The sequence below is a fragment of the Podarcis melisellensis genome (assembly GCF_964234715.1).
Source record: "Podarcis melisellensis genome assembly, chromosome: 13".
Classification (NCBI taxonomy): Eukaryota; Metazoa; Chordata; class Lepidosauria; order Squamata; family Lacertidae; genus Podarcis; species Podarcis melisellensis.
The window spans coordinates 20518041-20639398 of NC_138545.1; the positions used below are offsets into that span (position 1 = coordinate 20518041).

Below are 121358 nucleotides of genomic sequence, written 5' to 3' on the forward strand. Positions count from 1 at the left end.
CCCCCCCCAATATCAATCTCTTGGCCGCCATTAGGGCACGGAAAAACCATTTACGTTGTCCCGTTGATAATTTCCATACTGCAGGCATATAATCCAATAAAATTTTCTCTGCTGAAAGACTTAACTTTTAAGATTTAACTTTAACACACACCCTAAACCAAAATCAAGCCCCAAGGGTCCCAACTCACTGCTCCCCCCACTAAAGACTTGCTGCTACACCCTCCCTCCATGGAGACCAGCGCAAGGAGATGATGTTTTCTCAACTCTCCACTTCATCCTCAAGAAAACAACCCTGTGAAGTAGGGCTACCAAGGCTACTTGGCTGAAGCTGGGTTTGAATACAAGCTCGTGACATCTCAACTTCACGCTTTGCTGTCTCCAAAAATAAAAAAGGGGGGACCCTTTTAAGATCTCCAATTCCAGGAATCAAGATCCCGCACCTGCCTCTGCCAAATCGAACTTCCTTTCCAATCAACGGATCAAACTTCCGTTGTTGCTATGGCAGCGACTCCCGACCTTAGCTGTACTGACTACCGAGAAAAGGACGGGAGGAAATAGCGCCTAATGGTTACAGCAAAAGACTGGAAGTGCGGGGCGCGGGGGAGAGAGATACTTGCCTCTCTCTACTCCCTGAACTTTAATGCCACTCCCCTTCCCGCACATGATCTATAAATAACGATTTAAAAAAATCATAGCTTCCAGGTTCCAGCTTACCTTGGTATCGTATATAGTTTATATATCTGTCTCTCGTCGGCTCCGCGGCGAAGGAAGCGACGACACGCGCGGGCGCCAGAAGGTTCGCTTTGCGGAGAAGCGGGACCGGAAGTCGAGTTCTCTTTGCCTCTTTCTCATAGGCTTCCTATCTCTGCGCTCTGTATTGAGGATACAGGAACTCCATAGAGTTAAGGACGCGAGATCAGACAAATGTTAGACTACCATCTCAAACATCCGGTTAGATTCGGGGTTTTCCTTTGGATTAATGCGGGTCTGGGCGCTCTATTAGACAAGAGTGAGCTTTTGGTGTCATGGAAGAGCAGAAATTTGTTGTTGCGTTTAATTTATTTTGTTTTAATGTTAATACTGGGGGGGGGAGGTTTATTTCCTTAAATGCTGTTTAATGTCAAAATAGGCTTCTAAAAGGTTGGGTGAAATAATGGGGGGGGGGGAATGCAAGCATTTTAATATAAAACAGCATTAACATAACAAACCAGATTCTTCAACTACACCAATAGCCAGGCTTTGGTATATGTTCCTAAGTATGTAAGAATCTTAGAATACATTGCAGGCTTGTCATAACTCCTCTCTATCTCTCAGCTCCTCCCCTGTAACCTAGTGTTGAGATAATAAAGGTTAAAAAATCCTATACACATTTACCAGGGAGCCTTGGGTTGCTCTGTAAGGCTGAGCTCTGATTTTTCTTCTCTTGGGGTGAGGGGAGGGAAGGGTGAGGCAATAGCCTCTGGCCGATCAATCCCATTCACGCCAAAATTCTGGATTTCGCTGTTGATTCCGAAGGGTAGCTGATATTTATAATCCCAACTAGCAAACAAAACAGCTTTCAAAAGTAACCAAGAAGATGCAACCTCAGTGTTGGAGGGTTTTCCTTGCTATGCATTTCATTTTGTTGTAAACAAAATAAAAAGTAACCAGGAAGCCTCCTCTGTAGTCATAAAAGTTTATAAGAATACTTAAAAGGTTACAAAGACTTTTTCTCTCATTTTTTTATAGTTCTGCGACAGCAATATACCTCTTCCCTCTCCATCTCTATGGTGCCAATGCGTCCCTTCTCTCCACCTCCCAGTCTCTATGGAAGCCAGGAGTCCGGAAGTGCCGCCTTAAAGGGGGCGGGTGGCTGAATGTTAAGCCTGGCTGGTGCTTAGTCCAACTGTCAAGGGGGAAGCAGCCCATTTAGTGCCCATGGCTGGCTCAGCAGTGGCGGCGGGAGGCGGCAGCAGCAGGCGTGGGGCCCCTTCAGTGCCCGATATCTACAGCTCCATGGAGTATGGGCCTGTCCCAGAGGGCACTGGGGCAGCCCAGGTAAGGGAAGCAGGCTGGGAGGCGCCCCCCGGACGCCTGGGTCCCCGAAGAGGAGAGCGCGGGAGAGGGATCCGGTGGGGGTTAGGAATTCAGGGAGATGTTGGAAGAGGAGAAAAGTGTGGATTTGTTTTCTCCAAAAGCAAAGGCTATTTAGTAAACAGGACGGGAGCAGGAGCAGATTGCAAACAGGAGGGTCTAGGGGAGGGTCTGCCTTCCTTCCCCAGAGCCCGCCGCCCTTTGCCCTGGTCTTTGCCCCTCTCTTCCCCGCCGCTATCCAGCCCTGACCTTCGCTCCTCTGCTGAGTCAGCGGTCTCTGCTGGCTGGACTCGCCGCCTCTCACGTGGGTGTCGTTGACCATCCGAGCTCTAAAGGTCTCCCTCTTCACGGCGGCCCGTTTCAACTATTACTGTTACTTAAGTCTGCATTTAGGAAAAGGGACGCGGAAGAACTACCGTAATAGAGCTGGGATCCCCTGTAGAACCCAGGAGTCCGACCGATCCTTGCTGCAGCGCAAAAAACACCCTTAGAATGGGAAGCAAAGTCTCGCCCGTGCTCGAATCCTGACAAAGCTCCCGCTTCGCTCCTTTCTCTCTCTCGTCTCGTCTGAATGTCAATGCACCTCTGCATCCCAACCCCGTGTAGGACATCCTCTCCGCCCCTCGAGAGAACACTAACTGGGGGATTATGCTGCGGATATGCAAGCCCCAAACTATGCTTTTCTTGCTATCTTGCTGGGCTGCAACTAGACTAGCTATACTTTGGAGGAGGGGGGGGGCAGTCCGTGCCATGCAGGGATCTGCTGCGTTGAATGAGCAGAGCGCCCGAAGGAGGCGAGGTAGACGAAGCTGCGCTCGGACTCCTGGGTTCCCCGGGAGGTTCAGCGCCCCGCTCTCTGCTTCGCGGGAGCAAAGAGAGGTTCTCTTCCAACAGGCGTGGCCGAGCGGCCCGATTTGAATCAGGGTCATATGCATACTGCGCGCCCATTGGCCAGCGCGCCCGTGGTAAGTCCCACCTCGGGTTACGTGCTACCGCGGAGGTACCCGCCCCTCTTACTCCGCCTCGCTCGGTCTTCTGGGTTAGGGAGGGGGCTATATCCCAGTATGCACCGGGGTTAGGCTCCTCATTAAACCGAGCTGGGGGGGACCCCCTATTCCATTTCATTTTATGATATGATTGCTTTTATTATTTTATTTTTATTATTATAATCGCCGGTCCTTTCCCATCGCGGGCATGTCCTCGCCTTCCCCTTCTTCCTTCCTGGGCCCCAAGAGCGCGGATCGCCCCAAAGTGCCGCGCACCCGGGCAGCCACTTGGAGCCACCGGGAGACGCTGGATTTCCTCGCCCTGTGGGGGGAGGAAGGGATCCAGACGCAGCTGAACCGCTGCCACCGGAATGCCGACGTCTACCAGTGGATCTCGGAGCGGATGGCGGAGAAAGGCTATTTCCGCGACGAGGACCAGTGCCGGACCAAAGGCAAAGACCTGAAGAAGAGTTACAAGCAAGCCAAGCTGCAGGACGGCATCGCCCGCCAGAGGTGCCGCTTCTTCCACGAACTCGACGCCATCCTGGGCAGCGGCGGGAGCGGCAACGGAGGGGGCGGAGGAGCGGCGCCCTGGTGCCAGGTGGTGATCAAGGAGGAGAGCGACCCCGAGCTCGACTCCGAGCTCCACGAGGACGAGTACGCGTGGACCCAGGTATCCGTGACCGACGGCAGCGACGGGGATCCGCAGGGCGAGCCTTCCTCCTCCGCGGTAGCGGCCGCCGCCGCCTCGTCGTCGTCCTCCTCCCAGGCAGGGGTCGGGGGCTTGCTCCACTCCGAGGACCCGGCCCTCCACCACCACGTGGCAGGCGGGATCGTCAAGGAGGAGAAAAGTCCCGGGAGAGAAGAGAGCGGCCTCCGGGGCGGAGGGGGAGCCTACCTCTATGGCCAGGAGGACGCCCACGTGGAGACCCCCGGCGGGGCGGACCAGCCTCTCCTCCGCCGGGAGAGCCGGGCGCACTTGGAAGCTCCTTGGAGACCAGGGCTGAACCGGAGAGGTGAGTGGAGCGAGAGGCGGAGTTTTTGGATGGGAGGAATATATGTGACACATGATTTTATTTATATTTATATCCCGAGGCTCCTCTCCGGAGAACCCAGGAGTCCTGGTCCTCAGCTCTTTACTATTCGGCCCTCTGCTAGTGCTGCAGCCCTGATGCCCAGGTTGTCAGAATTGCCTTGCACTCTGTTCCTAATGACACTGAAGCCAGGAATCCTGTCTCTCACAGCTTTCCCACATTTCCACTCCCAAGGTTTCCCCAATAAATGGCTTCTTTCTACCTGGCCTGGGAAACCCTGATGACCTGGCCACGCTCCCTTTTCCTGAACCCACCTTCCCAACGTGGCATCCCTTCTAAACCCACTTCCTACTGGAGAACCCAGGAAATCTTGGCAGCTTCTTTTCCACCCACCCATCACCCACCCGCCTTCCTGATTATCTGGCTTGACACTATTGGCCACCTCTACCTTTCTTGAGGCTCAGGATTCTGGGGTAGCTCTTTCCAAAAGCACTACATCCCTTTCCTAAGGCTCCTAAGCAGTCCTTCCTTCACCTTCCTGCTGACAGCTGCTAGGCATCACCACCTTCCAGAATGCCCAGGATTCCTGTCTGGCTTTCAAACTCCCTCCTTTCCGTGGGCACTGAGTTGCCTTAAGTGGTCATTCATCCGCTCTGCATAGCAGAAGGTCCCAGGTTTGGTCGCCAGCATCTGCAGGTAATGCTGGAAAGATTTCTGCCTGATAACCTGGAGAGCTACTGTCAGTCAGTGTGGACAGTATTGAGCTAGACACATCCAGTGGGTCAGACTCGGTATAAAGAGGAATCTGTGCCCCGCAGGAATCTTGGCCCATAACCTTTTCCTTCAAACTGGTCTCTGCCTAGTCTTTTTTCTCATAATAGGAACCTAGACATGTGCTGGTTATTGGGCTCTGATGGCCAAAGGGATGCTGAACTTAAAATCCTGAAAGCTTTCCTAAAATATCTATGTGTATTGGAGCCGATCCAGGCTAAAAACCAGGAAACGTAAAAAATACCAACCTATTAATATCCCAGCCAATATCCTGAAATCACTCTTTTTTTAAAAAAAACAACACAATTTTGCATCCTGTTCGTGGTATCAGTTTGTTACTCCATGGTCTGTTTTTGCTACTGTATTATATCTGGATGATGAGAGTAAGTGGAATATCATTGGAATGCGAAATAGAGCCTTGTATTTTAAGGCGTTACCCATTCGCCTTGGGCAACAAGGACAGGAAGGCAGGGAAGTGAGTGGGTTGGTGAAGAAGTGATGGAACCTCATCCATCCTCTGTGCCCAGTGTAGGAACAAGACAAGCTTCCAGAAGAGGGAAGCCCCTTCACAGAAATGCAGTCTGCTTCCGGAGGAGGAGGGTGGGCTTCTCTGTATCTGCCCTCCCCACCCTCAAGGCTAGTACATTTGTTTTTTTGCAGGCCAATAACGTTAGTGGGCTTATGTACAAAGCTTGTCTAAGAAGCAAAGAGGCACAGGGGCCTCTTAGGATGAATGAACCAACTGCGTCTTTATGAGGTCATTCTTGCCCCACTCTTTTCCATCTTGCATCTTGGTCTCTTTTTTTAAAAAAAAAAATCAATATAATGCCACTTGGGGTGTGATTGGACTGCTTTCCAATTCTTAAATATTTTCTGGGAGAATGTAAGGAATCTACAATTCATAGCTACGCTTCATGAAAGCAGCCTTGCAGGTTACTTAATCCATGTAACCCATGTGGGCAAGCTGTTGGCCTGGAGAATAGAGGAAGAGAAAAAGAACCAACCCTCAACTTTACACAATTATTATTATTTAATTGCCAGAGGTAAACGGGCAAGTCGAAGTGATCAGCAGTTGCCTGTACCGCACTGAGGCTCTAAGCCAGGGGTCAGCAAACTTTTTCAGCATGGGGCCGGTCCACTGTCCCTCAGACCTTGTGGGGGGCCGGACTATATTTTGGAAGGGGGAAAAAAACCAAAATTACTATGCCCCACAAATAACCCAGAGATGCATTTTAAATAAACAGACACATTCTACTCATGTAAAAAGACGCTGATTCCCAGACTGTCTGCAGGCCAGATTTGGAAGGCGATTGGGCCGTATCCAGTCCCCAGGCCTTAGTTTGCCTCTTAGAGATGGGTTGGATTTTATCCTGGTTTATGTGTAGTTTTGTCAGCTGACCTGATGGTGGTGCTATTTCATATAGAATCTGTGGTACTTTATTCCCCCAATGGTGCCATTGGGCTGGGTTGGGTATGTGATATCACATATAGAGATCATAGAGTTGGAAGGGAATCTGAGGACCATTTAGTCCAATCTCCTGGAATGCAGCAATATGCAACTGCCCCTTATGGGGAATCAAACCTACAACCTTGACAATGTGAGCAATGTGCTCTAACCAACTGAGCTATCCAGCTTCGAGATAGCTGTCTGCTTGAGTTTGGGCCCAAGCTCCTTAGGGCTTTCAGCACCACAACCTCAGAGTTGGCCCATTGGCAAATTGGCAACAGTGATCCTCTGCAGATAAGGAACATGTTTCTGGTAGCTTGCTGCTGTGAGCAGTCCTTGCACTAATTGCAGCTTCTAGAGCAGATACCAGGGCAGCCCCACACAAAGCATGTTGCAAAAATTAAATAACTCCTTCCCCCTGCAGTTTTCTCCAGGCCACGGACCCTGCTGAGCACCCGGGAGAAGCTGGCTCAGCTCCGCAACAGGAGGAAGAGGCCCCGGGAAGACAAGTTTGACGATCTCGTGCGGGACATCCGGGCACACTTCCGGGAGAGGGAGAAGCTGTTCCAGGGCTTGTGGGAGGAGGAGAAAGCCCAGCGGGAGAAGGACCGGAGGCTGTGGATGGCTGAGATGGACTGGATCCGGCAGATGTGGGCCAAGAGCCAGAAGGAGCGAGAGGCAGCGGGAGACGGCAAGGAGGCAGATGGGCCTCGGCAAGTCAAGGAGGAGAGCTGGACCAGGGAGCTCTGCAAGGACCCTGAAGGAGGACCTCGGAAAGACACCAGCGTTCAAGAGCCCCTCCTCTTAAAGGTTGCCTGCGCTGTAGCAGCCTGATAGGACCTCTGCTCCTTTTTCGGAGAACCCAGGAGTCCAGATCCCCAGTCCCCACCCTAAGTCAATTTTTTCCAGTTCCTTAGGATCACCAAAGTGCCCTTTTTTAGGGCTTCTCCGATCTTATTGCTATTATTTATTTGAGAGATATCCTGCCCTTTCTCCCAAAGGAGCCCCAAGCAGCAGGCACAGCAGCAATAAAACCTCTTAAAATAAAACCTGAAAACAGCTTTTGGGAAAAATCTGAAAGCATTGTAAAAGCCTCTTAACCAGTGATCTCAGGGTTATAAGTCATCAGTGGTTGGTGCCCATTGTGTCGGTAGGGCGGAAGGCAGGGAGTCCGTCAGTAGGTGGCGCCAGAGACAATGGCAGGCCAGCTGATTCTGCTTTTGCCCTCCTCTTCCTGCTGAGTTCTGTAAAGGCCAACACTGAGACTAAGGAGGAGGAGGCCATCCTCTGGACTGGTTGTTGTCAGTAAAAGGCAGGCAGGTGGGGATTGGCAGAGGGCAGTGAGGGTGGTGGGGCAGTGCCCCACTGGCCTTAAAGGGCCAGCCTCTGTTGTGTTTGGCAGTTCCATGAATGGCTGTAGCCTTAAAACCCTTGATCGTTTAAACAAAATATAAGTAGAGGCTGTGAACAAAAAAGAAAGCAGAGACCCATGTAATCATTGTGGCAGTAGATTATTTCTTTCTCTAGATGTGTTCTTTTTGAAGTGACCTTGCCAATGTGGTTGAGTCTCTGTCTCTGGAGCGCAGAGGCAGGTGGATCTGTCAAAATACAGCAAGCACATAATGACCAAACAACAGCCAACAATAGGAAGGGCGAGGGAGAGGGAGAGCATGCATGCATTCACCCACCTATAGCTGGAACAGACTGTAGACCCTTGAGTAGGTAAATGAGAAGCTGAGCATTCAGGTTAACACCCCTGGACTTATGTCTCCTCCTGTGGTCTCTAAGCAGCGCACATTGCAACTCCCTCCTGCCTCATCAAATCGAGAGGCTGGTCTGGGGCGCAATGGCTGGAAGCCTTTGGCCGACCCAGTGATGGCACAAGTCTCAGGGCCCTTGCAGGATGCCTCAATACCAGGCTGTTTATCCACCAGCCCATCTGTCTTCTGTGTTCAGTTTTCCGTGTGCTCAGTCGTCTTCCCGGTTTTTGTGGATCGTTTTTTATAAAAAGAAGCGCACCCAAAACCCACATTTTAAAAACATGCATTTCCAAAAAATACACATTTTTCTGTGTATTCCTTTCCAGAAAATATGCCTTTTTTTTTTTTTGCACATTTTCTGAACCAAAAACTCATCATAGATTTAATCCTATCGATAGTTGTGTTTCCATCCAAATAAATGGCTGTATACACACAGCACATTTAAAGCGTACACACCCAATAATCCTGTAGTTTAAGGATGCTGGGAATTGTAGCACATTGAGGGATACACTACAACTCCCAGGATTCTTGCTGTGTGTGTGTGTGTGTGTGTGTGTGTGTGTCGGTGCTTTAAATGTATGTTGTGTACCTAGCCTAAGTTCAGGTTTAGCAAATTAGGCTTGAAGTGTAGACTGAACAAATTCATCCTCCCGTCCCTACACCTGGCCCAGTATTGTCTGCTCTGTCTGGCAGCCCCTGGGGGGGGGTGTCAGTGGTCTTTCCCCATCACTGGCTCTCAACCAGGGTTTGAACCAAAGCATGTGGTTGGCTGTCCCTCTCCTGCCAGGTTCTAGCATCATTGTTGGTCACCTTCCACTGATTCAGACCCTTGGCTGATCTAGCTCAGCATTGTCTACTAGCAGTGGTTTCAGGCAAGGCTCTTTTCTGACCAGAGATATCGGGGATCGAACCTGGGGCCTTCTGCATGCAAAGCAGATGCTCTACCACTGAGCTATGGCCTCTTCTTCGCTTGATTAAGGAGTTCCATCACTGCTGTCCTTTGCTCACTTGACCTAAAAATAAGCTCCTTTGATCTGGTTTAGTTCCAAATTAGCTTGCACAGGATTATGCTGTTGGTTGATTAATCGTTTAAGCTTTAGCTGATTGGATCCATTAATTAATAGCTTGGGTCTGTATAGATTTGCATATTGAAGTACTTTCAGTTGTGGGGTGGGATGGATGAGTACTTCCTGTGAATTGCAGCCGGCACATGGCCTCCATCATTTCTCCAGTGAAAATAGGGACATCCCATTCCACAATGATAATTTTACCATTTATACCCACACATGTTACTGGGGACCCCCGGCCACTTTGGATAGCTTCCGACATATAAAAACATAATTAAACATTAAACATTAACAAAACTTACCTATACAGGATTGCCGAGGATCAGGGATCAGATAGCTCCAGACCATCCAAAATTTCTCCAATGAAAATAGAGACTTCTTGAAGAAAAGTGGGACATTCTGGGATCAAATAAGAAACCGGGATGGCTTCTCTAAATCAGGGACGTCACTGGAAAATAGGGACACTTGGAGGGCTTGTGGCCATATATTGAAAGCGGCATTGCTTTTTATGTGAGGAAGAATGTGGGGAAGACATCTTCTGTTTGCTTGTTTAAGAAGGGCTTATGCAGCCTTACAGGCACAGTTAAACTAATTTCTTAAAGACATGCAGAAGCATCCAATTGCAAAATAAACACGGCGGCAGTTTTAAAAGCCCAGCACACTTCTGGTGAAACATTCAAGTTCTTAAGGTCTGTTTGAAAAGAAGAAAGATGGAGTACACAAACCTGGGTGTCCCTTTAATTTTTCGTTTTCTCTCCCCACCCCCTTACTTTTTAGACCTGGCTGGAATCCCACGGCCGTAGTTTCGGGCATTTCATAGGCGGAGAATGGCTGAAGCCGGACGGAAGGGAGACCTGCACCACCAAGAATCCTACCACAGGTAGAGGCAGATGAGATGAGCTCCACAGCTTAGGGGTTGCCACAGAGCATGCCCTCCCCTGCCCCCTCCCCAAGCTTCTTGGGGAAGCTAGAGAGCCAGTGTGGTTTAGTGGTTAAGAGCAGTGGTCTCGTAATCTGGGGAACCGGGTTCGATTCCCCGCTCCTCCACATGCAGCTGCTGGGTGACCTTGGGCTAGACACACTTCTGTGAAGTCTCTCAGCCTCACTCACCTCACAGAGTGTTTGTTGTGGGGGAGGAAGGGAAAGGAGAATGTTAGCCGCTTTGAGACTCCTTCGGGTAGAGATAAAGCAGGATATAAAATCCAAACTCCTCTTCTTCTTCTGTAGACAACCAAAAGAGCTTCTCCACTGATTTTTACACCCATGAGGGTCTCTGTAGGGAAAGAGGCAGTCTGTGTGGGGCCTGAATTGTTTAGGGCGTTAAACACTAATATGAGCATTTTGAAACAAAGTGGCAGCCAAGGCAGCTGTTTTAAAACAGAGATCTCGATGGAACTCCAGCCAGTAACCTGTCCACTGCCTCTCTGTCAAATGGCTTTTCCTGAGTCGTCTTCAAGAGCAGCCTCATGTAGGCAGAGAGTGCATTGCAATAACACCACAATATCCAAAAGGTCTCTTGCAGATCATCCAGGGGTCTCCCAGTGGATCCCAAACTGCCTTCTGTCCATTCCTGTTTCAGATGCTGTCAGATAGTCAAACAGATTAATATTCCTGGTTTTTTAAGAGACAGAATCTGACGCTGCTTTTTCTTTTTAACATAGAGTTCCAAAAAGCTGCAGGGGTGTCTGGTGGGGCTGTCTGTTATTCTTTGTGTGAATTTTAAAGCTCAGTTCCTGTGATGTTCAGAGATGAAAAAGCTATCTGTGCAAGCAGTGGCTTGGATCTAGATGTTGTCCTCCATCCATACAAGACTTTTGATCTAGCAATGGGAATCTTCCTGGTGGAAAGAGGCAGGGAAGCTCCCCCTTCAGTCCCCAGCACCACCTCCTACCCTGTTCCAGAGGTTCCCTCACCCCACCCCAACAACCCTCTGGAGCAGGTTTTTGGATGGCGGAAAGTGTTGCGGGGGGGGGGGAGGGGAATTGGCAAAGGAACCTCCTATACCCCAATCTTCTGATGGTAGTAATGGTTAGATCCAAGCTGTTTTCTATTTGCATATCTTGGTTCTGAGAGCTGCATTGGCGTGGATTGGGCAGGGAAGGTTAGGATGGGCGGGAAACACATTGCAGAGCTATTAACCAAGGTAAGCTGAGGCTGAAAGGCTGTTTCTGAATATTGATATTACCCAGGTGTAGTCGTTTTCCAGGGGCCTAGTGGCACCTCCACTGCCCTTCTTGTTTCCAAATTGGAATGGTTGTTACTGCTTTGACCAAAATAGTGAGGACTAGAACCCTCTTCTCTCTCTTCTTCTTCTTCTTTGTCTTCATCATCGTCTTCAACTATCAGATTCTTCTTAGCTTAAAACAGGGATGAGCTGTGCCCCTCCATAAGTTGTTTGGGCTCCAACTCCCATCAGCCCCAACCAGGCTGACCGGTGGTCAAGGATACAGTGGTACCTCGGGTTACATATGCTTCAGGTTACATACGCTTCAGGTTACAGACTCCGCTAACCCAGAAATAGTGCTTCAGGTTAAGAACTTTGCTTCAGGATGAGAACAGAAATCATGCTGTGGCGGTGTGGCAGCAGCAGGAGGCCCCATTAGCTAAAGTGGTGCTTCAGGTTAAGAACAATTTCAGGTTAAGTACGGACCTCCGGAACAAATTAAGTACTTAACCCGAGGTACCACTGTACTGGGAATTGCAAACCAACAGCATCTGGAGGGGCTGCAGATTCCCCATCCCTGAAAAGGCTTCTGCATCCTTCCTTCCACATTGTGCTGATGCCTTTGCAGAGTTTACGATTTGCTATAAAACCAGCCCTGGGAGTGGTGAGAGAGAGCTCTTCTCCTTTCTTCCACACCCCACAGGGGAGCCACTGGCCACCACCCTTCAGGGCAGCACAGAAGACGTGGACGCAGCGGTTGATGCTGCCACCAAAGCGTTCGAAACTTGGAGCCAGCTCCCTGGCCATGTCCGGGCCCGGCACCTGTACAAGTAAGTGGCCAGCCTTTTCTGACTCGTGAAAACTTTTCCTAGGCTTCTTTTGTTCCCTCCTATAAAAACTGTGCAAGACACTCTTTCAAAGTTTGGATAGCAATAACTTTTGCTCGCAGTGCCCTTTGCACTTGTTAGATTCAATATACACGTACAAGGCAAGCAGGTATTACTTACGTTACTAATTTGTTATATAGATTTATCAGCAAGACTAGCGTTCTTACAGACACGGACTTAATTCCCAGGCAGGCAGAACAGAGCAGGCCTACTGCTCAATTGCTCTTAACAACACAAAAAGACTGTTATTAGCAGGTATAGCTGTGTCAATTTGCACAACTGCCTCAGGCACAAGGTATCGGACCTCACAAGGTCTTTTCTGGGAATGTTGCAACCCTTGTGAGTATCAGCCCTTTACGGTGGTACCTCGGGTTACAGACGCTTCCAGTTACAAATGCTTCAGGTTACAGACTCCGCTAAGCCAGAAATAGTACCTCGGGTTAAGAACTTAGCTTCAGGATGAGAACAGAAATCTGGTGGTGGTGCAGCGGCAGCAAGAGGCCCTGTTAACTAAAGTGGTACCTCAGGTTAAGAGCAGTTTCAGGTTAAGAATGGACCTCCAGAACGAATTAAGTTCTTAACCCAAGGTACCACTGTACTTAGCATTTTGGATGCTCATCTCTCACATAAACAGGCGACCTGCTTCCTCTTCTTCTCTTAAGGTGTCACTGCTCCCCCTTTTTACTATGAAATATACAAAGGCCCTTTACGTATTCTCTGAAGCCTACTTACACTTGACTGGTAGCCATCTCTTCTTCCTCCTCTACCCAGCGTGGCCAGGACCATCCAGAAACACCAGCGGCTCCTCGGTCTCCTCGAGAGCCTAGACAGCGGGAAGCTGATCCGGGAAGCCCGAGATGCAGACCTGCCTTTGGTCGTCCGCCATTTTTACCATCACGCTGGCTGGGCCCAGCTGATGGAGGTGGAGATGAAGGGCTGGAAGCCTCTTGGTGAGTTGGAGGGGCTGGATAGTGTTCCCAGGGCAGAGAGGGGCCTCCACCTCCCTCCCTCCTTGCCCCACCTTTCCCCGCTGAACATGGCAGCACCTCAGCTCACTGCCCTCTTCCTGTTTTTTTTAACACTGCGGTTTCTAATTGTGCCCAGAGGTCCGATAAAAACCCAACCTTCCCTCCAATAGGTGTCGTGGCAGCTCTCATTCCCAGGAGTTTCCCGCTGCTGACTCTGACTTGGAAGGTGTGTCCGGCGCTGGCCATGGGTATGTGAAATGGAGGGAGGGCAGTGGGAGCATCTGTTGACCCTGAGAAAAGTGACAAAAGTGGCACAGCGGTTAGACTAGAGCTGGTGGGACTCGGGTTCAAATCTCTGCTCAGCTCGCCGGCCGACTTGGAAGAAGGCTCCACGGTTCTGTCAGTTTTCTTGAGCTCTAGTGACAAGTGGGGATGTGGAGAGTGGGAGAATATCTCGCCCTCCCCACCTTTCCCCCACCATTTCATACTTTTGCAAACCTTTAGCAGGCGCCCTCCCAAGTCAACGGCATAAAAATGGTTTATATTGCATTGACATGCTGGCTTATTTTTCCACTATTAAAAAAAACAGAGACGTGGAAACTGGAGCTGTAAAATATCAGGGCACGGTGTATTCCATTGGGATAACTCCTGGAGCATAGGAGCCAACTCCTAGGGACCGAGGTCCCTTCGGCTCCCCTCCCCAATAAAATATTTGAGGGGGCCAGCCCCCCACAAAGTTGTTGAGCATTGCCTTTCATGCAGCATGTCTGGTGATCGATTATGCAGGGCTTTACTGGGGCCCCCCAATTTTTTTATTCAAATTGACACCCCTGTGAGGCACAAGTGGCCTCTGGCCTGGAGTGCTTTTCACCAGTTTTGACTGGTCGCCTTCCTGCATCCCCATATGGATGTGAACCTCCTAGTTCCAGCTGAAGGGAAAACAATGTGCCTTTTTGCAGCCCTAGCAAGCGAGGTTGTAAACAGAAAACGGGGGACCGGAATGTGTGATTCTAGCCTTTGCTCTCTTTCCTTGGTTGACCAGGGTGGAGTGCAGACTACAAAGCTGGATATTTCCTTTGCTTTCTTCTTCACATCTTCTCCTTTTCTCTCTCTCTCTCTTCCCCTCAACCTGCCCCTCGTTTCTTGCCATATAGGAAACACCATAGTCCTGAAACCAGCCAGCACTACCCGGCTGACGGCTCTGCTCCTGGCTGAGGTTTGCGCCCAGGCTGGGCTCCCTCCGGGGGTCCTCAACGTCATCACAGGCGACCAGGGTCTGGGAGAAGCTTTGGCCGCCCACCCAGGCATTGACAAAGTGGCCTTTGCTGGCTCTGCTGAGGTGAGTGCTTCTCTCCCCTCAGAGAAGTGGCTTACAATAGCCCTGGTCTGGGGCCTTACAATTCCGGTATCCATTACCCTTCAGAGAGCTGCAACATTCTGTCCCTGCGGCTTATGTATTAGTGCAGTTAGCATGCTCCTTTGCAGCTGATGGATTTGCAGAAATTTTGCTTTTCCATTTCCTACGTTTTTGATGCAGTAGCAGCCAGCACTGTTCACATGGCTTCTTTCCTGCTGGGTTGCTTCTACACACCAGGTGGAGGAGGGGCAGCAAGGTTGGCGCAGGGCAAATTCCATGGCAGAGCCAATCCGGTGCTCCCGCCAGCAGGTATTCACCGCGCTAACCACTCCTCTCCCCTTCTCCACCTCAGTATGCTACAGCAACTCTGATGGTGGGAGGCCGGGTGAGCAGCACAGCCCCGCCTTGCTGCCCGTTACCGATTAAACGTTGATAGAGAGTTATATGTAGGGCTTGCTGTTTCCAATGCCGAATTCTACATTGTTTGGCCTTGACAAAGTGATGCTCCGAAAGGCGGCCCATGAATATTTTTTAAAAAGTGTGCCGCCTTAAATACACACAAAGCCGTGTTCTCATGTGCACAGACCCTTTACTATCGCTTCAGGTGGGCCGCAGCCTGCGCCGGGCCACCGCTGGGACTGGCAAGAAGCTGTCTCTGCAGCTCGGAGGGAAGTCGCCCTTCATCGTCTTTGACTCGGCTGACCTGGACAGCGCCGTCGACGGGCTAGTAGATGCCGTCTGGCAGAACTGGGGGCAGGTAGGTTGAACTGGGGGTAGGCAGACTGAGGCCTAGAACTGGCATTTTTTAATTATTATTATTATTATTTATTGAATTAACATACCGCTGGGGGCCCTTCCTTTCTACCGCAGAGTTGGCACCTAGTAGCCTGCGAGTCTGGAGCAGCCCCTAAATTTTGCCAGGCCTCTGGTAGGCGTTTTGGCTCTTGCTGAGGAGTGGGAGCTAAACACGGCCCTCCCAAGCCTCTCGGTCTGGCCCTCGGGATTATTTCCAGGCCACACTCCCTCCTTCAGGCAACATTGACCCTACTTCCCACCCACCCCTTGAGCGTTTTTGCCTGACTGGAATGAAGTCCTTGAACTCTGGATAACTCTTCTTCCTTGCCTGGGTGGAGGATAGAGAGGGATGTGTGTGGATCTGTGTGGAAAGAACTGTTCGCTACGAAGTTCGCTCCAAGTTTTCCTCTGGCGTGTGGCCCTGGGAAGGTTGCCCAGAAAGGAATGTGGCCCTTGGGTTTAAAGAGCTTCCTCACCCCTGATGTAGTAGGAATTTTGTCACGTTTTCAGCCATGTGGAAGAGAAAATGTTTCTCCAAAGCTGGGCACGTGTTACCACATACAGTGGTACCTCGGGTTAAGTACTTAATTCGATCCAGAGGTCTGTTCTTAACCTGAAACTGTTCTTAACCTGAAGCACCACTTTAGCTAATGGGGCCTCCCGTTGCCGGGAATTTTGCAGGAAATTCCCTTATTCCAGCGCCATTTCCCGCTGCTTCCCGCTGCTATCCCGGATTGTTAGATATCCCATAGACTGTCCCCGGGACAGGTGAGGTTGCTGATCCCTTCTTTTCGAGGCTGCTGATCCCTTACTTTCAAATCTGAAAGTTGACAGCTATGACTGGGCGTCGGGCAAAGCATGCGACCGAGCAGGGTGTTTTATCCCCAAGTTGACCATGGTCGTCGTGTTGGACATACATGGCCTATAGCAATTGCATGGCTGTAAGCATATACAGTAGTACCTCAGGTTAAGTACTTAATTCGTTCTGGAGGTCCGTTCTTAACCTGAAACTGTTCTTAACCTGAACACCACTTTAGCTAATGGGGCCTCCTGCTGCCGCCGCGCCGCCGGAGCACGATTTCTGTTCTCATCCTGAAGCAAAGTTCTTAACCTGAAGCACTATTTCTGGGTTAGTGAAGTCTGTAACCTGAAGCGTATGTAACCCGCGGTACCACTGTAGAGTGCAACAGGTTTTTTTTTGGGGGGGGAGGGAGTATTAATTCAGTTTAAATCAATTCTCTCAAGATGTTGGCATTTTCCTCCCCTGCTCAGACCCAGAGTGCCGGGTCTCAGCTGCTCCTGCAGGAATCCATTGCCAAAGATTTTGTTCAACGCCTGAAGCGCCGAATGGGGCAGCTCCGCGCGGGGGACTCTCTGGACAAGGCTGTGGACTTGGGAGCCTTGGTCAGCGAGAAGCAGCGGCATGCCATCGAGGGCCTGGTGGAGGAAGCTCGAGCGGAAGGCGCTGAGGTGAGGGGCTTGGGCCTCTTGGGGCTTCTGGAGAAGAGGGGTGGTCTTTATGGCCACACACACACCATATGTTTAAGGTGTTGCGATGCTGCTTCAAACAGACATGGCTCAGAGGATCGGAGAATTGTAGAGCTGGAAGGGAGCCTGAGGGTCATCTAGACCAACCCTCCTGAAATGCAGGAATCTTTCACCCAACGTGGGGCTCAAACCCATGTTCCTGAAATTAAGGGTCTCATGCTTTACCACCTGAGCTATCTTGACATGGTTCCCCCCAAATAATCCTTGCGGTGGCAGGGTGTAGTTTCTTAAGGGGGCTGAGAGTGGTTAGCTGTCTCCCCTCACAGAGCTACGACTCCCAGAATTCCCTGTGAAGAGGGGCCAGTTGTTAAACCACTCTGGGAATTGTAGCTCTTGCTCAGGCGCATGACAAAGCATTATTCCGGCAGGCATTTTACAGTAGCGTTTCCGCTTCTGTTTGGTTTTATGACGATTTTATTGTTCTGTATGATTTCTTTTCTGTACACTGCTTAGCAAATAATTAGCAGAAGCTTTACATTTTAAAATGTGCAGTTTCAGAATGCTTTTGGCATGGCCTATTCCTGGATTTTAATTTTTTTAAAAATCACCTGGCTTGTAAAATATGTCGCCTCCTGATTGTTTTGCCATTTTAAACTGTGCTATGCTCTTGGGCATCTCAGTGATGCGATATATAGAAATAAATCATTTCCCTCCCCTTTTAGGTTTTCCAGGCATGGGCCTCCCTCCCTTCAAGTAGGCTGTTCTACCCTCCGACCTTAATCACCGGCGTGTATCCTACCTCCCGTTGTGTCAGAGAAGAGGTAGGAGGATGTGACTGCCAAGACTTTAGTCCCATAGTTTTCTGGTTGGTGTGAGTTCCCCCACCCCCCCCCCCAAAAAAAGATTAATCAAGGGATATATTAGTTGTTCATAATTGTCCACTTGTTGAGCCTGTCTAGGAAATACAATTAACCAATAAGAGAAAGGAGAAGGGAGCCCTCTTTTGGCAGAAATCAGTATTACCACATAAAAATACTGTTTACCAAAACTCTCTGGAGGGCCAAGTTTGCCTCTGCCTGCATTCTAGGATTGGACTTCGCTGCATGTCAGAACCTAGAATCCTCTTCCTCCCTCCTCCCTCTTGTTCAAAATTTGTTTCGTGTGTTCCAGATCTTTGGCCCTGTTCTGGTATCATTGACTTTCCGGACAGCCAAGGAGGCGTTGGCATTGGGGAACAGCACCCCCTATGGGTTGGCTGCCAGTGTGTGGACGGAGACCCTTCCCCTGGCTCTGGAAGTCGCTCACAGGTAGGTTTTGTCACTCCAGTCTAGCTTTCCCAACCCACTAACACAGAAGTTTGCCAATCACCCAAGAGACTGTCTCTGATCTGGTCCATGCCTGCAGTAGAACAAGGCGGTAGAATCATGAGGTGGTAGAGTGAAATGTTTCACTTCAGAATGCAAGTGGGGAATAGCATTTTTTTTAATGGTCTTCTGCTTTATTTTATTTTTAAAATCTTTCCTGCAAGTAAAACAAACAAGCAGGGAGAAAGGCTCTAGCCCAGGGGTAGGCAACCTAAGGCCCGGCGGCTGGGTGCGGCCCAATTGCCTTCTGAATCCGGCCCACAGATAGTCTGGGAATTAGCCTGTTTTTACATGAGTAGAATGTGTCCTTTTATTTAAAATGCATCTCTGGGTTATTTGTGGGGCATAGGAATTCGTTCATTATTATTATTTTTTCAAAATATAGTCCAGCCCACCACATGGTCTGAGGGACGGTGGACCGGCCCACGGCTGAAAAAGGTTGCTGACCCCTGTTCTAGCCTATCCTGTTCCATTTTGTGCCTAGTTTTGCCTTGCAGATAAATGCCCTTCGCCCCTGTGTTCTGAAGTGGTACGGTCCATTCTGCCACCAGGCTTTGCACGGACTATGCAACACAATGTGAGGTGTTTTCCAAAATGCCTCGAACTTGAGTTCCCTCAGGAGATTTAAGGAGCCCTCTGTACAGGGCCATCCTTCTCTGACCCTCTCCCATCCGCCTCCCCAGTTTGCAGGTGGGGACTGTCTGGATCAATGGCCACAACATGCTAGATGCTGCATCTGCCTTCGGGGGTTACAAGGAAAGCGGTTATGGCCGAGACGGAGGCAAAGAGGTTAGCAGGAGAAGCTGGCTTCATGCTGGCGCAGAGGGATCTCTGGGGTCTGGCTCTGGTTTGGTGGGGGGGGGGATACAAAATAAAACAATTTGACTTTTCAATTTTATTATCTTCTTTGCTCAGGGCCTTTTTGAGTACGTGAGACCAAACTGGCAGGCTCGCCCGCATCCCGGTGCTGTGGATCTGGACTTCAAGACCTTTGCTACCTCACAAGGGGCTGAAATCCCATCGGTTGCTGCAGACAGTAGAGTCCCACGTTCCTCAGCGTCTGACCTGGAAGGAAACATTCCAAAGTAAGGGTGTATTGGGCCAGATCCAAACCTCGCATTCAAAGCATGTGACTCCCCACTCCACCCCCCCCCCAGAAATAACCCTGGGATTTGTAGTTCTTTCATGGGTCCTTGGAATTGCAGCATTATGAGAGGGTAACTACATTTCCCAGGATTCTTTGGGGCTTTAAATGTGCTTTAAAGGTATGGTGCGGATCTGCCACTTAGAATGTGCCTGCTTTCACTGTGCCCCTACTCCAAACCCCCTCTCCAGAATTATGCTTTACATGTAGGAACTTGGGTTGGGGGGGGGGGATTTGTTTGGTAAAGTAATGCAGCCCAACCAGGGTGGATAAAAATCAATGATTTTTAAAATTATAATAATAATAATAATAAGACCCATTTTTAAAAATTTAAATCAGATTTTTATTATTATTTAAATTGGATTTTTAAAATAAAATGCTTTGGGGGGGGGGGGGAAATCTTTCTAAAGATAGTTTTCTATTTAAGTTACATTGTAGTCCAAAGGCTATTCATCAGGAAATAAGGATTTGTTTTAAGTTTTTCACGTGTGCTAAAACTAAATCTAAGTTGTTGTTTTGAATTGTTTAAGCACATCAGTTAACAAACATGGATAAATATGCAATAATGTTATTGTTTTAGTTAAATAAATTGTTTAAATTGTTATTAAGGAAATTATTATTTTTCTCCTTCCAAGAAAGTACAGAAGAAAAGTTGTCCAAATATAAACAGTTAAACCTCACAATAATTTCATAATTATCTATGCATTTCTAATACAGCAGTATAGCCAAATCAGTAATTTTTGATATAACAGTAAAAACTACTCTGAAAATTAGTTATTCCAAAAATGAAACCTTCATCTGGTTGTAAATATTAAGATTATACTAGTAAGAATCAGTCTTTCTGGAAAAAATTATGATTTAAATCAAGTCTTACTGACTACAGATTTAAATCGTGATTTAAATCAGTTTGATTTAAACTAAATCCACCCTGAGCCCAGCCTCAAGAGTTCTTGAATGCCCTAATCCTTTGCAAGCCCTTCCACCTTCTCTTTTGTGCTTATGCTCAGCACAACCGCTGGAATGGGTGGCTTCCTGAAGAGATGAACTGAGGAGAAGGTGTCTTTTTTCACTGTGAGAATAGGGTTACACAGGCCTTTTCTTACGATCTTAATTCGCAAACTAAAAGTCTGGGAATTAGGGGGTTTGTGTAGTAGGGGCTGAGCAAGAAATCTGTGCCGTTTTGGACTTTGTGACAAAAGGCGACATTCAGGAAGTGTGGCGTTTTCTCTGAACCAAGCAGCCCAGTGAGCTAGCGGCACAAAATGCTGGGCCTTTACCCCTTTCCCTTCTCCTCTGTGATGGCAGTGTGGACCGAACCTACAAGCTGTACTACGGGGGTGCACAGAAGAGGCCAGACTCCATGAGTTCCCGAGCCATCCTTGACCACGCTGGCAAGATAGCCGCTTACGTGGCAGACGGGGGCATCAAAGACATCCGTAATGCCGTGGAAGCCGCCCACAAGGCTGCTCCGGGGTGAGTCTGAGCAGGGGAAGGAGGTGGGAGGCAGAGGAGAGCCACTGCCTCAATGGCTGTCAGGTAAGCAGTGGTGCCTTCAGGGTGGGGCTTGAGGGTTTGGCCCCACTCAACAGAAAGGGCCCCCAAAATGCAGACATTTTACCATTCAAAGAGGACTGTCCACATTAAGTCCATAAAGGCCTCATTCACATTTTTTATTATTATTATTATTCCGGAGGCCCATTTGCAACATGAAAAGAGCGCAACCTGCAGCGGCGCGTCTGCGCACACGCAGGTTGCGATTCGCCACTTCTGCGCATGCACGTGACGTCAATTTGCGCCTCTATGCATATGCGAGCGGCAAAACCCGGAAGTAACCCTTTCCAGTACTTCCGGGTCGCTGCAGGACGTAATCTGAAAGAATGTAACATGAGGTATGACTGTATTATTATTAAAATTGATATACCGCCCTATACCCGGAGGTCTCGGGGCGGTTCACAGAACAAAATCAAAACATAAAACCACAAAATACATAATCAAAATAAAAACAACAACCCAATAGCCTCCCCCTCCCCCCTCCCCGCTTTTTTTTAAGGGCATAGGATGTCAACCATGATACCACTTTAAACAGCCATGAATTTCCCCTAAGAATTCTAGGAACTGTAGTTAAGGGTGCTAAGCGTTCTTCAGAGACCCCCTATTCACTTTGCAGAGCTGCAATTCCCAGAGTGGTTTAACAATCAATCCCTTTTCCCAGGGAACTCTGGGAATTGTAGCTCTGTGAGGGGAATAGGGGTCTCTGAAGTGCTCCCAGCACCCTTAACAAACTACACTTCCCAGAATTCTTTGGGGGAAACCACGGCTATTTCAAGTGGTGTCATAACCCTTTAAATGTATGTGGTGTGGATGTGGCTTATGTCCAGAGTGCAAAAGTGCTTCACTGCTGCTGCACTGCAGGTAAGACTATTCAGTCCTAAATAAATAACTTGATGTAACAGGAAATACAAAAAGCTCTGCTATGGAACTGTAAAGCAGGGGGTGCATTTGTTCTCCAAAAAAGTTTCAAGTTTGAGCAGTGGGACGAGGTCTCCAGGGTTCATGAGGCCCCAGATATACCTTTATAGTTTTGCCTCTGTTGTAATACAGTTCAATATATTTTACATGCATTTGGAGTCATTGATGAATGTACAGTATGTCACTTTTAAATAAGAAAACCCCACTTTGATTAATTATCTGATAACGAAGCATATCCTGCAAGAGTAACAAGTCTTTAAAATGTCTTAATTGACGTGAGAAGATTGATTTGCTATGAACTGCTCTGTTTACAAGAACAGCAATTATGCATTGCGGTGCTTCCAAGGGAGGCCAGGGGGCAGAACTCTCCGGAATTGTGATAGGCTCTTGTGAACAATTTTGGCACATGCACACAAACAAAAAGAGGGAGGCGAATCACTCATAGCATTGCGGCTCCTTTGTTTGGCCAGGTTTTTGATTTCTTGAGTCAGAGACAAGTTTTTCTTCGCCGTGATCTTGACAAACCAACAGAGGCAACGGTCTTTGCCATAGTCTTGGGGAAAGATTGCCATCCTGCCCCTTGAGTCAGTTGGACTGGCCTTCTCCCTACCTCCAGGCTGACAATGGGCGGCCTGGGTTTTCAGAAGGGCTTCCTGCCCCCCCTGCCCCCCTAACCTAACATACATAGGCCTGGCTGCCTCCTGCTGAATCAAATAAATTGGTTCATCTGGAGGTGGGCAACTGGATCCATGCAGCGGGTGGGATCCTTCTCTCCTCTGCCAGTCGCCTGATGCCACAACCAGGTGACCTTTTGGATCTTTCTAAGCCCTCTGTGCTTTGAAGCTGCAGGGGCAGGAGGCGACCGGTCTTCCAAAGCTCTCTGATCCCCAAGCTGCCACACACAGAGCTTTGTGCAGGGGCTTTGCTGATTGGCAGTGCCTGCGAAAAGGCAATGGCAGTCGCCTTCCAACTGTTTTCACCTGTCCCACAACCTCAGGTGTGTGGCAGGCTCCGCCCTGTTCCCCTTCCAGGCATTCCGAGGCATGTCTGCAGGGTGCTGACAGACGTGCAAGTTGAGAGCCTTGCAAAGGCCTGTTTCCTGATCGCGTGCGTTTGCCACAAGGTCGCTTTTGAAAGGTACTTCCAGGCTTCTTTAAATTGGCCTTGCATATCGGACCTTCTGCATGCAAAGCAAGGGCTCTACCATTGAGGCAAGGCCTCTGAAAGCACCACCTTGCAGCAGTGGAACTGAGCCTGAACAGTGCCTGGGCCTGGGGATTTGCAGGTCCATTGTTCCATAGCACAAGAAAGGTGAGGTACAAGCAGGGATGACGCGTCCTGTTTTGCCACTTGAGAAGTGCCGCCCTGCCCTGTGACACTTGGTCTGCTGCACTGGCGCAGATTTCTCCTGGTGTCGCATGATTTTGGCGACATCTTGCCAGAAATCAGTGCTGATGTCAGTGACTGAGGCATCAGGATGCCCATATAGGTGCTGTCTCTACCTGAGGCAATGGCTTTACCCCACCTAATGTCTGGGCCGGCCCTGGATGCATGTGTAGGAAAAACCAAAGGAAAATCCAATTCCAAAACATCTCCTTCCTCCAGAACATTTCTTCCACATGTGGACACACAAAGCCCTAAACGCCCAAATAACCAAAGGAATGCCTTTCCTTATTTAGGCTGGGCTTTCCTTTCTTGGACAGGATGGGAAACTTGTAGGCCTCTGGAAGTTGGTGGGTGAAAACTCAGCCCCATCCAGTGTGACTAATGGCCAGGGATGCTGGGAGCTTCATGCATGGATGGTTATTCGTTTGGTACACTGCCCTTCCTCCCAAAGGAGCCCAGGGCAGCAGACAACAGATGATAAAACAGTAAAAAATTATGTGTAAGAGAATGCAATACAGCTGCAGGCAAAAGACGATCTCAGTTGAAAAGCCTTGTGGAGAGATGAAGGCTGTAATCCAACAACATTCTCTATTTACTGGCACAGGTTGGGGAGAGATACGCCTGGGAATCCCTATACTAGTAAAGTAACTTGGCTGGCTTTGGGTGCTACACAGAGCTCCTTATAATAATAATAATTTATTATTTATATCCCTCCCATCTGGCTGGGTTTCCCCAGCCACTCTGGGCGGCTCTCAACTGAATATTAAAAATAATACAGCATCAGACATTAAAAACTTCCCTAAACAGGGCCGCCTTCAGTTGTCTTTTAAAAGTAAAATAGTTGCTTATTGCCTTGACATCTGCTGGGAAGGCATTCCACAGGGCAGGCACCACTACCGAGAAGACCCTGTGCCTGGTTCCCGGTAACCTCACTTCTCTCAGTGAGGGAACTGCCAGAAGGCCCTCGGCGCTGGACCTCAGTGTCTGGCCTGGACGATGGGGGTGGAGACGCTCCTTCAGGTATACAGGACCGCGGCCGTTTAGGGCTTTAAAGGTCAGCACCAACACTTTGAATTGTGCTCGGAAATGTACTGGGAGCCTTGGGCAGGGGATGGGCTCTTTCAGCTGCTCTGCCTCAGAGCAACTAGGCCTGAGAGTCGGCACCAAGGTAGACAGACCAGTGGTGTGACCTGGTGCAAGGCAGCTTCCCCAGTGCTTAAGGGGAGTTGCAGACCCCCGGGCCTTTGTCGTTTTCCCCCAGAGGGCCTTTTTCTCAAAGATGCTGAGCCCAGGGGACTTTGCTCAGGTGAGAATCTCAAAGTGCAGCAGTGCCAAAGTGGCTCCCAGCCAGGTGGTGATGTAAGCCAGCAGCAGATAAGGCACGAGGGGAAACCGGGGGAAAGGAAAAAGGAGGTTGCATTGTGCTTTGTTTCATGATCAGTGTGATAAGGTGTGCGTTTTCATTGGTTTTTATTTGTCTGAAAACTGCCTAGAGGACTTTGGTCAACGGGGTGGTCTGGAAATGAAGCGAAGTGGGAAGTGCGAGGAGATACAGCAGGCAAATACACCTGCTCACTTGCCAGAGCTGCTCCGTTCTCAACCGCGACATCTCATACCTCGCAGGAGGCTGGGCTAGCAGCCTGTGTTCTCTTCTGTTGTTTAGGATTTTTTTAACAGCATCACTAGGTGCGATGCAAGTGGACAGGCCCCTGCCCTGAGGAGTTTACAGCCTAAAATTTGATGCATATGGAGGAGATAAAGAGAAAAGGAGGGAAGGACGGTGTAAACCGAGAAACGATATGCCACTGGTTTCGGTCCTTTTCTTAAAATAAGAATAAGGTGACACCCATAGTCATTGATAGGCCTGTTTCCAATAGCCAACGGAACCTGCAGTCCAGGCTCAGACGCCGTGTGCTTCTGAAAACCAGGTGCTTAAGACAAACGCTGTGAGAGAGCGCTTGCCTCCCTGCCATACCTGTCCGGCTTCCCAAAAGCACCTGGCTGTGGTCACACTGGGAATCCGGAATCAGAACTTGATGGACCAGGGCAAATTTCACGTCATGTCCCTAGTTCGGTGTGATGTGCTGAAGCCTCAGGCTCATCTGTTCCTTCCTCTCCTCTCGCACACGAGGTGGTGTTCAGCTACGTTTTATTCAGAGCAGATCTATGGAAATTAAGGGACCTAACTTGGGTCATGTTCCTTTATTTCAAGTGGGTCTACTCTGAGGGGAAAAAACTGTTGAATATTGCCCATAATGATTAGCTCCCTTCTTTCCAAGTTTGAGCCCAACCATGGTTTGCCATTTCTCCATACCCAGCAAACAATGGTTTGCACATTTCCTGGCATAGAGCTTGATCCTAGCTTTGGTTCGCCATTTGCGGGATGAAATAGGAGACTGCAATTTGCCTCAGACCAGAAAAAGTGGAGGGAGGAGTTTCCATGTGCTGAGGGGGCGGGGGAGAGGGTGGCAGGCTTACACCAGTTTTCTTTCTCTAGCTCCAAACCATTGCTGCTATTATTATTATTATTATTATTATTATTACTTATTACTATTATTATTTATACCCCACCCATCTGGCTGGGTTGCCCCAGCCACTCTGGGAGGCTTGCAACACATATAAAAACAGAATAAAACAGCTGGATGCTGCATCTGAACAATCTCAAGAGTTGCTGTTTGTATGAGATTTTGGTTACATTCACCTTGACCCTACACAGCAAGGCCCTCAACGGAGGAAGAATTAGAACAAGGCGAAGGAATAAGATTTTGATTTACACCCACTCACTTTGGAAACTCCAGCAGATCCTCACCAACGGCCATAGAGTGCCTGCCGGTCTCAAGACGTCCAGTTTTAGATGGCGAGCCAAAGTTTTGTTGACAGATGCACAGCTGTGCGGCTCTTTTTCTTTTCCTCCCCAATGGGCCTCGGCCTTTGCATCGACTTCATCCGGTTGGAACTGAATCCGCAGCAATCTTGGAAGCCGCAGAGAAGATTGCTGTTGGAAACATTGCAAAAGAGCTCCGATATTTCCTATAGTTCAGCTTATAATAACCAACAGGTTCTTTCCATGCGGGCAGCGGCTGCATAATCCCTCCGACGATTCACGCCTTTTCTCTCCTGTTGCTCCGTTTGTCTGGTTTGCAGGCACAAAGCGCACTGCTGAAAGCCAGACTCGTGCAGAGCCAGCCAGATAGAGACGCAATCGCTGATCACCACGAATGCACAGTGAAAAAGATGCCTGGCACAGTGCAGGGAGGCGGGCAGGCCTGAGGCTGTTTCTGCAATATATTTTGTTTGGTTGGTTGGATTAGTTGCTGTGTTGAACTCCGTGGGGCTCAAGCTGGCATGAATGCTTCTTAACAAATATGCAGAGTCTGGGTGTGAGAGGCTGCTAAGGATCACGCAGGGCTTCCTGGGCCAAGTTATGCACACAAAAACCCGAATCAATGGGCTTGCTTAGAATCTAAAGATTGTAACTGCAATAAAAGTCACGCTGAGGCATTTGTATGCCTATTACTGCATTCCATTATGAGTCATAACAGCCTGTTAATCTTTATGATCGCTTGCCTGGTAGATGCTTATTCATCTGTCTCTGGGCCTGATTCTGATACGGAAGCTTCCTTGGTTGCGCCTGGTGGGTGATGTTCTCCAAGGAACAGGAACGGAGGATCCTGGGAACTGTAGTTTGCTAAGGGTACCTGCATTGGCTCCCAGTACGTTTCCAAGCACAAATCAAAGTGTTGGTGCTGACCTTTAAAGCCCTAAACGGCCTCGACCCAGTATACCTGAAGGAGCGTCTCCACCCCCATCATTCAGCCCGGACACTGAGGTCCAGCGCTGAGGGCCTTCTGGCGGTTCCCTCGCTGCGAAAAGTGAGCTTACAGGGAACCAGGCAGAGGGTCTTCTCGGTAGTGGCACCTGCCCTGTGGAGCACCCTCCCATCAGATGTCAAGGAAACAGGCAAGTATCTTACTTTTAAAAGACATCTGAAGGCAGCCCTGTTTAGGGAAGTTTTTAATTTTTACTGCTGTGTTGTGTTTTTAATATTCTGTTGGGAGCCACCGCTTGGAATGGTAGTTCTGTGAGGGGCAGACTAAAGTTCCCATGGTTCTGCAAAGGAAGCCATGCTCTTTAAATGTATGGTGTGCACAGAACATTTCCTCCTGGCTTCATTCCCCCCTCTGTTGTCCCCTCCGTAAGTCCCTTGAGGGCAGTGTTAGTTGATGGTGCTGAGAGTTGTTAGGAGACCCCTGTTCCCCTCACAGAGTGATGCTTTTCAGAGTGACTTAACATCCCGTCCTTCCCAAGAGACCTGTGGCTGTCCTATCCAGTCCGCTTGACAAGCCCTTGATAACAGCCTGATAGGTCTCAGGAACAAAGGGCATCATCAGATGCAATGAAAAGGCCTGAGGCACAGGATCTAAGAGTGAAATTAGGAAACTGCTGAGGCTGGAAGTCAATGGGCCTGTGCAGGATGGTGAGGTGAAGGGAAAGGGCCGTGATAGAGAAGATGATGAAGAAATATAGGCAGGCCTGATTATTGGTTTAAGGCCGCTTCCCATGGCCTGTGTTTCTTGAGATAAGGCAGCTTCCTTTGGCCTGTGTTTGCTGAGCATCAGGCCATCCATGCCACACAGCAAACGTCTTTTGAATCCCCAAGGGATTTCTCAAAATCAGAGTAGTTTTTTGGGGGGTGGGGGTTGCTGATTTTACAGGGAAGCGTTAAAACTTTCACCAGGCAATGTTGCAAGTAGATATTTGGATCCTGTCCCTTGATCACAATATCATTTCCAGTTGGGGGGGGGGGAGGTTATCCAGTTCTCCTCCCTTTTAAAACACTATAGGGATGTACAAGGCCTGGCTTCTGACAAATGGGGTGAGATTTGATGCAAAGTGACAAAATGTAGAGGCAGCTGCTAAGATACAGGCAGCTTCGCTTCCTGACAGTGTTGGAGCGATGACATTAAGCTCGGGGGGCTTCCAATTCCACCTTTGCCAGATGTCCACATCCATCTTTTCTGCTATGTCATCTGTGGGAATGCTCTCTTCCCTCTGCCACCATTTATTTATGGCGATTCCTCCAGTGTCATCTGTTGCTCGTTTTCCTGCCTTGTTTCTGTTCCTATGAATGACTTTTTGGTTCCTGCAGTACTCGTGTTTCCTCCTTTCTCCTCTTTCTTAAATTATTATTTTTTTCGGCGGAGGTTCCTGGAAATCAGCCCACATCCTTGCCACTGCTCAGCTGTTTTAAGGACGGATCTGCAGCATAAATATAGAATGCATCCGATTAATATTTTAAACACAATATTTGCCCCCCCCCCAATAATCCTCGGAACTGCAGTCCGTCTGTCCCCCCAGCTGCAGTTCCCAGAACCTTTAACAAACTACTGTACTGTTCCCAGGATTCTTTGCGGTGGGGGGGGAGGGAAGTCATGTGCTTTAAATGTGCCTTGGATGTGTGGATCTGCCCTAAATCTCCCCTGTTTCTGAACAATCTTCTCTACTCCCCCTCCCTGGCTGCCTGTCTTTGTGTGTTGTTTGTTGTCTATGCAAGTGTGAGGTGTCTGCCCACTGCCAGGCCTAGTCATGGCACTTTGGTCCTGCCCATCTTTGGTTCCAAGTTGTAAATCTTGGGTCCAAACTAAGTCAAATGCACTAATGGAAAAATTAGTGCTGAGTTGTGTGCCGCCGTGAGCACACTTGACTTACAGAACACGACTCGCTGAACACAGTTTCTCCCTGATGAAGGGGGCAGGAAGGACAGCAGGCGGAAATTCACAGCGGAAGGTGCCATAGCTTAGTAGTACAGTGGAACCTTGGGAGTTGGGCGTAATCCGTTCCGGAAGGACGTTCAAATTCCAAAATGTTCGAATTCTGAGGCACGGCTTCCAATAGGCTGACAGCTAGGCTTTTTGTGGATTGGAAACTGCATTGGACGTTCAGGTTCTGAGGAACTTTTCAGAACTGGAACACCTACTTCCAGGTTTTTGACGTTTGGGAGCCGAAACATTTGGGAACAGAGCGGTTTGAGAACCGAGGTTCCACTGTGGTGTCAGGAACCGGCCTGGGATTTTAACTCTTGTTTTTCTGTGCTGTGCAAAACAGCACAGGCCTAGCAGTCACGGCAACTCTTCCCTGGAGGTCTTGCCCCAGTGAGGCAGTTGCGAGGACTGAAGGTCCCTGCCCTCCCACCACTCTCTAAGGCTTCTCCCTTGGGTGCTACCCCAGCAAGGCTCCTTCGCCTTGTCTCTCTTGGCTCCACCCTCTTCATTCCTCTCTCTGTTCTGGGAGACCAGAGGGGGGGAGCTGGTCACAGCAGGAGGGGGAGACTTCTTGGCTTCTTCAGCAGCCTTCACTCACCTCTGCCTTTTTTGCATCTCTCCCTCTGGCATTTGCCTGGCTCTTGTGGGGAATAGCAGAATGTTGGGCTAGGTGGGGATCTTCCATCTTATCCGAGAGGGGCTCTTCAGGCGTTCTTAGGAAGAGCAACGAAGCCTTCTGTGGTCTCCAAAGTGCACATCGCCAGGAGGTGTGAGACCACCAGAACCCACACTTCCTCTGCCTGCCCTTTCCCCCGATCTAACACGGTGTTGGTCTCCCCAGGTGGGCGAAGCAGACGCCCCATGCCCGGGCGCAGATCTTGTACTACCTGGCTGAGAACATGGAACTCCGCCGAGCAGAGGTTGCATCGCGGCTGGAGGCGTTGGCCGGTGCCGAGAAAGAGACGGCTCTGCAGGAGGTGGACCTCTGCGTGCAGCGGCTCTTCTACTGGGCGGCGTACTCCGATAAATACGGAGGAGCTGTGCAGGTGCGAACTGGGCAGGCAGGGCCATAGAGCTAAGCACATGCCACAGGACACTCCCCACCCCTATAGCTTTGGGGGGACTTGGCTCTATAAGCTTGGAAAGGTTTGGGAGAAGGGCCACAACTCAGCAGGGAAGCATGGGCTTTTCAGGCAGAAGGTCCCAGCTTCAGTTCCTGGCATGTCCCGGTAAAAGGACCCAGCAGCAGAGGATGGGAAAGGCCTTCAGCTGAGATCCTGGATTAAAGAGACACGAAACCTCCTATATCCCAAGGGATGATGCAGCCCAGACTGTGGGTCAGCTGCAGTTCCTCCCAGATGCCGAACAGCTGGATGGGAAGTTTTGCACATATTTTTTGTTGGGGTGACCCTGTGTTTTAGTCTCTATCTTTTAATGAGCACCATAGGATGTCTGCACTTAGCCAGATTAGAGAGAAAGGCAGACTTAGGGGAGTGGGCTGGATGGTGGGGGTGTCCACATGGAGCTTCCATTTGGGGGTGGGCTTATTATCCCCTTTCACAGTCTATGTTAACCCCCCCCCCCCAAACCTCACTCACTGAACGCCTTCTGCTTGCTTTTCTTTAGGCTTTATTGTTCCCTATCACATCTTTACAACACCATCTTATTATCACCAAATCAAAAACATCATAAAACACATAAAGAATAGAACAACTTTCAAACAATAAGTTTCTTCATGAACATTAGACTTCCCTTCCCTTCCATATCCGTTACTTAAACTTGTCTGATTTATTATTAACAGAATATTACTGCTTCTATCTATTTTTTCTTCCCATATATTATCTACAGAAATTACTCTCTCTGTTGCAGGAAACCTCTTTGTACGGAGCCTCCCTCCTCTTTCGGGAACCTCTCGGTGTCGTCGGCATCGCCTGCCCCGATGAACAGCCTCTCCTCGCTTTCGTCAGCTTGCTGGCTCCTGCTGTTGTCCGCGGCAACTGTGTGGTGATGGTGCCCAGCGAGCGGTTCCCGTTACTCGCCCTGGATTTCTACCAGGTACGATTCTTTCTAGCCTATCTTGTAGATCTGGGTGCAGGGGGTCTGAGCCACAGGGACCAAATGCAGCCCCCCAGGCCTCTCTGCCTGGTCCTTGTGACTTTTGCCAGGCCACATCCCTTCCTAGCTCTGCTTAGTACCCTCCTTGAATGTTTTTGCACTGGCTGTTCCATCCACTTTTGTCTTTGGCACCACTCACCACTGCCATGCGACCCCTGGATGGGATTGTGGCCCTCAGGGATGCAGGAGGTTCCTTGTCCCATTTGTAGATCAAATAAAGTGTATCCATCCATTCAGATGGTCTTTTGTGCATTTGTTCTCATTGGGTTCATTAGCATTTAAGTGTATAGATCTTAGAACCTTTGATGTGTGTGTGTATGCCAAGATGATTCAAACCAGAGTATCGCTGGGATCTTTCCAGCTGGGATCTTTCCAAGTTTTTGAGGGACAGTGTAAGCATAGCTTCCACATGCACCCCTTTTCCTTCCCCTATCTGTTATAAAATGATTCCAAATCCCCACTATAAAGGGGAAGGGTTTGGATTGGCCATGTTGCTCAATTTCATATACTTTGACTTGGAATATGAATCTCAGCAACTCACTGCAGTGGTGTTACACCTCAGTTTTTCTCTGACTTGGATTTTAATCTGAGCCAGGGAAGAATTCAACTCCCCTCCTCCTCATCCCATTAGCTGGCTTCCATCCTCCTCCTCCAGCTTCTCACATTACTGCGGTTCTGGCAGATATTAACCATAGCTTCTGGTGCATGGCTTGCTGCATTTGAAGTACAAGATACCAGGAGTCAAGGGCAGGAAGGGGGAGAAAAGGAGAGACTGGCCTCCCATCCTCTTCAGTCAATAGTAGCAACACCTGAGCAAAGTCAGAGGATGCAGGTGGGAGGAAATCAGACCGCATTGCACTTCCAGGGATGTCAGTTTCAGGGCAATGGCATCCACTTTTTCATTCAGCTGGACGATGGAGGTTTCTCTTTGACCCATTTGCCTGGGGATTTCTCGCACGGTTCCCTTTTTAAAGAACTTATGGCATGAACACAGGCAAGTGTGGCTTCTGTGGTCCCCATGAAGGAATGCAGAATCCCTCACTTGGGGAAACCCAAAATCTGCGCTCCGTAAGTTGCATAACTGAAGACAGTAGCAGACGTGTACTTGGCTCTGATATGGGGGGATAATTCAGCTTTTCCAGAGAGGAGCATTTTTTTTCTGTTTTGCAAAGAGATGAATAAGAATGGGGAGATGAAAAAGGTGTTGCTTAGCCACTTCAGTCAAACGTGATTGGCTAACTGGAAGGCAGGAGATGAATATAACACCTCCCCATGAATTTTTCTCTTGCGGGGAAAGAAAAAAGCTTTCTCAGTTTCTCTTCCCCACCAGCCTCATTCACAAATGGTGGTGCTTTGGGGATGCAGAATGGAGGAAGTTTTGGGAGGTCATGGCACCCTTCATTTTCCTGCTTGAATAAGCATGATTTTCAAGACTGGAAACGAAAGCTTCCTGTTTTCATCCCTTCTGTTCCTAATGCAGTTCTTTTGTGTTCTAGACTTTTCTCCCATGTACAAAATGCACCCTAAATGTTCCCTTTTTTTAAAAAATTGGGAGCGGGCAAATTTTATTTGACAGTTTAATATGTTATAAACCACTTTTGAAGGTTTCTTCCTTAAAAATATAAAGTGGTGTAGAAATGAAATTATTATTATTAATAATACAGAACTTGGCTTGGCAAGAGTGCAGCTTGGTGAGGTTAGGCATGTGTCCTCCAATGAAAGAATCCCAGGGGATGGGGGGGAAGTGTTAGTTGAGGGAATGTGATGAAAGTCTCTATAAAATGTAGGCACAGTGTGAAGAAAGTGGTTTAGGGAAAACCGCTCTCAGAATGACTCAGACCCGCAAGAGGGCAGCAACAGCAGCAGCCTCCAGTGAAACAGACAAGGGGACAGTTCAGGGCAGGCAAAAGGAAGCTCTTGTTTACATATTATGGGATTAATTTGTAGAATTCTCTTTCGGAAGGTAAAAGTGATGGCTGCAGGCGTAGGCAGCTGTTGATCTGGGGCCCAATCTGGTGGAACGCTCTGTCACAAGAGACTAGGGCCCTGCGGGACTTGACATCTTTCCGCAGGGCCTGCAAGACAGAGCTGTTCTACCCTCTCTCTCCTTCTGTAATCTTCATAGAACGCTAGCCCAATGGTTGCCATTAATTTGATTCTGAACTGATTTTAGAATGTATTTGAATTAATTGACTGTGATTTTATGTAAACTATGCTATTTTTACTGTTGTTAGCCGCTCTGAGCCCGGCTTTGGCTTTATTATTATTATTATTATTATTATTATTATTATTATTACTACTACTACTACTACTACTACTACTACTACTATTGGATATTAGACAGTTTCATGGAGGGTGTCAGTGCATCTGTGGTTTTCCAGGGACCGTTCAGGTTGCAGCAGCTACAGCATCTGGGACAGGAATCTGCTCAGCCTCTGTTTAAATATTTCCAGTGAAAAGAGAGGGCATTGCCTTCCACCGCAGCCTCTCCTGAAAGTAGGAATAAATATATCCTAACAACATTCATTGAGGTTGTAGTTTTTTGTTGTTTTTGTTTTTTTTACTAAAACTGGGGTGGAGAATATTATTACTGATATCAGTACTACACTGTAAATACGTGAATACAAGTCATTAACGAAAGGAAACAAGCTGTTACCTCCGTATGTTACGTAAAAAGAAACGGCCAACACACAAACACTTTAGTAGCAAGGGCATACAGTGAATTGGCCCGTTATTCATGGATAAATGACGATATAGTAGAATAATAGATTTGTCGAGTTGGAAGGGACCCAAAGTGTCATCTAGTCCTGCCCCTGCAATGCAAACCCCTGCAATATGGTTAGTGATCAATTAAGTAATTAATATTGTTATTGGTACTCTGTCTGTTTACCTGTACTTGAGCATGTATTAAATGAACCGGACCAGCAGACATCCCATTATCTGCATTTCATCCATTCATTCATTTTACTTGTGTGCCCTTTTTCCACCCAGAAACTCATTCTCAAAGAGGCTTACAACCAAGAAACGGGGGATTAATTTCAAGCAAATCCTATGAAAACAATTTCACAAGAACGTAGGAAAACATAGCAGCAATTTCATAACATAGCACAACAGTAGCAATTCCATAACATGGCAAAACAATAGCAAATATAATAACATACAGAAACCACATTCCAATACAATATAACAAGATTACTTAAGCAGTGGTCAAGTTGCTTGCGGGGTGAGAGGGAACCGCCAACAATAGCGTTCCACAATGGCGGCCTTTTCCCACTTCTGCTCTTTCCTTAGGGTGTGTTGATCAGGATACCGGTCTGATTCGGTGTGAGGATTTGAGTTTCGTTGCCATTTTTTATGTTCTCGATTTCTTCTTCACGGCCCACTTTTGGATTCAGGGGGGCGGGGGGCGGGAGAGAACCTCGTGTGGCGTTTATGAAAGCATCCAAAGCAGAAACCGCGCTCTCTTTGGCAGATGTTGTATATGCATTTCCAGAATTTGTCTTGCCAAGGATTGCAAAATACAGTGCTGAGTGTTTTGTCCCAATTTAGTCAAGGAATGTGGAGGAGCCTTATGTGAGACTCTCCATCTATGTGACCAGACAAAGCACAGAGAGAGAGAGAGAGAGAGAGAGAGAAGGTCGTATCCAATGCTAGTCCTGTTCAGACCCATTGAAACGAATCGGCATGATTAACTAAGGTTTATGAACTTCAGTGGGTCTGCTCAAGAACGCAACTCAGTGGGATCACCAGGCTGGTTCTAGGAGCATGGCAGAGCAGAAGCTAAAATGATGACTCTTCATCTTCATCATGTTGTGAACCCCCCTGCCTTATTACTTCAGCCTAGAGGAGAGGGTGACACAAGAAACCAGTCATGTTTAGATTAGGACTCATAAGAGCAAAATAAACTTATATTACTATATTACCATACTTCTCTAAAGTAAACTTGTTAAACTATCTACTGTAATAAAAGACTTGGAAGTCTCAGCACTGAGTCCCTGTCTGTATAATAAGATCAAAAAGAAAGCAGCATGTGCTACAGCCCTACCTATCCCAAAACTCTCAGCCCACCTCTATAGTAACTCTAGGGTTGCCTGGTATTTCCCAGACGTAGCCTGAATACTGCAGCTGGAAGCAGTACCTGGGCGGAAATCACTGAAAATCCAGATGTATGGCAACCGAAGTGTAGATTTTGGTGTGTGTCCTTAAAAATAGCTCAAACTTTGTTTATTCAGATCCTGCCAAAAAGTTCAACAACTTTGGCAAAACAACAACAACCCTAAGCAGCTCATCAAATAGAACACCATCTCCATTTGATCTATGTGAGTTGGAGGTTCTGCTTTATCACCATTGTTTAGTATAAAGGTAAAGGGACCCCTGACCATTAGGTCCAGTCGTGGCCAACTCTGGGGTTGCGGCGTTCATCTCGCTTTATTGGCCGAGGGAGCCAGCGTACAGCTTCCGGGTGATGTGGCCAGCATGACTAAGCCGCTTCTGGCGAACCAGAGCAGCGCACAGAAATGCCGTTTACCTTCCTGCCGGAGCAGTACCTATTTATCTACTTGCACTTTGACGTGCTTTCGAACTGCTAGGTGGGCAGGAGCAGGGACCGAGCAACGGGAGCTCACCCCCGTCACGGGGATTCAAACTGCCGACCTTCTGATCGGCAAGTCCTAGGCTCCGTGGTTTAACCCACAGCACCACCCGCGTCCCTATTGTTTAGTATACTTTGATATTAAGAGACACCAGGAATGGTAGCTATTATCAGCTTGAGAAAGAAAAGAGTAACTTCCTGAATCTGCACCACAGAATGATGTTCCTTATGCATATAGCCTAGTGTCCATTTGTCAGAGAAACCTAAAACTATTAGTCTTTAAAGTACCACAATCCACATATATAAATCGGGAGGCGAGAGCGGAGCTGCACTTCCAGCTTCCTACTTTGCCACACGTGTGAATGCGCCCCTTCAGGAAAGTAAGGATACTGCAAAACATTTTGTAGCTGGGGCAACCAATGGCTCTTTAGCATAGAAAGCTGTGTAGCTGAAAACATTGAGGATGACAGCTGCAATGGCAACTGGTTTGAGAACAGACAGAAAGACCAAATAAGTCTTATCCCAAGGAGACACAGGGAGTTTCTCCAATTCCCTGCACAGGCTCTTCAAGAGGTTCCTGCCAGCAATGCAACCTCCTTTTCATCAATGATGCATGAATGTAGTTTGAAATTATCTTTTACTGACAGTCTTTAAACCACTAGGATTAATTCAACAATTTAAGGGGGAAATCAGTCTTCTCCTTGTCAGGAACTTGGGGCCTCTTGAGCAGCAGGTGTTCAGAATCATAAACAAGCTGTAACTCCCTTTCAATTTTTATTTTTAAAAAATCTATTTGGACTACAAGCAACTCCCCATTTACACGGGGGTTATGTTCGGGGACTTCATGCGTGCCAGTGAAATGCACATAAATGGGAAGCACCTAGTGGCTTGCGAGGAGACCCTCCCTGGAACCCGAAGAGGACATTTTTGGACTCCAGGGAGGGTCTCCTCGTAAGCCACGAGGACTCTCCAAACTTAATCAAGTTTATAATACCGGCAGCTCAACAGGTAATAGTAAAGAATTCAAAGATGGCTGGCTGCTTAATCCCAAATCAGTGGTATTGGGAATTATGGCAAAGAGCAATTACTGGAATACAGCATTCATTCAAACAAGGGCGTGGCAAATAATTTAGATTTTTACATGTTCTGGCATGGCTTCATAACCTACTAAATGTGAGGAACCTCTCAGATGTTGCTAAACTGCTGCTTCCATCAGCCTTGTCCCCTGACCCTGCTCGCTGGGGGTGATGGGATTTGTAGTTCAACATCTAGCAGGACAAATGTTCCCCACACCTGACCTACACAAGGGAGAAAGGGCTATCAAATCCCTTCTAAAACCTTTATTTGACTGTGGAAGTCCATCTGGAAGAGTAACTGCCTATCTGCACAGTGCGGACACAAATTGTACAGAAAGGATGTCAGACAAAGGCAAGGTGGGAAAGAGAAATGAACACAGAACTTAAAACTATTGCTATATATTGCTGCGTAAAAGCCTCTAAACCAGGCATAGGCAAACTTGGCCCTCCAGATGTTTTGAGACTACAATTCCCATCATCCCTGACCACTGGTCCTGTTAGTTAGGGATGATGGGAGTTGTAGTCCCAAAACATCTGGAGGGCCGAGTTTGCCTATGCCTGCTGTAAGCAACGGCTTGCAGCTTTCTGTTCTCTTTGGTTTGGTGTTCATTTTTATTACTCTAATAAAAAAAAATGTGTTTATACAAAAATCTGGGAGGGAGTTATAATTTTCCCCTTGAGAGAACTAAAGGCTTATAATAACAAGTGATTTCAAAATTACGCAGTGACTAATTCATAAATCACTGTCACAAAAAGCTTGTAAAATTGCTGGCAGGAACCCTTTGGGATCCGCTCCTCTCTCTTATCCCACTTTAACAGTCATGGCTTCCCACCCTTCAAAAAACACCAATAAATCCTGGAAATGTAGTTTTGTGAAGGGTCTTCTAGCAATTCTGAGCACCCTGAACAAACTACAGTTCCCACGATTCTTCACGGAAAGCCATGATTGTTAAAATGATAGAAGTGTGTGCTTTAAATTTAGCCCAGGTTTTCTTTACTGCTGCCTGGTAAGGAAAATGCTATGATTTTCCAATGAAGGAACATGTAGCTGTCATCATTCTGAAGCAAGAGCCGTCTGCAATGTTCAGGCATTGAATCCCCAACTACTTTTACATGGAATGAAAAGGAGCATACATATATCTGTGGGACTGCATGTTTCTGGAGGGGATGGTGTTTCCCCAATAGTGCAGTGTCTGGGTTTTTGGTTTTGTATATTTTCTGACAGATGGCTAAGTGGAGGCAGCTAGTAACATGCAGTTGAAAGTCAATGCCCCAGATTTCTTCCTTTTCTACTCTTTTCCCACACACAATCTGAAAAGTTACATTATCCCTCAAATGTTGATGCGCATTCTGCACAGTCCATTCTCTCCCGTGGCATACCTGAAGTATTCCAACATGTTGTGGATCTCTCCCAGTAGTCCTCTGGGACCCATATGGGACAAAAAAGTATGCAATTTAGAACTTCAAACTCTTACCACCAGCCAGAAGATTTTGGAGCTGTAGCCAACAAAAGAAATTTCAGGCACTTTTGTATAGAACCCAAGGACAATGGGGTTATTGCATTATTTAAAAAAACCAAAAACCAGATATTACATAATCCTTGGTGTATTACCAATAAACCCATATTTTAAAATGTCTTTCCAGTTTGCCTCATAGCCTATATGGGACCTTTGAAATCTTGCCTCCAATATTTATTTTGGTGCCGGCCAGTACAATGGTGCAGTCAGGAAATAGTTGCAGAGGCAATACAGGGCACAGTTATTAATTGAACAAAGCACCAACAATGAACTAACCTACCAGGCTCTAGTCATGTGACCAGAATTCTCTAGGGGTTTGTCTTAAAGTGCCAGTCACCTTTGCAACAAATGGCGTCCATCTCTTCTCTATCAGGTACTAGATACTTCGGACGTCCCTGGTGGAGTGGTGAACATCATCTCTGGCAACCGGGACCATTTGAGCCGGGCCTTAGCTGAACACCAAGATGTGCAAGCCGTGTGGTACTTTGGCTCTAAGGAGGTGAGTATCCCTTGCAAATACTGCGGCAATCTAATGCAGTGGCCCTGGGAGGAAAAATGCAGAATATGCTACCAGGACAGAGCTGAGCTTCCTGAGAATCTCTGCTTTCATTCTGTATAAATAAAGCAAGTTCCAGATCCTTACATATGCAATAGTACACCTTCTTCTCTCAGAGAAATGAAGTCATCATCAAGGCTGTACAGTGGTACCTCAGGTTAAGAACTTAATTCGTTCTGGAGATCCATTCTTAACCTGAAACTGTTCTTAACCCGAGGTACCACTTTAGCTAATGGGGCCTCCCAAGGCCGCCGCACAATTTCTGATCTCATCCTGAAGCAAAATTCTTAACCCGAGGTACTATTTCTGGGTTAGCGGAGTCTGTAACCTGAAGCGTCTGTAACCTGAAGTGTCTGTAACCTGAGGTACCACTGTATGTACTTATTTCTGCACCATGAAGAGGTGAATTCTGTGACCTGTGTAAAAGCACACATGCATGGTTTCTCAGGTTGCATGAAGCTCTGCATTTTTAGTATGAAAGAGCGATATCGGAGTGGTATTAGCACATGTTCAATTGCTGGCATCTACTGGGTTAGAAAACACCCCCTCCCTTGCACAGCTGTTGCCAGTCTGTGTAGACATTGCTGAGCTGGATGGACTTGGTATCCTGTGGCCTCACAATGCAAGACGCAAACAAGACATTGCAAAGTATAAAGGTAGAATAGCCACAGCAGCAAACACACAGAAAAACTAAGCAGCTGCTCTGTGATGCCTTAGCTGGCCAGTTAGCTCAGTTGGTTAGAGCATGGTGCTGATAACCCCAAGGTTGCAGGTTCGATCCCTGTATAGAACAGTTGCAAATTCCTGCATTTCAGGACTAGATGTTCCTCGGGGTCCCCTCCCAACTCTAGGATACTATGGTTACCATCTTCATTAATGGTAGCATTGAAGAAGGTCTCTAGTGCTCACCAACACTGGGGCAAGGTGCAAATCAATAGGAAATTAGTTCCAAAGTTCTGGGGCCACCACCGAGAAGGCCCAGTTTTGTGTGTGCAGGTCAACCTAACCGATATTTTGAGGCGGAAACTCAAGGCCCACCAAAGCAGAACTTAGGCTGGTGCAGGACTTTATGAGTGAAAATGGTCCTTTAAATAACTTTGCCCAAAGCTCTTTAGGACTCTGAACCTTTAAAGGAAGCTTTGCCCACAGCCACCATAGCTTCAGAGTTATGCTTCAGACATCTGGCTCCCCCCAGCATCTAGCAGGCCGAATTTTGTGCCCGCTGCAATTTACAGCCCTTCAGAGCTAAGCCCGTGTGAAAATACTGGTATATACAAAGTAGAAAAGTCAGGGGTTATCTTGGAGTGAATGTTTTGAATAATTTTCTATATATAGCTGACAGACAATGAATTGGAAGTTACCCCTTCCTTTTTCCCATTTGTTTTTGCTTTGTATACTCTATTTCCTTATTTTATTTCCCTTTTCACAAGTTTTCAACCTTTTCTTCCCCTTTCTTTATCCTTACTTGTTTTTAAGCATTGGAAAAGGATATTTTGTACTAAATTGTGTGTGTGTGGACTTAATAAACTTGCAATAATAATAGAGCCAGCCCCAGGTGAAGTCCATTCCAGTAGCCTAGGTTTGAAGCTAACCAGTCTGTTACAGCCACCTTCTGCTCCAGCTGAAATGGTCTGACTGACCCCCAAAGGCTCACTCCTCCATTGTCTTCTGAGACAGTCATACGCCAACAAAAACAGGGCACGGATGACTAAGAGCGAGTTCAACTGCTCCAGACAGGGTTGTGACTGGTGTACAAGCTTGAGCTCGTAGAAAGCGTTCCTGCCTATAGCTGCTACCTGCGACTCACTAGATGAGGATGAATCCAGGAGTTCCTCCCAAGCTACCAGGCAGATTAATTTTCAGCTTCTCTTCCTACCTATTAGTATACTGGCACATCTCAACCTCTATCAGTAGCTGTGTGCACATCATACATTTAAAGCACATTTCCCCTCCCTCCAGGAACTGTAGTTTGTTCAGGGTGCTGGGAATTGTAGCTCTGTGAGAAGTAAACTACAGTTCCCAGGATTTTTGGAGGTGGGGTGGTATATGGTTCACATGTATGGTTAGTACGCAGCCAGTGTTTCTCATCTGTAGAAAGTCTGAGAATGGATTGTCTGCTTCCGAGAAATCTGCTGCTTCTGCATTCCTGTCTCAATACACAGAAGTGTGTCAGGGGAAAATTTAGCAGGGCTACAGGACTCTCTGAAATGGGCTTTTTTTCGATTGAAGCCAGAGCCCATTAAGTGGTCTTGGCTCAACCTGAAAAGCAATTTTATTTTGTCCACCAATGGCCCCTATAGGTAAAGGTAAAGGGACCCCTGACCATTAGGTCCAGTCGTGGACGACTCTGGGGTTGCGGCGCTCATCTCGCTTTACTGGCTGAGGCAGCCGGCATACAGCTTCCAGGTCATGTGGCCAGCATGACTAAGCCGCTTCTGGCGGGCCATAGCAGCGCATGGAAACGCCATTTACCTTCCCGCCGGAACAATACCTATTTATCTACTTGCACTTGACGTGCTTTTGAACTGCTAGGTGGGCAGGAGCAGGGACCGAGCAATGGGAGCTCACCCTGTTGTGGGGATTTGAACCGCCGACCTTCTGATCGGCAAGTCCTAGGCTCCGTGGTTTAACCCACAGCGCCACCCGTGTCCCCCAATGCCCGCTACCTAGGTTTAATTAAAGTGCAGCCAAGAGAGAGAGAGAGTGAGAGATTACTGCCTGCAGGCTTCGCATGAAAGGGAAGAAAAAGAAGGTTATGTAACATTGCTTAATGATTTTTTTTAGGTTTTTGTGGAGTAATGCCCAAGCCCAGCCCTTGATAATAGTGAGGCCTTTATAGGGAGGTAGTGCATTGCCTTTATTATTCAAGCCTGGCAATCAACTGTGTTTGGGTGAGATAATGGTTCTGGAGAATCCAAATATCTCTAAGAGCAGTAACAACTTTGTATTCTCCAGAACCATCCCTATTCTCTCAGGAGCAATCTGGAGGCCAAAAGTACATTTTACCTCACCCAAACACAGCTTGTCATGGTTTCCTCAGGGAGAAAACCAACAGTGACGGACAAACGTCTCTGAAAGACACCATGCCTGCCGCTACGGCTGTTAGACTGAGATCCTCTGACAGGGCACTTGTGGTGGTTCCCCATTCCCCTGAGGTTTGGCTTTAGTGTGGCAGGCCTTGCCCTGTGGAACTCCCAGCCTGTATTAGTTTGGCAGAAACCATCCCGTTCCTCCTTTTATACGTCTTCTGAAAACTGTACTGTTTAGACAGGCCTTCACAATCTGAATTTTTCTTTTCACCAACCAGTATTTCCTGATGTTTCTATTTTGTTTTATAGATGCTTATGAACTGATTCTTTTGATTTTTTTTTATGTGCTGTGAACCACCTTGATATATATACAATGAAAGCACAGATTATAAAATTTCACATTAATAAATATTTTTTATCATTTATTAGACATTATTAGTCGCTTGTTACCTTAAAGGTCACCAAGTGATTTACGTTTAATGATACAGTGGTACCTCAGGTTACATATGCTTCAGGTTACATACGCTTCAGGTTACAGACTCTGCTAACCCAGAAATAGTGCTTCAGGTTAAGAACTTTGCTTCAGGATAAGAACAGAAATCGGGCTCTGGTGGCGCGGCAGCAGTAGGAGGCCCCATTAGCTAAAGTGGTGCTTCAGGTTAAGAACAGTTTCAGGTTAAGAACAGACCTCCGGAATGAATTAAATACTTAACCTGAGGTACCACTGTACCTGAATAGGCCTAAGGCCAGCAGCACACAGCAGTCTTGACCCCCATGACCGCAATGGGGCACACTGCTGATGCTATGGGCCCCATTTAGGGGTTTGTGACCCTCACCAGGTTCACTGTTCAAGGGCATAATCTCAGCTCATAGGGCATGATGCTGAGGCCTGTCAAGACAGCGGGACTGAGCACATACATGAGAATATTTCCCAGAAGCCTCTGCAGTGGGCATGAATTCCGCATGATAGATAAGTCAATTGGGGGCAGAAATGACCCCTGAAGATCAAGAACTTTTTTTAAAAAAAACACACACCTCTGCCCGAGATCTATGAAGGTACCCCTTAACTTGGAAGAGTTCCAATTCCTCTGCTTTATTTTGTTTTTATTTCCTCTTCCGCCTAGGGTTCTGCATTTGTTGAATGGGCCTCAGCTGGCAACCTGAAGAGGACCTGGGTGAATTATGGAGCGGAGGAGCGTTGCTGGGCTGACCCACGAGAGGGGGCTGGGGAAGAGTTTCTCTACCAGGCCACGCAGTGTAAAAGCATTTGGATGCCCATGGGCGATATATTTGCCAACTGAGCCTCTGGATCAGTGGGGCTGAACTGAAAAGCAATCAGGGTTGGGAAACATTGAGTTTGAGAATAAAGATCGTTTGGTAGTTTTTTATATATAAGAAAACCCCTCTGATGTGGAAATGTTTTTATATTTTTAGCTGGTTGAATCTGTTCCTTATCCAGGAGAATCAATGGTTGCCATCTTCCCTTGTCCCTTTCACAAAGCTCCACTCCCTTCCAATGAAACCAGCCCCCTCCCCTGCCATGTAGGGATTAGATCAAGGGTTCAGAACTGGATGTGGGCCAAATCCTTATCTCCCCTCCGCCAAGCCCTGCAGACTAGGCAGGGGTGCTCACCTGTCAGCCATGAATATCACAGAGACATCAGGCAACTCATTTTTGCTCCATGTGATTCTCTGAAGCCCTGACAATCTGGTGACAGGCAGGTTGGTGTGGCTTGGCCAAAAGAGCTTCGCAGGCTAGAGGTCCCCCCGCCCCCCACACTAGTTAAACCAGGATGGGGACCCTGTGGCACTCCAGATGTTGCTAGACCAGCATGGCTGATGGTCAGCGAGGATGGCAGTTGTAGTACTGCATCTGGAATGCCACAGGTTCCCCAACCAAGTTAGGCAGATCACTCTTTATTTCCGCTGGGTGTGTGGTGCTGTGGGTTAAACCACAGAGCCTAGGGCTTGCTGATCAGAAGGTTGGTGGTTCGAATCCCCGTGACGGGGTGAGCTCCCTTTGCTCAGTCCCTGGTCCTGCCAACCTAGCAGTTTGAAAGCACGTCAAAGTGCAAGTAGATAAATAGGTACCGCTCTGGCGGGAAGGTAAGCAGCATTTCCATGCGCTGCTCTGGTTCGCCAGAAGCGGCTTAGTCATGCTGGCCACATGACCAGAAGCTGTACGCCGGCTCCCTCGGCCAATAAAGCGAGATGAGCGCCACAACCTCTGAGTCGGTCACGACTGGACCTAACGGTCAGGGGTCCCTTTACCTTTACTCCCCTCACAGAGCTTCAGTTCCCAGAGTGGTTTAACGGCCAATCCCTCTCCTCAAGGAACCTTGCGGGGGCAGCCCATCTGCCCATCACCTGACATCATTGTGATGTCAAGGGGTGCTGCACTTGGAAGCCCCACTTTCTGGGACTTCAAAGCGCAGAGAGCAGCGCTGTCGCAAAGCTCACAAACAACCGCACCTTTAACCTTCTGGTTTTTCAGAGGTCGAAAGGAGCAGTACAAAGGTGTTTCAGAGCATTGGATAGAGAACTGTTCTCCCCACCCCATCGCTCCTTGAGCAAGGCACTCTGCCACTGCCCATTGTTTTTCATATTTTCAAATTGCCAGCCTAAAAGGAAAACAGAGAACCAAACTTGGGCTGCGAAAATGAAAAAAGGGGCAGGGGGGGGATTGCCAGATCATTCTTCCCCTGGGCCAAGATTTAAGGGCTCCTTGGTATGGGTGGGAAATCCCCGCCATGCCAGCTGTTGTTCAACTCCATCTCCTCCTTTGGCATGGCACTGCTGACAGCCTGGGGCTCATTCTGTTCATGTTCTCATTTGCAGAGTCCCTGATCAATTTTGGAACCTGACGGGGGGAAAACAACAACACCCCGCCATTGAGGTTTTCTGATGCTTTAGCATTTGGGGTGGGAGATGGTAGCGATGTGATATTAATCAGAAGCGGCTGTGGTATTTCAAACACTTGCTCTGGAGAGATAAAGGTCAGAAGGATGGTGGGTTGAGCTGGGGGGAAACAGTTCTGAGAGGCGTTCTCTGTTAGTCAGAAATGGAAAGTCACTTGTCCTTTTCTGCAGCCTGTGTTGAGGTCTCCTGCAAAGGTTTGGTGAGGCGGTTAAGAGAGAGAAAGAGAGAGGCGTCGTGCAGTGGTTAGGCCATTGGGCTTAAAGGTGAGAGGCCTGGGTGTATATCTCCCACTCAGCCATGAAACTCATTGGAACATCATGTGCAAGTTGTCTGACCTACTGCGATTGGAGGGAGGCAGTAATTCTGCTGAAGATCAGTTGCTGGAAACCACAGGGGAGGGTGCTTTTGGGTCCCACTTGTGGGTTTCCCCAGGCATCTGGTTGGCCACTGTGGGGATAGGATGTGGGGCTAGATTGGTTACTGGCCTGATCCAGCAGCCCCTTCTTATGTTTGCTACGATGGGGTTCTTGGGGGATACGACTGGACACACAATGATACAGTCCATGAGCTCCTAAGAGGGAGGGTGAGAAACAAACTGTCATGTAAGGAATTGAATCTAGCACAACTGTTAGAAACTTGGATGCCTAAGGTTGGAAAAGCATCCCGTTTGGAAGACCGGAGGGATCCTACACTCAACTGTTGCTGCATCTGACCTTAATAGATTGGAGAACTAAGCCAAAACATATCAAAATGAATTTCAACATGGACAAAAGCAACGTTATACACTTAATCAGGAAGAACCAGATGCATAGATAATAATAATTTATTATTTGTACCCCGCCCATTTGGCTGGGCTTCCCCAGCCACTCTGGGCAGCTTCCAACAAAGATTAAAAATACATTAAAATGTCACACATAAAAAACTTCCCTAAACAGGGCTGCCTTCAGATGTCTTCTAAATGTCAGGTAGTTGTTTATCTCTTTGACATCTGCTGGGAGGGCATTTCACAGGGCAGGCGCCACTAGCGGGAAGACCCTCTGCCTGGTTCCCTGTAGCTTTGCTTCTCGCAGGGAGGGAACCGCCAGAAGGCCCTTGGCGCTGGGCCAACACCCGGTTTGCCAGTAGTACATGTAAAAAGGATCTAGGGGGTCTTAACATGACTCAGTGATGTGATGCAGCGGCAAAAAAAAAAAAGCTAATGTTCTTCTAGGCTGCATCAGCAAAGGTGTCTGGCTCTATTCTGCCTTGGTCAGACCACACCTGGAGTGCTGTGTCCAGTTCTGGGTGCCACAATTTAAGAAGGATGTTGACAAGCTGGGACGTGCGCAAAGTTGGGCAACCAAGATGATAAGGGGTCTGGAAACCAAGCCTGTTGAGGAACAGTTGAGAGAATTGGGTATGTTTAGCCTGGGGGGAAAGGAGACTGAGAGGAAATATGATGGGCTCCTTCAAATATCTGAAGAACTGTCACATGGAGGATGGAGCAAGCTTCTTTTCTCCTGCTCCAGAAGCTAGGACCCAAATCGATGACATCAGTTTACAAGAAGGGAGATTCCAACTAAACATCAGGAAGAACTTTCTGACAGTAAGAGCTGTTTGACAGTGGAACAGACTCCCACAAGAGGCGATGGACTCTTTTTCCTTGGAAGTATTAAAGCAGAGCTTGGTTTGGGATTTAGTTTGAGGTTTTAAAGCAGAGCTTGAATGGGGATTTTCTGACTGTTGGAGCTGGCCCCACATGGTTTTGTGGTTTTTCAGACGTCCACCCTGGGGCAGCAGCTGGGGAGGGGTAACTGAGGGGCCTTGCCCCCCCCATTTTTTTTCCAAGGAGATCCTGCAGCAATGTGAGCCTGCCTCCACCTCACCCTGTCCTGAAGGGCAGGAGCATTTTATGCCACTCACCCTGGATGGAATGAGGAACAATATATGAAGCCAGACAGAGCCGGTCACAATTACTGATTTATAGAGATGAGAAATGAACCATAGAGAATGAACTTGTTGGAACCATCTGCATAGGCGATAACCATCCGGAACAGCTATACCTAGGGGGCTGATCAATATCCATTGTGTTGGGCTTTCTTTAAAGCTGGACTTTCCAAGCACTGCTGGGATTCTGAACAGGGAAAGCATGGGAGGAACATCTTTATGAGCACAGCTTGCATATGTGAGAAGAGAGAGAGACTCAAATGGGGCTATTTCCACAGAGTAGAAGCACCCTGAGACTTGGCTCTGCAGTGGATGAGACCGAAATTAGTGGGAACCTTGAGAATGAAAGCGACCAGGTGATGCTGGGATTTGTAATGTTATGTAAACCTCAGATTTCAGGACAGGTGGTTTTAATAAGCTCCGATAAATGATTATCAGGATGATACCCATGGCTCGATAATCCCGGTTGGCAACACAGAGTCCATGACAAGCAGGAGAAACTCAAAAAGGAGTTACTAAACAGGGCAGAATTTTTAAAGGCAATTCTACCCAATTCCTGCTCCCTAAACAATGCAGAAACGAAGATGCAGCCTGCCTTCGAAATTCACACTTCGAATTTTGCAACACCGTTCTCAATTCGTATAATGTGTACAAAAATGCACATACTACATGGATAAAAATGTAGTTTATTTAGAAGTGTTGATAGTTGCTGGGGAAATTTCTATTCACCTGTGTATAAAAATACGATTCCCAGAGTTCCCAGGTCAAAGGGATTGACAGTTAAATCTGGGAAAGATTGTGACTTCCTATGTGCTGTTAAGAATCTGCTTTTATCACTTTTCTCAAGTTTAGGTCCTGCCCTGTGAAACCAAAGAAGTTTCCTGGTTTGGGACTAAGTTTGGGGAAATTTTACCAGAATGGGAAGGCGTGTGAGAGTTCAGCAAGAGAGCACATGAATTATATATACCAGCTGGCGAATTCAATCCCTGACTTAATCCCTTAAATAAATGGAAAGGCTGCATAGCTTGCAAAGATCTGTTCCTGGAAGCTTGCAAGGGCTGTAGCCAATAGATCTATTTATTTATTTGCTTTTTGAAAAAATGCTGTTATGGTCACTGATGATCTGACAAGGCACTTTCATAGGCTCAGTAATGGGGTTTTCCCAATTGTTCTACCACTGTGGGAACTTCAGCTAAATCAACACAATGTCAGGGGATTCCCTTTCTCAGTGAACACATTCAAGCCCCGATTTCACCCACCCCACTCTCTCAGTCCCCCATATCCTACCCTGTTCCCATCCCTGCATTAACAGAAGAACAATACATTACAGTATAAGGAATGCAGACCATGTATCTATCAAATAAATATAACACTTCATATCAAACAGAATAAGGGGGGAAACAGAAAGGCAAGTGTCATTATTCAAGCAACATATAACAGAAGAAATAATTGCAGAAGTACAACAACTCTTCTTTTTAAAAAAACAAAAAACCCAAAGGATCACCCTCTCCCCCCAAAACTCAGACCAATGCGAGCAGCGAATGCTCAGTGGTTACCGAATGCTGGGTGTAAGAACTGATGGACCTAAAAATGAGTTGAGGGGGGAAATGACACAGCTAGATTTGTAATCTATGAGAACAGTAGCCAGACAGGGTAGGCTTAATCAGGTGAGATTTCACCTTTTTGCAACCAGAAAGGGAAATCTAGCCACAATCTCTGTTAATAATTGGCTTGAATCTGCCAAAGGACCGCTCAGCCCTGTGAGGTAAATCAAGCTGAGAGTAAGTGAATGGCCCACGGTCACCCAGTGAGCTTCATGGCGGAGTGAGGATTTGAACCCTGCTTTCTCAGGTCCTAGTCCAGCGCTCTAACCACTGCACCACACTGCCTCTTGCACACAGATACACACAGAGCTGGTGATGGGTTTTAACAAAAGCCATTGTCACAAGCCTTCCTCCCCCCACCCCCCGGCTTGGGTTTGCCCTTTGGAAACACACCCACCTCCAAGCTTTTCCGCCTCAACACTCGTCCTGTGGGTCGCTTTGTTGCTGCTATTTCGATGTGTGTTTATTTGCTGCCTCTTTTCTTTTGAGCTGTGCACTTCCGGCACTGAAACGCAGAAAACCTTTTACCTCAAAACCACCAAGTTGAATGTTCTGCGAAGTGTCTGGCTGCTGGAGCGCAGTCAGAGGAAGAGAGGCTGAGGTGTTGAAACCTGTGGTTGATTTCTAAGAGGGGGTGTGCTGAAGCCTACCAGGAATGGAAACCACATCCCAACCCATAACCTAAAAGCCATCTCCTTTAACCTTAGGCTTGGAGGGACAGGTTGCTCCCCTGCACATTTTCAGAGCGCCTTTTTGTTTTGGGAACGGGGGCAATTGGCAGACCCCCAGATGGCTCCAGCTCACTGGCCGGCAGCCGGTCGAACTCCAGTCCTCGGTTCTGCATCAAAACTGTGACTCAGAGCTTCAGAAGCTGAGCACGCGAGCCTGCAGAGATGATAAACTCTTCACGGCGGAAGCGCGGACAAAGGCATATGTAAAGCATATTTACAAGCAGTTTATTCAGGACAAAGAAAACATGTCTGCTCTCCTTCATGTCCAAGCAAGAAGCGGCATAAAGCAAAAGCCATACACAAACGGAAGTTCCCAGCAGGCTGTGCTGGAATGTAAACAGACAACAGCTCCACACAGCTGTTTAGGTGGAACAGAACATCAATATCCTAACACTTTCTTCCTGCCTCGCTTCTTATTTTCCAGGACTGAGCCCCAGGCATCAAGTACAACTGCTTCTATGGCTAAAGGCAGCAGGTTGTGGGGCTGACATTTTCTGGGGATGCTGAGCTTTGGTAGGGTGGCGAGTTATGCACAGGGACGCGGACTTATAAAAAATATTGGGGGGGGCCCGGGAAAGCTCATGAATAATAAATAAGCTCATGAATATGCAAATAAAGTGGCGCCGCCTCCTCGTGAGCGAATAGGGGAGAGCGTGCTGCGCCTATTAATCAGCTCCAAAGGAAATTGGGTGGAGCTTTTGCTCGGGAGGGAGGGCAGGAGGCATGCAGCCCGCCCCTCCCTGTGCATTTTGGGCTGGGGGAGGGGCGGCCCTGTCAAGTATCGTATCGAACCTCAGAGGAACCTCCGAAAACGTGGGGGCTAGCCGGAGAAGAGAGGGCGAGCCCCCTCTGCTCCGGCCCTAAATAGGGAAAGCCACGCCCCCCAGCCAGCCGATTGGCTGGCTCGGAGGCGTGGCCGGTCGGGATTCCCCTGTTCTCGCGGGGGCTGAAACCACCAGGAGGAAGGAAATTCCCCCCGGCATTGGTGCTGCGAAGCGGCGAAACAGCGAGGATTCCCTAATCTCGCGGGGGACAGCCGGGGCTCTCCGGTTAGGGCGCGCGGCTGGCTGGCTGGCTGGCGAGGGAGCAGGTGGGGAGGAGGCAGGGGACGGCGGCGGCGCTCTGCTGGAGGGGCACCCGAGATTATTGGGGGGGCTGAGCCCCCCCAAAAAAATTATTGAGGGGGCTCGGGCCCCCTCAGGCCCCATGGAGTCGGCGCCTATGGTTATGCATCACCAAAGGAAGGCATGTATTTGCATAAAGTCTGCATGTGCTAGTAATGGGTGCAAATGTAGAAGGAATTGCTAGGATTTCCAAAGAAATACAACCTAGCTCACTGGAGCAGGTAAGATGGTAAACAGGTGACCTGCTGCAGGCCTGATGCACCTGCTGTCTGGATGTACTAACTAGTGATGGGCAGCTTCAAGCCCCTCCTGCTTCCTCCCCGATTAGGTTCTTTAGCTTTAAAGCAGACAGCCCTTCAAAGAGAGGACCACGACCTGCGGAAAGTGAATTGGGTCAAGAGGGTCGTAATCTTTTCCCCAGCACCATTTTGTGGGAATGTTCAGGGAGGCAGGAGAGGATATTTTGTTTATTAATATTTTCCTAACTTGCGCTAGCAAGTTCTATAACTTAGCAGAGTTTTATATTCCCCTTTTAAATGCACAGCGGATAGCTGGTTGCAGGCTTGTTTAAGCCTCTCAATATTAGGTTCCTGGGAATCTCCCTTATGTCCCTCTTCAAAGAATAAACACGCCACAATCTTGTGTAAAGTATATAAAAGAAGTTTACTCACATCATCTGTTGGATCTCTGAAGGCAGACTTAGTTACAAAGTATATACATGTGGAACTATCCCATGAGTAGGCAAACTAAGGCCCGGGGGGCCAGATGCAGCCCAATCGCCTTCTAAATCCGGCCCCCGGACGGTCTGGGAATCAGCGTGTTTCTACATGAGTGGAATGTGTCCTGTTATTTAAAATGCCTGTCTGGGTTATTTGTGGGGCCTGCCTGGTGTTTTTACATGAGTGGAATGTGTCCTTTTATTTAAAATGCATCTCTGGGTTATTTGTGGGGCATAGGAATTCGTTCATTATTATTTTTTCAAAATATAGTTCAGGCCCCCACAAGATCTAAGGGACAGTGGACCGGCCACCTGCTGAAAAAGTTTGCTGACCCCTGATCTATCCCATATGTAGATAATCCCGGTGTGCTGTGTTGGCTGAAAGCCAACAGAGCAATTCTAGCTAAAAGCTGCTCCAACGACAGAGGAGGTCAAAGAGAGAGGGCGTGCTGCGTGACTTGCCTTTTCGTTACCTGGACAGGTAAGGTCACACCCACCTCTAGTCACATGCAAAAGGAAGCATGTCCCAGCCAGGAGGAAACCAGAAGTTTTCAACTGGCTGGACCAAACATTCCCCTGCATGTCCACTCTAGGAAAACACGGAATGCTGTACTTGACTGCTACTTATGTATCACATCCCACACATTTCCCTAATCAAACTCCCCACCCACCGTTTCCATTGTGCAAACTGCAGTTTTGAGGATTGGGACATGTAGATAAGGAAAACAGAGGCACAAAAAACACTGAGGGGGTCTGACGCAGTGTCTTGACATCGTGCACGCAACATCTCACAATGTCCTGATGTCACATGTGCAACGTGCACGATGTCGCTCTGCACCTGGCCCCACATTCAGCCTTGACAATGGGAGCCCCCGGTTCCCTAAAAAAAAAGTTTTAGGGGGCCCAAAGAGCCTTGCCCCCTCTGGAGCCGGCGCCTATGCAGGAAAACTTTACCACCAACCTCTTTCCTCAGCATCGTGATACCGATGTGATTCACATTTCCCCCCTTCTAGGCTGTTTCTTTTTTTAAGTGCAAGACAGATGCTATTCGTGGGTGCACGCGCGCACACACACACACTTACAATGTCTCATGTCCCAGAGGTGTGCTCAGCTTGCAGTAGCAACTGGGCTTTTAGTGTTGCAGCTCCAGCCCTCTAGATTCAATCGCAAGCTAAAACTAGATAGGCACCTGAAGCCATGATGTTTAAGGGCCTATTGAAGACATTTTTATTCCAGGTTTTCAGGGGGGCGGGTGAGGGGAGTGACTCAGCACCTATGGAATATTAACTGCCTATTTGCGGAGCAGAGATTATTTTATTGTTTTCCATAAACTCTGGTTTTTGTGTTCTTTTGAGTTTTCTAAAGATGTTTCTGTGGCTTTTAGGAGTTGGCCTCTGGCCATGATGCAGTTTCTAAACCTGTTAAATAATAAATACCAGATGAAGATAATAAAAATGGCACATGCCGCTGGGTTACTGTAAGAATTATTAAGATTACATATACAGTGGTACCTCGGGTTAAGTACTTAATTCATTCCAGAGGTCCGTTCTTAACCTGAAACTGTTCTTAACCTGAAGCACCACTTTAGCTAATGGAGCCTCCTCCTGCTGCCGCGCCGCCAGAGCACGCTGTTCTCATCCTGAAGCAAAGTTCTTAACCCAAAGTAATATTTCTGGGTTAACAGAGTCTGTAACCTGAAGCGTATGTAACCTGAGGTACCACTGTACAGTGGTAAGATAAGAACAGAAATCACGCACTGGCGGCGCGGCAGCAGCGGGAGGATCCATTAGTGAAAGTGCACCTCAGATTAAGAACGGTTTCGGGTTAAGAACGGGCCTCCGGAACGAATTAAGTTTGTAACCTGAGGTACCACTGTACTAACAACCCCACCCAATATTTAATATGATTATATCTCATTGCTATCAAAAATACTTAACAACATCTTATTCCATCCTTTTATTCTCCCAGCAGCTCAGTTACAGTAAGAGTGGTTAAACAATATTGGTTTACCAAAGGAAGCCCACAAAGAGTCACGACTTACCCAGAATTGTCTCATTTCCATTTTTTTTCCAAAAGCACCTTGTTTTCCACTTTTCACCCTGGATTGGCCCTATGATTACTTCGTTGTAGTGAAAAGTAGGTAAAAGTACAATGTCTTGAACAGGAAGTGCTGGCATCTCGTTGGAACAACTCCATTTTCCCGTAAGTATTTTGTTTGTTACACTTCTTTTCTTCCAGGCTTCTTCCAAAGAATTTGGAAATTACTTATTAGTTTCCTGCTTTTTACCTCACACAAAAAAACCCACAACACGGCGAGGTATTCTGGGTTGAGAGACAGCGATTGCTCACCGTCACTCTGGCAGCTTCGATAATACAGTGGAACCTCGGTTTTTTAGCGTCTTGGAAGCCGAACGTTTTGGAAGCCGAATGCCGAAAACCCAGAAGTAATTGCTTCCGCTTTTGAATGTGCCTCAGAAGTCGAACAGCTTCCGCTGCGTGTTTTTCTTTTTTCGCAATTGATTTTGCTGACTGCCCAATGCTCCTCAGTTTTTGAACGTTTTGGAAGTCGAACGGTCTTCAGAAACAGATTAAGTTTGAAAACAAAGGTTCCACTGTAATTGTTGTTGTTGTTATTATTATTATTTTATTTATACCCCACCCATCTGGCTGGGTTTCCCCAGCTACTCTGAGTGGCTTACAGCATATCTAAAAACATAATAAAAACATGAAACATTTTTTTAAAAAACCCCAATACAGGGCTGCCTTCAGATGTCTTCTGAAAGTTGTGTAATTCTTTATCTCCTTGACATCTGAAGGGAGGGTGTTCCACAGGGTGGGTGCCACTACCGAGAAGGCCCTCTGCCTGGTTCCCTGTAACTTGGCTTCTCACAGTAAAAAAAGAGCAGAAGATCCTCAGAGGAGGACCTTGGTGTCCAGGCTGAACGATGGGGGAGGAGACTGGGATTTGTGATGGGGATTTGAACCATGGCTTCCTAAGTCTGACCATTGAAACACAACACATTTCAAGCCCTGTGATGCAACATTCAACCGTCACAGCTTCCCCTAAAGAATCTGGGAACTGTAGTTTGCTAAAGGTGCTGAGAGTTGTCAGGGGACACTTATTTCCCTCACAGAGCTACAATTCCCAGAGTGCTTGAACTTTCAATCCCTCTTCTCAGAGAACTCTGGTATTCTGGCATTTTGAGCACAGTGCCATGTGGACAGTGCAAAAAAATGCTTTGCACAAACAGCCTTGCACAAACAGCTGTATTATTTTTAAACGATAATGTTGTTGTTTTTATCTTTCACATGCTCACACGCTGAAAGGTGAACTTACGTAATTTATAATGATGATTTATTATCTGTCCTTCATTCTAAGGTCCCAGGGTGGGCTGCACATTCTGAAATGAGATACAAACTTAAAAGACAGCCAAGTAATGCACATAAAAAGCACATATACCAGTGCAAAGTGTGCCTATAACTGAATGCATTAGTGAATATATATAAAAATGTATTGCATCCAGGGAAATTGCTTAGCAAACAAAATTGAGCATATTAAGCAAAATTGCATACAAAAATGAGCATATGAAGTGTGGAGAACTGGATTTAAGATGGGGAAAATGAGGAACTGAAATTTGCACACCTGCAGTTGCCAAGATATATTTCGGAAACAGGTTATAAAATCATGTAGGCAGACTTGTAGGATTATTTTTCTAGCCTATCATTAACCAAATATCCTCCTAGCATTAATATCAGTGGAAGATAGGCAGTTGTACAGGAACTGAGCCTAGCAAGCAGATAGACAGCACAATAGAGCCTTCAGCAAATATGTAATTTTGTGGGGAAGGATGTTTGGACAAAACATGGTATTGGGGTGTCCCCATAGTCATCTGCAAAATGTTGCATATGTATTACTAGCTGTTTCTCTAACATAAACTCTTTTGTATGCCTATAAAAGCGAAACCTGCCGTCATTTCTTTGCTACCCTTTAAACAAGCTACAATTATCAAGGCTTACGCAGTCCCTATTCTTCTGGTTCCTGGTAAATCACTGTTCTGATCTCTTTTTGTCTTTGACAAATGCTCTGTTAAAACATGGTTGGTGCAAGCAGGTAACATTTTTAAGGATCCGGTTCGCGCTTCTCATGGCCACAGAATCAGATCTGGAGGGGACATCAGAGGACATCTAGTCCAGCCCCCTGCCAATCCACTGGCATTTATATGTATGTTCACTGGAAACAAAAGGCAACTTCCTATGTTCGTATACAGTGGTACCTTGGGTTACATACGCTTCAGGTTACAGATGCTTCAGGTTACAGACTCCACTAACCCAGAAATAGTGCTTCAGGTTAAGAACTTTGCTTCAGGATGAGAACAGAAATCGTGCTCCAGTGGCGCAGCGGCAGCAGGAGGCCCCATTAGCTAAAGTGGTGCTTCAGGTTAAGAGCAGTTTCGGGTTAAGAACGGACCTCTGGAACGAATTAAGTACTTAAGATGAGGTACCACTGTACTAGAAATATCTCTATGGCCAAGCGACTGTCACTGCAAGAATTCTAATCAAAACTGGTGGCGCAGCGGTTCGGGGGGGGCGGAGGGTTACCCAATGCTCTGTTAGTGCTCATTGACTCCAGACAACGCTTACAGCTCATTCTGCTCTATTTCAGACTTTTGTGGGATTAAGAAATAAGCCACCAGCTCCAGCCTCGTAAGTCATCCTTGATATGAGAGTAAAGGGCTGGTTGCAAGAATGTGGAGACTTCTGTGCTCTTGCCACCCACAGCTAGTAGCATTAACAATAACAAGGGTTATCAGAAAACACAAACAATTTCGCACCCACACAGAGAGTCAAGTCCCACCCATCTGGCTCTAGGGATTTCCCCAGGGAAAGTTCCCTTCTCCTGTCCATACTTTCTCCTTACACCCACACAGAGCAAATATTGATTCCCTGAGATGGTGACAGCCATCTAACCTGAACTCCTACGTGTTCAGCCCCTAAGCTTGGCTGCCCACCCCACTTCCATTATTTCCACCAAACACGGCCCTTTTATTGTCTGACAGCCAACATACTATTTCCCTTTAGAGCCCACTCAGAGCACATTCTTTCCTTCAAAGAATCCTGGGTGCTGTGGTTTGTAAAGGGTTGCTGGGAACAAGAACTCTGCGAGGGGCAAACTACCATGCCCAGAATTCTTTGTGGTGGGAAACGTGCTTTGAATGTGCTTTAAAGGTATAGTAAGGGATGCGGGTGGCGCTGTGGGTTAAACCACAGAGCCTAGGACTTGCTGATCAGAAGGTCGGCAGTTCGAATCCCCGCGACGGAGTGAGCTCCCATTGTTTGGTCCCAGCTCCTGCCAACCTAGCAGTTCGAAAGCACGTCAAAGTGCAAGTAGACAAATAGGTACCACTCTGGCGGGAAGGTAAATGGCGTTTCTGTGCGCTGCTCTGGTTCGCCAGAAACGGCTTAGTCATGCTGGCCACATGACCCGGAAGCTGTACGCCGGCTCCCTCGGCCAATAAAGCGAGATGAGTGCCGCAACCCCAGAGTCGGTCACGACTGGACTTAACAGTCAGGGGTCCCTTTACCTTTAAGTATGCACCCTTATTTTCCTTACGGGGAGGAGAGAATGCACAGAGGTCAGAAGCCTGTCAGAAGTCAAGTCTCTCCTTGTGACATAACCTCCTGACCCCGGAGTCTTGTCCCTTAATCCCCCGTAAGCCCCCAGTGAGAGGCAGCTGCTTGTGGTTATATTAAGATGAGCATAGGAGCCAATTCCTAGGGGCTGAGGGGTCTGCACCCCCCTCAATAAATTATTTGAGGGGGCTGCTCCCACCAGTTGATGGTCATTGCCATTCAAATAGCGTGTGTGTGTCACATCATGCGATTGATTATGCAGGGCAGGGCTTACCTGGGTCGCCAACGTGATTTTTCCCAGAATCACGTCCCCCTTTCCCCCCCTTTTTTGGCTACACATGCAAAACTGAATGTCCACAAGTTAATTTGGCATAAATTGCGGGCTTACTGTATTTCAGTTTAATTTAGGCCATTGGAGCTCTGGTCTGCTCTAAGTAATAGAAAATATTCTATATTATTCAGGAGATTCCAGAATACCTGTCCTGTTGAGCATTTGCCAGAAGGGAGAATAGATGGCAACAGCATTCATTTGGATTTGTTTGCAGGGAGATTAGATGACGTTGCCTCAAAGCAAGTGTCACATCCCACACCTTTCAGAGCATTTCCCCATCCTTTCCCTTATCACAAAAAGTCTGATTTTGGAAAGGGTGGGAGTGCTGCTGTGCAGAACCTCCACATCAACGATAACTGTGCAACCTGGATTTGCCAGTTTGTGGCTGAATCCCACCCCAAAATAGGGAGTGTGGAAACACACCCTGAGTGTATTAAGAAGAGCATCTTTCCCAGAGATCATGAGAATTTGAGAATTCCACTCTCTTCTGTGCTGGACAGCCCAAAGAACTCTGGCTGGCTTACTTAGTGACTGAGACGAACAAGAGGAATAGGAACATTTGCAAGATTTCCCCTCTTCACCCTGCTGCTAAGACCTGCAAATAAATCCTGTCATGTTTGGCTTGTTTCCTTTCCTATTTTTGCGCCACAAATTTTAATGCGATTTTGATGCTATGTTTTCAACAATTTGTGATTGCATTGAGAAAAAAAAATGCCATCGGCCCTGGATCTGGCAGCGGTCACATTTTGCGAAGGCTGTTGCTGCCCAATGGAAATTAGCAGACGTGTTCAGTCAACAATTATCTAGGACAGAGCAAGGGGAGGTCCAAAAGGTCTTCATATATCATCCTTTCGAACAGCAACAGCAACAAAGAATAGAGAGGTCTTTCACAAGGTTATTCTTGCAAAAGATCACAAGACCTCTGCTTTTTAAATTTTGCATGGAGGTGTAATTGCCCTTGTTGTTGTTGTTCAGTCATTTAGTCGTGTCCGACTCTTCGTGACCCCATGGACCAGAGCACACCAGGCACTCCTGTCTTCCACTGCCTCCTGCAGTTTAGTCAAACTCATGCTGGTAGCTTCAAGAACACTGTCCAACCATCTCGTCCTCTGTCGTCCCCTTCTCCCTGTGCCCTCCATCTTTCCCAACATCAGGGTCTTTTCTAGGGAGTCTTCTCTTCTCATGAGGTGGCCAAAGTATTGGAGCCTCAGCTTCAGGATCTGTCCTTCTAGTGAGCACTCAGGGCTGATTTCCTTAAGAATGGACATGTTTGATCTTCTTGCAGTCCAAGAGTCTCCTCCAGCACCATAATTCAAAAGCAAGGCAGTGATCCATGAAGGGGGTAATTGCCCTATCAGGAGATAATTCTAGAAAGGACTTCCCCCCCATCGCCAGCCATTTCCCCATAGAAGGGAAAGTTGGAGTTGGAGACTACCAGGGTCTACGGCTTGGCTGAGTTCCAAGGGCCAGCCATAAGAACAAACATGACTGTGGCAAGCAGCCTCTGACTTGCACTTGTCCCATGCCTAGATAGTATGGGGCTGAGCAGTTTTCCCCCTTGCCCCATGTTTCTTCTGGCACGGGTATGAGTGGCTATGCCCTTGCCGCCGCCCCCCCTCCGATCCCTGACCCTGTCTTGTTTAGATTCAGCTTTTCTGCACCCTCTACACCCTGAGGTCCATCCATGCATGGGGGGGCCAGACCTGTGTTGAACGCTGCGCTCTGCCAGCAACACCAGCCCCCTTCCTCCCCCCTCCTGCTCCCCCTTTGCCACCATCTCTCCCTCCCAACTCCTTGGCCACAACTTTCTCCCAGATTCCTCAACCTCCCAGATGCTTTTCCTAACCCCAGACCCCCACAGGGACCCTGTGGTGAGGCCAGAAAGAGGGAGGGGGGCCCACAGCTTTGCAACATGGCCCACTGTTGACCTTGAGGGGGGGGACTGTGTCTTGAGTTTGGGCACTTTCTCTTGCTTCTTAGAAAAGGCATGGGAAGTACAGTACCCAGGGTCAGGGAAGGTCTTGGAGAAGGCAATGGGAAACCGTCCCCAGGCGACCCTTAAGTGGGCTGTGTGTGGTATGCCAGTACCCCACATCTCAAGCCCCTCGTGTCAGGACTGGGAATATCTCTTGCCAGGAACCCTGAAGGGCTGCTTCTGCCATGTAAACCAGGTATTTTCAGACCCCTGGACCCACTTTTAACCCAAAGCATGCATTTGTGGGACCCATTTATTAATTTTCCCTCCCTCCATATATTTTCATGGTGGCAATGCTCCTGTTTGGACCTGCCTTGGGCCAGGCCACAACCCACCCATTCAAGACCAGTGGAAGCTGGATATGCCAATGGTCAGTGGCATAGCGTGGGGGGTGCAGGGGGGCCGGCCGCACCGGGCGCAACATCTGGGGGTTAGGGTTAGGGGGCGCAAATCCACGGGTTAGGGGGCACAAATTACTTGCCTTGCCCCGGGTGCTGACAACCCACGCTACGCCACTGCCAACGGTCTCTGATGCAGAGGAAGTCGGAGATTCCTGTGTCCCTAAAGGGCTTGTGTGGGGAATCATAGGGCAGGAGGTAGGGGGATTTTAATGGTTTTGAAGAAGCAATTTAATTAATGGACTCTAGGAAATAGGAAGTGGCAGATCATTGGGTATGGCTAAGAGGGAAGAGCGTGTGTGTTTTTTTTGTGACAAGAACAATGGAGTTATAGGACTCCTGAGATTTGCGAGAGCAGAACATTTGGAACCTGTGGGAAGGGGAAATGCTTGAGAGGTGGTGTTGTGTGTGGTCTAGTGTTGTCTAGGTGGTGTCTAGTGTTGTGTGTGTGTGTGTGTTGAGTTTGTGGGAAATTCCCTCATTGTCTGTGTGTATGAGTTTGTGGGAAATTCCCTTATTCCGAATAGGATTCCTCACAAGAAAAGGGGAAAGTTGATAGCTTTGTAGATGCCAAATCCTAAATCCCTGGATCCGGCAAATTTTAAAATATAAGCCAGGTTAGCCCAGGTTAGCTTCCTGATGAGGTAAATCGCTTGAGTAATGGGCCATTAAGAGAACAAAGGGGACTCTGTGCTAGATACCAAAAGGGTCCTCTCTCAACTTGCAGGTAGTGAGAAGAACAAAAGCCAGTTTTCTAGCAGAACTTGGCAGGGGTGTGACTTAGAAGCAAAGCTGAAAGCTGAGAGCAAGGCTTGCTTTCTATTTGAATCCAAGGCTGCTTGAAGAATCCAAGGGAGAAACAAGACCCATATATATCTTTAAGGTATATGGTAAATAATCCATATACCCTAAAGACATCACAGGCTCCTCTGTGCCTCATTCCCAAAAGGAAACATAAACAATATGTATGCGTGAATAGCTCAGTCGGTAGAGCATAAGATTGTAGATCTCGGGGTTGTGGGTTCGAGTCCACGCTGGGCAAAAGATTTCTGTATGCTCAGCGCTAACCCTCGCCCTTTCCGAGATCGCACGAGCCGCTCTCCTTCTGGCCGATTGCTGGGACACGTGGAGAGGCGGAACCGAGCCCCGGAGCGCGGCTTGGGCTCGTGGCTGCGGAGCCCCTGGGGCGGGCGAGTGGGGGCGTCCCGAGGTGCGGGGAAATCTGTCTCCCCCCCCCACCGCGAATATTTGGGGACGGGGGTGCGGGGGAGCGAGGAGGGGCGTCACCCCGGACCAAGCCCTCCCCCTTCGGAAAGACTTTCACTTTCGCCTAAACAAAACCCAGGCAGCCTGGTCCTCAGGCAACTGCTTTCTCGTGGGGTTCGCGAGCATGTGAGAAGCCCGAACGACGCTGGGGAGAAACCCCCCCTTCCTCCGCCCTCCCTCTAAACCTCGATCGTTCATAGGTAAGTTAGGGCGTTATGGGAAATACTAGCTCCCCTCTTCGCTTCAGCGAAGGGTCGGCACTGACTGGCAGAGGCTCTCCGGGCGTTTTCCCGATCCCTTGCGCCTTACCTGGGCAAGATGTCAGGATTCGAACCCGGCGCCTCCCGCGTGCGTGGCGCCCTGGCTAGCGCGGCAAGGGGATCGGCGCAGGGGGAAAATCGAGAGGGGGGGACCTGGCGCTTCCAACCTTGGCTTCCGCGCTTGCAGAGGGAGCCCCCAAGCGCCAAGACCGCGGAGGCTTCATCATGGAATCACAGAATTCTACAGCGGGAAGGGACCTCTAGGGTCATCTAGTCCAACCCCCTGCAACGCAGTAATATTTTGCCCAATGGGGGGCTCGAACCCGCGGCCCTGAGGTGAAGAGCCTTACGCTCTGCCGACTGAGCTGCTCTCTCACTCCTTGTGGTTCTTTCTCAGCTTCACGATCATTTATGGATTTATATCCAGCCCTTGTATCAAGGAGGTGCCTATATAGGTGTTTGCAGGGGGGGGGCAGAGAGAAGGGCCTTCAATGGGGCAGGGCTTAAAGGTAAAGGGAGCTAGTGGGGAGAGACCCCTGCCTGAAATCCTGGAGGGCTGCTGCCGGTCAGTGTAGGCACCACTATGGTAGATGGGGATAGTGGACCTGGCAGCATGTTCTGAAAGGGATGGTAAAAAGTGACAGGTGAAATTAAGAAGTTGCCTCTGCTCCCCACTTGAAGAGTCGCTCGGAGGGCTGGGAATTGTCTGGCCTGTAAGGTCAGCACCCTTAAAAAACTACAGTTCCCAGAATCTTTCCAGAGGCGCCCTGGGTGTGCTCTAAATGCACAGTGTGGATGGGACCTATCTCTGGAAGTGGACGGCTTCAGCGGCTTGTTTCAGACTGACGTGGAACTGACTCCCTCAGGAGGTTGTGGAGGTTTCTAAGCAGAGGTTGGATGGCCATCCATCAGGGATGCTGTAGCTGAGATTCCTGCATTGCAGGGGGTTGGACTGGATGACCCTTGGGGTCCCTTCCAACACTATGATTCTATGATCAAGCCTTTCCCAGCCCTACCTGGAAATGTCAGGGGCTGAACCCAGGACCTCCTGCATGCCAGTCAGGCGCTCTCCCACGGAGCCACAACTCCTCCCCATGTGCTCAAGCCAGGCTACTGCTTTTATTGGCTCTCTCTTGCTTATTCAATAGAGAGGTGCAGAAGCAGCCCGGACAGTTCTGCACACTGCCGCTCTCCCATCCACACACAAAACCATCCTGCCAATTGAAGCAGCGCCTCTGCGCTGTCTCGGGGTCTAGCCTGCGGCATCTTTGCCATGCGGTCCTAGTCCAGTTCAGCAGAGATCAGAGGGTTGGCAGTAGCATGCCAGATTCGCACAGGCAGCCCTGAATCTTGGGAACCGCGGGCATATCAGAACACGCCCTCTGCCGCCAGCTGACTTATCAAAACGTGCTTTCTCTAAACCAAATGCGTGCAAGCAGAGAAAAAGCAAGGAATGATCCATGCCTCTTGAGAAAGTGGATGGAACTTCCCCTTCTCCTTTTATAAACACTGGAACTTGTAGACATTCAACAGAGATGACAGTGGGGTGGGGTTGGACTAGATGACCCTTGGAGTCTCTTCCAACTCTGTGATTCTGTGTGGGAAGATCCAGGACAGATGAAAGGAAGTACGTCTTCATGCAGGAGAGAGGAAAATGTGGGTGGAATGGAATGGAGTATCCTGGAAGTGAGCATGGCTGACTAGAATCTAGAAGAAGCCCAGGGCCCCTCCAGATGTGCTGTGGGTTGTGTACTCATGATAGTATCAGCAGTTGGTTATACTCCATCTCGCTTTCCATACAGCTTGTACCTGCAGTGGTTTTGGGGTGGACATATACTGCTTTGTTTCCTATTAGTGCATGTTCTAGAGTCTAGGACAGGGTCAGCAAACTTTTTCAGCAGGGGGCCGGTCCACTGTCCCTCAGACCTTGTGGGGGGGCCGGACTATATTTTTTTGGGGGGGGGAATGAACAAATTCTTATGCCCCACAAATAACCCAGAGATGCATTTTAAATAAAAGCACACATTCTACTCATGTAAAAACACCAGGCAGGTCCCACAAATAACCCAGAGGTGCATTTTAAATAAAAGGACACATTCTACTCATGTAAAAACACGCTGATTCCCGGACCACCCACAGGCCCGATTTAGAAGGCGGTTGGGCTGGATCCAGCCCCAAGGCCTAATTTGCCTACCCATGGTCTAGGAGATGCACTAATTCAGGCATAGGCAACCTCGGCCCTCCAGATGTTTTGGGACTACAACTCCCATCATCCCTGACCACTGGTCCTGTTAACTACAGATAATGGGAGTTGTAGTCCCAAAACATCTGGAGGGACGAGGTTGCCTATGCCTGTCCTAGAGCTTCCTGCTGAAATCCTGCAACTTTTCTGACTTCTCCTTCATTGGAGGTTTTGAAACAGAGTCTGGATGGCTCTTTAGCTGTGATTCCTGCATTGCAAGATGTCCCTTGTGGTCCCTTCCAGCTCTGTAATTCTGCGGTTCTATGAAACGTTCTGGTTTTGTTTTGGTGGCCCCACTTTTGTTGCATTGTGGTGCAAGAGTGCCTCTCCAGATGGCAGTAACAGGGGGGAAGCAATTGCAGAACGATGTGGAATGCACTGTGATTGCATACCTGGGCAATTTATGTAGCGATTGTTTCAGTTTGTGTGCTTTTTGGTGCCTTTCATTTATTGCTTATTCCTTTTGTTATGCTTGCAATTATGTGAATCTTGTTATGTTATAAGCTGCCTTGCGCATGGTTTTAACTATGAAATAATCTGATGGTGATGATGATGAAACCCACAGGAAATGCACTGGGGAGGGTGAGATAAAGCTTGTTTTGACACATTCTCTAGCCTCTCCACAAACAAATCAGAATGGATGTTCATTAAATAGCCCATGTTGTCTGATCTCCCTGTGAACAAACCCAGATGAATGTTCAACAAACAGGTTGTCTGGAGACGCCCAATGGCACGTTGCAGAATATACCTTGTTATATACCTCACTCATACTGCAAGATTTGGTTGCAGGTTCCATTTGTTGTATGGTCAAGCTATTGGGTTGGCAGCCTCTTAAGAATAATGCTGGATCCTGACTGTGCAGTCGTATCCTGGAATCCTGGGAACTGGACGTTGCTTAAGCATTCTTGGAATTGTAGCGCTGTGAGGGGTAAACTGCAGTTCCCAAGATTCTTGGGTGGGGGCCTTCTGCTTTACATGTATGGTGTGTTCATGGCAGGGGCGCCGACTTGCCTCCCACAATGAGGGGGCGCGGTGATGTGACGTGTCACGTGATGCTGCTGGCATGCACCAGGCTGGGACAAGCAAAAGCAGACACGCTTGTCCCAGACACCGCCTGGCTCCTGGGCTGGGGCTGGGGCACACTGAGGGCTCCTGGCAGTGGCAGGGGGTGGTGGCCCCCTCCATATTAGGGGGCACCACGCCCTGCCAAAAAATATTGGGGTGCTGAATCCCCCTTCACCCCATATACCTGGTGCCACTGGTTCACAGACTTGCAGAATGGAGGGCAGAACACTTGCATGCCATGTAAACAGCTAGGACCTGCAATAAAATGTTGTGGTTTGGGGCCCTCTCCCCCAATTTTCCGTTCCCCCTCTGACACCGTTTTCAGTTCATCCTTCCCCCAGCAGTCAGTCTGTAGTCACTGAGCATGCTTAATCCTGGGGTCCCTGCTCTTACAGATTGATTTCCTCAAGTATTTTTTTGTACTATTGCATACCTGGGGATTCCCCTGACACATTCCTCTTGCTTTTTGCGGCTTTGACCACATAAGCAATGGCACTCATGCACGCATGAACATGAGAAACAGAAGAAATTTGATGCACCTGTATTTTTTTCATTTGGTTGCTTGTGCACCACATCCTTCCCCTAGGGAGCTTAGAGCAGTCTAGATAGGGGTGGTGGTTGTTATTTATCCTCCTAACGACCCTGTGAGGTGGGCTAGCCTGAGCTAATTGTTGTGGGAGCCCCATGGATGTGTGAGGACTTGGAACCCCAGGAAGTTCAGTACCCTGTTTCCTGCTACACTACACAGGCTTCCTAGCCATCTGGCTACTTAAAATATAGCAGAGTGGTGGATTATCCTTCCCCATTCTTTTCAGTGCATGGATATGGGTGAAATATTCACTGTCATCTTAATATTTCTGACTATTCAGCCAGAATCCATTCAGATGGATGGATGGTCGGTCATTGTACTCTCAATGTGAGCTAATGGGATTCCCCCACTTTCCTTCCTCTTCTTTATTTAACGTGTTATAAACAATTCATTTAAAAAGAATAAGCTAGTCTCATGCAGAAAGGTAGAACCTAAATCCGCTGCCCCCAGGGCTATCAGTGGGCCTTACGTGGAAGATGGGATCAGTACAGTGGTACCTTGGTTCTCAAACAACTTGGAACCCATATACTGTACTGCAAACCCGGAAGTAAGTGTTCCAGTTTGCGAACTTTTTTTGGAAGCCGAACATGCTCCGTTTTGAGTGTTACGCTTCCGATTTGAGTGCCACACTTCCGTTTTGAGTGTTACGCTGAGGTTTGTCTATTTATTTTATGCTTTTGTTTTTTGTGTGTGTGACTGTGTGGAACCCAGTTCAGCTACTGATTGATTGATTGATTGATTGATTTTGTGACTGCAGTACATTGTTTATTGCTTTCATTTTATGGATCAATGGTCTTGTTAGATAGTAATGTTCATGTTAAATTGCTGTTTTAGGGGTTGTTGTTAAAAGTCTGGAACAGATTAATCCATTTTGCATTACTTTCTATGGGAAAGTGCGCCTTGGTTTTAGAACGCTTTGGTTTTGGAACGGACTTTCCGAATGGATTAAGTTTGTGAGAACCAAGGTACTACTGTATAACTCTGGATACCAACTGGGGTGAGGGGGGCAAACAGCATTTGTGCTTCTTCCACGCTATTGTTTATTTGTTTATTAATACCCTGCCTTTTCCCCTCGGTTGGACTCAAGGCGGCTTACATATAAAAATAAGAACTGCTAAAACCTTTTTTTAAAAATTGAATATTGATAGGCATAAGACTAGGGACGCGGGTGGCGCTGTGGGTTAAACCACAGAGCCTACGGCTTGCCGATCAGAAGGTCGGCGGTTCGAATCCCCACAACAAGGTGAGCTCCTGTTGCTTGGTCCCTGCTCCTGCCAACCTAGCAGTTTGAAAGCACGTCAAAGTACAAGTAGATAAATAGGTACCACTCTGGTGGGAAGGTAAACGGCATTTCTGTGCGCTGCTCTGGTTCTCCAGAAGCGGCTTAGTCATGCTGGTCACATGACCCGGAAGCTGTACGCCGGCTCCCTCGGCCAATAAAGCGAGATGAGTGCCGCAACCCCAGAGTCGGCCACGACTGGACCTAATGGTCAGGGGTCCCTTTAAATTTTACTAGGCATGAGATAATAAAACTCTTCGGGGTTGAAGGAGAATCCCTCTTCTGCTGCTGGCTGTCAGTGTACATTGGAATGGTGATTCCACACTGTCTCCAGAAATATCCAGCGATGTACATCTGCGGGGTTGGTGAGAGTGGAATGGGGCGTGTGTCTGTGTGTGTGTTTGTGTGTGTTTGTGGTTTGACCTGAGGAGAAGGCGGTGCCGATAAAGCAAACACCCCCTCCCACCACTTCCTTGTTGCGCTAAAGCTTTGCAAAACAGTGGAGATGTCTCGCTGTTGAGATGCCTCGCTGTTACTGTTTGCAGAGCTCTCAGCAGCTCAGCTCAACCAAGAGGGATTCCATACACCCCCTTCTCTTCTTCATAGGAGTTAGGGAGCTGCTGCTTTCGGAGCTGTCCCTATGTGTCATTCAGCGCCAAGCTGCACCTGATCTGGAGTTAGGAATGTGTGTGGGACCGGGGAATTGAAGCTCGTTCACATTTAAAGGCAAACATACCTCCTTTGTGCTTTCCTGCGCCCAGCCGCCTTTTGAAATCTGCAGCTCTCCGAAGCTTGCAGTACCGTTATCCAGCTAAGCAACGTGTACGAAAGATGCATCTGCTAAGGTTAGGTGTGCATGAAAATAATGTGCCAACAAAAAAACAAAACAAAAAAACCACAACCAAAAGAGCGGAAATCACTTTGCACTTTGGGCAACCTTGCACATAAACGTTTGCACATTTGGAGACATTCGCACTAGAATGCTGATGAATTGTCACTGTTTTTAAAAAAGCAAAACTATTGCGGAAACGTGGGGGACTGAACTTAAGACTGGAAAAACAAGAAACTAAAATTAATTCGTTTATTCCTGCCGGGAGACACTTTGTATCCATACTTCATATTAACTCATTTATTTGGTTTTGTGTTCACCACTTAATGGATTTTTTTAAATACACAGTTTATAAATTCTTCTAAACAAGCAAATAACATAAAGGGAAGGAGTTTAGAAAATGCATATTGCATTAGCTCATGGGGTGGACGACCAGCCTGTTAATGGGGTTGGGGAAGATGTGAGAAGAAGAGAGTGGTTTAACCCTCTTGCACTGAGCCTTGGAGAGCTTTGCAAAACACCAAGATCTTTTGCAACTAGGTGCAACACGTGGACCAAACGTCTCCCCTCTACTTGGCAGCTGAAGAAATGGGTTTTATAAGCATCAATTGCTTATTCTATGTGCAGCAAGGAAGTGAGAGTTGGGAAACTGTTAGAATAATGGAGGAAGGGACTGGAACTTAAAAGCAGAAGAGCCCTGCTGATATTGCTGATCCTGTAAGACCATAGCCCTGTCAGCATAATAAAATTTGCAAAAAAAAACCCATAACCCAGCAATAACCACCACCCAAAACCAGCTAGCTATATTAGCATTAGATTAGTGCGAGGCTGTTTGTCAGTGTGAATTGTAGGAGTTGTGTATGGAGATGTTATGATCCTAAGGATGGAAAATCTCGAGAGGCAGCAATGTCTCTGAAAGAAATTCTCAATCACATTTATGGTTTTTATTGATTGATTGATTGATTGATTGATACTTATTCAATGATATACAAAAAATACATACCCATTAGAAAGGTTTTTTATGTTATACTGAGATAAAACAGCTACTTAGAGAGCAAAATCAGAAGGAAGAAAAGACAAGGAAAGGAGAAACCTAAAGTATGAGAAAGCAAGAGAAAAGGAAAATAAAGGGGGGGAAACTAAAGAAGGATAAAGAAGAAAACAACAAAAGGATTTCTGGTTCTCTGTCCTTGTAGCTACAGTATTTTTTTCAATCTTCAAATCCAGTTACTACAAGTTCATTTTCTCTTTCATGCAAAAAGTCCTTAAGAAATTTCCTTTCCTTAACAAATATCAGTAATGATTTTTCTCTAATTAAACATGTTAACTTTGCCATCTCAGCCAAGTCCAATAGCTTTATAGTGGGCAGGGCTGTGTCTTTCCATCTTTGTGCATATAGCAGGCACGTCCAACATCCAACAGGTTGCCATCCACCATCCAATATTAAAAAAACTGGCCAGACAGGATATAGCAAGTCATTGGAAAAATGCAGAAGAGCTAAGGGTGAACCAATGGAGGAAAAATTGAATAATATTATAATTTTAGAATACTGTATTTAACTGTGAAGATACACAGGAGGAAAGGGTTTAAGGTCAGTGAGAAAGAGGAGGATTGGTTTGAGAAGATATTGAATTATTTGGGTAGATTTGAACAATTTGGGGCAATTAAAATGTTAAAAGTTAAATAAACCTTGTGGAGTGAGGAGTGTTAATGTATATAGAATTGTACATATGGTTGATTTGAATATGTTATTATTAATTATGTATACTCAATCAGCCGCCTGGGGGGTTTCACTGTTGGGTTTTGGTTGTTGGTAAAAGAAATGGGGCAGAATGTGGCCTTAAGTGGGACTTAGTTCTGGGTAAGCATGCATAGAATTGCACTGTAAGATTTCTTGTTATACTAAAAATGGTAATGTATTAAGTTTTGTATATATAATTCTCTTAATTTCTGTTTACGTTATGCGGATAAATTACAATCTTTGTGATGGAATTTTGTGCACTTCTAATCAGGTGCCTTATTGATCTAAGTCCTGTACAGTGGTACCTCGGGTTGCATACGCTTCAGGTTACATACGCTTCAGGTTACAGACTCTGTTAACCCAGAAATAGTGCTTCAGGTTAAGCACTTTGCTTCAGAATGAGAACAGAAATCGTGCTCCGGTGGCGCGGCAGCAGGAGGCCCCATTAGCTAAAGTGATGCTTCAGGTTAAGAACAGTTTCAGGTTAAGTATGGACCTCTGGAACGAATTAAGTACTTAACCTGAGGTACCACTGTATTTGCTACGACAGTAAACTGCAACAGATGGACCCCGCAACAAAAAAAATACACCTCACCTCACAGAGTGTTTGTTGTGGGGGAGGAAGGGAAAGGAGAATGTTAGCTGCTTTGAGACTCCTTAAAGGGAGTGAAAGGCGGGATATCAAATCCAAACTCCTCCTCCTCCTCTTCTTCTTCTTCTTCTTCTTCTTCTTCTTCTTCTTCTTCTTCTTCTTCTTCTTCTTCTTCTCCCAAAAAGCAAGAGTTCTGGCTTCAACTGAACAGTAACCTTTAAAATCTGCTGTATCCACAGAGAGCATGAGACTCTTAATCTCAGAATTGTGGGTTTGAAGCCTATTATTATTATTGCATTGCATTGCAGGGCGCTGGATTAGATGACCCCCAGGGTCCCTTCCAACTCCACAGTTCTATGACTTTATGATTCTGTGTGTTCGTATCCAGTATATTTTAGCTTTTTTTTTTACATCCCCCCCAGACATGATAAAATGTCTCTTCATGTTCTTGTCATTTTCCAGCAAACATTTGAAATGTCTTTATACATTCTGAATAGTTTCTCAGGAGTTGAATACCAATTGAAATCAACAAACCCGAGTTCATCCAGGCCATGGACTTCAGTGGCTATAATCTGAATAGGATTAGCATTGACTCCCAACCCCTAGTGCAGAAGCAGCTTTGGAGGCATCTGGGTCTTTGCTGTGAGCAACAATAGTCTGGGATGGATGGGCCTTTGGTTTGACCCAGGTCTCTTCAGTTTTACGCCTCTTTCCTGGATAGTAGCAGAATGCACATGGAATCTCATCCCATTGTGCCAACATTTGGCAGCAACCTGCAGACTAAATTTCATCTGTTATTCTGTTTGGCCGAGTTTGGAGAGAGGTTTACCAGGTGGCCAGGTAAGGAAGAGATCACGCAGTGCTCCTGTATCATTAATAGTTGTGTTAAAGAAGGAATTTCAGTAGCTGTACCTTGTCCCTTTTCTTATTTGCCTCTGGTGGCCCTGTCAGGTAGACACCCATTCCCCCTGCACGGGCATGACTTAACTGAAAGGCATTCTTCTCCGTTCCAAATCCTTATTTAGCTTTCACCCTCTTTTCCTGCCCTGCACCCCAAATCATTTGTGGCTTTTTGGTATCCTTCTTAAATTGGTTTTGGAGTTGCCACCCTTGGTTCACCCAATTTTTTAAATGGGGAATTCACATGATGTCATTTCCCACCTATTGTATTCCAGTCATTCCCCCCCCACACACACACACGCACACACCTAATTTGTGGCAAGGTAAACAGCTTAAAATCCTGCCATTGTGTACTGGCAAAGTGCTATTACGGCTTTCCAAGAAGGGCCAGAGATCACTGATAAAAGCTTTGTATGCAGAAAGTCTCAAGTTCACTTCTGGCATCTTCTGTTTAAAAAGGAACAGATGGCAGCGTACAGAAAGGAAGGGGTGAGGAAGCTTCGTTTATTTTTCCATTAAAGGCCATAGGAAAGTCAACCAGGGGCTGTGGAAAATGGTGGGTGGAGTTAGAGCCAGTGGTGGGTGGAGTCAGAGCCCCAAGTGGGTGGGGTCTGAAACAATGCAGGATTGCATAGCATTGTAATGTATTGTTCTATGTGCCTCCCCATATCTCTCTCTGTGGGCCTAATAATAATAATCACAACAACAATCTTTCAAATCTACTGATGATTACAGCTGCCTCTGCTATGCTTCCTCAACTGGAATCTACGTTAGCAAAAGGTTAGCAAAAGCAAATGATTAACATCCGGGCTATAATAAATGAATTAATTGTATGCTCCTCTGTTTGCTGTATGAGTCTTCTCATCGCTTGCTAGTGGGACAATCTATAAAACCCTATGCTCTAGTCTTCTAACCCACTAATAAGTCCCTGTTCCAAATTTACAGTGCAATCCAGGAGCCCTGTCTCTGTTTTACTTCCAAAGACACCTGTGATTCTGTTTGGGTGTTGATCTTCTTTATCTCTTTTACTCAGTCTATGATGAGGATAACATGCATGTGCTACACATACAAAAAAAACTCAGAGTGTAAGAAAGCAAATTAAAACAAATGGTGCAAATAAAGTAGGCAACTTATTTAACAACAACAACAACCTGCCCTTCATTCAAAAGCCCCAGAGAGGATTACAATTTAAAAAAACAGTTAAATAAAGAAAAACAGTTTTAAACAATTTACAATTACAGAAGTAAGGTGGGCCTTAAAAATATTCATCTCAGTTGTCAAAAGCCAGGGTAAAGCAGTGTATCTTTAGGCTGAGGGCCACTTGTTACTCACAGACCACAACATCCACATTCTAGCATTGTTGTTGTTGTTGTTGTTGTCATCATTATTATTATTATATTCAATTTATATACTGCCCTTTATCAAAAGATCTCAGGGCAGTTTGCAACATTAAAAACACATTTTACGGTGCATCAATAATAAAAAGGTCCTTTCCTTCTAGCCGTGGCAGTTTTAATCTGAAATCTTAGGCTCAGTACTGCGCCCAGAGCTCAGAAACTGCTCGCGCTAATGGAATTCCCTGTCGTAAAACGCGCCTAGAACAATGGGAGTTTCAAATGCTGCCTCTTCCACTGTCAAACAGCTCTTACTTTCAGAAAGTTTTTTCTGAATGTTTAGTCGGAATCTCCTTTCTTGTGACTTGAAGCCGTTGCTTCGAGTCCAACCCTCCAGAGCAGGAGAAAAGAAGCTCCAGTTTGCTTACTCATATATAGAATTTCTTACTTGGCTGGGAAGTCCCTATTTTAGTCCTGGAAGACGCATGTTGGACAGGATGTTACACTGGCAGGGCTTGGACCTAATGTGAGCAATTAACTGTGGTTACGGAAATTAAGGTGTGCACAAGCTGTTAAACCAACCACAATCAAGAAACAAACCGCAGACACCAGGCTTGGGTTCCCAATTGTGGTTTATTTAGGAGAATAAGTAAGAGAATGCTATGATTCAGATTAAATATTAAACCTGCTACTCCTTTGTTCTTTCCATTGGAAGGATGGATGGAAGGCTTTGCCAATTTCAGTCCCCAAGTTCACATTTTTTCCAATCTTAAATTCAGTTTTCCACGTTTTGCAGCAATTTTTGCAAGCAATTATTTCCCCTAACATAATAACCTTTTATATGTTATTTTCCACAAACTTCTTCATTGTTATACACACTTAATATATGTGTTTTTGCAAGCATTGTTTGGTTGGACAGCTGCATGGCAAGGTGTGAATTTTGAAGGACAGCAGTTTCCCAGTTTGCAATTTCTCTGTGCAAATTTGCAAAATGGATTCAGCTTTATAAATGCACCCTCTTCTCACAATGGCCAGCCAGATTCCTGTGGGAAACCCTCAGGCAAGACATGACTATCTTGCGGTTCCCAGCAACTGGCATTCAGAAGCATACTGTCTCCATCCAGGGAGGCGGCACTCTGATAATGGTCTCGCCTGCTTTACGTCAACAGGAGCGCCCACCATGTCAGTCAGAAAATTCCCCACACGGATACAGCCATGCAGCTGACTCTGTAACCTGTGGAATTACACACACAGGAACTGCAACAGAAACAGCCCCATGGATGTGATGGAGGCTCTGATGCCCCAGGCTGCTCCAACAAGTTGGCCCCTGCATGGATGTTGAAATCCCCCACTACAGGTCAAATGGTGGATGACTGAAGAATCATTATGCGTAATGTGGCGTAATGGTTAGAGCATTGGACTAGGACCCTGGAAAGCAGAGTTCGAATCCCCAGTCAGCTGGGTGACCTTGGGCCAGTCACCATCTCATAGCCTAGCCTACCTCACAGGGTTGTTGTGAGGATGAAATGGGGAGGAGGAGACCCATGTTCACCACCTTGAGATCCTTGGAAGATAAACGCAATGAATAAATGAATAAACAGTGTTTCATGTGAACCAGTGCTATTTTTCTAGAAAAAGAGGTGCTGAAACTCACCCTGAGTGCCTCCCTTGTTCCCTTATAATGGCGAGTTCCGGAGAGTTCCAGCTCAAAAGAAGCCCAGATGTTAGGTATTTTTTATTATTTTGCATAAGTTGTAGTGCAAAACATCTGGAAGGCCCCACGCTGGTAAATGCTGGTTTTGCTACATCCCAAGTCCGTGTTTCCTTGGCCTCTTAACCCCTAACCATCCTTTCTTTTATCCCCACAGCTCCCCCCCCCCCTTTCTAGAGGGGTAATCCTCAGCATGTTGGTCATCCACCAGACCATGTGGAGATGATTTGGCGCCATGCAACCCCAGAGTCTTTTGTGGTAAGTTTCCAAAAACAATTGGCAGGATCAAGGAAGAGGCCTCAGCCTCTCCTGATATACTAGTCCAGGAATGGTGGCCGGAGAGGAAGAGGGAGGTTCTTTGGACCTCTCCTTACAGCATCACCATTATCTCCCCAGAACCAGGCGGCCTTAGTTCAATGCATGCTTTCCATCACTCAAAATCTGCGTTGCTCAAAAAGGCAGTGAATGGCAGAAAGCAAATTACTCAGCAAGCAATTTCCTTTCTATCATTCACTGCCTTTTTGAGCAACGCAAATTTCCCTTTTTAAAAAGTTTTTTTTGTCCTCGTGATTGCAGATGGGGGGAATGTTTCTGCAACCAGCCTCTTCCAGGCTATTCCATTCTCCTCGCCGCCACCTTTTCAGTCTTCTCCAACTGTCAGTCCACTGAGCTGTAGAGTTTACCTATTAGCAACAAACGACTGGGACCCGCAAGAAATGTTGCAGAATGACATGCTGCAGAGGGAAATGAGGAGCAGATGGGGCTTGTCAACCTGGGAAGGTAGCTCACCTGGGAGAAGGAAAACTCTGATTCTCAACCTCTGCTGCCTTGTGGCAACATTCATTCGTGAGAAAGGTTTTGGCAGTAAACCCTCCATACCCCTGGCCTTGCAAGACATCTTCGGGAGAAGAAAAAGCTATGGAGTAAGCCCTACACAAATTCAGAGTGGTTGAATGGTGTCTTGTACACCTTCCAACAACTCCTGTAGCCAAACTGATGCCAAACGTATTGCTCTGCTTTCCTTTGGGCCACATTAGTGAGGCTGAGAGGGGGGTCTTCTCATCTGGGCAGCCCAGGAACTCCATTGCCTATGTTTGCATGCTGAAATAGTCACTTTGGTGGGCTCCTCAGCCACAGCAAGTGCTATGATTCTCCACTAGTTTAACTTTACTCCTGGAGTCACACTCCATTGTCTCTCGGGAAAGTCCAATGCCAACATTCCCATTCTACTGTAAAGGAAGGAGGGTAAGATTTAGATGCCTTTAAAAGAGGATCAGGCAAGTAACAGATTTGCTCTGTCATGTATGTGACAGGTCTTCAGATATTTGAAGATGGAAGTTTGGGTCTGCATTGCATGCTAGCTGAGAGATGCTTGAGAGTTCTTTTGAGCTTTCACTTACTATATAAGCCAAAGAATTTTTTCCTCTCCTTCTAGGTCTTTGCTCTGCTGCTGCTGTTTCTCACCCAATGTGAGTCAAGCAAGAATTGCGTCTTTCAACATGTTCCGTTTGAGTCAACGAACAACACTCAGCTTTTTTTATCTAAAATTAAAGAACTGGTGAGTGTGCCCTCGAGCAGACTATATCAGGGCAGCGCTATTTTTCTAGAAAAATAGGTGCCAGAACTCACCATGAACCTCCCTCAAATAGATGTTGAACAGCATTGGGGATGTGATAAAATGTTGTAGGGACCATAGAGTTTAATTGCCAAGGGGCTGAGCCAATCATCCCATGCTACCACCTGAAATTGGCCCTGCAGGTAGAAATGCAACACTGCAGCGCTCATGGGAGTTGTGGTCCAAAACATGGAGAATTGTGCCAGGGTGATGAAGGCTCATCTAGATAAATGTAGATCAGGGGTCGGCAACGTTTTTTGAGGCCGATCCAGTCCACTCCCCGGCAGACCTCTCATTGGGCCAGAGCTTGCACGCCTGTGCATGCGCTTGAGCTATTTCTGTTGCTCTTCTGGGTCGGAAGAGCACCGGAAATAGTGTGTCCACATGCACATGGGTGGTTCTCTGTCCTGGAAGTGCGCCGGAAATAGCACGTAGACACGCGTACAGGCGCTCCTCCAGATGAGAAGCACCCATGCGCATGCGCACACGCTATTTCCGGTGCTTTTCTGGGACGGAAGTTGATCCCTGCAGCGAGAAAAATAATGGAAGCCCCACGTCGATCCACAGAACGGCCGTGGGCCGGTTTGAGGAAGCTCCTGGGCCAGAACCAGCCCATGGGCCTTAGATTGCCAACCTCTGACCTAGAGGGACCTTTAAAGCCTATTTAGAAACATTTCATGGATAGACTTTTCTTGCTCTTTAATCCATCCTCTCCCCTCATTCAACCCAGGCCTGTCTCTTTCTCTCCTCAGAAGCAGTACCTGCTCCTCAATTACCCAGTAGATATGCCATCCAACCTGAAACCGGTAAAGTCTTAAAAAACAACCTGTTAACTAAGGAAACAACTAGACATATGTTACCTACCATGGTGTTGTTATGTTACTTGAAAGGGCTGATCAGTTGCAATTATTTTAATTCAGGAGCGAATTTTTGCGTGGAGATGAAAATGTGTGCTGCCTCTCCTGTTACAAAAAGCAGAAGTTCCACCAGGAGTGGAAGGATTTGAAAGACAGTTCCTCTTGTGTCAATTGTGCTGCTGCCAGCCTGTGTGGGCAATACTGAATTAGATAGACCAAAAGTCTGACTCACTATAAAGGCTTATCTACACTTACCTTTTCCCTGTGCTTTCCAGGAAATGGTCCATGCTTTAAAACTCCATATCCAGGTGCCCTTTCCCACCCACCCCTCTCCGGAGCTTTCCTTGAGGGGGAAAAACACCTGCTCTTTATAGCTGAATTGGAGCAAACAGCAATTGGGGGTGGGCGGAACCTGAATTGCTGTTTGTTGTGCTTCTGCTTCAAAGAGCAGGTTTTCACGGGGAAATATCTGGGTCAAAAAAAGAGGAGTGCTTGGACACAAAGCTTTAAAGTGTGGACCTGAGCCTGGAAAACGTGGGTCAAAAGGTAAGTTTGGATGAGCCCTATGGCAGCTTTGTACGTTCTTAGTGGTTTCGAAAAAGAATACACCCCTGACTTTTTCCTAATCATGCATTCCTTCCTTATATTTCCACTCCCCCAATAATTTCCCCCAGGATGGATTCTGCAAGGAAATATGGGAAGTTCATCTCATAAACAAAAAGCTGAAGCATCTGGCCAGTGTATCCGGGAGTATCCTGGAGAAAATGTTCTTCAATATAACAGATCACATTGCCTCCTTTATTGAAAGATGTAACATTGAGGTAGGTCATGGGTGCTTTGGTAGGCAGCACAGGTCATTCCCCTCTCTTATTTATTCATCTAATAGCTGTTTTGAACCTGACCAGTCCTAAACACTAGCAATTATTTGTATTTGTTAAGGATATTTAAAAATAATTAAGTTAAAATTTGGATCAGAATGAAATACCACAAGGTGCTCCTCCCTCCAGATTAAGCCAGGCCCCTCCTCATGCCAGGTAGGAATGGAGAAGAATTTCAATTCAGTTCGCATTGAAAGGTGAACTTACCTAACTTCCAAAGCAAAATACAAGCTGAAACGCAACCATGGGCCTCTAAGGTCAATGGAGAAATCCAGTCTTGCTTGCATTTTCTTTAAAACCTACCTAATTCAAACTTTTTAAACCTATTTGGCTCCAGAGTTAATGCCTGCAGTCAGCAGCACCAGTGGGAGTAAAGAACAGCTGAGGAAGAGGGTGATTTTCAGCAGGAAACTGCCACAGGGCCCTGATCCACAGTAGGGGCCTGCGGCTGTTTTGTCTTCAAAACAGAAGTAGCCCCGTTTAAGTGCCGCAACTTCATGTGTAATTTGGCCCCAGTTCCTAAGGTGTGGTGGCATGGCTTGTGGGCTCGCTATACATCAGGACGAAGCTGCTGGGCTTGACTTTTTTCTCTTGGGCCTTAACAGGATAGTTGTGTCCGTTTTGTGGGGACAAACATCACTCAGTTCTTGAATCCGGTTCCTTACCACATCGGAAGCCTGGCGGACAAGATGGAGAAACTCATCGAACTGAAAGAGTCTGCTGACTACAGTAATTGCACCATTATTCAGTGCCAACCAGGTAACATTCCAGGTGGTCAGGGTGTGGGGGAGCAAGGCTGTGGGGATACAGAGGGGATACATTTCTGCTATGGGGGGCTGACACAGTGGGGCAATGCCATGGAGCTGCCCTCATAAAACTGGTGTCGCTGCTGCTTATCAAGGTGGTTCACTGGCATGGCAGGGGGGTGGCAAACTTGGAGCAGAGCCTATCTGTGCCCACACAGCCCTGAGCTCCCCACCACCTCCCTGCACCCCAACCCGGTCAGTGGCAGTGATGACAGGGTTACGAAGGTGGCTTTGCAACCCTGCCCCACTGCCCCAGTCACTCCTGTTTTCCACTGGGTGAACAACTTGCTATGGTGTGTATGAAACGGTATGTGGTGAGCTGATCAAAGAGGATGGTTTCACCCCAGTGTTGACAATATGGGGAGGCAGAGAAAATGAGCAAAAGTCGCCTCGCTATCTTGGCAGAATACAAATGCTTTGCCTTCTGAGTGGTTGCATTTATGCTCTGAAGGTTCGTTTCCACCAGAAATAATACTTAGCATCCATACAGTGCTTTGGAGATTTCAGAATGCTTCACAAACATTATCACAGTAGCCATGACAACCACGCCCAACATCAACACTTCTGCCCGTCCCCCAACTTCTAGGCCCACCTGGTCGCAATAGGTCCTTGACATACTGCGCCACTCTGGGTAAATTTAAATAGCTGCCCTTGGTGGCCTCACTACGGCTGCCACTGTAATTTCCCAGAATTCCCCAGACCAAAATGACTTCAGGGGCATTGTGGGAAGTTTAAAATGGCAACTCGCAGCTGTTGGCAAGTAAGCTCAAGGGTGGAGGCCTAGCAGAGGGCATTTTGCCAGGGAGCCCCTCAGACCTGAAGCTGCCCCTGTTTACAACATTGGTATTATCATGCCCAGCTTGCAGTAAGGGAGAACTGAGGCAGAGAGAAAAGTCAGTTGCCTAAGCCCACTGAGTATGTGGCTGTGGTCTGATTTGAACTCAGGACTTCCCAACTTACAGCTCACACCCAGCTGTCAGTGTCACCAACATCTGCAGCCCCAGGACTGCATGAAACCCTGGTTTCTACCACAGGGCCCACTTGATTTATTGAACAAACTTTATATACCTCTGGTTTGTATCAAAACCTCTTAAGTGGTTTACAATTTTATCTCTCTTTCTCCTTTTCCTTCCCTCCACCCTTTCTTTTTTGTCTTTCCTAAGGCATATCTACACTTGAGGACCCATACTTCTTTATCTCTCCCCCAGGAAATCATGGGAGTTTTAGTTCGGCAGAGGGAGAATTTAGAGGCCCTGAACAGCGTTCTCAGCACCCGCAATAAACTACAATTCCCATGATTCCTTCGGGTGGGGGAGTCCATGACAATTAAACCAGTGGACCATTGTTTAATAATTTGTGGTGTAGAGATGCTCTCGCTCTTTCTCCTTCTTCTCCCCATTGACTTTCTCCCCGTTTTTCTCCCTCTCCCCTTAAAAAACAAAACCAAATATTGTGGTGCCAATCACTTGATGGCAGGCCACCATCCGCCTCTTGTGAAACCAATGCAATACTCTGCATCTGTTGTCATAAAAAAGTGGTTCAGCAACACTCTATGGGTATCCTCTCAATATTATCCACTCTCTGCCCCTCGCTTGTTACCGGAAGGCATTCAATCTGCCCCTATAGGTCAGTCTCTCTCTGTACTGCAGACTCTTTTACTACTCCAGTCACCAAAATCGTTACAGAGACCCATGATAGAGTCCAGTCGTCTCAGCAAACCCCACTTCAGAGATCTCACTGGGGACCATTTCTACTTCTGCTTCTCATTCCCATTTCCTGCTTTCTACTCATCATGACACGTCCATTAAGGAACCTATTTCAGGTAAGCAAGAAGCCTTTTCAAAAAGCTCTGGGATATTATGTTCTGGGCACTCACTGAGCCATGGCTGACAAGGATCTGATGGGAATTGCAGTCCCAAGTTTCTAAAGGGCACGAGGTTGGGAAATACTGTCCTAGGTAAGGATTGGGGGGGGGGTGTTCCGATTCAGTTTGTCTTTAAAGGCAAACCTATTTGATTCGTTGTTTCTGAAGCAATCTGAGAACCCAAACATGGCCGTCCTTTGACATTTGCGCTTCCCCAAATTTTGCAATTCTCCAGCCCAGCAAATGTGTACAAAAATTCATACACTGGGGTAAGCCATCCCTAAAAATGCATATATTGGTGAAAATAACATACGAAAATGCAGTGTTTCCCAGACTTAACAATAATCACATGCCCCTTTTGAGCGTTTACCTCTTCTCAGACAAAGATAATTTGGGGGTAGTTTTAATAATGCAATTTTACCTAGGCTAGAGTCGCATGTTTGTGCTTGCAGTATACATGGGGGGACGAGCCACACAGCATCCCTGCCTTTGATCAATCATCCCAGGATAGGTAACCACAGAATCCTGTCACTCTCGCATGGGCCCAACCCTCACCTTTCAGCACTATGTGTGACATTGGCTCCACCATCACCAGTAGTACTATTATCTCCTCCACCCACACCAGTCAATTTGAGATGTAATCATAGCTCCATATTTCATCCCCCAGAGGCTCCCAAGGTTTCAGGAAACGCCCGTTTGAGCCTTCAGAGCACCTTTGGGGAATAAAGGTAAGGGTAAGACTTTCCTGTATTTCCGTATTTCTGTGACAAAAGGCACATAGAAATAAATCTCTCGGAAAATAATTTCTGTTGGGGGAAATTGCTTTGCAAAAACGTGTGTTCAATAAAATTGTGTACAAATATTAAATTTGCACTAAAAGGCTGGGGAGTTTTCACAAGGACTTTTTAATTTTTTATGAAACTGTAAACCAATGAGGATATGTGGTTTAGAAAAATGAGAAACTGAGAAAAAGCCCCCAAATGGACAGATTTCATCCATTCCTACGGAGGAACAACCAATTACATAAGCTCCACTCTTGAACTCTGAAACGTTACTTACCTGGCAAACGTTTACAGCCACCTGAGTGAGAATTAGACTCCAGGGCAAGCTTCAGGGTCTTACCTAGTGGGGAATATTGCAAAATGACCAAATGATTTGTGTTTTTTTTGCAACCTCCTTACTCCTGGCTTCTCTTCTGCCCAGGCCCCAACCAATGTTTTTTTATTGTCATCTTATCTTCCTCCCACAGCATCTTCAGGCATGAATGGCCCCCTCCACAGTGAATGGGACGGCGTCCTTTTGCTCACACACCATCAACAGCAGCACATGCCCCGCTCCCACTGTTTTCTCCCTGGAGGACTGGACTTCCATAGCTATTGGGGGGAGACAGGCAGTGGGGAGAGAGACTTATCTGCAGCATCTCTCTGAGGAGGAGCTGTGTGGGCATCAGTTCCGGATTCTGCCACTGGGTGTTGCTGCACCGCCATTTTTATATTGAGAAGAATGAGAGGAGAAAGACATGGACAGTTTTTTTGTTGCTAATATATATATGTATATATATTATTTTGTATAAATAAAAATAAAATACAAATAAACAAAAATGTTTAGTAGCCATGTGAACGTATCATTTAAGTAGCATGAACCAAAAGGAATTCTGTCCCATTAAACTTTAATTAGTTTAATGTAAATGCCCAGTGCACTTCCTTCTTTAAAAGTCTCACCACGGCAGAGGATTTCGCGCAGCAGCTAAGAAGGGCAGGAGAGGCAGCATCTTCCCAAAAGGAGTCCTGGAGCATGCGGTTTGTAAATCAAAAATAAGGTTTATTTACAAAACACCCAAAAACAATCCTGGCGACGAACCACACATCTCAGCAAAACACACACCCAAAAGGGAGAAGGGGGGAAGAACAAACAAACAGGGGGACTATTTATACAGACTCATGTTCCTGGAAGCCTAATGACCTCCAGCTGCTCAGTGATTAGAGCGTTTCTGCTACTCTTTTAACCCTTTGATAGCAACACCCCCTCTCGCTCGTAACACTGAGCTGTACCAACCTTAATACAAATTTAAACCTGAACAGAAACATTTATGAGATTGCGGACTCAAAGCTTTTGTAAAACCGTCTGCGAGATTTTCTTGGCTTGGACAATACTTTAGTTCAATTAAACCTTGTTTTACACTTTGGCATACATTTTGATAACGGATATCCAAGTGTTTTGTGTGCGCCTTGAATTGACCTGATTTAGCTAGTTTAATACAAGGTTGATTGTCTTCCCACACTCTGATAGGTAGGGAACATTCTCCAAACAATTCTTGTACCAGTTGCTTATAAAATTCCAGTTCTCTACATATATCTGATAACGCATTGAACTCAGATTCAGTTGAACTTAAAGCTATAAGTGATTGTTTTCTTGATCTCCAACCAATTAGTGCATTTCCAAATTTTATCGCCATTCCTGACACTGATTTTCTATCTGGTCCAGCATCTGCCCAACTGCTGTCGGCCCAACATTCAAGTTGTGTGCTGCCCTCTGCTGATAGTTTTAAGCGAAAGCTTTTGGTAGTTTGGAGATACCTTAAAACTCTTTTTACTCCTTGCCAAGCATGCATTGATGGTTTTTCAGCTTGTCTACACAGCATGTTGACAGCATATGTTATATCGGGCCGAGTCCACTGTGCAATGTGGAGTAGACTGCCTATCGCTGACTGGTAAACCCCGGGATTACAGAACTCTGCCTTTTGCTCAGTTTGAGCATCCTTTGTGTAACTTAACTCCATTGGGGTTTTAACACCAGCACAGTTGTTCATTTTAAACCTTTCCAGCAACTGCTGGATTTTAGCTTCTTGGCTAAGCCAATAGTTACCATTTTCATCTTGCTGAATTTTAACTCCTAGATAAACAGATACATTGCCTAGTGATTTTATCTGAAACTTTTCTCCAAGCTTTGTGGCAAATTGTTGTGCAAGTTTATCATCCTTTCCACTGTATAATAAATCGTCAACAAATATCAAAACTGCTTCTTGTTCACATCCCGAGCCTTTTAGATAAAGACACGCATCTGCTGCGCTCTTTCTGAACCCCATGCTCTCTAGAGCATCGTTTAAGCAGGGATTCCAATTACGGGCGGACTGTTTCAACCCATAAATGGATTTGTGTAGGCGCCAGACCTGGTTTGGCTTGTCTCCTTCAAAACCTGGTGGTGGTGTCATATAGACTTCCTCCTGTAAGTCTGCATTTAAATAAGCCACATTGACATCAAAATGAAACAGCTTATTTCCCTTCTTAGCTGAAGAGGCTAGAAGCATTCTTAATGACTCCGATCTTGAAGTAGGGGCATAGATTTGAGAATAGTGAACACCTTTGCGCTGCGAAAACCCTTTTGCAACTAGCCGGGCTTTATATTGCAACTCTTCAGTAGTTGTGGGCTTTAAACGATATACCCATCGACAACCTACAGCTTGTTGCCCTTTCGGAAGCTCTGTACTTGTAAACACACCGAGAGACTTCATTGAAGCCATCTCTTTTTCCATTGCTTCCTGCCACTTTACGGCTTCTGAGCTTGGAAGCTGTTGTACTTCCATATAGCTTTCTGGCTCACACTGTGCCATATTTACGTATACACTTGTCACCTTAAACCGCTCTGGCGGCTTGCCCTTCGTGGCGCGTTTAGACCTGCGCAATTGCTCCTCTTGTGCCCCCTCTGACCGTTGGCTGTCAGAATCTGTCTCAGACTTTATATCTGGACGTGCCTCTAGGGATAAAGACCTCCGTTTAGATACCTCCCTTGGGCTTGGTGTTGCAGGTGACCTGCTTTGCTTTTGCTGTCTGCTAGGCCTACTGACTGGCGAAGTTGGAGCACTCCTAGATTCTGGCTTTTCTACCTTAGGAGAAGAACCTCGTGCCTGATCAGAATCTGCATCTGAACCATGTGCACCATCCCTTTCTGGCTCATCACTCTCTGGACTTTCTTTCTCAGCATGAATGCCTAAATCATCTCTCAAAATGTCAGGGTTAGCGTGTAAGTGAGTCCATCCGGACTGCTCACAAAAATCAGCGCTCCTACTGAGGACCACTCTTGTAGTATCCCCACCTGGGTCCACAAACCTCCAAGATTTGGCATGTGGTTCGTACCCGCAAAAGATGAGTTTCCTAGCCCTTGGACTTCCCTTTTTCCTTAACGCTTTTGGGATAAGTACATAGGCTTGAGATCCAAACACCCGAAAGTAATTAACTTTGGGCTTCTTCCCATATAAAGCAAAATAAGGCGTAGTATCAATTACCGAATTATATACTCGGTTCAGAATATGAGTAGCCGCCTGCCAGGCTTCCGCCCAGTAACTTTGAGGAAGTTTAGCATCAAACAACATAGAGTTTGCCAACTCTTGCAGAACCCTATTTTTACGTTCGGCCACGCCTCCTTCTTGGGGGGAATAAGGTGTAGACAGACGATGCTTAATTCCCTTTTTCTTAAAGAAATTCTGCAACACAGACCCGGTAAATTCTGACCCTCTGTCTGTCTGAAAAGCAAGTACTCTAGTACCGAATTCAAGTTCTACTGCATGAACCCAATTTTTAACTGTTTCTGCAGTATCTGCTTTTGTTTTGAGAGGAAAAAACCATGTAACCTTTGTTTTGTCATCCGAGAGACACAGTGCATACTTCGAACCTCCCATGCTAGCAACAGGCATTGGGCCACATAGGTCCATATGCACAAGTTGGAATACTTTGTCAGATTTCCTATCTGAACTGGGATAGCTGCATCTATGAACCTTCGCACTTTTGCATGCAGTACAATCCAAATACTTAGTACATTTGTTCAATTTGCACCCTTCTGATAATTCAGGTTGCCTTTTAACATACTGAAAATTAATATGCCCTAAACGGCGGTGCCATAAATGAACACAAGAATTATGGGTAGGCGTGTTCACACAACCAGCATGAACCTGTTCAACTTCATCTGGACTTGTCTCAAAATAATATAACCCATTTCTGCATTCCACCTGCAAAAGAGATACGTTATTCTTTGAAATAGTGCAAACCCCATTTTCAAACACAGTTTTAAACCCATTTCTATCAAGTTCTGACACAGACAAAATACACCCCTTCAGTCCCTTTAGCACGTAGGCATCAATTTCTGTTTGCAAACAATTCAAGAACACTGTGCCTACAGTCTCTAAGGAACGTTTAGTTGAATCTGCCATTGTCACAACTTTAGGGGTTTGCAAATGTCTGCAATTCTGCAAACGTACACTAGATGGCGCCACCAGGTGGTGAGATGCACCACTGTCGATCAACCAGCGTAGATTGCTGCCTTGGCCACGCCCTTGCATCAACGCCATTGCTGAAGCCATGTGCTGTGTGCTGTGGGAGTAGCCACGACCTCCTCCTCTTCTTCGACGTCCCCTGGAACTCCTTGTCTGGTAACTAGGGGTAACGGCCTTGTTGCTGTCTTGACCAGGTTCACGTGTGCAATTCCTGATTAGATGGGAAGGGGAACCACAGCGAAAACAGTGTCTAGCTGCAAAAGCATTTACTGTGTGCTCAAACTCAGCATCAACACTCTTAGGCACAGCATAACTCCCCTTTAAAGACAAACCTCTTTCTCTTTGCCTTTTATCCTGTTCATCCGCAAGCCGAGAAGAAATGTATTCAAGGGTTAATTCAGTTGAAGGCATAGCTTCCAAAGTTAGAGCTAGAGTCTCATAGCTTTTATCAAGAGAAGACAACAATATGTATGACTGCTGCTCCATAGAGAAAGGAATGCCCAGCTGCCTTAGTTGATTAAAGGCAGACACCATTTTGGCAATATGTTCTTTCACACACGCTCCCGGTTGGAGACGTAAATCAAACAAACATCTTGTAGCATGGATCTTGGCCCCCGCAGTGTTTCTGGAATTTAACCGCTGCAGAACCGTCCAGACCTCATGCGTGTTCTTTAACTCAGAAACATAAGGCATTTGCTCTGGTCCCACTGCCAAAACTAGTAGACCTTGGGCTTTCCTGTCGCGTTTCTGTGAAGCTGCTGCTGCTGCTTTGGCTTCTGCAGACGCGTCTGCAGCTGCCTGTAAAGGCGGTGCTTCAGTACAGCTCCACAACTCTTTTGCTTGCAACCAAACCCTTACTCTAGCCTTCCAATCTTGCCAATTTTTCCCATTGAGTCGCGTAAACGGGACAGTAAAACTTTCCTGGGACTCTGCCATCCTCCCTGGGGCTTAGGAACGATACTCACACACCTGTAGACCGTCTCCCAGCTGCTGAGGTGGCTCCTTGAGGAATCAGACGTCTTCCAGCGAGTACAAACTGCGCAGTGCCTCTTTAAAACTTTTCTAGGCACGTTGCAGGACTCAAGCTGCTTTGGAGGCTTTCGTTGTCGGCAACCGCTTCTGTCTTCACTCCAGTCCTTGCATAAATCACTCTGAACTGCTCTCCTTATCTCCTTCTTGACGTACAAACATCCATAACCTGTCCCATTAAACTTTAATTAGTTTAATGTAAATGCCCAGTGCACTTCCTTCTTTAAAAGTCTCACCACGGCAGAGGATTTCGCGCAGCAGCTAAGAAGGGCAGGAGAGGCAGCATCTTCCCAAAAAGGAGTCCTGGAGCATGCGGTTTGTAAATCAAAAATAAGGTTTATTTACAAAACACCCAAAAACAATCCTGGCGACGAACCACACATCTCAGCAAAACACACACCCAAAAGGGAGAAGGGGGGAAGAACAAACAAACAGGGGGACTATTTATACAGACTCATGTTCCTGGAAGCCTAATGACCTCCAGCTGCTCAGTGATTAGAGCGTTTCTGCTACTCTTTTAACCCTTTGATAGCAACAAATTCTGGCTTCAGTACCTAGCCTTCTCAGGGAAGGGCAGCTGGACCTGACAGCCACCTGCCTTTTTGAATTCCTCACAAAGTACCACAGAGTTTGTAATGTAGTGTCGCTCAGGCTCATGGGGGAAATTTAAAATGGTGGCTAGAGGGTCACTGATATAGGTGGGGCCCCTCAAACCTGGAGCAGGAACCTCTAGGCTTACATGGCCTCACTTGAACAATGAAGTCTTCTCGCCCTTCAAAGGTTTATTTTAGCATAAGCTTTTGTGGACCAGCTTCAGGAAATGCATGGAGTATATACCGGTATATCATCCCCTGATGAAGTGAGCTCTTGCCCCCATTTAAACCTGGCACCACGATAAATCTGTGAGACTTTGTGGAGGGCCACCAAGGCTACATATTTATATTTTATATCTATACTTATTTTGGCTGTTTGAGATTTGGCCTCTGGAATCTGCGTGAGTGAAGGGAGAGTTCTCTCTAAAGAAGAAAAACTGCTTGCTCTCGTTATGGGCAATAATGACCTCAGCCACATCGTCTCTGCCAAAGAGCAGTAACTTTTTCTCTTTTGTTGTGACGTAGATGCCCAAACAGCCCCAAAGGCGAGAGGGTTCCCCAGTTAAAGGCCACCAGCGGCTGTTGCGTGTGAGTAGGCCTGAATTGTGCCATACTGGTCTTATTTATTTATTCTGAGCTTTTGTACCCAGCTCTTCAGCCAAAAAAAGGCTCCCAGAGTGAAGTCCCTGCCCCACGACACGCGAGGTAAAGAGGATGGGGAGTTCCTCGGGTTAAGAACTTAATTTGTTCTGGAGGTCCGTTCTTAACCTGAAACTGTTCTTAACCTGAAGCACCACTTTAGCTAATGGGGCCTCCTGCTGCTGTTGCGCTGCCAGAGCACGATTTCTGTTCTCATCCTGAAGCAAAGTTCTTAACCTGAGGTACTATTTCTGGGTTAGTGGAGTCTGTAACCTGAAGCGTCTGTAACCTGAAGTATCTGTAACTGAAAATGTCTGTAACCCGAGGTACCACTGTATTGAGCAGGCCCAGAGGGTCAGATGTAGGGCTAGGGTTCAAATCCCACTTGGCCATGAAGCTCTGAGAGGCCCTGGGCCAGTCACTCTCTTTGTCGCTGCCTCTCAGCCCAGCCTACCTACTTGCCTAGCTGCCTGCCTACCTCACAGGGCTGTTGGGTGAGACTGGCATATCTTTATTTAAAAGCAAATGCTGAAAGGGGGGAACGCGCATACAAATGAGAAGGAACAGTGCCTGCACATTTTGCCTTATATCTCAGGTTTTATAAATGCTTTAAACTCTCCCCTTTGAAAAGAAGAAGAAGAAAGGACCTGGGAATATGGGGTTATGGATGCCCATGCTTCTAGAATGGTTTGCAACTTTCCTGTATTCCTTGGAGAAAGTCACTTTGCAGAGCCTTCATAAGCATTAAAAATACGTTCTGTGTTTGCCAGTGTAGTACTGTTAGTAAAACAGTTCCGCCATATTCTCTCTGAACACCAGTGACTTTTCCATTCTGCCTGGGGTACTGTGTAACTCTAAAGGCCCCCCCCCCTTTTTTAACGCTGATCATCAGTTTAACTTCTATTAACATGTGGGACCGACCCAAGATTCTCTGTCCTATTACATGCAATGATCTGTCTCCAAGGAAGTACCAATACCTATGTTTTTAAAACGACATCAGGTTACTGATGCGGCAAGCAGTTCGAGGTGAGTTAAGACATCGAAACATCAGTGGTTTGAATGACACTAATGACAGATGGCATTTGCTAACAGATCCCCCCCCCTCAAAAAAACCCCACATTGCCTGCGAAACTGCAGTAGGACCAAGTCTGTATTTCATAAAATAAATTCTTCATCGTGGGTGCCTACCCCAAATTGCCACCTCTGATGACTCTCCCTGCCCCCCCTTTTTTTAAAGGCCACTGATTAAACAGCGCTGTCTGCTCAGCCCCCAGTTAGGGGTTTTATCCTCATGTCCATTTTTCCTGTCCTTTGCACAGCTCTGCTCCTTTTTCTGTTTGTAATCTTTCTTTACTCCCCCCCCCGCCTTGCCTGACCACACTTGTTCTTTGACGTCGTCGAGTGACGGGGGCACTAAGCCACCAGAGTCTCCCCCTTTGCCGCCCGCCGTCTTCAGATCCCCCTTCGCCTCCCGCCGAGACGCACCGTCCCCCCCTCCCTACGTGGGGTAAGGAGCAAGGCAGCCAGGGGAAATGGTGGTGGGGCAGGGGACCAGAAGGGGTGCAGGGAGGCAGAGATTAGGGGGTAGATTTTGCCCAGCCTCTTTAAGGGCTCTTTTGGACAAGGTGGGGGGAAGATTAGACAAAAGGTCATGGGGAGATTTCCCCTCTAGAGGGAGCTGCCCTCTGTTGTGTGATAAACTCATCCCAGAAGAGAGTTGGGAAATGGGTAGTCTTTGTGTGGTTGGGGGGGGGGTATAATCCACCATTTCTGAGGTGGCAGTGGAGAATTTATGTGTATTAAATTCTAAATAACAATGCTTCCAATGTAGAACTGCTACTTTCCTAAGCAGGTCCTGCCACTGGGTTGAACATAGGCATAAAGAGAAAGCTTCACTCACTTTCTTGATGTTAAAGGCACAGGAGCAGGGGCAGCTAAAAGAATTTGGCAACCCTTGTACAACTTAGAAATGGAGGTTCTCTGAGAAATGACGGGGTGGGGGCAAAAAAATGTTGGCCTTTTCTCTCTCTCTGGGGAATGCTAATTGAGTACTGGCTACTATAAGATGAGTAGAATATGGGGTCATTTCTGTATGTACTCTGTATGAACATGGGAAGACATAGAGTTTTTTTCCATTTAAGGGATTAATGCTTCTGTAAGTGTCTTTGGTAGTATGGTGATCCCAAAATATAGGAGCTAGAAAGCAGATGAAATTATATCTTTTTGTTGTATAGTGCTGCAGGATGGTGCAAGCTTTTGAGTTCCACGGGACACTTTGTCTTCATCAGGACTACCTGAAAAAGAATCCTGTGAGACACAAACTTTTGCATACACTTGCATCAATCAAAGATGATGATGGTGATATATTAATAATAATAATAATAATACCATGCCCACCTGGCTAGGTTTCTCCAGCCACTCTGGGCAGTTTCCAACAAAATATTTGAAAAGCAAAATATTGTTGCATCTGCTTTCTCCTTTCAACCCAAAATTTGCCAAGTTTTGCCAGAAAAGTTGTCTGTGTGTGTTGGGAAATGGCCGGGGGCGGGCGGAGGGGGGTTCACCTCTATGAGATTTTGCCTCTGATACTACATTGGCTTGCTCAGTAGAAATGTAGAGTCCTTGTCTTTTCTTGGTTTAATCTAAACCCAATTGCATCCTTAACCCCCCCCCAAAAAAACTTTAAAAATAGTTCCACTGCCCCCTCGTTGGAAAGGAATCTGTGACTTAATTAAGAGGAGAAGGATGAATTTTTGCATGTGTCGCTTTTCTATATTTATTCTCATGACTGAAATCGTTGAACCACCCAGAGGTTCCAAATCCTGCAAGTTAATATGGATTAGGAGATTCGACGTATGGGAGCCAGCTGCTGGTCAATAGAAGAAGGGGAGAGGAGAATTTCGAACACAATGCAAAAGGGGGAAATGTATGTGTGGACCAGTGATAGGGGATAAATTTGATTCACTTCACATTTATTTAAGCAAACCTCATTCACACTTTCTGAAACAGTGTATAAACCGAAATTTAGCCAGCCTTTGAAATTCACACTTCTCTGAATTTTGCAATGCAGTTCTCCGGCCAAGTATATTGTAGGATGCATAAAGATACATATACTTGTGAAATTAACACACAAACATGCATGATGTGAGGCCAACTTGTTTTGAAATATTTGTATATTAGTCAAAATTGCAATAAAAATGCATATATTAGGAGTAATTCGCACTAAAATGCTGGTGGGTTTTCATGAAGAGTTAAAAAAGTCAGACTGATGTGGAAATGTGGAGAACTGAACTTCAGATTGGAAAATATTAGAAATGCAGTCATACCTCGGGTTGCAAATGTGATCCGTGTGGGAGGCATGTTCACAACCTGCAGAGTTTACAGCCTGAAGCGCTGCATCTGCACACGCACGTGACGCAATTCGGCGCTTCTGCACATGCGCGTGACGTCATTTTGTGGTTCTGCGTGAGCGCCGAAACCCGGAAGTAACCCATTCTGGTACTTCCGGGTTCAGTGCGGTCCGCAACCCAAAAACGCGCAACCCATAGTGTTCGTAACCTGAGGTACGACTGTAGAGAGAAACCTTAATTGAGAGATTCATCCCTAAAGTTTGGAACCATAATTCTCTGTCTGCACGATCTCCTTGCATTGTGTGATATGCCAATCCTTCCTTTAATAATTTGCATCCATGCCCCAATGCTCACTCTATCCCCAGCGAACTGGCCAGATTCATCTTTAACACAGATATACGCCCGCAACTCAGATTCACTCGTGTACAGCTGGCGCTAGATTGGGGCCTATGTCTATATCTTTGCACAAATGGCATTGCTTGTCGTACAGGGCAGGGATCTCTTTCTCCTCTGCAAATGACCTTTACACTACTGGGTTTATTGATCTGCTCACCATTACAAATTCATATCTGGTTTCATGCTATGTGAACGGTCACAGCATCCCCCAAAGAATCCTGGGAGTTGTAGGAGAGCCAGAAAACCACAGCTTCCTGGGAAATGCATGAGTCAACGAAAGGAATCTCCCTCTGCATAGTGTCATTTTTATCGAATGAAGGGAAGAGGGAATTGTCTTTAGCAAACAGAGAAAACTCGCAGGAGAAAAGAAAACTAGTGCTTGATTTTGTTCGTTTTGACGCTTCCTGTATGTCCAAAATGTGCTTCGAGACACAGCTCCCTCTCACCTGGTCTGACAAACCTCTTCTCACTGGAAAGGTGTCCAGGCAACCTCCAGAAGGAAGGAGGCCCCTATTTTTGATACCTGTCCCTGACCGCTGCCCTATTTCCTGATGTTTTGCCTTTGTAGGATGCCTTGTTAAACTCCTGTTGATGTGAATTGCTAGCACTCCCATTTCCGCCCGACCTTCCGGGTCTCTAGAAGTTTCCCTTCTTCCCAAAAGTAGAACTGTTCTGACTTTGCCTAGAGCACGCAACATGGCCAGGGGGGCAGCTGACAGCAGATGCTTCCGCTTGAGTGTCCTGCCAAGTCCAGGTTAAGAGGACTTCCTGGTGCCATCTCACCGTGGGGAACCAGTCCCCTGGTATAAAGTGCTTTTCATTTGGAGCCACACTCTGAGCTTCTGACAGTCCTGTAGGTCTGTTTGTACAGAACTGGCGGCTGGCATGGAAGAAACCTGTATGTTTCTGAACCCCCAAATATGCCTTAATGATTGACATGGGGATTCATTCATGGGACACATAAAATCATAAGCAGTGCTGCATTGGATTGTTGTTGTTTAGCCGTTTAGTCGTGTCCGACTCTTCGTGACCCCATGGACCAGAGCACGCCAGGCACTCCTGTCTTCCACTGCCTCCCGCAGTTTGGTCAGACTCATGTTTGTGGCTTCGAGAACACTGTCCAACCATCTCGTCCTCTGTCGTCCCCTTCTCCTTGTGCCCTCCATCTTTCCCAACATGAGGTCTTTTCCAGGGAGTCTTCTCTTTTCATGAGGTGGCCAAAGTATTGGAGCCTCAGCTTCACGATCTGTCCTTCCAGTGAGTACTCAGGGCTGATTTCCTTAAGAATGGATACGTTTGATCTTCTTGCAGTCCATGGGACTGCATTGGATTAGACCAACTCTAATTTTCTTGGACCACGAGGACCGTAGCTCAGTTTTACAGCACCAGCTAAAGGTCCCAAGTAGCATCCCTGACATTTCCAGGTAGGGCTGAGAGAGAACCGTGCCCCGAATCCTGGAGAGCCTCTGCCAGTCAGTGTAGGCCGTACTAAACTTGATGGACCAATGGTCTGACTCAGTATAAGAGGCGGAGCAAGTGGGGGTGCTAGCTCCACCCCATCCCTACCCACTATGGGCGCCATGTGGCATGCCCTGTCCCTAGCCCCTATGGGCAGTTCGCCCCACCCCTGGGCACATAACCCCAGGTACCCGAGAGACTTCCTCCGCCACTGCTTATACTGTTCCTAATCCTTCTAGGCTTGGATCAGCTGGCATTGCATCTGTGCTTAGTTGCTGACCTGTGCTGTTTTGTGCCCGATTTTCCATGGCCAGCACACCAAACCTGTTCCAACACCTTCACCTTACTTGTTGCGCCTGAGATTGTGTTCCAGAAATTATTGTGACTATAACAGGAAATGTGATGGGGGGGGGCAGCCGAGAGAACTACTTGAGGAGAAGGAATGGCCTGGTCCTATGGTGCCTGTATCAGTGACTCACACAGGAACCAATAAAACCGTTAAGCCAGTTTAAATCTGCAGAGCGGATCACGCCCACTCGCTTAACAGGGACGGAGTTTCGTGATCTGGTCGGATGCCGTGACCAAAATCCAATACGTCCATTTGATTATCCCCTAGCTGATTAACGGCAGGAAGGCTCATCAGTCGGGGCCCAGATTGTCTGTCCCATTCCCGGCTAGTTCTTCGCTTCCCAGCTAGACGGTGCCAAATATTCTTCTTGACCCCTCACTCGAGCAGAAGGATTGTCCCGCAATCAAAGCCAGGGCAGTCTCAAGGAAGACCTTTCTAGCCAACCCACCACCACCCAGTAGTATCTCAGCATTTATTCCATTTGGACAGAGAACAAAAAGAGGGTTCCTTTAAGGGAGGGTGTATTGAGGACGTACTCCTGCCAAGTAGGCTGCCTGCTGAGCTTTGCTATTGAGTCAGGCTCCTCAAAGGTGTTGGTTGTGTCGTTCCATACAGCTCACAAGCAAGGTTCTTAACACAGGCCTCCGGCTGGGTTTCCCCTAGTCACCTAGGAAGAGAGAGGGGAATCAGGAGGTCATGTTGCCCTTAAGGGGACAGCCAGTGCTATTTTTCTAGGATAAGAGATACCAGAACTTACCCTGAGCACCTACCTCATTCTCATTCCTTAGAAGTCTATTTCTGACAATGGGCAAAGAAAAGAAGTCAAGCTGGCAACTGATGGAGTAGCTGGCACTCTCAAGAGGCCATATTTGGCTCCAGGGCTGCCAGCAGCAAACCCAATTCATTGCCTGAGCCAATGTTTGTGAAGTGTTTTGAAATCTTGAAATGCACCACATAGGAGAAACTCCATTATTGTTGTTGTTATTGTCATTTCTCTCCCACCTGATTAAATAAATCTCAGTTAATCTTATATTTAATTAGATTAATCCATTAGCCAGTCAATTAAATTCACATGCATTTGTATATGGGAGGAAAAATACTTCTGAAACAAAAAAAATACTATGTTTTCGGATAAGAGGTCAGATCTAGATTCCCAACCTAGAGTAGTCCCATTGACTTCAATGGGCCTGCTTTCAGTAGGATGGGAATATGGAACCATCCCTACATATGCTCTTTTGTTGGAGAGGCTTTCCCTCCTACCTGTGAGAAAAAGGATGAGGCCTGCTGTTATTGTTAAGTACGGTAATTGTATTAAAAAATAGTGCATTTTTAAAATAAAAAAAATGCTACCTGATTAAACAGGGGCACATTTTTAGTAAATTGAAAGTCTTGCTAATTGATTAATCTACCTGGTTCATCTAATCATTTTTGTTGTTATTCTTGTTGTCGTCTGGGTCAAAGGGGGTGCCCTCCAGATTGGCCTGTGCTCCAGCCCCTCTCTGTTCTGAAGTGGGAAAACAAAGTTTTGTTTCCATCCAAATTAACTTTTTGTTTTCTCCCCTCTCCCCCCTCTCCTCTTGAGACGAAACAAGGGGCTTTGGGAGTTGCCCCGGAAATGACTAACCATGTGGAGGTCCCCATGGCGGATGGGCCCCACATCAGCTTGGAAGAGTTTCCAAAACCTTGCCTGGATAAATACTGTGGGTGGCTGATGCGAAACCTGCTGCTGACCCTCACCATCGTTGGTAAGATCTATCATCTATCTATCTATCATCTATCTATCTATCATGACTTATGAACCACTTTTTTTACAAAAAAATCAATCAATCTCTAAGCAGTGCACATAAAAGAGGATAGTTATCCATAAAATACAGATAAAAATCAACAGAATTTGAAAGCAACTATAGACAATGGGCTTACGTGTTGGGATGGACTTGCTGGTGCTGAAACTGTAAAACTACAGGTGCTACACACTTAGAGATTGCTTTATCATAGGTATGTAATGCAGATTATCTGGCACTTGGAAAGTGCAAGCTCGATCCCTCAAGTATACTAGTCCCAAGCTGTTAATTGGTAAGATGACGCAGAGCCTCCATCTGAGAACAACCTCCTTAGTCTCTGTTTACCCCTTTCTGTCTCTCTGCAGTTCTTCATGCCTGAAGTAACTTCCACCTTCCTTTAAGTCCTTCTAGGCAGGGGTGACATCTGTTCTAGGTTCTGTGCAGCATCTAGCACAGTCTGCAAATGACAAATAGTAGTAGTGCAATAGGCAGATCAGCAAGGCAGTGGTCAGGAACTGACGGGCTGTGAGTGAAATCTGGCCTAGAAATATCTGCCAGTTGGCCCATTAGATTAAAACAACCTTTCTAACTGTAGCCAATCTCTTCAAAACCAGATGTTCCCATAGGAAGGGCAGTTTCCAAAACAGACGTGTGTGTGTGTCTCTGTGTGTGCCCCCACATGCTTAAGTTTTGGCACACTGCTTTCTCTCTCCCAGATCTGGAATTCTGCCAATATGGCGTTTACAGTGACATGATGGAGGAGGGGATGGCCTCTTGCTAGCCTCTATCTTTATTTGAACCATCAACTGATCTACTTGCCCCACTGCTCTAGGGTGGATCTACACTGCTCATAGGGTGGATCTACACATGGGTGGGCACTTTAAGTCAAAAATTAAATCTTTATAACAAAAGAAAAAAAACACTATGGAAAGTTGCTTAGAAATTTATTTTGCTCTCTGGCACCATCTGGTGTTGCATGTTTAGAATGCATTCAAAACGCTGTTTCTTGACTAATGTAGCTGAGTCCATAGATTATTGTAGCTGGAAGGGCCTTTGAAGGTCATTAGCTCAACACCCCTGGCTGTTGCAAGAAGCCCACTACCGCATTTGCTTCAGAACATGTAAAGAAAGAGAACCCACCATCTTCCAAGGCAGCTAGTTCCTCTGTGAAACAGCTTGTATCATCTTGAAGTTCTTCTTAAGCTTCAGTTAAAATCCTTTCTCTTATAGTTAGAAGCTCTTGGTTCAAAGCCTCACCCTCACTAGAGCTACAGAAAACAAATGTGCTGCATCATTGTCCTATGTCATGGATAGGGAAACTAAGGGGGCCGGATTTGGCCCATTGCCTTCTCAATCCAGCCCGCGGACGGTCCGGGAATCAGCGTGTTTTTACATGAGTAGAATGTGTCCTTTTATTTAAAATGCATCTCTAGGTTATTTGTGGGGCATAGGAATTCGTTCTTTCTTATTGTAAAAAGTCTGATGGGGAGGGGAGGGCATGAATGGTTCCAGAAAGACTTTGTGATTGTTCTAGAATTACCTCTCTGACCCCAAGCCATCCATAAATAAATCAAGCAAGCAAGCAAGCTGTCCATCAATGAGGCTACTTTTTCTTTTTTTAAAAAAAGACCCATCTGGGTAGTAACTTTCCATAGCCCCTCATCTAATCTCCGATCTCTGGGCAACCTGCCATATCTTGCAGCCGTACACACACCCTTTCGTCGCCCTGCAGCATGGCTGGCTTCTTGGCCCTGGATGACCTCTTCAGGGATAGGCAGAAGGCAGAGGAGCTAAAGAAAAAGGAGCCGTTTCTTAGACGTGGAGGAGGAAAAGGGTGTGGAATTGACATATGAACAGGACCCATAAAACAAGAAGGGAAGCTTTCAAAGTGTGCGCTATCTGAGATACTCTCACTGCGTGTATTGCTATCAAGTTCACGTTCTGTTGTGTGCAGCAGTATGCACAGACCTCTTTGTCTGTTCTTCGTTGGCTGCAAACACACAAACTTGTGTACCTTTGAACAGTAGCTTAATAACTGGTTTATTTCCTCCACTGGATGCACTCCCTGCCCTTCCTCTCTTTCTGGCTCCTTCCTTCCTTCCTTCCTTCCTTCCTTCCTTCCTTCCTTCCTTCCTTCCTTCCTTGACATCTTCATAATATTTTGGCACTTTCTTGATCTCCTGCCCTCAGGCAGAAGATATAAAAGCATGATTAGTCACACCAAAAGGGTAAAGAACAGCTTCTATCCATGGGCTGTTAGGCTGCTGAGTGAAAAGACAACAACAGGGCAACTGGCTTTTGGGTTTAGAGGGTGTGCATCAGTAAATGAGGGGAAATAAGACTAAGAGAGCTGAGTGGAGGGTGCTCGTGTAATCTCACTGTATACAAGTTGTACAAGTGACAATGAAGTATTTCAAAATTCAAATAAACACATAAGCACATAAGGGGAGCGGTGCTGCATCAGGCTAATGGCCCGTCATGTGCAGCACACTCTTCTCACAGTGGCTAACCAAATGCCCAAGCTGAACATGAGCACAGCAGCACTCTGCTCACCTATGATCCCCACCAACTGGTATTCAGAGGCTTCATTGCTACTGACAGTGGAGGGAGACTATAGCCATCACGGCTAGAAGCCACGACTAGGTTAAAAAGGTAAAGGGACCCCTGACCATTAGGTCCAGTCATGACCGACTCTGGGGTTGCGACGCTCATCTCGCTTTATTGGCCGAGGGAGCCGGCGTACAGCTTCCGGGTCATGTGGCCAGCATGACTAAGCTGCTTCTGGCGAACCAGAGCAGCGCACGGAAACGTCGTTTATCTTCCCGCCGGAGTGGTACCTATTTATCTACTTGCACTTTGACGTGCTTTCGAACTGGTGGGCAGGAGGAGGGACCAAACAACGGGAGCTCACCCCATCACGGGGATTTGATCCACCGACCTTCTGATCAGCAAGTCCTAGGCTCTGTGGTTTAACCCACAGCGCCACCTGCGTCCCTTTTACGGCTAGGTTGGTCCTCCACAAATTTGACTAATCCTCTTTCGAAACCACCCCAAAGTTGGTAGCCATTGCTGGCTCTCGTGGAAAGGGATGATTCCACAGTTCAACTATACATCGCATGTGACCAATATCTGTATGGTTAACTTGTCTTTCTCTCAAATCGCCGTACAGATTCAAACAGGAAAAAACGCACACGCTCCATCTAGCCATCCAGTCTCGTAGCACAGGGTAAAAGGCCAGGATTTCATTAGTCTCTCATTGTTTCTTTTACGTCATTGCCCTGGAGAAAGAAAATTAAACAGGGTCTAATCCCTGTAGCTTCACCCAAGGCCCCCACCCCACCCTCCCTGCGTCCACTGACAGCTCCTAATCAGCTTGAAGGAGAGGGCGAAAGGGTCCAGAGGACACCAGCATCTCATGCGCTGAGAAAAAGGGAACAGGGAGCTTTGTGCCACAGAGCAAAATGCCAGCAGGGCTGGCCGTGTGCGTGTGTGAAAGAGAGGGAGATCTCGTTTTGAGTTACTGTCGCACTTCTCCAAATATTGCAGTGCAGGTAATGTGTGCAAAAATGGATCATATTAGGGGGAAATTGTTTTTTGTTTTTTGCAAAAATGTGTGTATTAGCACAGAAAATTGCTGATATTGTCATCAAGACTCTTTTTTTGGGGGGGGGTAGAAATTAAAAAACTGATGTGGAAATCTGGAGAGCCGAATTTAAGATTGGAAACTGACTTGGTCAGATGATTAGGTCATCTGACTGAGGTGGTATTTAGAGGAGTCCAAGGAGAGGGGTTTTTTTCCCCATGAAGGGGGCTCAGGCATGAGTCTTGCCCTCTGAAGCTGTTAAGAGCAGTCTGCAATCTCAATAACCAAAGGAAGGTGCTTGACAGCTGTGCTGGGGTTCTTCATTTCCAGCTCTGCTTCTCATGACCAGCCCTGGACTGATAACACAATAAAACATTTGCTGCTCCAAACCTCATAAATGGCTTTACACAGAAGGCTGAAGCCTTATATCACTTGATTCTGGCAATTGTACACACTGGCCTTTATTCATATATTTTTTCCCAGGATACCTGCATGTGCATAATACCACACCATGTGCGATATATGGTTCAAAATGCAGACCCTTGATAATTTCGGGTTCTGTTGCTGTTGCCATTTGAGCAAGTTCCTAGCTCTCAGCGCTGTTGAAAAATGTTTGTGGGAAATGCAAAGAATGTCTAGAACAAAATGCTTTTGCATTATGCATTCATAATACCCTTCCCTATTTGGATTTCTCTGTCGCCCCTCACCTCTCCTATCCGTGGCTAAAATAATTTTTCATGCACCCTTGCCAAACCTCTAGACGTAGTTCAAAATAAAACCTACACCTCTGGACCAGTTTCTCTGATTTATACAGTTCGTTTTGAACGTCGTTTCATTGGACAAGAGAACCCATGGGTTTCAATGCAACAACAACAATGAAAAGACCTCCAGTAAGTTTAATAAGGGGGTCTCTGCAGCACTGGATATAATAAGTAGGATCAGGAGAGGGTTGGTTTATTGCCCTTCCTTCCCTCCCAGCTGTCCTGACTTTGCCCTGGCAGTATCCAGCAATTTTTATCCTGGATCTTTTCCCAGCGAGGATTCGGGGGCGTGAACCCCTGTAGCCTGGCTTTACTCCAAGTAGGACACGGATTCTGTGAACAGATCCCATGAAAAGATCCTGTTTTCACCAAACGGTTTAGAAATCGGTATCATCATGATCCTGCCCTGAATGCTTGAATTTAGCACACCCACACAGCATCTAGAGCAGCAGTTCGGCTTTGCGTGGGGGGCGGTATCTGTGTACTACAGTCGCGAGCCAGTTTCAGATAGTTTTGGAAACTGAACGGACCGCTTTCTGTCCTGTGCATTTAATGGCAGCTCGATGTGCCAATTTTAGCAGGTGCCAAGTGGCCATTCAGGAATCCTGGCACTCATTTCCATTAACCTCCCCCACACACACACCCAACACTCAGTCAGCATTCCATGACCACTGAGCACGCTCAGCCCTAATTGTTATTATTATTTATTTCATGAAATTCATACACCACTTGATTGTAAACAACAACCTCAAAGTGGTTTACTAAAGATAAAACAGTAAAACCAAGAAACAAATCACAATTATATTTTCAAACATACAAAAGGTAAAACCCTAAAACAGATGGAAATTACCTTGCTGAATTTGGTGGGACTTGGATAGCTCAGTTGGCTAGAGCGTGGTGCTGACAACGCCAAAGTTGCAGATTCGGTCCCCATGTGGGACAGTTGCATATTCCTGGGGTTGGACTAGATGTTCCTCAGTGTCCCTTCCAACTCCACAATTCTATGATTCCTCCCAGGTAAGTGTTTAATGGGACAGTGGTCTTAGACTCTGACGTAATGGATTTATCAGGGTGTCCATCTTTAGAGATTATTATTATTATCAATGATTAGCTTTCTGAGGGAAAGCCTCACCGCTCCATTGGCTCCACCCCCTGGCACAGCCCAAGTCCCAGCCTGTATCCCCTCTTGCCAAATCAGGATGCAAGCTAGGATCCAGTTCATGATAGATTGGGGGGGGGGGCGAGGCTTCTGCCACACACACACACACACACCACCTATCAGGAAGGGCATGGCAGTTCCAGTTCCCACATCGGGGCCCCAGTGAAGCCTCCGCCATCCCTCAATGCCGCCGCACCAAGAGGGGTGAGCGGACATGTGGTAAATGGGGTCTGTGGTAAATGAAAGACCTACATTGGCTCCCAGTACGTTTCCGAGCACAATACAAAGTGTTGGTGTTGACCTTTAAAGCCCTAAACAGCCTCGGTCCAGTATACCTGAAGGAGCGTCTCCACCCCCATCGTTCTGCCCAGACACTGAGGTCCGGCGCTGAGGGCCTTCTGGCGGTTCCCTCCCTGTGAGAAGTGAGGTTACAGGGAACCAGGCAGAGGGCCTTCTCGGTAGTGGCACCCGCCCAGTGGAACACCTTCCCACCAGATGTACCAGACTTTTAGAAGACATCTGAAGGCAGCCCTGTTTAGGGAAGCTTTTAATGTTTAATAGGTTATTGTATTTTAATATTCTGTTGGAAGCTGCCCAGAGTGGCTGGGGAAACCCAGCCAGATGGGCGGGGCATAAATAATAAACCTCCTTTTCATTAGGCTCCATGGGACCTTGGACATCTGCCCCAAAGCCCAACCCTAGTGCTACCACTGATAAAGGACCCCCTGTCGATAAAGAGCCTAGTCCTGCTCTCAGCTACTTCTGAAGTATCCTGGGACCTTCTCTTTTTCCTCTTCGTTTCAGGAGTGATTTTGGGATCTCTGTTTGGAAGTCTCCTGAGGTTGCTCCCACCTCTCGACAGCGACCTGATCATGCTGATTTCTTTTCCTGGAGACATCCTTATGCGCATGTTGAAAATGCTGATCTTGCCTCTTGTGATATCCAGTCTCATTTCAGGTGAGAGGGGGAGGGGGCGGGGGCAGAAATGGCTCCAGATCCCAAACCTCAGAAGTGGGGCGCTAGCCTCTGTATAGCTTAGCTGGCCTTCCGAGAGATTGGGTTTTCGCTGAAAGGAACAAGGAACAAATTGTGAAACTGTGGGGGAAATGGCATCCAAGGTGAGTTCATAAGAGCCCCCCCCCCCCGTGCCTTGAAAGAATGTAAGAGAGGGTTGTGGGAAAGGTTGGAAGGATCGGTCAATTTCATTTCTCTCCGTTTCTCCTTTTCCCAGTCTTAAATTCAGTTCTCCACACTTCTGCAATAATGAAAAATCATCAGGAATTTAGAGCAAATTTATCCTAACAAGCACATTTTTATAAGCACTTTTGACTGGCAAACATATTTTTGCAAGCAATTTCCCCTAATTTAATGCATTTTTGTATGTTATATTTGTAGGAGGAAAATATCAGTCCCTGTGATCCCTGTGTGAGTTAAATAACAAAAGAATCAGCTGGGTGCCCAGATTGAAAACACAGGGATAAAGTCACTCTCCAGCAGGCGGGAGCACCCAGGAGTAGAGTTTAAGCTCACAAAAGTCAAGCAGCAGTATAGCATTAGGAATATAGGTTGTTAGACTCTTTTATCCTGTTTAGTTGCATACAGCACTTCACCCATTTTCTACTCCTCTTGCAATGATCAGAGCACACACTGTTAAGTAAGTTTTAAATGTTTTACTTACAAAATGCTCCAAGGGTCAGATTCATGCATTTATCCTAGTAGCAGCAAGGTGAACACAGGCAGAATACTCTTGGGTAGAAAATACAGAAAGCTTAAAATATGTGTTCTAAGCTTGCAGTTTGCTTAGACACATCATCCTTGGTCAGTTAAATGGCATGGAAAGAGTGAGAGGAAGAGAAGCTGCTTCACTTCCTCATGGAAGTGAGGGGGCATGGCTTAGCTGAGTATAGGAACAGAACTCTCCAGTCTTAATCCTGTTGTGCACTAAATAGCATTCATGCATAGTTATGTCCAACTGCACCATCATCACTAATATGTTCATTTTTATACACAAACTCTGCCCTATATATGAATTTTTGTAGACACTGGTTGGAGAACCGCATTGCTAAATCGGAATAAGTGTGAATTTTGTAGGACAGCTGTGTTTTGATTCGCATATTATTTCGTAAATATACATCTTTAAAATGTGAACTGAATTAAACTCCTCCCCCATCCCTAGTTGTGGGAGACCAGCCCCTATCACTATCAACACATGCAGTGAACATGCCACCTGATCTGTGCATTTGACTGGTGTGTGAAGGGGCTCTACATGTGAGCTAGGTTAAGGTGTCAGGCAGTGACTGGCCCAAGGTTTCTCAGTGAGCTTCATGGCCAAGTGGGGATTCAAACCCTGGTCTCCCACGTCCTAATCTGACATTATAACCACCACGCTGGCTCTCTCCTTGACCAGGTCTTTGTAGACCTCTCTTTGCCAATAAGAGATTTGTGTTAGAAACCCCAATTTGTTCTACATCAGATGCAGATTTGTTATTGTATTGTATGCGCATTAGGTAAAGGTAAAGGGACCCCTGACCATTACTTCCAGTCTTGGCCGACGCTGGGGTTGTGGCGTTCATCTCGCTTTATTGGCCGAGGGAGCCGGTGTACAGCTTCCAGGTCATGTGGCCAGCATGACTAAGCCGCTTCTGGCGAACCAGAGCAGCGTGCGGAAACACCATTTACCTCCCCGCCAGAGCGGTACCTATTTATCTACTTGCACTTGACGTGCTTTTGAACTGCTAGGTTGGCAGGAGGTGGAACTGAGCAACGGGAGCTCATCCTGTTGCGGGGATTCGAACCGCCGACCTTCTTATCGGCAAGCCCTAGGCTCTGTGATTTAATCCACAGCACCACCCGCGTCCCCTGTATGCTCATTATCTCAGTGCAAACGGCACTTCCATACGCTCTGGCACTCGTCACGGTGTTCCGTGTGCCAGAAGCAGTTTAGTCATGCTGGCCACATGACCTGGAAAGCTGTCTGCGGACAAACACCGGCTCCTTTGGCCTGAAAGCGGGGATGAGCGCCACACCCCATAATCAAATTTGACTGGACGTAATCATCAGGAGTCCTTTACCTTTAGCTATCCCAGTATATGGCTCATCATGAGAAGCAGAAGGAAGCTGGTCCCACTCCCTGAGACACCATTCTGCAACTGCCTCCTCTCCTTCCAACTATTATTTTCTTTGTGACTCTCTGTTTGGTCTGTCCACCTCTTACGTCCTTCCATGGAGGATGGGCTTAGGGAGGGTGGCCTCTCTCCATCCCTTGACCCCGTAACCTCTTGTGATGTGTTTTGTGGGCAGGTCTGGCCGGCCTCGATGCCAAATCCAGCGGGCGCATGGGCACTCGCGCCATGGTTTATTACATGTCCACCACTGTGGTGGCGGCCATATTGGGTGTCATTCTGGTCTTGTCTATCCACCCCGGCAACCCAAAACTCAAGAAATCCCCCACGGTGATGACTAGGAACGAGGAGGTCTCCAGTCTGGACGCTTTTCTGGACTTGATCAGGAACCTGTTCCCCGAAAACCTGGTCCAAGCCTGTTTCCAGCAGGTAACGCAAGTAGCAAATGTATGGATCAGGGAGGCAAAGGCCGGCAGGGCCTGGGACAGTGGTTTGGCAGTGGTTGGTTGCTTCCAAACCGCCCTCTCCACCTACCATGCCGCCTTTTTCTCACACAGATCCAAACCGTCTCAACGAAGATCCCTGTACCCCCGGTTGTGGTCCGTAAGGAAAACGTGAGTCAGATAGTCCACGCCAGTGGGTCAGTGCTCAACACCACCATCACGGAGGTCAACGTGGGTCCCAGCACCGTGACCCAGAAGCAGCTGGAGTTCAAGGCTGGAATGAACGTTTTGGGTGAGACTTTGGTCAAGAGCAAAAGTGGAAGAGCTCAGCAGAGGCCAGGAGCAAATATGGAGGGTGCTGTGGACAAACAACTCACGCAGCCATAGCCACACCACGTGGAATCATTTTTAAATTTCAAAACTATATATGCATGCTTTTAGAATGTCCTCCGTCATGAATGCTATTCATGCGGCAGAATGAAGTGGTAGAAGCCTGAGATGGTGGGAATTAAGGACCGTACCACTGCAGGCTGCAGGTAGAGGGTGGCATTTTATTCCCCGGGGGGAAACTCCCTGCCAAAACCACACAAACAAGAGGAGCGGGGTGGACCCAGGACATCAGCAGGAAAGGTTTGGTCTCAACCTTCTCTTTGCTGTGAGTGCTTTCTGCTTTAGGTTGTTTCTTTATAATATGGGAGCATTCACAACTGTGATCTCCCCTCTGGTGTCTGAAATGGTTCTGCCCATTCTACCACCTAGGAATTTGGACACCATCCTTTACACGTGTAGACAAGGCCTTGGATATTTGTGTTTTAATTGTGTGGTTTTTAAAGCTGTGCCCCCTCCCCCCAAAAAACCCCACTGTTAATTGGGCAGTACATTGATTCAAAAACAAATAAATAAAATAGGGGAGGGGTAGAAAAGCAGAGAAGAAATTGAATTTGGCACATTAATACTTAATCCTTTTTGGGGGCCTTCAAAAGGCATCGGTTAAGACTCGTTTTTACATGTTTTACATGTTTTTCAAACTCAATGTTATTTCAACATTTCAGATTTGAATTTTGAAATTTACAAACTCAACATTGCTTCACCATTTCCGTTTTCAATTTTGAAATTTAGCATTTTTAATAATAAACATAAATTAAGCACACCTCTCCTCCTCCTACCTGCATCTGGTGTGCAGACGAGAGACGAGAGGTAGGTGGGTTGGTGTGTTTTCAACTGTTCATTCAGCGTCCTCTGTTGGCGAGACAGAGCACAGGGTTGGGGAGAGATCCCTCCTTCTCTCTGACTCCCCCTTTCTCTCCTCACCCCCCTCCCTTGCAGGTTTGATTGGCTTCTTCATTGCCTTTGGCATTTGCATGGGGAAGATGGGCGAGCAGGCTAAGCCCATGGCCGACTTCTTCAACATCCTCAACGAGATCATCATGAAGCTGGTCTCTATGATCATGTGGTAAGAGAGACTCACATACAGATATGCAACCTAGAGATTAAATATCAATGCCAGTTTCCTTGTAAGTATGGAAGCAAGAACTACAGTCCTGTTGGTTTATTGCTGTTGTTTTTTGCCATCAGAGATAGCAACAGCAAAATCATTATTGGAATGCTGAGCCTTACATAGCCAAAATGGCATTATTTAAGTGTAAGAGGGAGGTAATGTCGTTGTTGTTTAGTCGTTTAGTCGTGTCCGACTCTTCGTGACCCCATGGACCAGAGCATGCCAGGCACTCCTGTCTTCCACTGCCTCCCGCAGTTTGGTCAAACTCATGCTGGTAGCTTCGCAAACACTGTCCAACCATCTCATCTTCTGTCGTCCCCTTCTCCTTGCGCCCTCCATCTTTCCCAGCATCAGGGTCTTTTTCAGGGAGTCTTCTCTTCTCATGAGGTGGCCAAAGTATTGGAGCCTCAGCTTCAGGATCTGTCCTTCCAGTGAGCACTCAGGGCTGATTTCCTTCAGAATGGATAGGTTTGATCTTCTTGCAGTCCATGGGACTCTCAAGAGTCTCCTCCAGCACCATAATTCAAAAGCATCAATTCTTAGGCGATCAGCCTTCTTTATGGTCCAGTTCTCACTTCCATACATCACTACTGGGAAAACCATAGCTTTTACTATCCGGTCCGTATAGTTAAGAGGGAGGTAATAGCAGATTTAAAAAAGCTTGGGTGGAGACTCCTAAAATAAAAAGTGAGTGTGCTCATTGGCCACGGAACACTGAGCAGCATATGACTGGCTTGAGGGAAACCAGCCAGGGTGTGGGAGAGGGATTAGTCTGGAATGGAGTGCCCTGCAAAGGGCATGGCTGGCTGGAACCCTAAAGGAGGAGACCTCCACAAAGAAGTGTTGAGTTGCAGGTCACACCTATACCTGATTATTTCCAAACATACAAGTCGAGCAGGCTGTGCCAGGCACCCAAAAAGTGCTTGTCTTTAAAGCAGGTATTGGAAGCGTCTAAAGCAGTGTTTCTCAACCTGTGGGTCCCCAGATGTTGTTGGACTACAACTCCCATCATTCCTAGCCAGCATGACCAGTGGTCAGGGATGATGGGAGTTGCAGTCCAACAACATGGTTGAGAAACACTGTAAAGGCAGTGATCAAACAATGGGGGGGGGGAATTAGGGGACGCTTTTTGAAACACACTCAAACTAACCACTGATTCCCTCCCCCCCCATGCCCTTCCACTAATGGGGCCATCATGAAAGGTAGGGAGGCCTGGATCCCTCTGACTCCTGCACCCCTATTAATTCGAGCACCACCCAGGCGTAGAAATGAGTTCCTGTATCTCCATGTACATCTCCCCCATGCGTTGAGAGCTGGGAGGGGGTGTAGACTAGAGGAACATGCGAAGCAACAAAGGATTCCCAGGGGTTGAAGTGGCTCCACCTGTCCAGCCTAGCCATTAAGCCTTCCTACTCTAGATAGGATTCTACCTGAGCAATGGTGCTCCTCTCACTGCCTCCTCACCAGCCTGACTCATCTCCGCCTCTTGGCTTCCCTCCTCTCCTGCTTCTGTCCCTGCTCTGATTCTGGACTGCTCTCTGCCACAGACTCTTCCTGCTCACTAAACCCTGTTGCTTCCTCAGCTTCCGACTCATCCCAGTCTTCTCCCTTTGACCACTCGTCGTCGTCCCACCACTAATCCCCTGGCTCTGAGCCTTTTTCCCTCAGGGGGTTTCCCCGCTGGTGCCTCCCACCATTCCACGACAATGGCCATTCCTGTGGGAGGGAGTTCCGTAGTCTGTCTGTGCGCTGCGATAGCATCTGCCAGTCTTCTGAACGTCCCCTTCCTCAATGTAGGTACTCTCCGTTTGGCATCGCTTCCCTCATCTGCGGCAAGATTGCCGGTATCAAAGACCTGGAGATGGTGGCCCGTCAGCTGGGCATGTACATGGTGACGGTCATTGTGGGGCTGGTCATCCACGGTGCTATGGTGCTGCCCCTCATCTTCTTCGTCATCACGCGCCAGAACCCCTTCCTTTTCTACGCTGGCATCTTCCAGGCCTGGATTACGGCTCTTGGCACAGCCTCCAGGTACAGGCAACTCTCGCGCGGCTTCCTTTATAGCAGACACTGTTTATGTGGTGATGGACATTTCATTTATCTGCTCACTTGGGAAAATTTATAAACCACATAATTATTATTATTTTTTAAAAAAACCTCTATGTGGTTTACATAAAATAGTATTTATTTTTTAAAAAAAAATATTTACCAATTAAGTATATTGTTAATTTATGAACTTGGGTGTGTGTTGGCAGGTGGTTTATGGAACATGTTCAGGGTTGTGTGTGTATATATACAGTGGTACCTCTAGATATGAACGGGATCCGTTCCAGAGCCCTGTTTGCATCTAGAAGCAAACGTAATTAGCGACGGCATGTCTGCGCACGCACGCGTCGCTTTTCACAGCTTCTGCACAGCTTCTGCACATGCGCATGTCGTCATTTTGAGCAGCTGCGCGTGCACAAGCGGTGAAACCCGGAAGTAACGCGCTCCGTTACTTCCAGGTTGCTGCGGAGCGCAACTCGAACGCGCTCAACTCGAAGCGTATTCAACCCGAGGTATGACTGTAATTGTTTGTTATTTATTTATTTACAGCCTTATAGGGAAGTTTAGGGAAGTTTTTAATGTTTGATGTTTTATCATGTTTTTAATATTCTGTTGGGTGCCACCCAGAGTGGCTGGGCAAACCCAGCCAGATGGGCGAGGTATACATAATAAAATTATTATTATTATTATTATTATTATTATTATTATTATTATTATTATTATTATTATTATTCCTCCTCCTCATGGACTGTTTTCAGTCCCAGAGCAAGGGAACAAAGTTAATGCAAACGAGCAGAGAAAAATAGTATACAAAGATTTCAAAAAGACATTTAAACAGGACCAATAGACAACTAAGAAATTTTGTCATACACTAAAAGAGCAGAATTACAAGAACGTAAGTTAGCATTTCCAATTTAACGAAAGGTCAGCAGGTAGTGATGGGGGGTGGGTTGCTGGCCTCCCCCGTTTCTCTTCTTGCCAGGCAGCGTTCAGGGAGGATTTCCTCAGGATAGAATTCCTCTCTTTGGAGAAAGAGGAGCAGCCAACCTCAGCAGCAGCCATGTTACTCAAATTAAGTATGGATTGGGCCTTTAGGATTGTCGGCTACAGGGTGTACAAACAATGCGTCCAGATACGGGTGAATGAGAAGGAAGGGGATTTTGGGAGAAATTACATATGGACATGCAGCTTTTAAAATCACTTTTCCCTACGTCCCTGCTACCCCTGCTGCCTCCTTTGCATGCCAGCGCCGGGACGCTGCCTGTCACTTTCCGCTGCCTTGAGGAGAACTTGAAAATTGACAAGCGGGTGACCCGCTTTGTGCTGCCCATTGGGGCCACCATAAACATGGACGGCACCGCTCTCTACGAGGCTGTGGCAGCCATCTTCATTGCACAGATGAACAGCATACACTTAGATGGCGGACAGATCGCAACAGTCAGGTGAGGTGACTCGGTAGGCCTGATTTGTTTCCCCCCCCTCATGAGCTGGCTGGTGCCCAGGTCAGATGTAACTCACCTCAAGGGCGGGATTTCACATACAAAGTTGCCCACTTATTAAGCGGTTCAGCAAAGTCCTTGTTTGCAGCCTTCAGAAAAGTAGTAGTGGCAGGGCCTTTTTGGTTGTGGCACCCGATTGTGGAATTCCCTCCAGCAAAGATTTGTATAGCTTCTTTGCTACGGGGTTTTCGTACTCGAGCCATTAAAGCTAGCACTGTACCAAAGTATTTGTCCAAGACTTTCCCCACAGTTTTGGTGGGCAAAAACATCCCCAAATGTTCTTACCATGTCAGACCACTGGTCCATTTAGCCTTCCAGGGTTTCAGACCGGGGTCTCTCCCAGCCCTACCTGTGGATGCAGAGGATCGAACCTGGGACCTTCTGCATGCCAAGCAGGTGCTCGGCCCCCTGAGCTACAGCTGCTTTCTGCTTATTTTAATAATTGCTTTGTTTACTTGTTTTAAATTTTGCAAGCTGCTTTGATGCTCTGCAGCCTATAAATGTGATCGAACACCTCATTTCTCTCCTTTTCTGTTCCCACAGCCTAACAGCCACATTGGCTAGTGTAGGGGCAGCCAGTATACCCAGTGCGGGGCTGGTCACCATGCTTTTAATCCTGACAGCCGTGGGACTCCCGACCCAGGACATCAGCCTCCTCATTGCTGTGGACTGGCTACTGTGAGTGACGTCAAGGGCAGGGGTTTGGTCTGGGAAGGCAGTAGTGGAGTGTGGTCAAACCACGACATCAATGTCCCCCTTCAGGGTCATTAAAAAACAACAACCCACAACACATCTGAGAGACAGTGCAGTATAGTGGTTAATGTGTTGGACTAGGATCCTGGGTGACCATGGTTCATAATCCCCACTCAGCTGTGAAGCTCTCACTTGGCAACATTGAACCACTAACAGCCTCTCAGCCTAACATACCTTCCAAGGTTGTTGTGCAAATAAAATGGGAAGGGGAAGAACCTCATCCATTGCCTTTTTATCTCCTCAGGCGTTAATTTATTTATTTTTAGAAAAATGTGTGGAATTTGCATATGTTAATTTATACCTATAGAGGCAAATTTAGATTTCTGAGCAAATTAAGATTGTCTCGGTAGCTGCGTCTCATGGGAACCATGCTCTGAAGCATGCCAAGCATTTATAAAACTTATATTTATCGCTGTGCATTGTTGTGCATTTAAATTGTTGTGCATTTAAATGTTTGTTTTCCTTCTGGGATTGTACCCCCAAGTGTGTTTTATAAGCTGGTCTCCGACCGTAATAAATTATCTATCGATTTATGCCAGCGGCCCTGTAAGTAAAGAGACCCTGCAGACAGGTGGGTTTATTCTTTAACAATTAGGGTGCCTTTGTGGTGGATTTATTCTGCAGGACCACCCACCCCACCCAACATCCTTTTTATTATTAATTCATCATGATTTGCGCTCGTGACGCCATTGGGGCGGACACAGACAATCCCGCTTTCAGTACCGCTCACACCTGCGAAAGTTGTGGGGTGGTCATACTGCTTCATTCCCAGTCCTTGCCTATTTCTGCCAAAGTCCCGTTAACTTGCATCAGAGATGATGGAAGTCATCGCCCAAAACGTCTGAACAGCCACAGGCTCCTCCCATCCCTGCTGGAAGCCAGGTTTTCAAATTGGCCATGGTCACAGTGACATTTCTAAGGGCCACCTAACATGTACAAGTAGGGACAGGGGAAACGTTGAGTTCAGTTCGGATTTGAAGCCACGTCTTTTAAATTCGCACTTTCCCTTTGCTGTAAATATTTTTATTGAAATTTTCCAACACAGAATACAATAAAGAAAAAGAATAAAGAAGAACAAAAAACAAAAAGAAGTAAAAATCAAGAGATGGAAACTCAAGAGAGAGAAAGCAAAGGGAAAAAAATGAACTTTGCACTTTCTGAAACAATATGAGAACAAAAACTGCCGTCCTTCTCAGTTTTCACTCACCTGAATTTTGCAATGCAGTTCTCCAATCAAACAAAATTTACAAAAAAGCATATATTAGGGGAAAGAGTGCATGAAAAAGACTATCAGTAAAGATCACATACCCCCAAAAAATGCATTATATTAGGAGAAAACGCCTGCAAAAATGTGTGCCTTAGTTAAAACAGTTTACAAACGTGTTTATTAGGGGAAATTTGCATTAAAACACCGCTCAAATTTTCATTTCAAATAGCTGGAGAAATGTAGAGAACTGAGTTTAAGACTGCAAAAGGGAGAAACCATGAAAACCAAAACTGACAGATTCTTCTAGTCTTATGTACAATTCTCGACATTTAGTGATGTACACATATGAATGTGGCACTGAAACCACTGGGAAGCCTAGCTTTCAAGGCAGGCCTGTACAGAACTTGTCTGAGGCCTGGGGTGGGAGTCTTGTTCTTGGCCTGACAGGCCTGAGAGGCCCCTGGTGGACCCCATGACTGGCTCAGCCCTCCGAGGACTGGGACAAGGGCACCTGGCCCAGGCCTGGCCCAAGGAAGTGTGAGGCAACATGATGTGGTCTTTTCTGTGAAGCAGCTCCTTCAAGAGAGGTCTTCTCTTCCTGGTAGGCTGTCCAATGGACAGAAAGCTCCAGCGATGGCAAAACATAATGACCACACATGCAAGCAGATAGGTGGGAAGCAAGGACAATGGAAGGATGGGAAGTGAAGGCAATGGTAGGCCTTGACCAGGTCACTCTAACCCAGGCTTCCTCAACCTCAGCCCTCCAGTTGTTTTGAAACTACAATTCCCATCATCCCTGACCACTGGTCCTGCTAGCTAGGGATCATGGGAGTTGTAGGCCAAAAACATCTGGAGGGCCGAAGTTGAGGAAGCCTGCTCTAACCCCCTCCTCCCTGTTTTCCTCCGTCCTCCTTGCAGGGACCGCATGAGGACCTCCATCAACGTGGTAGGCGACTCCTTTGGTGCTGGCATCGTCCATTTCCTCTCCCAGAAAGAGTTGGCGCTCATTGACGGAAGGGGGGAGGAGCTTGAGACAGACCCCACTACCCTTAAGCTGCAGGCTCTGGCCAATCACCAGGAGGGCTCCATCGGGTCTGGCTACACCGTCTTGCCCAGCCAGGATGAGGAAGAGGTGAGCAGGAGAAAGTTCCCGGTGAATGTTCAGTGGGACTGGGAGAAGCCGACAGTCACTGGGGACATGAGACATGGACATGAGACCTGCGCCCACACAGCTCAGGATAGTCTTCCTTTGGGCACAATGCCTACTTTGTCTGTATGTAACAGGGAACCATTGTGGTGCTGAGGGCTAGATTCAGAGCAAGGCCTTTTTAGTGCTGGCCTCTTTGGTTTTGAATCCTGTCTCTGGGTAAATCCACAGTGCAAGGGGCATTGCTGGCTCGGCAGTCAGCATTTTGAGAAGCCCCAAGCAGAGGGCTAGCAATATGATTCTTTCTGCCATTCCCACCAGCTGAGGGGATAAGGAGGAACCTGCATCCACAGGGACCGCTGCATACAAGAGAGGTCCCTCTTGCAGCAAATGTCTGCTAAAAGCAGCTTCCTCCCCGCTCCCTGCATGCCTGGAAAAATAAAACGGGGCTGTTTGCTTTCACTAAAGTGAGGCAGGAAGGTCTCTCTTTAATAATGACAGCAGCTCCAAATGCAGAGCCTTCCAAGAGATATGTTTGTAAAGGGGCACCGAAAGCTCTAAGCTTTAATTTTGTTCGATTTTTTCTTAATACATCTTGTTCACACATGCTGTGATCCTCAAGGAGTGAGTGCGCCTGAGTGAACAAACCCAGCAAGTCCTATTGGTGCTCAGTTTTGCATCGTGGAAAGAAAAAAGTCCTTCCCTTTGCTTCAACCTACTGCCTTGATTATAGTGGGTGGGGGCCCTGAATACCTGCTTCTGAGAAGGGGCAAATCACTTTTTCCTCTTCACTATTTCCATCCCTGTGTATCTCTGTGGCCCTTCCTACGTGGTTGCATTCCAACTCCCATCCTCCCTGGTCATGTTGGTTGTGGCTGATGGGAGTTGGCGCCCAACAACATTCAGAAGTCCACAGGCTCCCCAATCCTGCTGTACCTGATCTCCCAAACCTCTTAGTGTTCTGCGTTTCCTGCCTTCTCTACCCTCTTTTTCTCTAAACTAAGATGTTTGCTGTAAGCCTTTATTCACAAGGAAAATAATATTTGAGCCCCGTTGAACTACCTTTCCATTGTTCCTTGTAACTCTGAGCCAAGACTTGATTTGAGCTAGGGATCAGGAACGTTGTCTGGATTTGGCTGCGGGGCGTGTGAAGTAAGGTGAACCCCTGGGCATGTGCAGAGTTAATTTCTCTCATCACTGGGTTAAACACAGCCAATTCACTTCTGTGTTGCAAGCTAAAGTCACGCAGTGGAATTCCTTTCGGTTCCAAAATGGGCTTTAGCTCCAGCGCCTTTTCAGAAAAAAGTATAAACGTGGAAGTCCTGCTGCATGCAAATCAAGCTAATTAGATAAACTTTTCCTGATTTGCAATATTGAGGGCAGGATCTGAATTTGCTCGCTGCTTGGCAGAGACTGCTGCTTGTTTTAAGAAGTCCAAGCCAGTTCAGGGGAGAGAATTCAACAGGTATTTTGCTCTTCCCCGCATTATTGTGCTTGCATTGCTTTGCTGTGCTCCCTGCCATGCAGATGTTCCTAGCACAGGAGCTTCTGCGAAGGAAAAGCCCCCGGAATCCTTGTTTGCTGATCAAAGGGATTTAGAGAGATTTCAGCACAGAAGTCTAGACACCAAACAAACACACTCACACATGCCCAGATAATAAATAATAATCCACCCCCCCCCCCGTTTTTTCTGCTTCCAGCTTCCAGAAAAAATGGATGCGGCGTCACAGTATAGTGAGAAGGATGAGGAGGAGCCTGATGAAGAGGAGGAAGAGAAGAAAAAGGAAGAAGAATAAGCCCCTTTCCCCCCACTCACTTCACACACAAACATACACACACACTGGTCGATGCTGCCAGCATCAGCAACACAGATGGGGGCGGGAGGAGTGGCAGGGGCCCCCAAACTGATTTGATTATTATCTTTATGAATATTGTACCCAATGGAAGGCTGGTCCATTCAGGTGCGTGGGTCACCTGCCCCACCAACCTCATTCTGCCTTCAGCCTGCCCCTACCCCAACACCTGTCCTCCTGCTTAACAACCAGTCCAGGAGGAGCCACTGCCTGTCCGTTTCCTCCTCTTTCTTCTCACTGTTGCCCTTTGTATAACTCAGCAGGAGAAGGACAGGGGACGGGGACAAAACTAGAATTAGTTGGCTCCGCCCGCCATCGGCTCTATGGCGCCACCTACTGTTGGGCTCCCTGCCTTCCACCCAACCAGTCCCAAGGAGCACTAGTTCCACAGTTCCTACCTGAACCCGCTTTCTGCAGCAACCTCAGCTGTGAATGAGAGATACCTGGATAACTTAAACAGCCACACACAGAGAGACACAGCTGCTGTATCTACGCATTGTCTTGTACGTGTGTGTGTACACATATACATAGACTTGTATATTTTTTTTGCACATACCTTTTGTAGATTGCTTGGGGGTGGGAAGTGGGGATCTATTTTTCTTACACAGCCACATTCCACCCTTGAGATTCTTGTAGGATATAGAAATCTGCCTTATACCAGGTCAGACTGTTTTGCCCATCTAGCCCCATCTAGCCTGCTCTGACTGGCAGCTGTTCTCCAGAGTCTCCAGCCGAGAACATTCTTTCCTATCACTTCCTACCTGTTCATGTTAACTAGAGAGGTCAGGGACAGAGCTTTCCACCTTCTACACTCAAAGCATGTGCTCTGCCACTGAGGATTGCACCCCAATTCCCTTCATGCGCATCTATCTATTCATTCACCTTCAGAGACCGAGCGTGTGATTTGGAGCTTCTGGGCTCTGCCATGAACCGAGGCAAGCCTTGTTGTTTCCCTTCTCCCATCTGTAAAATGGAAATAATAATTCTGGGCCAATTTTGCAGGATCGTATTGTGAGCTTTATGCAGAGAATGTAAGTGAAGCGCTTTGAGCACTTTGGGGGGGGGAAATACTATATAAATACTAAGTATTATTACTTTTATTATCTTCATGCATATCCACACTCCCTCTCACAGAGCGTCATAGACACTTAGCACCCTAGAGTGGAAGAGCCCCATTGGATCAGTTCCACCCTGTCCCACAACAGGGTAAAATTCACATATATAGCAAATGCCTGACTTTCCTCCTTTGGAAAACTTCCAGCAAATAACACTTCATACATGCTTTGGGCAACTTCTGTCATTGCCAAAACTGCCCTCATAAATGAGGAAATCTTATCCTCTTCTAGTTTTTTCAGGTATTTTTCAGGCCTCCATTGCCGCACAATCATTACCTCCTTCATTGACCGTGAGAGCTCTATATAACCTTCCTGCCTCTGTTAAAAACAACACTCAATGCCAAATGATCTATTGACAATCTGTTGCTTTATTCTCCGCACTGGGTAAATTTTAGTCTAGGAATCTTCTGCTAGTTTGCCGATTTTTTAACTAAAGAGGTTTCCTAATCCCAAACAGCTATGTAACTGAGACCTAAGGTTGGGCAAGCAGCTCTTGCAAGGCCTTGGAGAGATCTGAGCTATTCAGAAGCTCAGATTCGACAAAGTTATCCTAATTAACTTGCAGAAGAGCTGCACTCTGTTTCCATGTTCTCAGCTCAGCTCCCGAGGTGTGTATACACCTTAATGAACCCATTATGAAACTGAACAGAACAGAGGCAAGGTTGGGTCGTATCTGAAAGTAGTAGACAGGCTGGTCAATCTGTAGAAAGAGCAGTCTTCTCAGTGGGTTTTGGCCAGGATCTGTCCCACTTTGTTCCCACAAGTGCTTTACCGTTTTGCCCACAGTCTGAAAGGTAAGCAATCCCTCCCCCATCTTAACTGCTCTGCAGACAGCACACTGTGAATCGCCCTGCATGTTTCTCTTAAAGAGAGGGTACAAAAACTGGTGCATATGCAACAATGCCAACTCGACCAAACGTTTCTGGAGTAATTCTGAATTCCTCTCTTGTCCAATAACTGCGGCTTTGCCATTCACTATTTTGCAATGCCTTCTGGCTCTTACAGCAATAACCCCAACTGGGGGTGATGAAATGTTAAAAAAAAACGTGGGGAATCTTTGACAGGTGTCCCAGTGGTAAAGGAATACATTTGCTCCTTGTTCCCACCTCTACCCTACAGCAACCGGAAATGCATTTTGGAGAGAGCCTGGCCTAACCTTTGCACATCTCACTACTGCAGGGCAGTCGGGGGAAAGCAAGCACAATGGGAATGCTCAGGCCAGGGGGCGGGAGGAACATCAGCTGCACTGGTTCTGAGCTACAGGAAAGAGAGCTGTACCTATCTCAGGGGAGGTGGAAGAGAGAGATAGAGAGACAGAACAGATTGAAGAGAGATGGGGAGGGAAGGAAAGGAGACGCCGTCTGTCTGTTGGGCTTAAGAAGCTGAAAGCCAGAAATTTAATCAATGTCTGGGGACTGGCAGGAGGCGATGACGCAGAGCGAGGCTTCGTCAGTATGGATTCAGCTAGCTGGCCTAATCCAGCACAATGGCTGAGCCGTGGCTCTCCCCCCCCCCCCCCCCCGCCTAGCAGTCTGGCGAAAAGGGGAGTGAGATTTTGTGTATATTTTGTGCGTGTGCATTTTTTGAAATATCAGATTGAGGTTATGCAAGGTCATGCAATACATTTACTTTCAAATTACTTGGTTAGCCCATGGTTAAAGGTTAAGGAACTTTACACATCGGGCTTCTTGCGGTTTAACTCTCCCACCCCTTGTCAGGAGCAGACCTCAGATTTCCCCACCAGGCAAGGATGGGATAGTTGACCCCATGTTGCCATCTAGTGTTTAGCTTGAGAGTTACACCTTTTCCTTGGGTTTATTTTGGCAAGGCTATGGTCAGTCACACGCCACAAATGGTTGTTATAGGGTAAGGTTGCCAACTGACTAGAAAAGCAACAGCAGATCTAGACAGGCCTGCTCACGTGCTTTTACCAGCGTACTGGAGGTGCCGCAATCAGCTGGTGAGGCTTCTCACATCATGGATATAAGCCATATCGCCCGATGTCAACAAATCAAGCTTATTTCAGAGAAATTGCCATGGCAGCTGATGGCAGCATAAGCAACAAAGTCTTGGGGCACCTTAAAGAATGCATTAGATCAGGCTACTGTGAAAGACACAACTGGTTAAAAAGTTGGCAGCCCTATTCCTAAAGATTGGGAAGCTTCCCCCTCAATGCATGAAGTTCAGGAGGCTAGTTCAGAGTACCTTTAAGCATGTGCAGAGTATACTTCCCAAAAGCACTTCCCAAAACCAAGTCTCTATGCTTTCAAGGTTTGGACAGGGATTTGTTTTTATTTATTTATTTAGAAAGTGAAGCTTCCTGTTTGGGTTTCCATGTCTCTATTTATTTAAAATATTTCCACCTTTCCATACATATTCTCAAATTGACTTACAACACCTTGCATTAAAAACACGTATCACATAATTAAAAAAAAAATGCAATGAAATAGAACTGGCAGCATTAAAAACCAGCTATGCAGACGAGGATCCACTACTGTGAGAATGCCTACCTCACTTCCAAAAGTGGGGGCACCTGGAGATAGGCTGTGCTCTATAGCACATGTGCATTGCAAACGTCCGGATTGCAAGATCTGCTTTGTGTTTGCTTTTACTAGGAAGCTGAGCTCCACCAATCAGAGCAAGGAACAAAGTGGTGACTTGGGATGTGGGGTGGAGATACAGTCAACTACTTCCTGCACCCATAACCCATGCAGGGGAAGAATGTATCAAAAATTCCAAACAGCATCTGCATTTCTACAGATCAGGACTTCTAAAAAAAAAAAAATCTATATTTGGGGAAAGGGGTGGATTTTTTCTCATTACTTTTTTGAGGAGCCAATCTACCGCAAATTCTCCAGCAGCAGCCTATCAGTAAATAGGCTGTCCTACCTTCTGCCTAACCCTGGCCTAGAGAATTCAGTTTGCAGGAGTGGGGAGAGGGATTTGCACGTAGCCCATATTTTTTTTTCTGGAAAGGGTCCAGAGCCTCAGATGAAGTTCCCAGTGCGCAGGTTGGCTGGGGACAGGCACTCCAACTTCACAGGGCTTGCTTGGGGCTGCTTGGAGTCTTGCCCTGCCTCGGAAGACGCCAGTTTCCCTGGCGACCCATTGAGAGCAGAGGGGGGTTGCTTGAGAGCTGGGATCGAGAGGGTCTGGATTGGCTGAGGCTGGGCTTGGGAGGCCGTTGGGTAGACGTAACCGTCAGTCTCGTAGAAGAACCAGTCGTAATCCTTTGGGCTGTCCAGGAAGAGGGCTGGGAAGAAAATGGGGGGGGGGGGCTGAGTAAGAAATAAACCTCCTTGAAGTTGCTTTTCACTGAGTCAATCTGTTTTGCCTGGTATTGGCTGACTGGCAAAAAAAAATCTTTTTCAACACCTGTTAGCTGCAACTGGGGGGAAATGGTCTTAGGCAATTCTCTCGCTAGGGAGGCTCACTTGACACCCACATCAACGTGTTTCATTTCCCAAGGCTTCTACTACTCAGGTCGTCACCTTATTCAGTTATTGTCACTGGTGGTCTATTTGCTGTTTCCTTTTACTTATTTACCTTACAATTGTTTGTAGGTTAAACCACCCTGCTCATCTTTGCCCTGAAGGGTACCATTCAAGTAACCTATTACGTTAAGAAAAAATACATAGGCAGAACACGCAACACTTCCGAATTAAGCGGGAGATCCCGGAATTACAGAAGCCAATCCTGGCTTCTGTTTGGATCTAGGAATGTCCCATTGGTGGCTTGGACCAGAGCGCTGGACCAGAAGACACTCGTTTTTTGGTCTTGCAAGACCAAAAAAATGGATGTATTTTGGTCTCTTGGGACCAAATAAAGGAGCGTCCCAATTTTGGTCTGCAAGATCTTGGAGGGTATTCAGGGGTAACCAGTGATGATCTTCCCTAGCTGTGAAGAACGTTTGGCCCTTGAGATGTTCTTGGACTCCAACTCCCATCAGCCCCCACCAGCACAGCCAATAGCCAAGGATGATGGGGACTGCAGTCCAGTCACGGGTTCTCCACCCTGCTCTTTCCCTTTCAACAGTGCAGACAGGCGGCTGGTATCAAAGCATAGTCCAGCCACCTGCACTGTTCTCCTCAATCCTCGCCCACCGGGTCCCACTCACTCTCCTTCCCAAAGACCACCCATCGCTTACCAGGGTCATCAAATCCGTCCTCATACAAGCGATGGTGGGAAAACGGCTCTTTCTTGGATCCTCGGCTGTAGGCACAATAGACCCCGATGAAGAGGCAGAGCAGCAGGCCGCAGCCAGCAAGAAACAGCCCCATGGCGTGGCTAGCTGCGGTGTGGGCTTCCCCAGCTGACAGTTGCCCTGTGTAAGAAGAAAGAATGATATCACGTGGTCCACACTAGGGGTGGAGGAGAGGTCCCATCCGCATTTAAAGCCAAACCTATCAAGTCCTCACTTTATGGAACAATACACAAACCAAAATGCAGCTCTCCTCAGAAGTTCGCACTTCTCACAGTTTTGTAATGCAGTCCTCAAAGTTTGCTGCAGTGTGTGTGTGTAAAGCATCCATGAAAATGAAGGTGTTAGTGGGGCAGGGAAAACACAAAATGCATTATATCTGGGGGAATTGCATTACAAAAACGCTTATGTGAGTCGAAGTTGCATATAAAAATGTGTGTCTCAGAAAGAAAAATTGCACTAAAAAGCTGGTGAAATTTCGTAAGGATTTTTCATTAAAAGCACTCACACACACACAAATGCCTGCAAAATGTGGGGGACTGAATTTAAGACTGGGAAAATAAGAAATGGAGAGAAACTGGAATGAAAAGATATTTTTCATCCCTAGCCCACACAGAGAGCTTCGTGGGAAGCATGGACATGTCTCCTACTTTATGAAATGCAGTCCTCCCTTCTAAGGCGTCTTCTGTGAAATAGAGCAGCCAGTCCTGGCAAGCCTCCCGTGTCAAGGAACAATCAGGAGGGTGTGACATGGAAATGTCCCCATGGGCCAAACTGAGACCCATGCGGAGTCTCGCTGGCCCACAAGCAGAAAGTTCCCTGTCCCTTTCTCTGTTTGAAGGGTTGTCTCATCCAGGTCAAGTTTAAGACTGGAAGACAATAAGTTGCCTTGAAATTGCCAGTTAACAGTTAGCACTCGGCAAGCAAGCTGAGCAGGCAGTCACTCAGGTCACCTTCTCTACTATGGTGAGATTCATAGATCCATAAAGGGACCCCCCCGGGACATCTAGTCCAACCCCTGCAAGGCAGGATCCCTGCTCACAGCCATCCCTAGGTGGGCTCAAACTGCCAACCTTCTGGTTAACAGCCAGATGCACTGACCCAGATGTATTGCATTTCTATTTAAATAATAGAAATTATTTCTAATACTGCGTCTATCCAGATAAGATAGCAGGCGTGTGCAGTTTTTATGCAAACCTGTATCCTCGTTTGTCCACTTTCTTGACAATGCACTTCATTTGGACTACATGTGAGCAGCCAAGCTAGGCCTCATCTACATTTAAAGCAGTATCATGGCTTCCCCCAGAGAATCCTGGGAACTGTAGTTTGTTAAGGCTGCTGAGAGTTGTCAGGAGACCCCTATTCCCCTTACAGTGCAACAGTTCCCAGAGGGTTGAACAGTCAATCCCTCCTCCCAGGGAACTCATACAATTGTAGCTCTCTGAGGGGAATAGGGGTCTCCTCTCAGGGTGCTTAACAAACTACAGCTCCCAGGATTCACTGAAGAGCCATGACTGTTTAAAGTGGTATGATGCGACTTTAAATGCATAGTGCGGATGGGGCCTGAGTTTGGGTCTAGCCCATTCTAACCCCAATTTTACAGATATAGCAACTGAGGCTGATAGATGCCAGCTTGCTTAGGGTCACCCAATAGCCACAAGTTCTCCCAGCTCCATGGTTTCATACTGATCTGTGAGCTACTCGACCCCAGCGCCCTTCTGGAGAATCCAGGATTGGAATTACAATCAACTAATCCCTCCACAAACAGGGACACAGGTGGCGCTGTGGGTTAAACTACTGAGCCTCTTGGGCTTGCCGATCAGAAGGTCGGCGGTTCGAATCCCCACGACGGGGTGAGCTCCCGTTGCTCGGTCCCTGCTCCTGCCAACCTAGCAATTTGAAAGCACGTCAAAGTGCAAGTAGATAAATAGGTACTGCTCCGGCAGGAAGGTAAATGGTGTTTCTGTGCGCTGCTCTGGTTCGCCAGAAGTGGCTTAGTCATGCTGGCCACATGACCCGGAAGCTGTACACCGGCTCCCTCAGCCAATAAAGCGAGATGAGCGCCGCAACCCCAGAGTCGGTCACGACTGGACCTAATGGTCAGGGGTCCCTTTACCTTTACCTAATCCCTCCACAAAACCCCACACATGCATCCTCCAGCCCTCATCCTCCAGCCCTACCTGGCAAGGCCAAGGATTGAACCTGAGGCCTTCTGCTTGCAAAGCAGATGTTCTACCCATGATTCACAGCCCTTCCCCTGTCTGAAAGCCCAGGAGAAGCACCTTCACCTTTGGGTTTCATCAGCATAATGGCCACTCCCTGAGCTGCAGTCTCCCATTGCTGACTTCCGCCAGACTCCTCGATGTCAACCTTAGGAAACTTGAAAGGAGCAGCCTCCATCTTCTCTTGGGGAAGCCTGGGCTTCTCTGTCTGTGGGCTGGAGACTGAGGGCTCCTTGTGGTCCTGGTCCTGCTGCGAAGATGTCACGTCAGTGGCGTCTGATGTGGGACCTTGCGTGGATTCGGGGGATGTTTGTGGCGTGGAGGACCAGGTGGTGGGGAGAGGGGAAGGAGAGGAGAAAAGGGGTGTGCTGGGAGCTTCGTCAGTGGTAGCGTGACTTGCACCCAGGAACAGCAGCAGCAGGCAAGCAAGAAGGTGGTTCAGATCCATTTTCAAACTGCCAGACCAGGGAGTCTCTGCAGAGGAAGATAAAATGCTGGCCTGTGGCACAATACAAACCAAGGAGACCTTCCACACATAAACCCAGGAGTGCAAGTGGGATGTCCGTGGAACAGAAAGCCATGACCACCCCTAAAGACCAAGGCCACCTCCAGACCATCCCTGTTTTGTGGGAGGGACTCAATCGCAGACCGGAAATGTAGGTTTGCCTTAGTCAGATTTATTTGTTGAAAACCTTTGGTGGTCACAAAAATACAAGCGGCACAGGAGTGAACAGAAAACAGATGGTCCCCACCAGTGCACAAGACCCCGTGATGGAGAGTGAAATTGTGTCTGGTCTGCTGAGCTGCTAAGGGGATCATCGAAACCTTATATGTAGCATAGTACATATAGTACATATGAACCTACCTGGACCCAGAGATCATCTTCTGAGGCCTTCC

General features: G+C 47.1%; 5 protein-coding genes and 3 long non-coding RNA genes across 14 annotated transcripts in view; 4 read left to right on the plus strand and 4 right to left on the minus strand.

Moving 5' to 3' along the window:
• Nucleotides 1-868, minus strand: part of PIH1D1 (PIH1 domain containing 1) — an 11097-nt gene extending 10229 nt beyond the window's left edge. The window contains exon 1 of one of the 3 annotated variants that reach the window (XM_081886062.1): nucleotides 715-868. The gene's annotated coding sequence lies outside the window, so the exon portion shown is untranslated. Of the gene's footprint in view, nucleotides 1-440; nucleotides 473-714 lie in introns of those variants that run through there. The other 2 variants (XM_081886064.1, XM_081886063.1) reach the window with 2 other exon arrangements.
• A 1926-nt stretch (nucleotides 869-2794) lies between these two features.
• On the plus strand, nucleotides 2795-43206 carry ALDH16A1 (aldehyde dehydrogenase 16 family member A1). 2 transcript variants are annotated; one of them, XM_081885902.1, is made up of 18 exons: nucleotides 2806-4075; nucleotides 6736-7121; nucleotides 9916-10018; nucleotides 12006-12132; nucleotides 12961-13139; nucleotides 13328-13405; nucleotides 14312-14496; nucleotides 15119-15271; nucleotides 16582-16779; nucleotides 17520-17618; nucleotides 17968-18104; nucleotides 18845-18950; nucleotides 19077-19246; nucleotides 20611-20778; nucleotides 29764-29968; nucleotides 30792-30977; nucleotides 38595-38720; nucleotides 42931-43206. In XM_081885902.1, exons 1-18 carry the CDS (start codon nucleotides 3268-3270, stop codon nucleotides 43105-43107), a joined length of 3591 nt encoding a protein of 1196 aa, XP_081742028.1. In that variant the 5' UTR covers nucleotides 2806-3267; the 3' UTR covers nucleotides 43108-43206. The 2 variants fall into 2 exon arrangements, with proteins under 2 accessions (XP_081742029.1, XP_081742028.1); XM_081885903.1 differs by lacking the exons at nucleotides 29764-29968; nucleotides 42931-43206 and having other exon boundaries at nucleotides 2795-4075.
• On the minus strand, nucleotides 38639-76097 carry LOC309355345. Its single transcript, XR_014162508.1, has 4 exons — nucleotides 75451-76097; nucleotides 54166-54229; nucleotides 52870-53067; nucleotides 38639-38764 (listed from the first exon to the last, which is right to left on the minus strand). It is a non-coding gene; the product is annotated as an uncharacterized lncRNA (long non-coding RNA).
• LOC309355348 lies at nucleotides 41320-42822 on the plus strand. Its single transcript, XR_014162511.1, has 2 exons — nucleotides 41320-42280; nucleotides 42525-42822. It is a non-coding gene; the product is annotated as an uncharacterized lncRNA (long non-coding RNA).
• On the plus strand, nucleotides 72506-80592 carry FLT3LG (fms related receptor tyrosine kinase 3 ligand). Its single transcript, XM_081886086.1, has 8 exons — nucleotides 72506-73229; nucleotides 74407-74529; nucleotides 75339-75392; nucleotides 76118-76264; nucleotides 76927-77080; nucleotides 78777-78949; nucleotides 79659-79719; nucleotides 80241-80592. The coding sequence occupies exons 1-7, from the start codon at nucleotides 73194-73196 to the stop codon at nucleotides 79689-79691; spliced, it is 720 nt and encodes a 239-aa protein (XP_081742212.1). The 5' UTR covers nucleotides 72506-73193; the 3' UTR covers nucleotides 79692-79719; nucleotides 80241-80592.
• Nucleotides 80593-85984: 5392 nt separating this feature from the next.
• On the plus strand, nucleotides 85985-113602 carry LOC309355269 (excitatory amino acid transporter 2-like). 4 transcript variants are annotated; one of them, XM_081885977.1, is made up of 12 exons: nucleotides 85985-86467; nucleotides 87411-87544; nucleotides 93654-93816; nucleotides 100160-100312; nucleotides 102656-102906; nucleotides 103035-103212; nucleotides 104247-104373; nucleotides 106216-106449; nucleotides 107712-107906; nucleotides 108507-108641; nucleotides 110842-111055; nucleotides 112771-113602. In XM_081885977.1, the coding sequence occupies exons 3-12, from the start codon at nucleotides 93687-93689 to the stop codon at nucleotides 112864-112866; spliced, it is 1713 nt and encodes a 570-aa protein (XP_081742103.1). In that variant the 5' UTR covers nucleotides 85985-86467; nucleotides 87411-87544; nucleotides 93654-93686; the 3' UTR covers nucleotides 112867-113602. The 4 variants fall into 4 exon arrangements, with proteins under 4 accessions (XP_081742103.1, XP_081742104.1, XP_081742105.1 ...); XM_081885978.1 differs by lacking the exon at nucleotides 87411-87544 and adding an exon at nucleotides 87756-88025; XM_081885979.1 differs by lacking the exon at nucleotides 87411-87544 and having other exon boundaries at nucleotides 85985-86584.
• Nucleotides 92609-96498, minus strand: LOC309355342. The gene is made up of 3 exons (XR_014162505.1): nucleotides 96406-96498; nucleotides 93992-94309; nucleotides 92609-93331 (listed from the first exon to the last, which is right to left on the minus strand). It is a non-coding gene; the product is annotated as an uncharacterized lncRNA (long non-coding RNA).
• Nucleotides 113603-116275: 2673 nt separating the features above from the next.
• On the minus strand, nucleotides 116276-120710 carry GFY (golgi associated olfactory signaling regulator). Its single transcript, XM_081884842.1, has 3 exons — nucleotides 120528-120710; nucleotides 118186-118362; nucleotides 116276-117291 (listed from the first exon to the last, which is right to left on the minus strand). Exons 1-3 carry the CDS (start codon nucleotides 120637-120639, stop codon nucleotides 117026-117028), a joined length of 555 nt encoding a protein of 184 aa, XP_081740968.1. The 5' UTR covers nucleotides 120640-120710; the 3' UTR covers nucleotides 116276-117025.
• Between the last annotated feature and the right edge of the window lie 648 nt (nucleotides 120711-121358).

Coding starts and splice junctions, on each gene's coding strand:
- FLT3LG (XM_081886086.1), top strand. CDS start 73,194: ATGATTTGGCGCCATGCAACCCCAGAGTCTTTTGTG. Junction 74,530..75,338: donor TATCTAAAATTAAAGAACTG/GTGAGTGTGCCC, acceptor TTCTCTCCTCAG/AAGCAGTACCTGCTCCTCAA. Junction 75,393..76,117: donor TGCCATCCAACCTGAAACCG/GTAAAGTCTTAA, acceptor AATTTCCCCCAG/GATGGATTCTGCAAGGAAAT.
- LOC309355269 (XM_081885979.1), top strand. CDS start 93,687: ATGACTAACCATGTGGAGGTCCCCATGGCGGATGGGCCCCACATCAGC. Junction 100,313..102,655: donor GATATCCAGTCTCATTTCAG/GTGAGAGGGGGA, acceptor TTTTGTGGGCAG/GTCTGGCCGGCCTCGATGCC. Junction 107,907..108,506: donor GGACAGATCGCAACAGTCAG/GTGAGGTGACTC, acceptor CTGTTCCCACAG/CCTAACAGCCACATTGGCTA.
- ALDH16A1 (XM_081885902.1), top strand. CDS start 3,268: ATGTCCTCGCCTTCCCCTTCTTCCTTCCTGGGCCCCAAGAGCGCGGAT. Junction 4,076..6,735: donor ACCAGGGCTGAACCGGAGAG/GTGAGTGGAGCG, acceptor TTCCCCCTGCAG/TTTTCTCCAGGCCACGGACC. Junction 29,969..30,791: donor AATACGGAGGAGCTGTGCAG/GTGCGAACTGGG, acceptor TCTCTGTTGCAG/GAAACCTCTTTGTACGGAGC.
- GFY (XM_081884842.1), bottom strand. CDS start 120,639: ATGGAGGCTGCTCCTTTCAAGTTTCCTAAGGTTGACATCGAGGAGTCT. Junction 118,363..120,527: donor TATGCTGATGAAACCCAAAG/GTGAAGGTGCTT, acceptor CTTCTTACACAG/GGCAACTGTCAGCTGGGGAA. Junction 117,292..118,185: donor GGACGGATTTGATGACCCTG/GTAAGCGATGGG, acceptor TTTTCTTCCCAG/CCCTCTTCCTGGACAGCCCA.